The 144179-nt window shown below is 41.7% G+C and overlaps 7 protein-coding genes across 10 annotated transcripts in view; 2 read left to right on the plus strand and 5 right to left on the minus strand.

The window, feature by feature from the left end:
• Positions 1-8461: 8461 nt before the first annotated feature.
• Positions 8462-42469, minus strand: LOC124278627 (F-box/LRR-repeat protein 20-like). The gene is made up of 15 exons (XM_046714393.1): positions 42331-42469; positions 25480-25547; positions 24976-25030; positions 24386-24460; positions 22977-23071; positions 21393-21461; positions 19302-19397; positions 18180-18306; positions 17319-17393; positions 15437-15567; positions 14227-14287; positions 12680-12724; positions 11895-11951; positions 11101-11313; positions 8462-10084 (listed from the first exon to the last, which is right to left on the minus strand). Exons 1-15 carry the CDS (start codon positions 42376-42378, stop codon positions 9977-9979), a joined length of 1323 nt encoding a protein of 440 aa, XP_046570349.1. The 5' UTR covers positions 42379-42469; the 3' UTR covers positions 8462-9976.
• A 23173-nt stretch (positions 42470-65642) lies between these two features.
• On the minus strand, positions 65643-66047 carry LOC124278669. The gene has a single exon (XM_046714441.1). It carries the CDS (start codon positions 66045-66047, stop codon positions 65643-65645), a length of 405 nt encoding a protein of 134 aa, XP_046570397.1.
• Positions 66048-66387: 340 nt separating this feature from the next.
• Positions 66388-66711, minus strand: LOC124278670. The gene has a single exon (XM_046714442.1). The coding sequence runs from the start codon at positions 66709-66711 to the stop codon at positions 66388-66390; it is 324 nt and encodes a 107-aa protein (XP_046570398.1).
• Positions 66712-66810: 99 nt separating this feature from the next.
• On the plus strand, positions 66811-96915 carry LOC124278671 (FYVE and coiled-coil domain-containing protein 1-like). The gene is made up of 22 exons (XM_046714443.1): positions 66811-66853; positions 68632-68641; positions 72538-72566; positions 73493-73594; positions 73951-74070; positions 74857-74969; positions 75441-75544; positions 76186-76329; positions 76554-76632; positions 78678-78794; positions 79325-79470; positions 80045-81281; positions 81441-83069; positions 83659-83799; positions 84212-84283; positions 84865-84912; positions 85649-85762; positions 86613-86817; positions 87374-87551; positions 92569-92728; positions 93488-93657; positions 96017-96915. The coding sequence occupies exons 1-22, from the start codon at positions 66811-66813 to the stop codon at positions 96066-96068; spliced, it is 5013 nt and encodes a 1670-aa protein (XP_046570399.1). The 3' UTR covers positions 96069-96915.
• Positions 96916-100607: 3692 nt separating this feature from the next.
• On the minus strand, positions 100608-110516 carry LOC124278672. The gene is made up of 4 exons (XM_046714444.1): positions 110437-110516; positions 107600-107635; positions 104620-105294; positions 100608-102489 (listed from the first exon to the last, which is right to left on the minus strand). Exons 1-4 carry the CDS (start codon positions 110465-110467, stop codon positions 101786-101788), a joined length of 1446 nt encoding a protein of 481 aa, XP_046570400.1. The 5' UTR covers positions 110468-110516; the 3' UTR covers positions 100608-101785.
• A 21336-nt stretch (positions 110517-131852) lies between these two features.
• On the minus strand, positions 131853-139494 carry LOC124278628 (probable 39S ribosomal protein L45, mitochondrial). Of its 3 annotated transcripts, none has more exons than XR_006899137.1 (9): positions 139408-139494; positions 138527-138676; positions 137854-137989; positions 135985-136049; positions 135582-135733; positions 135103-135157; positions 133046-133195; positions 132381-132723; positions 131853-132346 (listed from the first exon to the last, which is right to left on the minus strand). XR_006899137.1 is itself a non-coding variant. In XM_046714394.1 (9 exons), exons 1-8 carry the CDS (start codon positions 139450-139452, stop codon positions 132439-132441), a joined length of 1038 nt encoding a protein of 345 aa, XP_046570350.1. In that variant the 5' UTR covers positions 139453-139494; the 3' UTR covers positions 131853-132346; positions 132415-132438. The 3 variants fall into 3 exon arrangements, 2 of the variants coding, with proteins under 2 accessions (XP_046570350.1, XP_046570351.1); XM_046714394.1 differs by having other exon boundaries at positions 132415-132723; XM_046714395.1 differs by having other exon boundaries at positions 131853-132370; positions 132405-132723.
• An 880-nt stretch (positions 139495-140374) lies between these two features.
• Positions 140375-144179, plus strand: part of LOC124278629 (basic leucine zipper and W2 domain-containing protein 1-like) — a 10852-nt gene continuing 7047 nt past the window's right edge. Inside the window, exons 1-5 of one of the 2 annotated variants that reach the window (XM_046714396.1) lie at positions 140375-140469; positions 141916-141983; positions 142779-142861; positions 143140-143233; positions 143553-143662. In XM_046714396.1, the coding sequence (XP_046570352.1) occupies positions 141923-141983; positions 142779-142861; positions 143140-143233; positions 143553-143662 (348 nt within the window). In that variant the 5' untranslated portion in view covers positions 140375-140469; positions 141916-141922. Of the gene's footprint in view, positions 140470-141893; positions 141984-142778; positions 142862-143139; positions 143234-143552; positions 143663-144179 lie in introns of both variants that reach the window. The other variant, XM_046714397.1, reaches the window with a different exon arrangement.

Genomic DNA, 144179 nt, shown 5'->3' on the forward strand with positions numbered 1-144179 from the left:
TACCACAGCTTCCATATCAGCTGTGACATTTTCAGCAGATTCTTACTTATCACTAAGCTCAGAATTGTCACTCTCGAGCTTGGCATCAACAAAGTTACAATACGTTTCTGAGAGATCGATATGTTCATCCAGATGAGCCCTTATTGTTATAATCTGAAGACTGAGGAAAAATCAATATTAAGATAGGAAGGCATTTTTTATCTTCTTGTATTCAAGCAAGCAAAAGTTTAGGTGTTTCAGTGTGTTGATCGAACGGGACTCAAAGACATACTCTAGATTCATTCATCAATATTTGTCCAGGTAGAATGAAGGACAAGTACTCTGGATAATATGAGCACAACTGTGGTGGACTTCATATCTGACCCTGCATCTTGTATCCAGGTGTTCAGGCCTGGAGCACACAAACCATTGGTTGACAGATCATCACTGGTTGGTGGTCATAATGCTTTACTAGAACACCTGGACCCCACTTTAGTCATCTTGACAAATTGGGTACTGTGTGGATGGGAGGAAAGCATAGTTCTGGAGGTCAAGCTTCACCTCTTGAGCAGTAAGGGGAGTGAACTTGTTTCCTGCCCTGTTTTACAGTATTCCAGGTGTATTACATCACGTCAGCTTAATGTGAGAGAATTTCCTGAACTGGTGCATGTCTCAGATGTTACCTCTTTGGTAAAACCACTGATATGGTGCTGACAACCCAGGATCTGAATCCACAGTCATAGGTTCCTGCCATAGATAAGGGATGTAACTCTGCAAAGAGAATTGCATGACCTTTGACTCATTTTCCCCCAATGACCAGTAATGGTGATGGGAGTGATACAGTTTCTCTTCAACTGCACCTTCTTTTGTGATGGTTGTCAAATTCAATGAAAGAGACAAGAATGAGGTAGGCTAAAACAATACACAAGTAATGTGGAAGCAATCAAATTTATTCCAGCGAAATGCTAGTCATAAACCTCATACTCTGTATTTACCATACATTTACATCTTATTTTCATTAAAAACACATATAAATGCAGATCTAAAATTTCATCAAAATCATTCACACAAAGGTCTCGTCTTGGAGATTGTTATATTTTGAACATCTTGCAATACTGACTGCTTATCAGCTCCAAGAAGAAAGATGGTGGCATTTGTTCAATGGCCAATTCACACAGAAGGACTTGCCAAATTCATGTTTTACCATCAACCCTCTTTATGACGACAAACATTGAATTAGCAAACTGATTTGCAATTAAGCTGATTCAGCGAAAAGGCATGCTCCCCTCTTGAGGGTGGATCATCCGTGGTGTAATGGAGTGAGTGGACAGGAGATTGAATGGACAATGTCTGTGTGACTGGGCCATACATAGGGGGAACCGGTCATTTATCAGATGGGGATTTTACAGCCATGACTAAACAAAGATAAATACTCGTTTTCTTTTTGACACATAATTTCTATTTTAATCATGACCATTCCCCTTTCCCCTCCTAAATATTTTCAAGTAGAAACATTTGAGCCTCCTCTTCACCCCCTCCCCCATATACTCCAGACTGTTCCTATATGCCCATCCCAATGATAAATGACTGGTTCCCTGGTCAGCTTGGGGTTTGTATCACTGTTATGACAAGGAATGGAAATCAGAAAATTATGACTTTCTTGAGTAAAATGATGATATTTCTATTCAAAGTATTTTTCTTTGAAGATCAACCTTTAAAAGAAAAGCTAAACTACCCCTAAATAACTTACCAAAGATGAAAACAAATGATTACAACTGAAATTTATCTTCATAATCCAGGATGCAATATTTTCCTTTCTCGGCCACAACAGTGATAATCTCCCCTGTGCTTATATCTATACAGTAAACAGTATCTATCACAGCTGTAGGTTATCCAGGTCAATGAAAGCACTACTATGCCTGATGTGATCCGCAGCTTTACATCATCTTTACAAAGAATTCAACTGAACTGAATCATCGGACAATGTGTTGACGTATGGGGCATACTGTCAACTAACTATATACATCATTTGTGTTTCAATAAATAAAACTCCTAGATCCTCGTTCTGTTACAATATAGCAAATACATCTGAAAAATACAGATATTACCATAACAACAAAAATAATCTCCATCTAGAAAAGTCTTAGCGTCAGGTTGTCAAACAGTATAGCTATTTCAGTAACAAGTCCTAGCGTCAGGTTCTCAAACAAGAGACGTGAGATAAGTCCTAGTGTCAGGTCATAGAACAGTATAGCATCTGGTCGTCAAACTGAAGGATTTTCTTGGTACATAGCCTTTGTCTAAGGTCGTCAAACAGAAGAGCTCTCTCGGTACATGTGAACCAAGAGACGATTTGTATTGTACATTGTTACTGAGCATGCCAATGCCGACCCTTAGCAGATGAGTGGCATCACCTACCTTAATCTTGTGTAAAGGACAGAACATGAATACAAGGCCAGCCATTCATCTCAAAATAAAGTGAACAATAATTTTGTAGTTTTCATCAACCTAACCAAAAATAGTGAAACAGAACCTCTCCTACTGTTCATAATGCTGTTGTTTGCATAGACACTGACGTGTGTGTGAGATATAATGGTGCTTGATACCACGAGGGTCTGCCTACCATGCACCCCTCACACACCCAGGTGCTGGGATGGGTGTATTTGCTCTACTGTTAATTATTCCACTCGTTTATGAGGACACTACATATATCGTTATCTAAATTATCACATAATGAGTCCTCATCTGTACGTATTTAATCTTTTACAAGGACATAATACATCATGATAATTTCATCCTTGTTATCCGAAAACCTTCTTGATGTATACTACCCAACAGTTGAAAGGGATTTTCAGAGTGTAAGACCTGGAGATTGGCTGTTGCTTGGAGATGGTTTCATACAAATAGTGTTTCATGTTACTAGGCACCTGGAGCATTTGCATCTTCATTCATTGTTAACTAAAGTCAGTAAAGCACTCAAGTTCACCTATTGTTTCTGTATAGTTATATAACACGATCCCTTGCAAATGCTGAGTAGTATAATTTACAATAGTTGTCAAGAAGCCAGTTTCAGAAACCTGGTCATTCCTTGATCGCAAGAAAAACTTTAGTACTAAAATCGTTCGAATAAAAATGTACTTCAGTTTAAGCTTTGTGTCTCACTTGATGAGAATTGCTCTTAACCACGATGATTCAACATGAATCAGATACATGAATCCCCCTGATTCAACTTCAACCTACTGATGTGAAACTAAGTTCACTGATAAAGGAAAGCAAGTCCTATCCCTCGTATTTAATATTTCAACAATTTCCCTGTGCTATTGCTTCTAAATATTTGGCTGGTTTTCTCTGCTGTCTTTGATGCCACCACATCTTGGAGTTTCTACTGAACACACACAAGAGTTTGAGCAAGTCATGAAGTCGGTCCATTAATGCCCAGTACAGGAAGTGGCATCCATCTGTGGAGTGACCACTCTCAACAGTAGGAGAACCCTGGAGTCACAGTAAAGAAGAAAGTGTATTCTGATAATATACTGAGAGAAACAAATAAAGAATCACAGGAAAATTCAAGCATTCCTTTAATATTTTCCAGTTTTCATCTCCAGCTTTGAATAGCGCTGTGGTGATGAAAACTGGAAAATATAAAGGAACGCTTAAATTTTCCTGTGATCCTTTATTTGTTTTTCTCTGTATATATTATTTTGTAATTATTGGTTTGCTAGAGCAGGCCTCTGTGGAGTGATCAAACCCATTAGTGTGACGAGCCTCTATTCAACGTCAAGAAGAAAGTGCACCCATATCTGTTTATTTTGTAGTCTGCTGGAACTCACGATGCTCAATAATTTAGACATGAATGAATTCAAGTGGAGTAACTCTGTACACAACACACATGGTCATTCAACTCATCAAGGTAGCACACCTCACACAGACACAGACAGGCCTACGAAGGCCCATATAAAAGAGTATAAATTAAATATTGTATACAAACATTCAATAAGCAAGGTGAGATTGAAAGAAGCACAAACATGGTACATTAACAAGTCTCTAACAATATGTTACAAATTTGAAAACAGTTGAACAGAAAATAGTATTTGCTAACACCTATACACACTTATATAACATACTCAATCAATTGGAAACAGTTGGTAGACAGTTGTACCTCAGGCCAAAACAAATGTACTTGCGTTTCATGTAATATGACTTTAAGTGATTAAGTCTAACATACATTGGTCAATATTGAAAAATAGAACAATATCTTTCTTTTTTTAAATGGTTTGATGATATTACTTGACAACTAGTTACATATGTGAATTGGTTGGGAGATGGAAACACAAGTATAGTTGTATTGTCTTAGCTGTTGTACAGTGAAAGTGTAGTGTAGACATCTGAACCCAGTCACCAACTACTGATTAAATCGAAACTTGAATGCATGAATTTTCTCGGAAATGTTGTCTTGATTTGCTTGATCTTAATGAGACGATGTCTTCTTTCAATGCATTAACAGCAGATATAACACATTTCAGTTTAATACAGTGATTATAACAATACCATTAATCAAGTTGAAACGCAGGAATCCATAAATACATATCACTACCAAACAGATATGGTAAACCACTTTTGTTCTGGCCAGACTAATCAAACTTGACCATGCAAACAAATAAGATGACACGAAAACTAAGACAAACTGATTACTGTGTGCGCAAGCTCTCTAGGTATCTCTGCTAGTAGCCATGGAAATTAACGAAAATCTGACTTTTTCTGAATGATAGTAACTATGAATCCGAAATTGGGGAATTAATTTAATCGCATGTGCTAGCTGATGGGTTGATCTGTGGACTCTGCAGGGGAAAAATGATTAAATGGGATTTCTGCAATAATGCTGTCCTCACAGGTGATGTCTAACCAAGGGGAATGAACACAGGAGTTGAGAAACAGCACTAACCACTGTGCCACATCAGTGTATACTGTATGTGTTTCAAGCTGAGCTGTTTTTCAGCAGAATTACTGGAGGGGAACTGAGAATGTCCTTGACCTTGAAACTGAAAAAATCTTGAACCAGGGTCCTGTGCAGGGCAAGCTACCACCATAACTACTCCCCTAACTTTTCTCAATACCTGCTATCACGTACATCTACCCTATGTTTCACACACACCCCGTCCCAACTTCACAGACTGACATGAAGGAGTGACATTGTTCGAGGCTACTCTGACCAGTACTCCAGTGGCATCATGGTCATGTGGGTCGAAGACGTTTACTACCTCTGTGAAACTCACGAGTATGTGCATGGTGCTGGCAAACCTAAAATGTAACTCCGGAGAACTGGGATCCAAACTCGTGATAACTGGTTTCTGGCATGCCATAACCATGATCACCGTCAGGATGAGGCTAGGATTTAGAAATCAATAATGGGATACTTAGCACTGAAGGGGTGGGACCCTGTGAAAAGCTGCACCCAGACTATTGAACAGATGTGAAGGGTCATGTCATGTCAAGAATAATTATAGTCACTTGGGTGTTCTAAGTGTAGTATATATCTAAAATACTAGTTATTCTGTTATGTCACGACAAACTTCAGTTGTTAGAGTCATGCCAAAGACCCGGGTTCGATTCCCCACATGGGTACAACGTGTGAAGCCCATTTCTGGTGTCCCCCCACCATGATATTGCTGGAATATTGCTAAAAGCGGCATAAGACTAAACTCGCTCACTCACTGTTAGAAAAAATGGTGTGTTCTAATTTGTGTAGTATATTTGAAACTTAGCAACAACATATTGATATCTGAACCTTAGTGTGAGCAGATTTTGGCCAGTCCTTTGCAGTTACAAAGCTGACAAAGGATGAAACAATTTCTTGATGCACCATGACACAAGCCCAACCGTAAGCCTTATTCTGTAGTAACACATCTTATATCATTTCCTATATAACTGGTACTTCTATGCTCAAAATATAAATAAATTAGCACAATTTAACTCTGAAGATATTGTACAATGATATGTATTTGGTGTGTCAAGAAGAGGTGGGTATGCGAGTCTGTTTAACAATACTTTAATCTTTACTTCAGGCAAGACATATTCCGTCAGTTTAGTGTGAAACAGGTCACAGATGCCTGACACAGATAAAGGACCATTACTTGGCCTCTAAACCGGGAAACTATCACAACACACACTGTATCATGATTTAATGGCTACAGTGACTCATGGCTTGTCTGTACTGATACATGGATGTCCAGTACCCATAGGAATAGTAAACCTTCAAGGCCACCCTGAACCCATATGGATGGTAAGCCTTCAAGGCCACCCTGAACACATATGGATGGTAAGCCTGTAAGGCCACCCTGAACCCATATGAATGGTAAGCCTTCAAGGCCACCCTGAACCCATATGGATGGTAAGCCTGTAAGGCCATCCTGAACCCATATGGATGGTAAGCCTTCAAGGCCACCCTGAACCCATATGGATGGTAAGCCTGTAAGGCCACCCTGAACCCATATGGATGGTAAGCCTTCAAGGCCACCCTGAACCCATATGGATGGTAAGCCTTCAAGGCCACCCAGAACCCATATGGATGGTAAGCCTGTAAGGCCACCCTGAACCCATATGAATGGTAAGCCTGTAAGGCCACCATGAACTCACATGGATGGGAAAGCTGGCAACAAGTCATATTGTTGTGGTATACTCAATACTGATTTAGTGACCAAAGCTTCTATCCAAAGTATCACATTTATGTAAGCAGTGTACTTAGCAAACTGTATCCTGACGTGTACACTGCAACACTGTGATACATACACCCAATATGGGATACTTTCAAGTATATGCAGTAAATGATCAGTTGTAACAAAGCTAATTCTACCCTAGCAATAGCGAGTGTTTCTCAGTGGATTTATCTTCTCTGCTGTTGGCCGTTTGGGAGAGCCATTTCCAGCCAAACAACTATTATCACATCAGCTCAGCTAACATACATACAGATCTGTAGATGGATGCTATCATGCAATCACTACCTGCACCACTCACGGAGTAGATCATCAAGGGAGCAGGCTTGGTAGAAGGAAACTGGCAAAAGGAGTTCTCATCATAAATCATATCTTGAAAGAAGCCATACAAATGTTAGGAAACTGTGGCATGTTCCAGACACCTGCTGCATATGTGTCAACTATAAGACATACCTTACAGCACTACAGGATATACGTGATATATACCACACAGAACTATAGGATATACATGCTATATATATGATACAGAACTATAGGGTATAGATGCTATATATACCATACAGAACTATAGGGCATACATGACACATACCATACAGAACTATATGATATACATGATACATACCATACAGAACTATAGGGCATACATGAAACATACCATACAGAACTATATGATATACATGAAACATACCATACAGAACTATATGATATACATGAAACATACCATACAGAACTATAGGGCATACATGAAACATACCATACAGAACTATATGATATACATGAAACATACCATACAGAACTATATGATATACATGAAACATACCATACAGAACTATAGGGCATACATGACACATACCATACAGAACTATATGATATACATGAAACATACCATACAGAACTATATGATATACATGAAACATACCATACAGAACTATATGATATACATGAAACATACCATACAGAACTATAGGGCATACATGAAACATACCATACAGAACTATAGGGCATACATGAAACATACCATACAGAACTATATGATATACATGAAACATACCATACAGAACTATAGGGCATACATGAAACATACCATACAGAACTATATGATATACATGAAACATACCATACAGAACTATATGATATACATGAAACATACCATACAGAACTATATGATATACATGAAACATACCATACAGAACTATAGGGCATACATGAAACATACCATACAGAACTATATGATATACATGATACATACCATACAGAACTATATGATATAAATGATATATATATATATATATATATAGCATACAGAACTAACGATATATGTGATTTATACCATACAGAACTGTATGACATATGATATATACCATAGAGAGGAGGTCACAATCATACCAGTAGGAGCACTCATGGCATGCTGACTCACAGACGCCAGGCACACAGAAATAATATAATCTCATATCTGTCACGTAATCAGCAAACATAATTAACCAGGCTACGTTTGAAGCACACAACATGGTCCACTATGAACGCGATAATGATTCAACATTGTACAAGCTTCAGCTGCATGGGTTAACTGCAGATGTTAACTGATGTTAACTGTTGATGGTAACTGTGACATGTTACCTCCAACGGTCCCTCTACATGAGACACCAATATTAGGGCCTTGGCTGGAAATCATTTCAAGTATCACACTATTTCATCTGTTAGACTTCTCTTGTGGCAAAATAGCACATATCCAGTAAAAAAGTACTGTTTCTTCGGTCACTATGAGAGTTATTAAATACCGATCTAGGATATACACGAATATATATCTCATATCCTAAACCTAGCCATGTTTCATCACACACTGAAATAGGACTTGTGTTAAGGGAAATGAGAAAGTTGTTATCTTACAACTAGCTATATAGAACATGAACGTAAGGGAGTTATGTTATTATTATATCACACAGGAATTGAGAAAACTATTACGTTACAACTAGCTATGTTTTATCACACACAGAAATAGATCTTATGTGTAAGGATGGGATGTTAGTGTATCACAAGGACCCGAGAAAGCTGTTATCCTACAACCAGCTATGTTTCATCACACACTGAGAGAGGACTTGTGTGTAAGGGTGTTATGTTGTTATATCACATGGAGCTGAGAAAGCTGCTATCCTACAACTAGCTAGGTTTCATCACACACTGAGTTAGGACTAAAATGTAGGGGTGTACTGTCTTCCCCATCACTGTCATATCACATGGTGTAGAAAAGCCATCCTTACAATCTATACTTCACTGGTGTTGTTCTTCTGTGGAATCAAAAGGTTGGCAACAACTGAAATATCATAACATTGTACACCGACATTCACAGCATCAACAATATCTTACAAACATTGTCCACAGGTTCTCATGCAAGCAACTGATCCTTGTTTAAGAACTGAATTTGCTCAATGGCTAAAGTAACAGTTCATATCACGATGTCAACAGAAAGTAGCTTCCTGTACGAGTTGCGTTGTTATATGTCATAACAACTAAGCTGTTGTAAGTGGTAAAAGAGCAGGTCAACAAGACGGGGCTGAGATTGCACTAAGGGAGGTAACTCTTGTGATCATGGAACAGCAGGAAGTTTGTTATGACCCAGCACTAGGTTTGGTTATTTCATGGAGATTTGCATCAAGATGTATTAATAATTGTTAAACCCTGATGAAGGATTTTCAACTCACTTGTTAAGAAATGCAATATAATAAGACAGAAGAAGGTTTCAGCTGAACTGACCGACAAAGAATACATGGTGATCCTGTGTAAAACTGTGTTGACCAAATGTATAAGAATAGTCCATGCAGAGTTACCTCCCTTTAGAAAGGACCACCCATTTGTGGGAGTTTCCATTCTTACGCATTGAGTTACTTCCCTTTACACAGTGTTGTTCATGATGATTGAAATGTTGAGAAGATTCACTGTGAGATGATATCATTTGTTGAATAAGCTGATCCCATTGGTCCATCACATGTTCAATGGTAATGACATCACCAGCAGATATCAGCTGATATCACCTGGAATTCCTGCTGTGGCAGGTAATAATTGAACTTGCAGGATAAGTCTGCTGAAATCCACCTGAGAGTGGTTCGTAATACAACTGATACACCTGTGATACATGTCTTCACACCTTAGACGATACATAGTATATCCACTGATAGTATAATATCCAAGGTACGATGAAGCACTATATCAGGCATGTTATAACACAAGTACACAATGTCACTGACAGTCAAGTCCAAGCAGGGGTATCCTCCCTGAAGAACCTCTCGTCGTCAGAGTATGACACAACATTTACAGTACCGCTGCCGGCCCCCACCCACAGAAGGGGGCGGGGTCACAGGTGCAAAGTAGGCGTGAACTTTGATATCAGGAAGTCGCGTCTGAAACAGCAAAATGACATCATGTTTACTTGTATCCTATCACCTGTAATACATAGGATGGGATGTACACAACTCCATCTGTGCACAACCTCAGGACAGGGTAGTATTTACTACACGTCATCACTGAAGGATCACCTACATGTGTAGGGTGTCAAACATGAACATATTTCAGCAAGGGTGATCGGTCTGAATATTCGGACAATGTGATCAAGAAGTGACTTAATTGTTGTTTAAGTATGCATAAAGTGTAAAATAGGATAATTGTTAAAAACAATGAAAGAAACCAAAATGGAAAGTGATGCATAAAGCTACCCAAAAGTCATGCCTGAAATTGTCCAGTGGTTCAGTGAGTGCATGAGATTAGATTTACGCCCCACCACGCAATATTCCAGCCATATAGCGGCGGTCTGTAAATAATCGAGTCTGGATCCGACAATCTAGTGATCAACAGTATGAGCATAGATCTACAAAATTAGGATACAATGACATGTGTCAACCAAGTCACCGAACCTGACCACCCAATCCCGTTAGTTTTGACTTTATGACAAGCATGGGCTACTGAAGATCAATTCTAACCGGGATCTTCATCGGTCCATCCAGTGATTTAACCCAAGCACATGCAATACATGATATGTAACGGTCAGTGTGAGTATAAAATTGTTCATTCCAGATAAAGATCAACTGTACTCAAGGAAGTTAATGTTTTATTTCTATATATCTGTGTGACCCATCAGTAGTCATGATGAGTTCATACAACATACAAGATGATGAACACCAAATTCTTTACATATTACTGTCATTTACATGGCAGGAGAGATTAACTATAGCAATACGAAAAAATAAGGTGTTCCTTAATATCTTTCGAGTAGTATATATGGAAGCTAGTTTCAAGTTGTAATACTCCAGCAATGATAGTGAGGGACAGTAATAAGAGAGTTCTGAAATGAAAGCACTCCTGGACTCCAAGCCTGGTATTTGGTATGACATATCAACATGATATACTGTTTTTCACTTACCCGTAATCTGCGTATCCCAGCACGTGTGATCAGTTGACAATCGTAAAGTTCTATTCTCTCCAAACTTTGACACGCCATTAAATGCTCTAAGGAAGCGTCAGTAATGAGAGGGCAGTTGTCCAGCTCCAGCACCTCCAGGTGTTCGATGGCACAAGGGCTGTTGCCCAACTGGCGGATACCTTCATCTGTGATCAGCTCACAATGGGAAAGACTCTGAAACATCATCATCATCATCATCATCATCAGCATCATCATCATCATCATCATCATCAGTGTAAATATCATCATTGTATTTGATTTGGTTTTGTTTGGTTGCTGTTTAACACCGCACTCAGCAATATTCCAGCTATATGGTGGCAGTCTGTAAATAATCGAGTCTGGACCAAACAATCCAGTGATCAACAGCATGAGCATCAAACTACTCAATTGGGATATGATGACAGGTGTCAATCAAGTCAGCGATCCTGTCCACTCAATCGTGTTAGTCGCCTCTTATGACAAAGCATGGGTTACTGAAGACCAATTCCAACCCATATCTTAATGGGTAATCATCATTATTTGGATGCACATAGGCTCGTCAAGAGTTTATATTTCATGTGACCTAAATGTAATCTGTATTTATTGGATGACTTGAACAGACATTGTTTAGGTTTCTTCATTGGCTTGAATCACACATTTGCAGTAGGAAATACACATTTTTTTGTCTGTTTCACCTTTTCCACCAAAACCATATATAGCCTTTTCCCCTGAAAACTCCATTGTGAATGAGCAAGCATGAAATATATGAGACTTACCAGGGCAGCTAGTTTATTACAGTACAAAGCTAGATGAGCAAGTGTTGTGTCTGTTATCTGAAACAGAAACAAGAGAAGATGGCTGACTGGCGTACAGGTAGAGTCAGGTCAGGTAGAGAACATTCAGGACTAGTCTGATGACAAGACATTGATGAAGGGAAAACATGCATCATTGTCCCGCTGCAGTCATTATCAGTATCGACAGACACATGGAAACTATATCTGTTAGCCATTTACTTTTTCAATCTGTATTTGTGCATGTGCTGTATCCTTATAATGGTTGGACTAATGCTAGTTACATAACAGTGATAGCTCACACAGCAACAGCCCTTGTTCTATTTGCTTTACCCAAGGGCAAGTGTAACACCAAGCAACATCTTTTAATGTCTTTAAATGTGACACAGATTGTGATACAATCACATTTCACACTATCACAAAATTACTGCAAAAGACAACTGTCACAAAACAACTGCCAAACGCAGTTTAGTTTCTATACAATGCCCCCGAAACCCCACCTGAAGGGAGATTTCTTGTTAATTGGATCCTACTCAGCAATCCGTACACACATTTTCAGTCAAATACAATGATTAAAGCATATTCATGTATTTATTGGAACCTTCTGTCTCAAGAAAAGCTGAATCTGTGTGATGGAACATTTGTAAGTCGGTTATCCCCTCTCACCTATCAGCTTATTGATTTAATTTGAACAATACATCACACTTTTGAAGTGCCCCATAACTAGAGCTGAGCTGTACTGGTAAAGACTGACATTGATGGCTACTCACCTGGACACACTCTTCTAGGTCCATCTTCTCAAGTTCGTGACAATTCTGTAAAAATAGGATACAGGTAAGGAACAATAGGATACAGGTGGGCAACACAAGGACACAGAAGAGGAACAATAGGATACAGCTGGGCAACACAAGGACACAGAAGAGGAACAATAGGATACAGCTGGGCAACACAAGGACACAGAAGAGGAACAATAGGATACAGGTGGGCAACACAAGGACACAGAAGAGGAACAATAGGATACAGCTGGGCAACACAAGGACACAGAAGAGGAACAATAGGATACAGGTGGGCAACACAAAAGACACAGAAGAGGAACAATAGGATACAGGGGGCAACACAAGGACACAGAAGAGGAACAATAGGATACAGCTGGGCAACACAAGGGAAGGACACAGAAGAGAAGAACAATAGGATACAGGTGGGCAACACAAGGACACAGAAGAGGAACAATAGGGATACAGGTGGGCAAACACAAGGACACAGAAGAGGAACAATAGGATACAGGTGGGCAAACACAAGGACACAGAAGAGGAACAATAGGATACAGGTGGGCAACACACAAGGATACAGAAGAGGAACAATAGGATACAGGTGGGCAACACAAGGACACAGAAGAGGAACAATAGGATACAGGTGGGCAACACAAGGACACAGAAGAGGAACAATAGGATACAGGTGGGCAACACAAGGACACAGAAGAGGAACAATAGGATACAGGTGGGCAACACAAGGACACAGAAGAGGAACAATAGGATACAGGTGGGCAACACAAGGACACAGAAGAGGAACAATAGGATACAGGTGGGCAACACAAGGACACAGAAGAGGAACAATAGGGTACAGCTGGGCAACACAAGGACACAGAAGAGGAACAATAGGATACAGGTGGGCAACACAAGGACACAGAAGAGGAACAATAGAAGAGGAACAATAGGATACAGGTGGGCAACACACAAGGACACAGAAGAGGAACAATAGGATACAGGTGGGCAACACAAGGATACAGAAGAGGAACAATAGGATACAGGTGGGCAACACAAGGACACAGAAGAGGAACAATAGGATACAGAACAGGAACAATTGCATACAGGTGGGCAAAACTATGGCACAGAAGAGGAACACAGCATATAAATAGCTTGTATGTGTGTGTTAATGTATCAGTGTGTGTGTGTGTTTTTGTAAGTATGTGTGTGGTTCAAACATATTTCTATTTCTGAAATACAAGAAATGGGGATTGGTGAACAAGCCAGGGGCTTATGCAACCACCTCTACAACATAGAGAAAAGACAACGCAATTGTGGTGACATCATTAAATAATCATTTGAGTGTTGTAATCAATAAAGCATAAACAATGTCATATATCAATCAAAATTATAAGAGTATATTAAAAAGTATATGGCAAAATTAAGGAATTATGTTTCATATCTTAGCATGTTGTGAAATTATGGAGTTATCTGTTCATAAGTATGTTTGTGTGTGTAATATTTGTGTTTATGTGAGTATGTGAGTATGTGTGTGTGTGGTTTAGAACACCTACCCTCGCCAACGCCTGGAAGCCACTGTCTGTCAGGTGACTGCACCCTGCTACCTCCAGAGTTCTGAAACACAGGGTTACCAATGACCTACTGAAGAAAAGACAGATGAACATCTACACCAATAATTCAGCTGAATCTGAATCTCCCTATTTAAAGCATGAAGTGTATCTCAGTACAGTTGTCTCAGTACAGTGGTCTCGGTACAGTGGTCTCGGTACAGTTGTCTCGGTACAGTTGTCTCGGTACAGTTGTCTCAGTACAGTTGTCTCAGTACAGTTGTCTCAGTACAGTTGTTGTCTCAGTACAGTTGTTGTCTCAGTACAGTGGTCTCAGTACAGTGGTCTCAGTACAGTTGTCTCAGTACAGTGGTCTCAGTACAGTTATCTTGTCTCAGTACAGTGGTCTCGGTACAGTGGTCTCGGTACAGTGGTCTCGGTACAGTGGTCTCGGTACAGTTGTCTCGGTACAGTTGTCTCGGTACAGTGGTCTCGGTACAGTGGTCTCAGTACAGTTGTTGTCTCAGTACAGTTGTTGTCTCAGTACAGTTGTCTCAGTACAGTTGTCTCAGTACAGTTGTTGTCTCAGTACAGTTGTTGTCAGTGGTCTCAGTACAGTGGTCTCAGTACAGTTATCTTGTCTCAGTACAGTGGTCTCAGTACAGTGGTCTCAGTACAGTTGTCTCAGTAGAGTGGTCTCAGTACAGTGGTCTCAGTACAGTTATCTCAGTACAGTGGTCTCAGTACAGTGGTCTCAGTACAGTTGTCTCAGTACAGTTGTCTCAGTACAGTTGTCTGTCTCAGTACAGTTGTTGTCTCAGTACAGTGGTCTCAGTACAGTTGTCTCAGTACAGTTATCTCAGTACAGTGGTCTCAGTACAGTGGTCTCACCAGTTATCTCAGTACAGTGGTCTCAGTACAGTTGTCTCAGTACAGTTGTCTCAGTACAGTTATCTCAGTACAGTTATCTCAGTACAGTGGTCTCAGTACAGTGGTCTCAGTACAGTGGTCTCAGTACAGTGGTCTCAGTACAGTACAGTGGTCTCAGTACAGTGGTCTCAGTACAGTGGTCTCAGTACAGTGGTCTCAGTACAGTTGTCTCAGTACAGTTGTCTCAGTACAGTTGTCTCAGTACAGTTGTCTCAGTACAGTAGTCTCAGTACAGTTGTCTCAGTACAGTTGTCTCAGTACAGTTGTCTCAGCAGCTTGCTCTTACTTGAGGTTTGTGCAGCCAGTGCCGAGGGCATTGAGTGATGCGTCTGTAAGGCGGGGGCAATTCGACACACACAGGAAGCTCAGCGCGTGGCAGCAAAGACTTATCGTGTTCACCGCGTCATCTGTGATATGCTGAAACATCGAATGTCATAATATACACAGTGGGGCCATAAGTTTATTAGGTCTCAGGCTTTTGTATGAAGAGCAGGGCTAATGCTTATTTTGACACATCAGGGCTAATGCTTATGTTGGTACAGTAGGGCTAGTGTTTATGTTGATACATCAGGGCTAGTGCTTATGTTGGTACAGCAGGGCTAGTGCTTATGTTGGTACAGCAGGGCTAGTGTTTATGTTGGTACAGCAGGGCTAGTGCTTATGTTGGTACAGCAGGGCTAGTGCTTATGTTGGTACAGCAGGGCTAGTGCTTATGTTGGTACAGCAGGGCTAGTGTTGCTTATGTTGGTACAGCAGGGCTAGTGTTGCTTATGTTGGTACAGCAGGGCTAGTGTTTCTTATGTTGGTACAGCAGGGCTAGTGTTTATGTTGGTACAGCAGGGCTAGTGCTTATGTTGGTACAGCAGGGCTAGTGTTTATGTTGGTACAGCAGGGCTAGTGTTTATGTTGGTACAGCAGGGCTAGTGCTTATGTTGGTACAGCAGGCTAGTGCTTATGTTGGTACAGCAGGGCTAGTGCTTATGTTGGTACAGCAGGGCTAGTGCTTATGTTGGTACAGCAGGGCTAGTGTTTATGTTGGTACAGCAGGGCTAGTGCTTATGTTGGTACAGCAGGGCTAGTGCTTATGTTGGTACAGCAGGGCTAGTGCTTATGTTGGTACAGCAGGGCTAGTGCTTATGTTGGTACAGCAGGGCTAGTGTTTATGTTGGTACAGCAAGGCTAGTGCTTATGTTGGTACAGCAGGGCTAGTGTTTATGTTGGTGCAACAGGGCTAGTGCTTATGTTGGTACAGCAGGGCTCCAGTTTATGTTGGTACAGTAGGGCTAGTGCTTATGTTGTTACAGTAGGGTTAGTGTTTATGTTGGTGCAACAGGGCTAGTGCTTATGTTGGTACAGTAGGGCTCGAGTTTATGTTGGTACAGTAGGGCTAGTGTTTATGTTGGTACAGCAGGGCTAGTGTTTATGTTGGTGCAACAGGGCTAGTGCTTATGTTGGTACAGCAGGGCTAGTGTTTATGTTGGTACAACAGGGCTAGTGCTTATGTTGGTACAGTAGGGCTAGTGTTTATGTTGGTACAGTAGGGCTAGTGTTTATGTTGGTGCAACAGGGCTAGTGCTTATGTTGGTACAGCAGGGCTAGTGCTTATGTTGGTACAGTAGGGATAGTGCTTATGTTGGTACAGCAGGGCTAGTGCTTATGTTGGTACAGCAGGGCTAGTGCTTATGTTGGTACAGTAGGGCTAGTGTTTATGTTGGTACAGTAGGGCTAGTGTTTATGTTGGTACAGCAGGGCTAGTGCTTATGTTGGTACAGCAGGGCTAGTGTTTATGTTGGTACAGCAGGGCTAGTGTTTATGTTGGTGCAACAGGGCTAGTGCTTATGTTGGTACAGCAGGGCTAGTGTTTATGTTGGTACAACAGGGCTAGTGCTTGTTGGTGCAACAGGCCTGGTACAGCAGGGCTCGAGTTTATGTTGGTACAACAGGGCTAGTGCTAATGTTGGTGCAGCAGGGCTAGTGCTTATGTTGGTACAGCAGGGCTAATGCTTACGTTGGTACAGCAGGGTTAGTGCTTATGTTGGTACAAGAGTTCTCATACAGAATTAAACCTATTGTTGGTAAAAAAACTAAACTGGATTGCTACTAAAATGGTTTGGTGAGACTTATGCTAAAGTAGCTACAGTATGACTAGAGCTTCAGTGGCCACTTACCTGACAACCTTGTAAATTGAGTTTCCTAAGATCTGTAGCATTTTGTGCTAAGTGGCGGATTCCATCATCTCCAATCTGGGGACAAAAAGAGCCTTCCATGACTTACAATGAAACCAAGATTACTTTTAGACAGGTAACATCACCATGCCACCAGGCCGAGGTTCCAGGTCTCCTCAAAATATGCAATGAGCTGAAAAACACAGGCCAAGGGACATAACTCTGTTAATATAAATATTGGACACAAATTCTCAGCTCATAATAGAATAAGTTTAGTTACATCTGTTCAGGTCTCAAAGTTAGACCCCATTTCACACAGTAAAGAAGCATGGACCAAGGCCCATAAATGAAAGGAGCCAGATGGCCATATTCCACTCCAATATTAATGCCCTTCACTTTCTAGTAATGACCTCTTCTACAAAATAACTGACCAGAAGTTAAAACAAGATGAACAAGTGTGAACAAGATAAACTAATATGGCAATGTCATATGAAAGTGGTCAAGTGGTCGTGGTGACCTTGAAACTAAGGTCACTGGTGTGTGGGTAATCCCCCAATGTAGGCTGTCACCAAATTTGAAGACATTGGGTACAACAGTCCATGAGATGTCGTGTTAACAAGTCAAGAAGGTCACACACTTTAGACTAACATGTCTGTCAATATAATCTAACCAATATCACACTAAAGATATATTTGGCAAGGTCGTCTTCATCAGTAATAGATCAATCACAACAACTGACAGAGCATAACACAATCCCTTTAGGACTGCATGGTAGAAAAACATATGTGCTAGCATTGTAATGAAAAGCAATGAGAGGAAGCAAACTACTTCAATCTGGTTCCAACCAGTTGAATCTGGACTCACCTGATTACAGCCTCGGGCTATGAAGATCTTCACCTTGGGACAGCCCTTGGCGAGGGCTTCAACACCATCGTTGGTGATCTGCATACACCATGATATGTCTACCACCTCCAAAAATTTGCAACCATCACTGCCCACAAACAAGAAGAGGGTGTTACAATACAGTCAAGCAGAGAACACCAACAACACACTAGCAGTTACTGGCTGACATTGCAATTTTTCTTCCAATTCCTGCTCAAAATGACAGAGTTAGAAAAGAAAAATGGGTTGACTTCATACTAATTGTTGACATCATTCTTTCAAAAGGCAGCCTGGCATTCCCATGGACATAACTCTGCACAGCTTCAAAAGGTGCCTCACATGGGCCACTCTGACCCTGTTAATTAGTCATTCTGAGTCACATGTTGATTATTCCATATCTTCACTGGTAAAAGAACAGAAAATATACGAAATGTCATCAGTTTGTAAGGTGATTAGGTATGGATGTTGTGTTGCTCTCGGAAAAGGAGCAGAGTGACATCATATTGCCTAAGTGATAACTGAGAATCACCACATTGTAATATGAACATTTGTCCGCCATGCAAATGGGATATTACATTTGTTCTTACCACCCATTGGGATTAAATTTGCAGTGTGCAAAAAATAGCCACTGGCCCACTAATCCATGGCTGGTAAAAATCCAGTCGGGCCAGCAAATTTCCACAGTCACTGGCCCGACTGGCTAGTGAATTTACATGGTGTCATCACTCTCTCCGACTTGTTAAATTATAATACACTTTTGAATCATGCAAGATTATGGCCTGATAAAAATGTTCATCATATTAGCAGCTTAATGATGAAACCTGTGTCTACATTCGGACTAGTGAATTATTTTGTGAACTAGTAACTTTCAGGCATAGCTAGCCTGACTGGCTAGCAAAATTTGGAAACTATTTTGCACACTGAATTTGTTCTTACCAACAATAGGGGTTTAATTGTTAACAATGAACAGCTAGCAGCAATAATCAAACCATATCACAGGGGCACAAAGTACTTCAAAGTCTTCTAACACCCTAGCCCATGTACTGGGATATACGCAACATCCAATGAGAGCATGTAATGAGGTGATTGAGATGGGAGTCTCACCTGAGAGCTTTTAAAGAGTTGTTTGTGATATCAGGGCAGGAACTCAAATCTAGTTTCATCAGCTTTAAGCTGTTCTTTCCTAGGCTTGCACATGTTCTGAAAGAAATATCAGTTGAACATAACAAATGGTGACACATGTTTATGGCTGTTTTTGTAGTAAATCGATAGCAGTCAAAGTGGAAGCTTATAGAACAGCTTACAGACATATAACAGGGGACCATGAGACACAAGAGAGAGAGTCAGCCATTGTGGTTTACTGGGACAGAGAGACTGTAAGCCATTGTGGTTTACTGGGACAGAGAGACTGTCAGCCATTGTGGTTTACTGGGACAGAGACACCGTCAGCTATTGTGGTTTACTGGGACAGAGAAACAGTCAGCCATTGTGGTTTACCGGGACAGAGAGACAGTCAGCCATTGTGGTTTACTGGGACAGAGAGACTGTCAGCCATTGTGGTTTACTGGGACAGAGAAACTTCAGCCATTGTGGTTTACAGGGACAGAGAGATTGTCAGCCATTGTGGTTTTACGGGACAGAGAAACTTACTGGGACAGAGAGACTGTCAGCCATTGTGGTTTACTGGGACAGAGAGACTGTCAGCCATTGTGGTTTACTGAGACAGAGAGACAGTCAGCCATTGTGGTTTACTGAGACAGAGAGACAGTCAGCCATTGTGGTTTACTGAGACAGAGAGACTGTCAGCCATTGTGGTTTACTGAGACAGAGAGACTGTCAGCCATTGTGGTTTACTGGGACAGAGAGACTGTCAGCCATTGTGGTTTACTGGGACAGAGAGACTGTCAGCCATTGTGGTTTACTGGGACAGAGAGACTGTCAGACATTGTTGTTTACTGGGACAGACTGACAGTCAGCCACTGTGGTTTACTGGGACAGAGAGACTGTCAGCCATTGTGGTTTACTGAGACAGAGAGACTGTCAGCCATTGTGGTTTACTGGGACAGAGAGACTGTCAGCCATTGTGGTTTACTGGGACAGACTGACAGAGAGAGAGACTGTCAGCCATTGTGGTTTACTGGGACAGAGAGACTGTCAGCCATTGTGGTTTACTGGGACAGAGAGACTGTCAGCCATTGTGGTTTACTGGGACAGAGAGACTGTCAGCCATTGTGGTTTACTGGGACAGAGAGACTTCAGCCATTGTGGTTTACTGGGACAGAGAGACTTCAGCCATTGTGGTTTACAGGGACAGAGAGACTGTCAGACATTGTTGTTTACTGGGACAGACTGACAGTCAGCCACTGTGGTTTACTGGGACAGAGAGACTGTCAGGCATTGTGGTTTACTGGGACAGAGAGACTGTCAGCCATTGGGATTTACTGGGACAGACTGACAGTCAGCCATTGTGGTTTACTGAGACAGAGAGACTGTCAGCCATTGTGGTTTACTGGGACAGAGAGACAGTCAGACATTGTTGTTTACTGAGACAGAGAGACAGTCAGCCACTGTGGTTTACTGGGACAGAGAGACAGTCAGACATTGTGGTTTACTGGGACAGAGAGACTGTCAGCCATTGTGGTTTTACTGGGACAGACTGACAGTCAGCCATTGTGGTTTACTGGGACAGAGAGACAGTCAGCCATTGTGGTTTACTGGGACAGAGAGACAGTCAGACATTGTTGTTTACTGAGACAGAGAGACTGTCAGCCACTGTGGTTTACTGGGACAGAGAGACAGTCAGCCACTGTGGTTTACTGGGACAGAGAGACTGTCAGCCATTGTGGTTTACTGGGGCAGAGAGACTGTAAGCCACTGTGGTTTACTGGGACAGAGAGACTGTCAGCCACTGTGGTTTACTGGGACAGAGAGACTGTCAGACATTGTGGTTTACTGGGCTTACTGGGACAGAGAGACTGTCAGACATTGTGGTTTACTCGGACAGAGAGACTGTCAGCCACTGTGGTTTACTGGGACAGAGAGACTGTCAGACATTGTTGCTTACTGGGACAGAGAGACTGTCAGACATTGTTGCATACTGAGACAGAGAGACAGTCAGCCACTGTGGTTTACTGGGACAGAGAGACTGTCAGCCATTGTGGTTTACTGGGACAGAGGAAGACTACAGGTACTTACACATCTGTTATTTTCTTGCAGTTATTCAAACATAGTGTGTCTATGTTTCTGCATTGCTCTGCAAATTTTCTGAAAAAAGGAAAACAAGTAGTACAATATTTTATCTACAAGGAAACAAAATGCATTTGATGTCTAGAAGGCAAAGTATACATCTACTTGGCTACAAAGTCCTGATGATTGGAATGATGGGTGGTGTGGTGGGTGTTGCTGTTGGTGGTGTGGTGGGTGTTGCTGTTGGTGGTGTTGTGGGTGTTGCTGTTGGTGGTGTGGAGGTTGTGGTGGGTGTGTTGCTGTTGGTGGTGTGGAGGTTGTGTGTGTGTGTTGCTGGAGGTGGTTGCTGGTGATGGTGTGTTGTTGTGGAGGGTGTTGCTGGTGATGGTGATGGTGTGGAGGTTGTTGTTGTTGGGTGATGGTGTGGAGGTTTTGCTGGTGATGGAAGGTGGCTGTGATGGTGTGGGGTTGTTGTGGTGGGTGTTGCTGGTGATGGTGATGGTGTGGAGGGTGTTGTGGTGGGTGTTGCTGGTGATGTGTGTGTGGAGGTTGTTGTGGGTGGGTGCTTGCTGGTGATGGTTATTTGTGGTGTTGTGGTGGGTGTTGCTGGTGATGGTGTGGAGGGCTGGTGTGGTGGGTGTTGCTGGTGATGGTGTGGAGGTGTTGCTGGTGGGTGTTGCTGGTGGTTGTGGTGGAGGGTGTTGCTGGTGATGGTGGTGGTGGAGGTGTGGAGTGTGTGGTGGGTGTTGCTGGTGATGGTGTGGAGGTTGTTGTGGTGGGTGTTGGTGGTGATGGTGTGGAGGGTGTGCTGGGTGATGGTGTGGTGGTTGTTGTGGAGGGTGTTGCTGGTGATGGTGGTGGAGGTTGTTGTGGTGGGTGTGTTGCTGGGTGATGGTGTGGAGGGTGTTGCTGGATGGTGGTGTTGGTGGAGGGTGTTGCTGGTGATGGTGTGGTGGGTGGCTGGTGATGGTGTGGAGGTTGTGTGGAGAAGGTGCTGGAGGTGGTGTGGAGAGTGCTGGTGATGGTGTGGAGGTTGTTGTGGAGGGTGTTGCTGGTGATGTGTGGAGGTGTGGGAGGTTGCTGGTGATGGTGTGTGGAGGGTGTGCTGGTGATGGTGTGGAGGTTGTTGTGGAGGGTGGTGTTGCTGGTGATGGTGTGTTGTGGAGGGTGTTGCTGGTGATGGTGGGAGGTGTTGTGAGGGTGTTGCTGGTGATGTTGTGGAGGTGTTGCTGGTGATGGGTGGATGGTGTGGAGGGTGTTGCTGGGTGATGGCTGGTGATGGTGTGGAGGTTGTTGTGGAGGGTGTTGCTGGTGATGGTGTGGTGGGTGGAGGTGTGGTGTGGAGAGTGTTGTGGAGGGTGTGTGGTGCTGGTGATGGTGATGAGGAGTGTTGCTGGTGATAGTGTAAGGATTGTGGTGGAGGTGTTGGGGTGTTGCTGATGTGATGGTGTGGAGGGTGTTGTTGGTGATGGTGTGGAGGGTGTTGCTGGTGATGGTGTGGAGGTTGTTGTGGAGGGTGGTGCTGGTGATGGTGTGGAGGTTGTTGTGGTGGGTGGTGGTGTGGTGGTTATTGTGGATGTTGTGTGTACTCACATCAAGGCTGAGTCGGTGATGCTCTGACAACCCCTCAGGCTCAGGGACTTCAGAAATCCCCCGCATCTCTTGGAAATGTTCTCAACAACTGGACCCTGTGGTAACACACATAGGTTACTGACACATACACACTGACAACTATTTGACAATTATGTTGTTGGACATAGAAACTACCTGGTCACCAATGGTCACAAGCATAGGTCAAAGGGGTTAAATAATCATGGTTTTTCATGGATAATGACTGTTTTGGGCTATACCTATTATAACACCAACCCTACAGGCCTTTCCCTTACATATTATGTAGTGAGAGAAGACTGGTTTCACACAAACAGGGTCTGAAGCTTATCTATTGTATTCGTACCACCTCAACCATCACTGTCAGACTCGGGGAATTGTGGAGATTTAAGAAAGGTTGGTGACTACATACTAGTATTGGGAATCGACCTCTAAAATCATAATCGATTATCGATGTCTTCTGTCGATCAATTATCGATAAATGATCGACTACAAGTATGGACTTATGACCACAAGACCAGCTGGATGAGACGACTGCTACAAGATGGCTTGTAATAAAGATCTGTCATATGGCATGAGATCGTAACCCATTCTTCTTAGAAATGGATGAAAAAACACTTTGACAAAAGGATATTGAAAATCATGGAGTATTTGACAACAAATATGAATTTAGATCACACTTTTTACAGCTAAATGATACTTCTGTCAACTATTTTTGTGTGGGAAAATTGAGAAACGTTGAACTCAAGATCTACTTGTCAACTTCGATGCAGAAATCAGAATATAACGGCTATAGATCTAAGAGTAGACGTGCTTAATATCAATGAAGCTATCCATTTCCAACCTTGTTCATGAATTCGACGAGAATTGTGCCTTTCGCGAATACAAAATGTTTTCTCGAAGCGAACACGTACATGTGCGGGAGAGCAGGCATTTTGTTGACAGTCTGCTCAGCCAATCAAACCACTTGTTTCGATCACATGTTATATTTCTCAGGAGTATTTGTTGTTTTTAAAGCCACATTTTCATAACGTGCTATATTTACGAAACCTTCATCAATGCTTGCATATTCTAACATATAATTAAACATGGGTCTAAATATTATATGCATCCACGCTAAAACTGTTGTTACACTGCAAGCCACTACCTGCACAAGAAGAAAAAGACTGCTCAATCGGCAAGCTATAAATAGACTTAACTTCCTGTATTACGGCTGTGATCGCGAGCCTACCTGGAGGTATTTACTAATCTTGCATGTACACCAATCGTTCGTTATTCTTGAAGATAGTATTCAGTGTTATCGATTGATTTTTTTTAAATCGATAATCGAAGTTTGATTGTCTAACGATCAATAAACCGATTATTTGATTGATCGGTGCACCACTACTACACACCTCAACATCTGTCTGGAAGTCAAAGAGATCAACTCTCTGCCAGTTGCTCCCATCTAGTGCCAGGACATTCCAGAACTGAAACATACCAGTGGCTCATCTTAGACACAGCTAGAGCGAGGGAGGGAGGGAGGAGGGAGGGCTAGTGACAGTGTGAAGAAGACATGGAAGTTACTAAAATACATACATTTATACATAATATAAATCATTGATGAACGCATCAGTGAACTGGACCAGAAAATCCAGTGATCAACAGCATGAGCATCGATCTACGCAATTGGGATACGATGACATGTGTCAACAAAGTCAGTGAGTCTGACCACCCATCCCATTAGTCGCTTCATACGACAAGCATGGGTTACTGAGGACCAATTCTAACCTGAATCTTCACAGGGCTATGCCCATAAAGAACCACAGGCATTACTCAACATTTCTGTCACAAAGACGAATGCATCAAGTGTTACATAGAATTACATAGAGCAATTGCAATACTGGAAGATCTAATACTGAAAAATGATGACACTACTCTCCATGAAGGTCATCGAGGCCTACACAAGATCTGGTCCCATTAAACGGGCTACGCAGGAACTGACCTTTGACACTTGAGCACATCGGCACAGAGACACCACATCAAGGAAGGAGAAGATCCTGAAGAAAGAAACAATCACATTACTATGGCAACAATTGGGCCTGCAGACTATTTCGATCACAAAACAAATGCAAACCGTTGCTAAGGATGATGTTACACAAAGTCACACAGTGTTTTGTATGTGCACAATCATTAACTTTCATTGATTATCAACCATCCGTGAAATCCATCAAACCTAAAACAAAATATCATTAACTATCATTTTCATGAGAAAATGAAATGTTTTCATATCACAAAAAGGAACTTTGGTGGGTAAAATGGAAAATATAGACCATGGATTATAACTAATCATCCTAAACAAATATATGCAACTCATTAAGAAAGATGAAATCCCTTCTGATTTTCCTTATAATCTGTTCACAAATGCCAAGTCTTGCATAAATAGCATGCTGGAATTTCCTTCCAACTAAAACTAGTTTCCTGAAACCAGTTGTAACTAATAGCATACCTCAACAACAGCTCCTTTGGCAACTTCTTATTTATTGCAGCATCATCGTCTGTTGAGAATTGGGAGATCTAGCAAAAGAAAAAAACAAACTCTGGTACTTAATTATGACACAATGGTTTCTAGTACAGTGTTGAACATGCCAAAAGAGTTCATTCTTTTAATTCAAGAAAATACAAGGAGATCGGTTTGAGAATGCAGTTCTTTGTTCTTCCTCCTCCTACGGAAACTCTAAAAGATGCTTGTTAGAAATTTGATTAAAATTTTCATTTCCCTTGTGTTTTTCAAAAGCAGCCAAACAGTATCAATTTCTACAAAGAAATACTGGTTCTCAGGCACAACAACCATGCCGACACATCTACATTCTCTACTGCAAAGGGCAAAAACAAATAGCTTGTAATGATATCAAAAACCTGTTGAATGTCTTTGAACAAGACCATTACACAGATGTCCCCTCCCGAGTCCTTTCCCATTATATTTATAGTTTTAACAAGAACAATGCTCAGGTGAAAGTCTTTTGCATGCCAAAATCAATTTTACTTTTTGTTGTTGCACAAATGTTTGGGCTAAATTAGAGAATAACTGCACCAAGATTCTGTACTTCACTTGGTACATTCTGACTCGTAATGTCATAATAATTTTAGCCAGCAAAGTAAACAAGATTCTTTGGTGTGTTTTTTTGTTTGGTTTGAAAGGACAGCTTGGAATCAATTCAATATTATATACACCTTAAAGGACCATGTTATGCGAAAAATATAATTTAATGTAAAAAAATTAAACTGTTTGTGCAGCAGTTTCTCAGAAGTAAAATCTTTGCAACATCAGCAACAATGAGGGAAGATGAATGTAGATCATGATGATGATGCCAAAGCACACTTAAAGGAACTTTGTATGGCAGCCATTTTCCGCACCACACTTGACATTGAATAGAGACTAGTGGCTGGAGCAGGCAATCTTTGTAAACATTACCATCATGATTTGGCATTGTATTTACTTAGAAAAACAAATAATTTCTTTACTCATATTCAGTGATCCTCTCCATGTTTCACATCATACCAGTTTCAACTTTCTCAGTGGGTTCTGATAACATGATTACAATATTGTTTCGAATTTGAATATTTTTTATTCCAATAGCAAAATCATCCCTTGGCTCGCCTTTCAGTACAGCTGCACTAACCCCTGGATCCATGCCTGTGGTTCTCACAATATCAAATTACCAGCCCTTTATTTCCATTTGCCAATCATCAATGAAAATCAAGGACAGATAACTTGCGATTACATGAGCCATGGGAATGGATCCTGGGGGAATGGGAACCCTGGAATTATAGAGGATGTATCAAAATATTATCCCATAAAGACACAGAAGAAACACTGCGGTGCAATTACTATTTTCACCAGGAGCATTTCATCAGTGTGATATGTGGCTTCTGGGATGAATATTCTTGAACATATTATAATCATTTGGTATTGTTCTAACTTCAATTTTTTTTTCCCATAATTCTATCTGAGATCCAGTGAAGCGGTATACATCCTCCAGTTTCAGCTAAGCTTCTTGGGTTCTGAGATGACAATGACAATATTTGTTACAAAATTTGATCATTATTCTTTCAGTGTCACATCAATAACTGACGAAATTGAAGAAATCCCAGCCATAGTTTAGTGCAGTATATCCACATTCATTCATTAAGAGAGCAAGGCCAAGTTAGTTCAGAGGCGATTCTCAAACACTCGTAATCTTAATAATGAGGAAATCTGTTTCTCGCTGTTTTACAAAACTAAGCTCAGTGTCTTCTGATTAAATATGTAGATTTTCTTTTGTCAGACATGTTAGAAACACAAACCAGTTTCTGAAATAACAAAACAGCTAAACAGATACAAGATGTCAGTACAATCAAGGTCAAAGAGTTCAAGATGATGATGTTCAGTTGCATGTTTTCCTCCCACAGCCTTTCCCTGCTTCCACTCCAGTACTGGACTGACACCAGAATCAAACATAATAGCACCAAATTTGTCGTCCTAATGGAAGAGATCTGTTCCAGATTCTGCAGACAAGATGGCAGTAGTGAAGTGAGTGTTCAGCTCTTGTGCAGTCAGTCCCGTCTGCCAGAGCAGCTACTTTAACTACCAGTCTCAATCAATAACCTATTTAACTTAATAACACTACTTAAAGTCCCTTCCACAACGGATTCAACCAACTGATTGGTTGAGTTGTTTCTGCTCACAACAAATACAGCCAACACATCAGAAGTACATGGTGATTCACGTTTAAAGTCACATAATGTCCTGTCAGGTTTAATTGGGAGGAGAGACTGACTGACTGAGCATGGTTTTACGCCGTTTTTAGCAATATTCCAGCAATATCATGGCTGAAATGGGCTTCACAAATTGTACCCATGTGGGGAATCGAACCTGGGCCTTCGGCGTGATGAGCGAACGCTTTAACCATTAGGCTACCTCACCGCCCAAGGAGGACAGACACCGGGCACAGGCATATCCACTAGACCAGTGAGACAATCTCTGGGCCGACGCCATATCCACTAGACCAGTGAGACAATCTCTGGGCAGACGCTGTATCTACTGGACCAGTGAGACAATCTCTGGGCAGACGCTGTATCTACTGGACCAGTGAGACAATCTCTGGGCAGACGCTGTATCTACTGGACCAGTGAGACAATCTCTGGGCAGACGCTGTATCTACTAGACCAGTGAGACAATCTCTGGGCAGATGCTGTATCTACTAGACCAGTGAGACAATCTCTGGGCAGATGCTGTGTCTACTACTACTAGACCAGTGAGACAATCTCTGGGCAGACGCTGTATCTATTAGACCAGTGAGACAATCTCTGGGCAGACGCTGTATCTACTACTACTAGACCAGTGAGACAATCTCTGGGCAGACGCTGTATCTACTAGACCAGTGAGACAATCTCTGGGCAGACGCTTGCAGCTGTGTCTACTAGACTAGACCAGACAATCTCTGGGCAGGCGCTGTATCTACTTAGACCAGTGAGACAATCTCTGGGCAGATGCTGTATCTACTAGACCAGTGAGACAATCTCTGGGCAGACTGTATCTGTGAGACAATCTCTGGGCTACTGTATCAACTAGACCAGTGAGACAATCTCTGGGCAGATGCTGTATCTACTAGACCAGTGAGACAATCTCTGGGCAGACGCTGTATCTACTAGACCAGTGAGACACTATCTGGGCAGACGCTGTATCTACTAGACCAGTGAGACAATCTCTGGGCAGATGCTGTATCAACTAGACCAGTGAGACAATCTCTGGGCAGATGCTGTATCTACTAGACCAGTCAGACAATCTCTGGGCAGACGCTGTATCTACTAGACCAGTGAGACAATCTCTGGGCAGACGCTGTATCTATTAGACTAGTGAGACAATCTCTGGGCAGACACTGTATCTACTGGACCAGTGAAACAATCTCTGGGCAGATGCTGTATCAACTTGACCAATGAGACAATCTCTGGGCAGACGCTGTATCTACTAGACCAGTCAGACAATCTCTGGGCAGACGCTGTATCTACTAGACCAGTGAGACAATCTCTGGGCAGACGCTGTGTCTACTAGACCAGTCAGACAATCTCTGGGCAGACGCTGTATCTATTAGACTAGTGAGACAATCTCTGGGCAGACACTGTATCTACTGGACCAGTGAGACAATCTCTGGGCAGATGCTGTATCAACTTGACCAATGAGACAATCTCTGGGCAGACGCTGTATCTACTAGACCAGTCAGACAATCTCTGGGCAGACGCTGTATCTACTAGACCAGTGAGACAATCTCTGGGCAGACGCTGTGTCTACTAGACCAGTGAGACAATCTCTGGGCAGATGCTGTATCTATTAGACTAGTGAGACAATCTCTGGGCAGACGCTGTGTCTAGTTGACCAATGAGACAATATCTGGGCAGACGCTGTATCAACTAGACCAATGAAACAATCTCTAGGCAGACGCTGTGTCTACTAGACCAATGAGACAATCTCTGGGCAGACGCTGTATCCACTAGACCACTAGACAGTTTCTGGGCAGACGATATATTCCCAAGACAACAGATCTCGAGGCGGTCCAACTCTCGACAGACTGAGGCTGACGCTCAAGATAAACTTAGGACTACAACCAACAGTGGACAATCGAATGAGGGTGAGCATCCCATCCCATTAACACCAGAATGAGGAGCACAAACTTCAACAATGAGATTAGGCATTAAATCAGCCATCAATATCAGCAACTACCCAAATCACATCAACTGGGAAAACAACCTCCATGGCCTCAGTAGTAGAAAACAATCAGAAGCAGTCCAGATTTTCTGCACCAAGCCATCAATCAACAGAGATCAAGGCTATTTCATCCCATACAACAACCATAAACAATAGTTTTTCAAATCATCCCACCTAGTAATTTAATCTAGTTGAATTGACTTCCCGATGAGTTGGCTTCCTCCTCGTGCGTTCTCTCTCTATCATGTTCTTACACTAGTATCCTCCTCATAGTTAACCTTCTCATGTTAATCGCTATCATCTTGATAATGTTTGTTGCTGATAATCCTTCACCTATCACATATGTTCTGTACCATGTTCCCTACTCTCTCTTGCTTGACAACAGTGTAACGATTTATACCAGAACTTATTACAACAGTGGACACCAAGAGCAGTATCAGTGTGGGGTTCAAACACCTAGGTGTACATCGGGAAGAGCAAACACATGAACTACTTCCCCATCAGACTAGCAAAGTACATCACCTAAATCTACCAAGAACACTGTTTGTACATGTATATATGCTTGTGTGGCCACATACTTGAGTGGAAACTGTCAGATGCGACATTTTCAATTTCTGGTCAGATCCATGGACACACCAGCATTGTTCTGTAATCTGTTCGTCCTAATTTCACGCAGATTATGTTTCAGATTATGTGTGATGCAAAACCCTGTACTTCCCCATTTTCTGTACACACAAGTAACTACTTTCGCTCCCACTGTTTGCAGGGTTTGACCACTGCCTAATAGGGTGTGAATTTAGAAATCGCTGCCACACCACATGTTTAGATCCTCATTAGGGCTTTTATCTCCACAGTTCATGTAAATCAGAAAATACTTCACTAACGAATAAGAATCCTCCCAGAGGACTACGCAGTTGGTGAGTTTAGTATTTGATAATGGTCCACTTAGTCTGCTCCATGAAATATGAATCAACTGCCGTCAGCTCACAGAAGCATGACACTACCAAGAAGTGTGCTAATGGCCAGTTTATAGCAGCTGCCCATTAAACACACATACTACCCGCCACAGCAACCCAAACCTGTAATTATCAGCATATTGATAACGGATAGTTTTGGAATGGTCATGATGTCAGCTTCCTGTTGATTGTTCCTTTACTATCGTCTTCGCAGCCTGCCACATCATCTGATAATCAATAACTCACAATTCTTGTCTGTTTGCAATGTTACGTAACAACAACGCTCGCCACTAGCGACGTGCATGTCATCTTTAATGTTCACACCAAGATCATTTTCACTTCATTATAGTCTAATCAGAATGGTCTCACAATGCTGCTTGGCCTAGTGCTGAATCACAGAGACACAATCGTCATTTTGAACCCAGGGGCAGTGCCACGCCCTTGCCTTCTTCCAGCTGTTGATAAATAATTCATATTTCTGACACATCCGAATCACTGATTCACAAACAGTTTGCAGTCAAACTGGAGGCTATAACAAGTCTACCTCATATTTTAATCTTTACATATGTTTAACATTATCAAGGCAGCAAAAAATGATGAACACGCTGAAGCCCATGTGTTATTCAATCACACTTTTGAAGAATCTGTAGAAAATCATTGAAACATTGGTAGATATCTGCAGAAATTTACCTAACTATTTGGTCAACTGTGCAATGCTGCAGTCAGCATTATTCCAGCTAAATAATGGTGTGTAGTAAATAGTCAAGTTTGGACCAGACAATCCTGTGACTGATATCGTGAGCAATGATATACGCCATTAAGATCAGATAACAACAAGATTACTGAACCTAAGCTCATGATCCATTTGGTCATCCATTACAACCAGCACAAGGTGCAGGATCCGCAGCCTACTGTCAATACATGCTAACGTTGGGAGCAGGCCTCAAGAAAACTAGGTACTTGAGTCCTGGTTCGGTTAGGATGTACATTCATACCTAACCAGGGGAGATAACTCACATGTACACTTTTTCTGACAATTGCTGACATGATGCATTGTCTTGATGGATTTTGACTGACTGACTGAGTTTGGTTTTACGCCGCTTTTAGCAATATTCCAGCAACATCACGGCGGGGGACACCAGAAATGGGCTTCACTCATTGTACCCATGTGAGGATTCGAACCCGGGTCTTCGGCGTGACGAGCCAACGCTTTAACCACTAGACTACCCCACAGCCCCTGATGGATTTTGATGATACCCAGCAAGAATACATTTTTGCTTGAATGTCATGTGATCATCAAAATAAATTTCTCATTACCAAATTAGGCTCTGAGACACAGGTACACAGGTCAGACTGTACTGCTGTTAGAGGCAACCCTACCTCCTACATGAAGTACATTCTGCATCGATAAGCACAATTTCAGTCCCAGTAAAAGTTTGCATAATCCGACTTCCTGGATATTGACAGACGGGAGAGGTAACAATAGTCTCTGTCTGTCTCTTCAGTTAAGTTGTCAGACTCCACTTCTGGTTTTCATGATGCTAAATATAATTGTTCGTTTATTTTTTAATGCTGACACTTAGCAATATTCCACATATATGACAGCAGTCTGTAAAAAATCGAATCTGAACTTTCAATCTGTGTATGGTGCTAATATTGCAATCAATATATAAAATCAATATACTGCATGTTATACACTTTTCAAACTCAATATATTGCAATATGTTGTCTGTGTTCTGGCAGACTATGGTTAAAATTAAACAATTTTGTTATTATTTTTTATATTTAGCCTAAAACCTACACAGAAATTCATTCAAAAATGAACTTTTCTTTGGGAAATCTTTTGACAAACAGCAGAAACACAAAAGGGATTTTCTTAATCTGCTCTGTATCAGACAGACAGACTGACAGACAGACAGTGTATCCATTACTACAAAATGGTTACAACTAACCATGCTTTAGGATGTCGAAAAAGTATCTGCATTTACAATTACTTCCGCTCCCAACACATCAGAAGATATATCCCAATTCAAGTACCTGTAACACAGGGAGGGGGTAGCCTAGTGGTTAAAGTGTATGCTTGTCATGCCGAAAACCATGTGTGAAGCCCATTTCTGGTGTCTTTGCTGTGATATTGCTGGAATATTGCTAAAAGTGGCATAAAACAATACTCACTCACCTGTATCACAATCTATTGAAATACAATGTATTTGCTAATAATACTAAAAGATTCTTAAACAATGTGTTTATCTGCTTTTGGAATTGCCCTAAACATGTTGGCTGCCATATCAGGTCACATGTAACCATGGTAACTTCCACTGATGTTTGTTCCCATTAATTGTAGTGATGACGGCTAGTAATGACCTAATATCACTATCGAAACTCAAACATGCAAAACAGGTGCACTTCAGTATACAGTTACATTTTCAATTAGAAACAAACATAAAAATATACATAATAATCATTGTTATCCTATTGTAGTTAGTAGCTACTTATTGTAATGAGCTCCTTTCATCATCAGAATGGCAAACAGTGAAATAATTAACAAAAAAAGAATGATTAAGAATCATTAAGTTTGACAGAGCAAAATAATGTCATATCTCTAGTAATTATAAATAGCAATATATTTATTCGTAATGGGACAGATCCACACCTTAAAGCATAATGAAAGCACTAGATGCAAACGACGACACCAGAAATGAGCTTCACACATTGTACCCATGTGGGGATTTGAACCCGGGTCTTTGGCGTGATAAGCGTATGCTTTAACCACTGTCACACTTTGCCTGCTCAGAGCCATAATTGGGTGTAGCGCGCCAAGGCAAATTTTCTCAAGTCACAGAAAACCACATAGCTTATCACTTGGAATCCTATTTCAAAACTGAGCACAATTTTCTACTCAAACAAGTATACAATCATTCCTGTCGGCAGTTGGGAGGCAAGCCTGTCCTGTCTATGAAGTAAGAGTTATTGCATCGAAATAGTACATATTCATAATTGCTGTCATTTCTGCTGGTATCTCTGTGCAAGTGTGTCACTGTGTGTAGCTGTCAACTTGAAATATTGATCTTCCCGAAGGCTGCAGCTTATTACATCAATGCCACTTACTGACTCAGGCCATGTGTAATATCACACAATATCACATAGTCTATGTCAGCACGGTGATAACTGCCATATACCATGTGTAATTAGAAACAATACACTCTTTCTGATCACAGAGAAACTGTAGGCGACAAGGGAGGTAACCAGGCCATCAGTGGGCTACCAGCGATGACCTTGTATCGTATCCGTGTCAACAACTAAAGAATTATTTCCTCTATCTTGTCTTCTGCAGTGTTTCCTATCATATCACAGATCCTCACACGATTACTTAGTCATGCTTCTACGCTTCATGTTGGACTTAACCTGCACGAAACCAAGCGTCATTTAAAATTTGAATTAATAAATAAGATATCTTTTATATTTCTTAGTCAAAATTTCTATTTTATAAGGGCAAATCAGTACACTTTGTATTTCACATCATTTTGAAATTGAAATAGGTTGTTCACTATTTGCCATAAATCAACAGACTGCTCAATGGCATTGTTCCATTGCAACTTGTACGCAATCATTACTTCTGAACATTAAGTACATTGCTACAACATCAGGCACAATGCTTCCTTGAAAAAATTAATGTTAAATACAACTCTTCCCTGTAAGCATCACAACATAATGCTAAGTACAACACTTCCATGCAAAAACTAATGTCACGTACAGTGTTCCCCTTCAAACCTAAGACCCATGAAGGTCCGGGTTAGAATATTGGCCTTCAGTAACCCATGCTTGTCGTAAGAGGCGACTAACGGGATCGGGTGGTCAGGCTCGCTAACTTGGTTGACACATGTCATCGGTTCCCAATTGCACAGATCGATGCTCATGCTGTTGATCACCGGATTGTCTGGTCCAGACTCGATTATTTACAGACCACCGCCATATAACTGGAATATTGCTGAGTGCAGCGTAAAACTAAACTCACTCACTCACTCACCTTCAAACCTAAATGTGAAGTACCTCTTCCCTGCAAACCTTAATCTCAAGTTCAACCCTTCCCTGCAAACCTTAATGTCATATACAGTGCTTCCCTGCAAACCTTAATGTCAAATACAATGCTTCCCTTGAAACCTTAAGGTCATGTACAGCACTTCCCTTAAGCCTTAATGTCAAATAAAATGCTTCCCTGTAAAAATGTCAAATACAATGCTTCCCTGCAAACCTAAAGGTCATGTACAACACTTCCCTTAGGCCTTAATGTCAAATAAAATGCTTCCCTGTAAACCATAATGTCAAATGCAATGCTTCCCTAAAAACCTTAGGGACAAATACAACACTTCCTTAATGTCAAATACAATCCTTCCGTGGAAGCCCTAATGTTAAATATAAATCGTTCCAACCGTGGAAGCCCTAATGTCAAATACAATGCTTCCCTGCAAACCTTAATGTCAAATACAACACTTCCCTCAGGCCTTCATGTCAAATAGTACACTTCCCTGTAAGCCTTAATGTCAAATACAATGCTTCCCTGTAAGCCTTTAAATGTCAAATACAACACTTCCCTGTAGGCCTTAATGTCAAATACAATGCTACCCTGCAAACCTTAATGTCAAATACAATGCTCCCCTGCAAACGTTAATGTCAAATACAACACTTCCCTATAAGCCTTAATGTCAAATACAATGATTCCCTGTAAGCCATGTCAAATACAATGCTTCCCTGCAAACCTTAAGGTCATGTACAACACTTCCCTTAAGCCTTAATGTCAAATACAATGCTTCCCTGCAAACCTTAATGTCAAATACAATGCTTCCCTTCAAGCCTTAATGTCAAATACAATGATCCCTGCAAAACTTAATGTCAAATACAATGATCCCCTGCAAAACTTAATGTTGTGTACAATGCTTTACTGTAAGCCTTAATGTAAAACACAATGCTTCCATGCAAGCCCTCATGTCAAATACAACACTTTCCTGTAGGCCTTAATGTCAAATACAACACTTCCCTGCAAACCTTAATGTCAAATACAATGCTTCCGTGGAAGCCCTAATGTCAAATACAAGTCTTCCCTGCAAACCTTAATGTCAAATACAATGCTTCCTTGCAAACCTTAAAGGTCACATGCAACCAAAAAATCAAACATAATTAAAACACAATTATCACTTATTCATGACATATAATATACATTGCTGGTTATGAAAAAACATATAAACAAAATTATAAGCGTACAATCGCAAATCAAGAGTGCAATATTGTGTACTTGGGTTTACTTCCCAAGAAACGAAGCAGCCGGATACCGAACCCAGTCAGAGCGGGTGGGTGTGCACTCAAGTGTAACGGCTGGTTCATTTGCAGATGCCCTCACGGCTCATTGTGTGTGTATATATAGAGATGTTGGGTTTTGTAAATACATGCTCATTTTTTGTGTATAACATGTTGCAATCAACAGACATCATAACATGTCATGTGTTCAAGTATCACACCTGCCTGTCTGTGTAATTACATAATGTGACAGAGACCGAACTCGGGCCATAAATCAATGCGTTTTGTTTATGGTGTATAGCCTGATTGGTGTTAAGTTCAAATTGCATGTGGTCAGTGATAGCAGTTGTGTATTGAATATTGTCATTAGCAGACAGGCAGGCAGACACACAGGTGTCAATAAAACAAGACATTGAGTTTTGTCTGTGACAACGACATATCTATATCACAGTTACAAATTCTGTCAACGCTAAATAATGACATTGCTTTTAAGTATCGAACTGAGAAAGTGACTCGGTAAGAAGAATGTGTGGTGAAATAGACAAATGAAATTATACAAACAGTTTATTTACTGTCTTAACATATAAAAAGCTTCCGGCCTGTGAGATATCAACAAAACATTAGGAAAATATCTCACACCAAAGCCTTCACCGAGTATTCACCGGACAGCGCGAAGTTGCGCGAACCTATTTCACTGCACACGTACTATGAGCGCAGCCCAGCTGTTGAAACCAGTTTCCCCGCGAAAAGTCGGGGGAAAATTAGTGAATCGTTTGAACTCCGATTTCGCACGGTTTTTTTCATCGCGTTATTTTTCAACTTTATAAGTTGAATTTGCATTTTTTGATGATTTGTTTCAGTAAGTCCATACCGAAAGGTATCAGAATCTGCAAAGTGGTGTTTTACATTTCATGTGACCTTTAATGTCAAATACAGTGCTCCCCTGTAAACCTTAATGTCATGTACAACGCTTTCCTGCAAACATTTAAATCTCAGAATTTTATTCAACTTCAGATAAAAGATGTTTAACAAATGATCATAGTTTCAAATCACTATTATTGGTTTGCATTACAAGGTTATGCACATTAAATGAAACCCTGAGAACAAGAAGGGTTGGTTTCTTCGGTAGTCTTAGTTAACGGTCATTATGCACCGCACGTGCATTTGTTTCACTGTTCAAACTACTGCGTGTAAGAAAGTGTAATCCCAAATATAACATATGTTACATCAGTGTGCTTAATAGTGAGTCAAATTCTATGTATAAGTCAATATCAGTACTTAATTGTAAGTCAATTTTGCTGTAAAAGTCAACAATCATACTTACTGGTAAGCCAAATGTTCCTAGTAAGCCACCAGTACTACTTAACATTAAATCTGATTCCCCATAAGCTAAAATCACTAATTTGCTTCAAGCTGAACAATTAAATGAACTAAGCACAAATAGCATTAAACACTAAGCTTCCTTGTAAGCCCAACACTTAACCATAAGCCTCCACCACTAGATATACCACTTCCCTTTAAGTGGAACCCTTTCCCCACCTAATCCCACCTGCCCCTCCCACTGCACCAACCTCCTGGCCCTCCCTCTGCTCCTCTGTTTGCCCCCTCCTCTGCCCTCCAAGGAATCAGTAGGAACCAGGAATGGTATGTATCTAATTACTACAAATTGGTCAGCTGCAGCCACTGCTGTGAATCAATAGTCCAGGGAAGAAGTACTGATGCCTCCAAGGTGTGTAACACCACCTCTAATCACCTTCACTAACAGATTCAAGACACATACATAAACACTTTCTTGTTCATACTCAACATGTTTACACACAACAAATAAAACACAGGCTTCTTACAGCTTTTATATAACTACAAGATGGTTACTGTAGCAGTGGTAATTTTTACATTTAAAAACCCCAAACTGCTTGATTTTATGAAGAACTACAAATAATCACTGACCAAAGGAAAGTATGGACTTGTAAACTGGATTTGACGAAACTATATCTAACATTATCAAAACATTACAAGGCTTAAAGCCTCACACACTGCCATCACCATAAATAACCATTTCATGTTAGTTTCAGAGGCAAGGGAGGCTCAATCGTCCAGAATGACAACTGGCTGTGCAGAGTCGCCTCCCTTGGACATACCAGACACCTGTGATTGTGGGTTTGCATCCTTGTTTGCCCTGATAATGTTTCTACAGTGAGCGAATGAGTGAGTTGGGATTTACACGGCTTTTAGCAATATTCAAGCAATATCACGGCAGAAGACACCAGAAATGGGGTTCACACATTGTACCCATGTGGGGAATCAAACCCAGATCTTCGGCGTGACGAGCGAACGCTTTAACCACCCACCCATTTCTACAGTTGACAGCACCATACCTACTTGTGTGGTTCACAGAAGTGTTAAACATCCCAGACCTGCATCACTTTCGGCTTTTCTCCCACGTTAAGCTGGCGTAAAGTGATAAAACAGCAATACCGCTAAAATGGTTCTAAATCCATCAATCACTCTTGTGTGTTTCATGTTTAGCCATCATCAAACTTGGGTACATACTTTCTTTCACCTGGTATTTTAGTAGTGTCACTTTCTAATGCAGACAAAAAGAAGCATCCCTGTGATGGTAGTCACTGAAGCAAATCTGGTCTAATTGGCACCAAGCAAGCATCCACTCCATGGGGTGTGTCTGCGGACAGTCCTGCTGTGTCCACAGCCAATTGCAATTATCCTCAAGACTGTACGGTGATTCCGACTTGCACCTCATCCAACTGATTGAATCCAAATTCCTCATACAAGTGCCGACCCTATCTTTTTTAGGGGGTATGAATAAAATAAGCTTTCAGATACCATTGTTTTTATCCGTCACCGACGGACACCGGTGACTCTGATAGAGAAAGTTGACATGATGGCTGCAAGCTGGATTGAATAAACAATTACACATTGATAAATGTGTTATTAGTTTGTACTTTACTTTTATAAAAATGTAAAAAAAATATCCTACCTACCTACCCTAAATTTCAAAGAGGTGTAATCGGAACCACAACATTTTTTTTATTTGGCCTTATAATTGGTCTCAAGCAAGCCATGACTGTCATTAAGCGACAAATGGGGTAGGGTGGTGAGGACTGCTGACCTGGATGCTCATGATGTTGATCACTGGATTGTCTGGTCCAGACCCAATTATTTACAAACTGCTGCCATATAGTGGGAATATTGCTGAACGCAGTGTTAAACAACAAACAAACAAACAAAACATTATTGTTTGAGTTCATGCATTACCTCTCCATGTCATCACCTTCATGTACCTATCAAACCAATCAACATAAAACAAGTACTTATCAACATGCAATATTCCCTCCATGCCCAAATAGCTTATATGTAGCAATTGAGTATTGTTTTACTGCACCTTTAGCAATGTACCCATAATATAGTGAGGGCTACACACTTTGTGCGTATGTGAGAAATTGTACCAACGCCTTCAGCAAGACCAGCAAACACTTCAACCAGGCCTAAAAAAAATGTTGTGGTTCCGATTACCCGACCGACCCTTGAAGTCTGGTGCCTACCCTAGTTTTTTTAAGAGGTCTGAATAAAATAAGCTTTCAGATACCATTGTTTTGGCCCCGGCACCAATGGACATCGGTCATTGTGAAGAGAAAGTCAACATGATGGCCAAGCTTGATTGAATAAACAATTATACATTGATAAATGTGTTATTAGGTCATACTTTACTTCTAAAAAATGTAAAAAAAAAAGAAATAATTCCTACCTACCTACCCTAAATTTTAAAGAGGTGTAATTGGAACCAAAACATTTTTGTATTTGGCCCCACTAGGCTACCCTGTCACCATCACTGCTGCAGCAGGGAGTCCAGAGTGTTTTGTTTGTTTGTTGATTAAAGATACACAGCAATATTCAAGCAATACGACAATGATGTCCAAGATATTTTTATGGATTAAACTTCTTTTAATTTCTCTCACGATGTTTCGAGACCATTCCAGGTCCCTTCATCAGGTGAACTTCATGAAGTTCACCTGATGAAGGGACCTGGAATGGTCTCGAAACGTTGTGAGAGAAATTAAAAAGAAGTTTAATCCATAACAATATCTTGGACATCAATGTACAACTTCTAAATGCCACTGAAAGACATAATACGACAATGGTCTGTAACTAATCAAGTCTCCAGCAACTAATCCCTTTAATCGCCTTGTATGACAAGAATGGGTTGATGAAGATCAATTCTAATTCAGATCTTCACATGAACTAACAAAACGTATTCACAGAAGTATCATTTAAGATAGTCATCACATCTTTGACACTGAAGAACTGAAGAGACTCTACTGTCAGCACAGCTTAGAATTGGTCTTCAGCAACCCATGCTTGTTGTAAGAGGCGACGAATGGGTTAGGAAGGTCAGACTTGGTGACTTGGTTGACATACGTCATTGTATCCTAATTGAGTAGATCGATGCTCATTCTGTTAATCACTGGATTGTCTGGTCCTGACTGGATTACATTCAGACCACCATCAAAGAGGTGGAATATTGCTGAGTGCAGCGTTAAACATCAAACAAATGATAATAAGGGCTTCAAAAGCCATAAAGAACATAGAAAAACCACTGCACATTATTATTATAGCTTAATTATGCATGTAAAAATATATAATGAGACATTCTGGAATGGCAAATAATAGCATATGCTATACTTTTGTTAAGTACAGTGAAAGGGTAAGTGGAAGGAAATGTTTGAGTCTGTGGTAAAAGTATCGAATTCCTTGTACACTCGGTGCACATGCAGCAAAGGCACATAACCAGTGTATGAAATAAGCCAAAAATCCAGCCAGACATCAGGGCTGCTAACTTCAAAATGTTACCAGCCCAAAATGGCTTTAACCAGACCAAATTTGTTGAATTTACTCGGATGTATAGAACATCTAAAAATTTTACCAGACCATCGGGCTGATGAGCTGTAAATTTAGACCGTCCATCAGAAATCTAGCCCATCTCGGGCGTCCGGACGGGCCTTATTTCATACACTGACATAACATATGCCATAACATTATGATATTATACTGATGTTTTCATATTGGCCTTATTCAGTCCAAGGTCAGTCATATTGGTCTGAGGCAGGTTGTACTAGCCCTCAGCTTGTCAAGGGCCAATAAGACTCACCAAGGACCTATAACAAGATCAATATGAAAACATCCATTTAATGACATACTTATTGATTGACTACCAAAACAATATGTTTCAAAGTAGTTCAAGGAAAAGCTAAAGTGTCACAGTTATCGGAAATCAAGATCCCTGGTCTAACAAAGCTAATGACAGCAGGCTATCATCTTGTTGTGATTGCAATGTGATGAATGCAATCACATACAAAAGTCATATTGGTCCTCACAAATTAAGTATTGGTCAGTTAAAATCTTGTATTGGCTCTACGAAGCATTTTTGTGATACAGGCCAATTTAAGCATATTCCTGAAAGTCGATTGATAACCACAGAAAGAATGAACCATGTTTTACTGCATCTCAAGTGGGCACCGTAACCACTGGGCTATCCCGGGATAAAGGCTGACACACAGTGTACTTGACACGGATCATGGTTGTGGAATAAAACATGACTGTGCAATTAAAAGCAAAGAAAGATGTTTGTTTCCACTTCAGTTCAAAACAATAGATGATAAAAGACATGATAGTATTATTACCCCTGTTTCCATGAACCAATATCTGGGAAAAGTAAGACTGTTGTTAACAAAACCAGATAAGGAAATGAAACTGTTCCTGGACACTGACAAAACTCAGTTCATGAGTACACATAGAACAACAATTTGCGAACAGTTAGTTAAATGTCGGGACATTGTTGGATACTTGTACTTTTTGACAAAGTTTATTTATTCCTAATCATGACCAGGCAGGTCAAGGATAAATGATGATGTATTATTGAGCTTGCAATGTGTTTCAATATTCAGTCATCATGATAAGTGATATATCATCAACTTCGCCCAGTTTGGGTTCCTGTGTACACCTGGTGGGAACAAAGGAAATTCCATGTGGTGTGGCCTATGTGACCACACATGACCCGTGTCATGTACCGTTACCTACATCCTAGAGCTGGACACGCTAATCAACATTAAACGGCTTTGCCAGCATCCCATGAAACCATCACGAATACAGACATGAATGGACAATGGTTAGGTCACTGGAATATAATGGTATGGCAATTAAATGTTGATATGACAGTTGGAGATATAATTAATCGATCTGTGATCTAACAGCTCAGCTGTTCTGAATATCGCTGAGAACAACAAACCAAGGCGATTGTCAAAACAAGCTAGTTTGCGGGGAGAATGGGGGACTGTGGGGTGGAATACAGTACCTCTGATCTTGTTTTGACGTGGTGGCTAAAATGATTATGATGGTTCATCTCGCCGTGCCATTAAACTCAAGATTTTTGTCCACACATCCATGTAGCGACAGAAAATGAACAAAAGAAAATAATAACATGAACTGCTCCGACGAAGTCAATATGCAACAAGCCATTTGATTAGTCAATTCCTCGTGACGAAATTGAGGCAAATGCGCGATTATAATTTCATGTTGTTGTTTATCAGATGTCGATTTTAACAGTATTCAGCTGCAAAAGGTTAGAAAATAAAACTCTTTCTATTTCGATGCTTTATTTTTATCGATTTCGGCTTCAGTTGGGAAATGTGGAGATGTTTCTGCATACAGGTTCCGTAATCTCGTCCAATCAAAACGCCGCTTACATTGCTGGGCACCAGCTGATGAAAACTACTCTTCCCAATGTTTTGATTCGAACATGACGTCATAATACGGGAAAGTGTGCTTCCCCTCTGTGAACCAATGAAATTACAACTAGCGGGAGATATAAACAGGTGCTTGGCGATATAATGGTACCATCAATATCGCCTTCGTGATCAGTTTGGCTAATAAGAACACGTGAAATAGGTTAGCTCTACGGATCCACCAACCAAAACTTACGTATTTGTGGAATAAAATTAATAATGTGAGAAGAACATTTATATTATCCCCGAATCTGATAACTAATTTAATTACGTATAAGACAAAATATTATGGATAATAATATATTGTCTTATGGAGAAGCATGTACAATGTGAATGACCCCCCCCCCCACACTAAATTTATGTACAAAATATGTTACCCCCCCTCCCTGCATGTCATGTACAAAATCAATGACCCCCTCCCCTAGCTCCCCATAACAAAATGGGTACCCCTTAAAATCATCATCTCTCTCTCTCTCGCGCACGAACGCACGCACGCACGCACACACACACACACACACAAATAAATAAATTATGAACGGTCTCTTATACCTGAATACCAACTTCTATATGCCTCTCAAGAACCTAATTTCATTATAAGAAGAAGCTTTTGACATGAGATTAGTCGAGACACGAGCTTCGTAAAATCATTAGGAAACATGTAATGTATTATAACTCGATATACGTGTATCACTAATGTATTTATTATTCCCATTTTATGATGTAGGTGTTAGTAAAATGTAGCTATAATCCCTTTTTGTGAAAACAATTTGTGAAGCTGAAAGGACAACATGTCATCAATAATGTTCCTTTGTGATGTCATTATCATTTTGACCCTATGAGATACACTTCTAAAAAAGAAACGCATAAGCCATTTTTAGAAGATTTTTTGCGTTTGAGTGTATTCAGTATAGATTAGTAAATCTACATACATAAACACTACCTTTTGACAATTCCGCTGTGTAAGATAAAAGTAATTAATCAATCAGCGTGTTATCGGTTAATCCTTTGATCGATGTTTATAATGTTGAATATTTACTCCAGACACAAGAAATGCCAAATGGGAACCTTTATCGGGTAATCTAAGTGTGTTACCACTAATTATACCTGTTATAAATTCATTAACTGACCATCAAGTGAATGATGACAAATAACATGTGTAGGTTTATACCACCTAACACGGGTTACAACAAGGGAGTATTAATTGCTGTATTGCATGTGAAAACTTATGGGCCGACACTGTTTTGAGAACACAAACAGATTTTTACATAACATGATTAAATATCGAGGTAAAAAACACAGAAATGGGATCAATTTGGATCAGTCATTATACAAATAGGGCCTAACGACACCAATCGATTTTGACAGAATTGTCTATGAAAACAAGTTGTAACTCGGAAACTAGGCAAAGCAGGAGACAAAATTAAATGACAGTAGATTGTGAGAACATATAGCTTTCATTTTCCACAACAATTTTCACGATTTCAGGTTTATACAAGCCTGTAAACAAGATAATTTACCCCCTAAAATGTAGATGAATTCTGCATCGGCCCTCAAAGCTATTCCTCATATGACGTCACAGAGTCGCGCCGCTCTGATTGGTTGAAATTTCGTTCGCGGGTGAGAATTGTGCACTGTTGTCAAAAAGGTCGATTTAAGTCAATTAAAGGTCGAAATGAGTAGTTTTAATGACAGGGTTTCATTTATAACGATGCCAGTTAGTGATTTATGTATTTGTACCCCCTAGGGTTTATGTGACCTTTAAGAGCAATTATGTCATGTAATTTCAATTGTAAACATGTGAAATTTCACACGTCTATAGACAAAGAGTTCGCCAACATAACAGGAGCCTATATTGGTGTGTTTCCGTTTACTTGAGTCCACAAGATGGCGTCAAAGTCAGCCACTATTGGCAGCAATTACTGCTCGGCACCGTCTCGGCACAGACTGGATAAGTCGACGAAGTCGTTCTTGCGGGATTCTTCCCTACTGTTCCTGCAATGCGATGGCCAGTTCATCCTATAGGTGTTCTATCGGGTTTAGATCTGGTAATCTGGAAGGCCATGGCAATACATTGACGTTAGAATTGGCAAGGTAGCGGACCGTATGTGGAGTAGCGTTGTCATGCTGGAACAACTCCCTCTGTCGGTCCATACTCGGAAGTATGTGACGTGCAAGGACTTCGTTGACGTACTGATTTGCTGTCAAATTCCCCTGAACCACTGGATCAGATCTGTATGTGCTGGATATCTCACTCCACACCATGACACTGCCTCCACCGAATCTGTCGACCTGTCGAATGCAATTAGGGGCAAAAAACGGTAAACCCACTGTCTTCCATTTCGCCGGTGAAGAAGAAATCGTGATTCATCACTGAACCGCCTCCAGTTCAACTAAGGTTCCAGTTTCGGACTCTACGACACCTCTGCAACCGATTGCGCTGATAGAAGTCCCTCAAAACGGGGGCGACAACAGGCCTTCTTGGTCGAATCCCCACTTCACGCACTTCCTGATGGTGTGATCGGAAATTCTTCTCAAACCAGGGATGTGGCAAGACGATGACGCACGTGAGCAGCCTGGATGTAGCGGTCCGGGGCCTGGGTGGTAACTCTTACACGGCCGCTTCTCGGGCGATCTTGGGCGGAATTGGTCTGCAGGAAACGGTCCGAAAGGCGAGATATGGTGCTCTGATGAACGTTGAATTGTCGGGCAACTGCAGACTGCGACTCCCCAGCTTCAAGGCGGCCTATGGCGATGTTTCGATTGGCGGCACTCAGTCGTGGCATGATGATTTCGTCTTTTCCTTGCAAAAACGAATGGGGCTACCGTGCATGCGGCCGCCTTTTGGAGCCCTAATGCCTGATGCCTCAGCCTCCTTGATGTGTTGTACCTGATGTTGCCGCCGCTCGGAGGTATAATGTTTGATGTTGCCACCTCTTCGAACCATAATGTCCGATGCTGCCACATCTTGAAACCACAATGCCTGATGTTGCCTCCTTTTGGAGACATCACGCCTAATTTTATTGCCTCTTGAGGCCACCGTGCAGGCTGCTGCCGCCTTTTGGAGCCTGATGCTGCAGCCTCTTTGATTTGTAATACCTGATGTTGCCGTCGCGCGGAGGTATAATGTTTGATGTTGCCGGCTCTTGGAGGTATAATGCGTGTTCAGACCCGGGTTAGAATTTGTCTTTATCAACCAATGCTTGTCGTAAGTGGCAACTAACAGGATCGGGTGGTCATACTTGCTGACTTGGTTGACATATGTCATCGTATCCCAAGTGCGTAGATCGATGCTTATGCTGTTGATCACTGGATTGCCTGGTCCAGACTCGACAATTTACAGACCGCCGCCATACATAGCTGGCATATTGCTCAGTGCGGCGTTACACAACAAACAAACCAATTAAACGTGTTCCGAACCGATTTCCAGTCCCCGCCCAACAGTGATACATCTGGCAAAGACGACAGTGAATCGACTTATCATCCGCCAATGCTCTTTACATGTAAGTGCATGCACGCTACTCTTTTACATACCCCACTTGAAAAGCAACGCTGACGATGTAAACAATTTATTGAAGAATGATGAAAACAACAATCCTTGACTTGATTCAGCAGCCCGTCTCCGAATCCATCAGAAGAGTCACGCGCCGTTCACAACTTCCAATAAATCGATACAGTGTGATGTGGCGTCGCCTGCCGCCCGCCGCATGCCCGACAGGCACCGGTGTCTCTGCACATGGACAGTGGTAGTAAAGTAACCAGTGGATGGTGGCAAGGCTCAGATTGAGGCCATTAACTCTATCACCTTTCTAAGACGTCATAATTGCTTTCCATGTTTTCTATGTAACTTTCAAGATGTATACCACGCATTTCGTAATTTCTCTACCATTGTGAAGTTGAACAAATCAAAACTATGTAACGACAGATGGCCTCGGGCTAAATACATAACGCTTTTTCGCTCAATGCCAACAGTATTACTTGAAAATACCTGCTTCACTCTGCTAATTACTGTGTACGGTGAAATTACGACATCCATGTTCCTGAAGACTTCATTAGCACGTCACCCGTGTTCAGGTAGTCAATGATTTATGCATGTAACATCGCCTATGATACCAATATGAAATATATCACCACCCAGTAGCCATGTCGTGTTTGCTTCACATTACTCACCGCCAATCCTGCCTGTATAAGTGCTTTTGTCCGACAGTTTATGTTTCATTTACGTACTGGATGGACACGAGATTTGTATGTTTTGTATTGATTGTTTATTCCTTTAACAGTGCCACACATTTGTTCTTATGTAGGTAGGTGTTGTAAACTGAGGTGAACTGAGAAACTGAGAAAGAAATACCGCGGCTGCTTAGGATGTTTGTTTGAAATTTCAACGACTTCTTTCTCTTGCAATTAGATCTACTTTGATAATTTATTAATAATTACTTAACGTTATTAACAAACTCGACGGGGAGAATGATTTTTTTCTTATTTATTCTTCATTTGGGAAATGTGTGTCGGCGTATCCGCATCCAAGTAATAAAACCACCTTAAATGGATTAGCCTCAACGCATAAGGCAGTGTTCTACAGCTTCTCAACACGCATCCTTGTCATTGGGGAACCCTGCTGTAATGATGAAACCTAGCGCTAATAAGACGACCACTTATCTGTTTTTTACTTGTTCTGCAGTAAAGTGCCACACTAGCATTTTATCTCTCTCACTGTGCCTCTGCAACATCAATCGACCACCCGCCGCTGGGTGTATTGGTTTTCTGACGTCAAAGCGCTTCTCACAGCTTGGCGGATGAGAGCCGGTGACATTAACGGACACGCGCGTTCTTCATACAGACATGTTAAACGTATATATATACAGACTGCGCCAAGTTTATGCATTTCATTGTTGACTTAAGAGATCATGGTTTTTCTCGACGGTAACTGTATTATTCGGTTATAGCCAGTGTTCTCTGCAGTCGCTTGTGATTGCCTCATATGTAGTATGCAGTGTAAGACAGTAGTGATGTGTTTTAATGTTTGTTCGTCATGTCAGTAGGAGCACATACCCAGTGTTACGTATAACAAGGATTTGGGAGTCAAGTAGATGGCATGGTGGCGGGCCTGCGTTCTCCAGCTATAGGTGCGTAATGCACGTACGTCATGCGCTGTGCGTGTTGATATTGTCATTAAATGCCAAGGACGTGCCCCAGCAGTGTCCATATCAGTACTCGGTCTGAATATGAAAACACGAGTGTTTGTGTACCTGGCGGCTCAGATAACACCCAATGGTTCGCTATCACCAATATTTGCCAAACGGCGATTAAACAGTACTTCAATGAGTGAATTAGAGGTGCTAAGCGCCAGTATAGGATCTGCACACAGGGTGGTGAGCATCAGTATAGGATCTGCACACAGGGTGTTGAGCATCAGTATAGGATCTGCACACAGGGTGGTGAGCACCAGTATAGGATCTGCACACAGGGCGGTGAGCACCAGTATATGATCTGCACACAGGGTGGTGAGCACCATTATAGGATCTGCACACAGGGCGGTGAGCACCAGTATAGGATCTGCACACAGGGTGGTGAGCACCAGTATAGGATCTGCACACAGGGTGGTGAGCACGCAGTATAGGATCTGCACACAGGGTGGTGAGCACCAGTATAGGATCTGCACACAGGGTGGTGAGCACGAGTATAGGATTTGCACACAGGGTGGTGAGCACCAGTATAGGATCTGCACACAGGGCGGTGAGCACCAGTATAGGATCTGCACACAGGGCGGTGAGCACCAGTATATGATCTGCACACAGGGTGGTGAGCACCATTATAGGATCTGCACACAGGGCGGTGAGCACCAGTATAGGATCTGCACACAGGGTGGTGAGCACCAGTATAGGATCTGCACACAGGGTGGTGAGCACGAGTATAGGATCTGCACACAGGGTGGTGAGCACCAGTATAGGATCTGCACACAGGGTGGTGAGCACGAGTATAGGATTTGCACACAGGGTGGTGAGCACCAGTATAGGATCTGCACACAGGGCGGTGAGCACCAGTATAGGATCTGCACACAGGGCGGTGAGCACCAGTATAGGATCTGCACACAGGGCGGTGAGCACCAGTATAGGATCTGCACACAGGGCGGTGAGCACCAGTATAGGAGCTGCACACAGGGTGGTGAGCACGAGTATAGGATTTGCACACAGGGTGGTGAGCACCAGTATAGGATCTGCACACAGGGCGGTGAGCACCAGTATAGGATCTGCACACAGGGTGGTGAGCACCAGTATAGGATCTGCACACAGGGCGGTGAGCACCAGTATAGGATTTGCACACAGGGTGGTGAGCACCAGTATAGGATCTGCACACAGGGGCGGTGAGCACCAGTATAGGATCTGCACACAGGATGGTGAGCACCAGTATAGGAGCTGCACACAGGGTGGTGAGCACGAGTATAGGATTTGCACACAGGGCGGTGAGCACCAGTATAGGATCTGCACACAGGGCGGTGAGCACCAGTATAGGATCTGCACACAGGGTGGTGAGCACCAGTATAGGATCTGCACACAGGGCGGTGAGCACCAGTATAGGATCTGCACACAGGGTGGTGAGCACCATTATAGGAGCTGCACACAGTATAGGGCGGTGAGCACCAGTATAGGATCTGCACACAGGGTGGTGAGCACCAGTATAGGATCTGCACACAGGGTGGTGAGCACGAGTATAGGATCTGCACACAGGGTGGTGAGCACCAGTATAGGATCTGCACACAGGGTGGTGAGCACGAGTATAGGATTTGCACACAGGGTGGTGAGCACCAGTATAGGATCTGCACACAGGATGGTGAGCACCAGTATAGGATCTGCACACAGGGTGGTGAGCACCAGTATAGGATCTGCACACAGGGTGGTGAGCACCAGTATAGGATCTGCACACAGGGTGGTGAGCACCAGTATAGGATCTGCACACAGGGCGGTGAGCACCAGTATAGGATCTGCACACAGGGTGGTGAGCACCAGTATAGGACCTGCACACAGGGCGGTGAGCACCAGTATAGGATCTGCACACAGGGTGGTGAGCACCAGTATAGGATCTGCACACAGGGTGGTGAGCACGAGTATAGGATCTGCACACAGGGTGGCGAGCACCAGTATAGGATCTGCACACAGGGTGGTGAGCACCAGTATAGGATTTGCACACAGGGTGGTGAGCACCAGTATAGGATCTGCACACAGGATGGTGAGCACCAGTATAGGATCTGCACACAGGGTGGTGAGCACGAGTATAGGATCTGCACACAGGGTGGTGAGCACCAGTATAGGATCTGCACACAGGATGGTGAGCACCAGTATAGGATCTGCACACAGGGCGGTGAGCACGAGTATAGGATCTGCACACAAGGTGGTGAGCACCAGCATAGCATCTGCACACAGGGCGGTGAGCACCAGTATAGGATCTGCACACAGGGCGGTGAGCACCAGTATAGGATCTGCACACAGGGTGGTGAGCACCAGTATAGGATCTGCACACAGGATGGTGAGCACCAGTATAGGATCTGCACACAGGATGGTGAGCACCAGTATAGGATCTGCACACAGGATGGTGAGCACCAGTATAGGAGCTGCACACAGGGCGGTGAGCACCAGTATAGGATCTGCACACAGGATGGTGAGCACCAGTATAGGATCTGCACACAGGGCGGTGAGCACCAGTATAGGATCTGCACACAGGGCGGTGAGCACCAGTATAGGATCTGCACACAGGGCGGTGAGCACCAGTATAGGATCTGCACACAGGGCGGTGAGCACCAGTATAGGATCTGCACACAGGGCGGTGAGCACCAGTATAGGATCTGCACACAGGGTGGTGAGCACCAGTATAGGATCTGCACACAGGATGGTGAGCACCAGTATAGGATCTGCACACAGGGTGGTGAGCACCAGTATAGGATCTGCACACAGGATGGTGAGCACCAGTATAGGATCTGCACACAGGATGGTGAGCATCAGTATAGGATCTGCACACAGGGCGGTGAGCACCAGTATAGGAGCTGCACACAGGATGGTGAGCACCAGTATAGGATCTGCACACAGGGTGGTGAGCACCAGTATAGGATCTGCACACAGGATGGTGAGCACCAGTATAGGATCTGCACACAGGATGGTGAGCATCAGTATAGGATCTGCACACAGGGTGGTGAGCACCAGTATAGGATCTGCACACAGGGTGGTGAGCACCAGTATAGGATCTGCACACAGGATGGTGAGCACCAGTATAGGATCTGCACACAGGATGGTGAGCATCAGTATAGGATCTGCACACAGGGCGGTGAGCACCAGTATAGGAGCTGCACACAGGATGGTGAGCACCAGTATAGGAGCTGCACACAGGGCGGTGAGCACCAGTATAGGATCTGCACACAGGGCGGTGAGCACCAGTATAGGAGCTGCACACAGGGCGGTGAGCACCAGTATAGGAGCTGCACACAGGATGGTGAGCACCAGTATAGGATCTGCACACAGGGCGGCGGTGAGCACCAGTATAGGACCTGCACACAGGGCGGTGAGCACCAGTATAGGAGCTGCACACAGGGTGGTGAGCACCAGTATAGGACCTGCACACAGGATGGTGAGCACCAGTATAGGATCTGCACACAGGGTGGTGAGCACGAGTATAGGATCTGCACACAGGATGGTGAGCACCAGTATAGGAGCTGCACACAGGGCGGTGAGCACCAGTATAGGATCTGCACACAGGGGCGGTGAGCACCAGTATAGGAGCTGCACACAGGATGGTGAGCACCAGTATAGGATCTGCACACAGGGCGGTGAGCACCAGTATAGGACCTGCACACAGGGGCTGGTGAGCACCAGTATAGGAGCTGCACACAGGGTGGTGAGCACCAGTATAGGATCTGCACACAGGGCGGTGAGCACCAGTATAGGATCTGCACACAGGATGGTGAGCACCAGTATAGGAGCTGCACACAGGGCGGTGAGCACCAGTATAGGAGCTGCACACAGGGCGGTGAGCACCAGTATAGGAGCTGCACACAGGGCGGTGAGCACCAGTATAGGATCTGCACAAGGGGCGGTGAGCACCAGTATAGGATCTGCACACAGGATGGTGAGCACCAGTATAGGAGCTGCACACACAGGGCGGTGAGCACCAGTATAGGAGCTGCACACAGGGCGGTGAGCACCAGTATAGGAGCTGCACACAGGGCGGTGAGCACCAGTATAGGATCTGCACACAGGGCGGTGAGCACCAGTATAGGATCTGCACACAGGGCGGTGAGCACCAGTATAGGAGCTGCACACAGGATGGTGAGCACCAGTATAGGATCTGCACACAGGGCGGTGAGCACCAGTATAGGACCTGCACACACAGGGCGGTGAGCACCAGTATAGGAGCTGCACACAGGGTGGTGAGCACCAGTATAGGATCTGCACACAGGATGGTGAGCACCAGTATAGGAGCTGCACACAGGGCGGTGAGCACCAGTATAGGAGCTGCACACAGGGCGGTGAGCACCAGTATAGGATCTGCACACAGGGCGGTGAGCACCAGTATAGGAGCTGCACACAGGATGGTGAGCACCAGTATAGGATCTGCACACAGGGCGGTGAGCACCAGTATAGGACCTGCACACAGGGCGGTGAGCACCAGTATAGGAGCTGCACACAGGGTGGTGAGCACCAGTATAGGATCTGCACACAGGATGGTGAGCACCAGTATAGGAGCTGCACACAGGATGGTGAGCACCAGTATAGGATCTGCACACAGGGCGGTGAGCACCAGTATAGGACCTGCACACAGGGCGGTGAGCACCAGTATAGGAGCTGCACACAGGATGGTGAGCACCAGTATAGGATCTGCACACAGGGCGGTGAGCACCAGTATAGGATCTGCACACAGGGCGGTGAGCACCAGTATAGGATCTGCACACAGGATGGTGAGCACCAGTATAGGAGCTGCACACAGGGCGGTGAGCACCAGTATAGGAGCTGCACACAGGGCGGTGAGCACCAGTATAGGATCTGCACACAGGATGGTGAGCACCAGTATAGGATCTGCACACAGGGCGGTGAGCACCAGTATAGGATCTGCACACAGGGCGGTGAGCACCAGTATAGGAGCTGCACACAGGGCGGTGAGCACCAGTATAGGAGCTGCACACAGGATGGTGAGCACCAGTATAGGATCTGCACACAGGGTGGTGAGCACCAGTATAGGATCTGCACACAGGGCGGTGAGCACCAGTATAGGATCTGCACACAGGGCGGTGAGCACCAGTATAGGACCTGCACACAGGGCGGTGAGCACCAGTATAGGAGCTGCACACAGGGTGGTGAGCACCAGTATAGGAGCTGCACACAGGATGGTGAGCACCAGTATAGGATCTGCACACAGGGCGGTGAGCACCAGTATAGGACCTGCACACAGGGCGGTGAGCACCAGTATAGGAGCTGCACACAGGATGGTGAGCACCAGTATAGGATCTGCACACAGGGTGGTGAGCACCAGTATAGGATCTGCACAAAGGGCGGTGAGCACCAGTATAGGATCTGCACACAGGGCGGTGAGCACCAGTATAGGATCTGCACACAGGATGGTGAGCACCAGTATAGGATCTGCACACAGGGCGGTGAGCACCAGTATAGGACCTGCACACAGGGCGGTGAGCACCAGTATAGGATCTGCACACAGGGCGGTGAGCACCAGTATAGGAGCTGCACACAGGATGGTGAGCACCAGTATAGGATCTGCACACAGGATGGTGAGCACCATTATAGGATCTGCACACAGGGCGGTGAGCACCAGTATAGGATCTGCACACAGGATGGTGAGCACCAGTATAGGAGCTGCACACAGGATGGTGAGCACCATTATAGGATCTGCACACAGGGCGGTGAGCACCATTATAGGATCTGCACACAGGGCGGTGAGCACCAGTATAGGATCTGCACACAGGATGGTGAGCACCATTATAGGATCTGCACACAGGGCGGTGAGCACCATTATAGGATCTGCACACAGGGCGGTGAGCACCAGTATAGGATCTGCACACAGGGCGGTGAGCACCAGTATAGGATCTGCACACAGGGCGGTGAGCACCAGTATAGGATCTGCACACAGGGCGGTGAGCACCAGTATAGGATCTGCACACAGGGTGGCGAGCACCAGTATAGGATCTGCACAAAGGGCGGTGAGCACCAGTATAGGAGCTGCACACAGGATGGTGAGCACCAGTATAGGATCTGCACACAGGATGGTGAGCACCATTATAGGATCTGCACACAGGGCGGTGAGCACCAGTATAGGATCTGCACACAGGATGGTGAGCACCAGTATAGGAGCTGCACACAGGGCGGTGAGCACCAGTATAGGATCTGCACACAGGGCGGTGAGCACCAGTATAGGATCTGCACACAGGGCGGTGAGCACCAGTATAGGATCTGCACACAGGATGGTGAGCACCAGTATATGATCTGCACACAGGGCGGTGAGCACCAGTATAGGATCTGCACACAGGGTGGTGAGCACCAGTATAGGATCTGCACACAGGGCGGTGAGCACCAGTATAGGATCTGCACACAGGATGGTGAGCACCAGTATAGGATCTGCACACAGGGCGGTGAGCACCATTATAGGATCTGCACACAGGGCGGTGAGCACCAGTATAGGATTTGCACACAGGGCGGTGAGCACCAGTATAGGATCTGCACACAGGATGGTGAGCACCAGTATATGATCTGCACACAGGGCGGTGAGCATCAGTATAGGATCTGCACACAGGGGCGGTGAGCACCAGTATAGGATCTGCACACAGGGCGGTGAGCACCAGTATAGGATCTGCACACAGGGCGGTGAGCACCAGTATAGGAGCTGCACACAGGATGGTGAGCATCAGTATAGGATCTGCACACAGGGCGGTGAGCATCAGTATAGGATCTGCACACAGGGCGGTGAGCACCAGTATAGGATCTGCACACAGGGCGGTGAGCACCAGTATAGGATCTGCACACAGGGGCGGTGAGCACCAGTATAGGAGCTGCACACAGGATGGTGAGCACCAGTATAGGATCTGCACACAGGATGGTGAGCACCAGTATAGGAGCTGCACACAGGGTGGTGAGCACCAGTATAGGATCTGCACACAGGGCGGTGAGCACCAGTATAGGATCTGCACACAGGGCGGTGAGCACCAGTATAGGGGCTGCACACAGGGTGGTGAGCACCAGTATAGGATCTGCACACAGGGCGGTGAGCACCAGTATAGGATCTGCACACAGGATGGTGAGCACCAGTATAGGATCTGCACACAGGGCGGTGAGCACCAGTATAGGATCTGCACACAGGATGGTGAGCACCAGTATAGGATCTGCACACAGGGCGGTGAGCACCAGTATAGGAGCTGCACACAGGATGGTGAGCACCAGTATAGGATCTGCACACAGGATGGTGAGCACCAGTATAGGATCTGCACACAGGGCGGTGAGCACCAGTATAGGATCTGCACACAGGATGGTGAGCACCAGTATAGGATCTGCACACAGGATGGTGAGCACCAGTATAGGAGCTGCACACAGGATGGTGAGCACCAGTATAGGATCTGCACACAGGGCGGTGAGCACCAGTATAGGATCTGCACACAGGATGGTGAGCACCAGTATAGGATCTGCACACAGGGTGGTGAGCACCAGTATAGGATCTGCACACAGGATGGTGAGCACCAGTATAGGAGCTGCACACAGGGTGGTGAGCACCAGTATAGGACCTGCACACAGGGTGGTGAGCACGAGTATAGGATCTGCACACAGGATGGTGAGCACCAGTATAGGATCTGCACACAGGGTGGTGAGCACGAGTATAGGATCTGCACACAGGGTGGTGAGCACCAGTATAGGATCTGCACACAGGGCGGTGAGCACCAGTATAGGATCTGCACACAGGATGGTGAGCACCAGTATAGGAGCTGCACACAGGGCGGTGAGCACGAGTATAGGATCTGCACACAGGATGGTGAGCACCACTATAGGATGCAGTATAGGATCTGCACACAGGGCGGTGAGCACCAGTATAGGATCTGCACACAGGATGGTGAGCACCAGTATAGGAGCTGCACACAGGGCGGTGAGCACGAGTATAGGATCTGCACACACAGGGTGGTGAGCACCAGTATAGGAGCTGCACACAGGGCGGTGAGCACCAGTATAGGATCTGCACACAGGGTGGTGAGCACCAGTATAGGATCTGCACACAGGGCGGTGAGCACCAGTATAGGATCTGCACACAGGGCGGTGAGCACCAGTATAGGATCTGCACACAGGGCGGTGAGCACCAGTATAGGATCTGCACACAGGGCGGTGAGCACCAGTATAGGATCTGCACACAGGATGGTGAGCACCAGTATAGCATCTGCACACAGGGCGGTGAGCACGAGTATAGGAGCTGCACACAGGGTGGTGAGCACGAGTATAGGAGCTGCACACAGGGTGGTGAGCACCAGTATAGGATCTGTACACAGTGTGGTGAGCACGAGCTATGGTGGCTCATTCGGGCCATCGCTTTATCGCCCTGAAAAATCTAGGCGATATCGCGACAAAGCGATAGCACGACACGATATTGCGATATGGCGACACGATATAGCGATATTGCGATACAGCCCAAAAACGAAATAGCGATAACACGACACGATATGGCGATAGCAAGACACGATATGGCGATAGCAAGACACGACATTGCGATAACACGACACGAAATGGCGATAACACGACACGAAATGGCGATAACACGACATGAAATGGCGATAACACGACACGAAATGGCGAAACAGCGATATTGCGATATAGCGATACGGCGATAATGCGATATAAACAGGCGACACGGCGATAGTGCGACATAACGATATGACGATATAGCGATACTGCGATAAAGCGAAATTGCGATAATGCGAAATGGTTAAGCGACATGGCGAAACAGCGATATGGCGATAAAGCGATATATTCATCTTTATATGAGTTTGTGTGTATGTGGTATGTACGTATGTGTATCTGTGTGATGCGTCCATGTTGTATTTGAATTAGTCTCGTATTAGTTTAAGTGAGAAAGCAAAAACGTTTTAGGGATTTCACGTAATGATAATATTCGGTGTATGCAAATGGATTTTATGCAATAGTAATCTTCTATGCATGCCCATCATAAATATGGTGCTATTGTGTAACTCATCGTCTGAATCATCAAAATGCAGCAACAGCCGAATAATACAAACAGAAAGAAACACACATGATCGACGAAGCACTAAAAGGTGGAGTGGTTATTATTATTTAAGACTAGATCTCTTATAGCAACTTCGGTGTCATATCACCACTAAATAAAGCACAGTGGAACAACGTCGGCGAATGGAATCACTGTTCCATCCAAAAGTGTTGAAAATTACACTAAATGTAAAAATGTTTGACTTATTTACCGGTTTTCTTTAAATTGTCATTACTAGCATGTCATTTGGCTGATTATATTCAATCTTAATACATACAACACGAAGTAAAAGTTCGTTATTGTACAAATTTATCATTGTCTTATCTTTAAAACCATCGTATGAGCTACAGCCAAATCGAGAAAGTGTTACTCTTACTTTGTAAAAGATAAGGTTCTGCTTTTTTAAAATAAAGTGTACTATTCAGCTTTTTCTAGAATTGGGTAAACTGTCATGCCGTTTTGAGATGTACATGTCTTTTAAGGCCCATGTTAAACGCTTTAGACATCTGTAGCGAGTATACGTGTTGTAAATACATATACACATAACCGTTAATTAAGCACAACCTGAAACTAAGGGCAATTTTAAAACTTTTAGCTCAAACAGTCGATCATACTAGAATGCACATGTAAAGCACGTGCTTCACCCAATCTATAAAATGCAGTGGGTCGCAGGTTCATGTGCTGCGAACGCGCCTACTACATTGGGGTATATATTTCAAAATTGCAGTGTGTGCAGTCTGAACTGATATAAAAGATGACAGTACATGTATCTTTCCAGTAAAATCCTAATGCTCTTGCCTCAACAAATCTGATAAAACTATATGAATTGAACCTACTTTTGAAATCAAATACTTTAATCCAATCATGTGTAACATTGTATCCCGGGCTGTTTAGTTGGGCTATCTGTCTCCTCAAACACAGAAGTTCCTAAGCGGGTCCACAACACTTTATTCGGCGTCAAATATGCAATTACATGATAGTACAGCAATTGTATCGTATGTACAGTACATGTATGGTCAGCCTACAGTACACAGTACCTCATCCATTATATTAAGCTTCCGTGGCCAACCGGCCATTTGCTGCTGGCCTACACATGGCTTTGCTTTTAACTGCACTGTAAAGATTTAGATATACTACTTTTACTTAACTTAGTGAGTTTTGTTTTACGGCGCACTCAGCACTATTCCAGCTATATGGTGGCGGTCTGTAAATAATCGAGTCTGGACCCGACAATCCAGTGATCAACAGCATGAGCATCGATCTGCGCAAATGGGAACCGATGACATGTGTCGCCCAAGCCAGCGAGCCTGACCACCCGATCCCGTTAGTCGCCTCTTAAGACAAGATTGGGTTACTGAAGATCAACTCTATCCTGGACCTTCACGGGTGACTTAACTCAGGAATACACGAACATATCTATATCCCCCTAAAACCTACATCCCGCCAAATTGCCAACAATAATAGTCAAAACTCTGAGATTGATTTACTATACAGTGGACTCTGAATTATCCGACAATCTGTGTATTCCGACATATATTTTGGGCCCCGGCAGCGTTCTTCTATATTATCATCATATTAATATTGAATTATCTGACATCTGTACTTTCAGAATTCCGACACCACATTCTGGTAACAATGACACTATCACGCTGTACAATCCGACATCCTCTCCCAATATTAGACTAAAATAGCCAATCAACCTGTCAATGGCTACAATGGAGGATTTTTTCATGAAAGTGTGAATATGATTGTGATTGGGTAGTCCGCATGGTATGTACATTGTACTGAAGAGAATAAATACCAATGATACATGTGTATGTAAATACTGATTTTGTTTTTTCCCTTTATTCACCGAGTAAATAGCTATCAAACATTAATTTCATGAAGCCAGTTACAATGTATGGTACTGTTTGAAAAGTATTCAAACAACGAGACAGTGAATTATCCGATACGCTGTATAATTCGACATGTTCCCCCGGTCCCAGTCAGTGTCGGATTATACAGCTTCCACTGTATCTACTGAAATTATTTTGGTGTGCAATGTATTGTTTACTTATTTATAGATAGAAGAAGAAAAGTATTTTAGAACTTTTCGTTTATAATGATAGTTTCCTTTCTTGATAAGCAACCACCATTCTTAAAAGTAGATTGACTTCAGAGATCGATTTCCCATAAGATTAGGCAGATCGATCAGGCACCGTAAGAGCCCAAATCTATTCTAATGAACTCTTATAGCTTACAGAATTCTCAGGATCTTGACATGAACAAGTATCACAGTTTGGAATATGTCATCTCTCATTGTGCTTTTGGTTGAGCTATTTCAGTAGAATGGGCGGTTTTACGATGCGTTTATTTCACATACTATTTTTTCACATTTTTTTATTCACTTCACTTGGATACACTTTGTATGAAACAATCCGTGGACATAGTTTTGTAATGATATATAATGAGAAATGGCATGTCACTTTGTTTCAATTTCACTGGGAAATAAATATGTAAAACTGGAACAAACGCAGATACACTTGAGTAGAACTATTTCATTGTCATAATCACAGAACATTTTGGAGCTTAATCCATTTTCTCTCAAATAAATTCATATTGAAATTGTTTCTGGCAATATATTTCTCAATGTCATACACATCTTTTAATAACCCTTTATATGTGGTCAAACTTGGTTTCACACCCTTGATATTCCTGACAAAAATGTGGCGCTTGGCTAGTATGATCATATGGTTGAGCAAGGGGTCGCTATTCGCACAAAATAGTATATCTTGAGCTGAGAGTACGAATGTTCTGTACAAGACACAATTAACAAAACCGGTGAATTCTTTCCAGAATAATCTAATGATGGGACTTTCAATATATACATGATAAATATTCTCACTTACGTCACACGATATTCATATGTCATTATCAACTAGTTTCATTTTAATGTATAAATAAGTCTATTAATAAATTTGTATTGAAAATCCAAAAAAGCTTTGGGTCTTTAATGGTTAGTCTATATTGCACAAATATGGTCTTCCAATCGATATGATCGTTTATTTCACTTTCCCATTTATCGCATACGTTTGGAAAATTGGATTTCGATATGAGACTCGTAAACTAATCTATATCCTTTAGTCGGTATGATAAGATCATTCCATGGGGAACTTATCGATACCTTTGTTATGTTTGGGTGTCCAGCAGTTTGAATGACTTCTTTCCATTTTGGGGGGAATACTGACGATGACACGATTTATGTCAAGTACTGTGCCCTTAATATCAAATTTTGTTTTAAGTTCTGCAAATGAGAGTACCTCTTGGTCATTGAAAATGTCTTTAATATTAACAATTCCTTGTTTGAACCAGTTATTGATTATCAAATATGTGTTGCAAAACTGGTGATTTAACCAGAGAGGTTGCATAACAATGTCGTTTATGTTGATATGATTCACTACATATCCCTTTATATATCTATGCCAGGCATCAAGTGCATCTTTATCTCACATACTTCCCGCTATCTTATTATTGAATCCTGAGAATGAATCAACTTACCCGCTTTTCTACATATCGCCATATCGCTGTATCGTCATATCGCCATATCGCAATGTCGCTGTATCGCAATATCGCGTAGCCATATCGCAATATCGCCTTTTCGCGTTATCGCAATATCGCAATGTCGCCTCTTTTTATCGCCATTTCGTGTCGTGTTATCGCCATTTCGTGTCGTGTTATCGCCATTTCATGTCGTGTTATCGCCATTTCGTGTCGTGTTATCGCAATGTCGTGTCGAGTTGTTGCCATTTCGTGTCTTGTTATCGCTATATCGTGTCTTGTTATCGTCATGTCGTGTCATGTTATCGCTATTTCGTCTTTGGCTATATCGCAATATCGCTATATCGTGTCGCCATATCGCAATATCGTGTCGTACTATCGCTTTGTCGCGATATCGCCTAGATTTCTTCAGGGCGATAAAGCGATGGCCCGAATGAGCCACCATACATTTCCAACATTGTTTTTCCTTTAGTGGCATATCCTCCCAGAATCCGCTGGACGGATACAGTATTGCTTGGAGGAGGTGATGAGGGTCTGCAGGAGATTCAAACTCGGACGTTGATCATGGAAAACCTGTTTGTCTACCCGGCTACTGGAGTTCCCAGCTTCTCATCCCCAGGAGACCAGGAATACTTCAAACTCGACTATTGCTTTTAATTATTACAGCTAAATCGATAATATTCCCTGGAATCTGTAATGAAACGTGGTAATACATTGATAAATGAAATATTTGGTTTATGTTGGAAACTGGTGAGCAGGTTGTAAAATTCCACGTTAATTAGGCACTGAATAAGAAATGGAATGCTTGACGTCATCGTAAGCCACAACCTGCTGTGAGTTGTAAAAGGGTTATTTATGAAGCTTCTCCATCATCTTGGCGGGATAGAAGGGTTCTTTAAATGTTCATTTAACAGGTTTGATCCTTTAGGTGTAAAACCATAACTGCATCTTTATGATCTGGGTATATTACACACTATCCTATTGAAAAGATGTAATGATTTAAAGATGTTTCCTTTACGCCAGCAAAATATATCTAATTGATTTCATGTTCATGCTGGGGACCAGGGTGCCGTTGTACAAAACAACCTTAGCGCTAAGGCTACCTTAGTCTATGTTAATGTATGGGAGTTACGGTCACCTTAGCGCTAAGATCGCTTTGTACAACGGCACCCAGTAATTGTTATAGGAGCAAGATCTGAAGGAATCGAGGACGGTCACCAAACAATAGGACAAACTGTGGGGGAAGGTCCTGATAAAATGAACTTTTTGTGATAAGATATAAAAACAAAAACTTTTGAATTATTTACCTCCAAGACGGGTAATGGAACGACAAGGACATCGGAAGGGTCATCCATAGATATGACAAGCATTACGGGGGATATATTTTCAGTACATGAAGCGCATACAAAGACTCTGGCTCCCCTACCCCTGTAATAAATGACACTGATGACATATAATCCACGTGGTATGTCTCAACTGGTTTACTGTCGTTCCACACAAAGGTTCTTTGAAATGTCTATAGATTCAGTAATTCTGTAAGCCGAAAGACTTCGTCTTCTACTGTGATTGAAAATAATAAATATCATTATCCATGTGACATATATATCGATTTTGATTAAACGCCTTAGGTTCATTCCGTGAATCAATGTGATATTCATTACTGCCGAGTTAGTGAAGGCGGAACTAGCGGGCACCAGCTTAGTGGCATAAGTATTTGTGCCATTGTTTATAACCGCTAACATTCTACACACTTATGAATGAATTAAATGGTCCGTAGAAGCAGGTTGGCATGGTAACTAGTGACTGGTTATGCAATGACGCATGCCCTGCGATTGCTTGAAACTGACATGGCTTTTCACCGTAATCAGTCATATTGCAGGTCCAATTCCACTGACTGGCACGGGCGTATTATATTGGAGATACAGCGAGGTTCTAAGTACAGTTGGCCCTGTCGTCAATTCGCCAGAGTTGTATCCCTTAGTTGTGTCAGAAACCTATGATCCTGGATTCGAAGCTGTGGTTCGCCCTGATTATGTTTCCAGATTTGTCAGCATACGGGTTTCACAAAAACTGTTTCAGACCTGCATCACTTTGGGATTCCCTTCTACATAAAGCTGATACGCTATGATATAGCTGGAATAATGCAAATTCATCCATTCAATCGGTGTACCCAAGCTAGAATGTCCACTTCGTTGAGAGTTTCGTGCCTTCGTGTTTCCAGAATCGGCTTGTCGTGGGTTCGGACCCCAGATTTGCCGTGACATTAGGTCTGACCACATCCGTATCCATTCCGTTACCTGCGTCATGTCGGACATCGAAAGGAAGCTCTATGGTTGAGCTCGGGATGCGTCATATTTACAGATGTTAAAGATGGTGATTGTTTCCCTGTCTAGCGATCACCATTATGGGATTCTTTTAAAAATTGACCGTCGGACTAAATGTGTATGTGTGCGTGTGTGTGTGGAATAACAGTAGCTCTGTAAACACGTCCGAGGCACCAGGACTCCCGCCGACAAGACGCAGCCTGCATACACACACACATGGTTATTGAAATGTCACAATACACGGTGCAGTCGCCCCTGCAGATGTCGAATCAGCATAATTACACCGACAGTCGGCCCTGAAAGACAAAAGCGCACGGATTTCTCAATGTATGTATTAATTATTCGGACGTTTTGACGTTGATTAACGTCAATCCTGAATAAAACCAATTTGCGAAAAACAAATGCGCATGTCGATCTCCTAAATGTTGTCATTAATTTGGAGGAATGTTATCCACAGGACGAGACTGAGCGTTTAAATCGATAGCATATACGACATGAGGGGAAAGGAGTTTATCCTCGAGACGTCCCGGAATGGACAGACTGAGAAGCGTGTTATTATTTTCATGCTTTCGATGAATAATTCGGATTTTCATGTGAACAATATCTATACTGCCTACATACCGTAGACGCGTGTGCGTTAAGATAGTAATTAGTCTGTGGAGTACAATGAAATACTGTCTGGTCGGCGCCACGTGTATCAGCAAGTTCAGGATAACTGTGCGTATGGCCAAATGTCAACAGGCATCGCTGGTCGTTGTGACGGAATAATTTTAAAATCCCCTGCTAGTAAGGCTGTCCACAAATGCAGTTGACCATTCACTTGATGAAATACGTAATTACAAATTCCTGAAGTGACTTCATTCTAGTAATTAAGTCATGAGGGACGGGGTACAAGTACACTCTTGTGTTTAATACTAAGTAAAAAAATGATGTTGAAAATGTGTAGTTCCGTGAAGCAGACATTATTAACATGACGTCAGCTTTGATAGAATGAGTGAGCGAGTTTAATTTTACACCGCTTTTAGCAATATCACGGCGGGGGACCCGCTAGTAGAAATTTGAGTAGATGTTACAGACTGAAACACTGGGATGAAACACGTCATTCACTCAGCTAGCGCTAATCGACAATGTATTCAAAAAACGATGATACTCACTCCAGCTGCTGTTTTCTCGTCGTTTCTAAATACATTGTCGAGCTGCACCTCACCCGGCGGATATCATCAGCTTTCGGGCTGTCGTGATAAAGGTGCACTGTGGTGTAAAACACTCACTCACTCATAAAGATGCTGTCTCTGAATATCAGTAGATATCCCAGCGCAAAGAGAGTCGGAAACCAGTACGTTAACGAGATCGGTTTGGCGAAAGTAAGTGGACATAAAATTCAATTGCCTGTACGTTACACTGTTTAGGGATGAGCGGGTTAATTGCAAATTAACTACATTTTGTGGTGTAAGCGATCTATCTGCTCATTTATGTATAACAAATATTGGGAACTGAGTACTTCAAGTACACGTCCTGTCTTTAAAACCATTCCTGATTCGAGGAAACCAGAATATGAGACGGTATACATTAAGCAACATTTCACATTAGCGTGTCTGAGAACATAACGACAATGTCTGAAGCCCAGAGTTGATGAGTCAGCAAATCAACACTTTAAAATGCCATAGTGGCATTCAGATATCGCATGGTGGAAGCATTTAATGTCAGAATTTCCAATATACAATTTTTATAACCAATATTTCACGACTAATATGTTTGTTGCCCGCTGTCGGTGGATCTCTGGTCACTGTATGTCTCTTCATGATTGCTCACTGGTATCGGTCTGTAGTCTCTGGTCGGGATCGGTCTTATCAAGATCTGTGGACGAGATCGGTCTGTAGTAATGGTCTCTGGTAGGTGTTGATCTATAGTCATGCTCTCTGATCTGTGTTGGTATATAGTCATGCTCTCTGATCTGTGTTGGTCTGTAGTAATGGTCTCTGGTAGGTGTTGAACTATAGTCATTCTCTCTGGTCGATGTTGGTCTATAGTCATGATCTCTGATCTGTGTCTGTCTATAGTCATGATCTGTGGTCGAGGTTGGTCTATAGTAATGGTCTCTGGTAGGTGTTGATCTATAGTCATGCTCTCTGGTCGATGTTGGTCTATAGTCATGATCTCTGATCTGTGTTGGTCTGTAGTCATGCTCTCTGGTCGATGTTGGTCTATAGTCATGATCTCTGATCTGTGTTGGTCTATAGTCATGATCTGTGGTCGAGGTTGGTCTATAGTAATGGTCTCTGGTAGGTGTTGATCTATAGTCATGCTCTCTGGTCGATGATGGTCTATAGTCATGATCTCTGATCTGTGTTGGTCTGTAGTCATGCTCTCTGGTCGATGTTGGTGTATAGTCATGATCTCTGATCTGTGTCTGTCTATAGTCATGATCTGCGGTCGATGTTGGTCTATAGTCATGCTATCTGATCTGTGTTGGTCTGTAGTTATGCTCTCTGGTCGATGTTGGTCTATAGTCATGATATCTGATCTGTGTTGGTCTATAGTCATGATCTCTGATCTGTGTTGGTCTGTAGTCATGCTCTCTGGTCGATGTTGGTCTATAGTCAGGCTCTCTGGTCGATGTTGGTCTATAGTCATGCTCTCTTGTCGATGTTGGTCTATAGTCATGATATCTGATCTGTGTTGGTCTATAGTCATGTTCTCTGATCTGTGTTGGTCTGTAGTCATGCTCTCTGGTCGATGTTGGTCTGTAGTTATGCTCTCTGGTCGATGTTGCTCTATATTATAGTTATGATCTCTGATCTGTGTCGGTCTATAGTCATGATTTCTGATCTATGATGGTCTATAGTTGTGATCTGTGGTCGAGGTTGGTCTATAGTCATGCTATCTGATCTGTGTTGGTCTGTAGTCGTACTCTCTGGTCGATGTTGGTCTGTAGTCGTACTCTCTGATCTGTGTTGGTCTGTAGTCGTGATCTCTGGTCGATGTTGGTCTGTAGTCATGATCTCTGATCTGTGTCGGCCTGCAGTCATGATCTCTGGTCGAGGTTGGTCTATAGTCATGATCTCTGATCTGTGTTGATCTGTAGTCATGATCTCTGGTCCATGTTGGTCTATAGTCATGATCTCTGGTCGAGGTTGGTCTATAGTCATGATCTCTGGTCCATGTTGGTCTATAGTCATGATCTCGATCTGTGTTGGTCTATAGTCATGATATCTTGTCGATGCTGCTGGTCTATCATGCGATCTCTGATCTTGTATTGGTCTATAGTCATGTTCTCTGATCTGTGTTGGTCTGTAGTCATGCTCTCTGGTCGATGTTGGTCTGTATAGTCATGCTCTGGTCGATGTTGCTCTATAGTTATGATCATCTGATCTGTGTCGGTCTATAGTCATGATTTCTGATCTATGATGGTCTATAGTTGTGATCTGTGGTCGAGGTTGGTCTATAGTCATGCTATCTGATCTGTGTTGGTCTGTGAGTCGTACTCTGGTCTGTCGATGTTGGTCTCGTAGTCGTACTCTAGATCTGTTGGTCTGTAGTCGTGATCTCTGGTCGATGTTGGTCTGTAGTCATGATCTCTGATCTGTGTCGGCCTGCAGTCATGATCTCTGGTCGAGGTTGGTCTATAGTCATGATCTCTGATCTGTGTTGATCTGTAGTCATGATCTCTGGTCCATGTTGGTCTATAGTCATGATCTCTGGTCGAGGTTGGTCTATAGTCATGATCTCTGGTCCATGTTGGTCTATAGTCATGATCTCTGGTCGAGGTTGGTCTATAGTCATGATCTCTGATCTGTGTTGGTCTGTAGTCATGCTCTCTGGTCGATGTTGGTCTATAGTCATGATCTCTAAGGTAGATATGGTTTCGTCTTGAAAAAAAATGAAACCCTCCTACGCCCCTGGGTCGTGATCTCAGGTCCCGATGGGATTCCGGGTTAGATCATGTCCTCAGCAGCCTGTGCCATCCAGCAACAGAATGGGCCAGGTAGCCAGACTCAGAGACGTGGTGGACAGCTAGTCATCGTCCCCCGGCGGCGTGGATCCTTGGATTATCTGGTCCAGCCCGATTGTTTACACAAAGCCGTCATATGAGTGGAATATTATTCAACAAAATCATCAACAGACAAAGATGATCTCAAGTAAGGGTTGATCTCTTCTTTTTCTAATCGGTGTCAGTTTAGTCATTATGTTCTGTAAGTGGCATTTAGAAATCGATATGGTGAACAAGGAAGCTAGTTGTTATTTACAATGAATCAGACGTGTCGGTGTAGATTCTCATTGTGTAACAGTACAATTAGTATACTCTGGGTCGGTGTCGATCTAATTAGGATATTTGGTCTATGTCTATTTTGTACTCATCTCTGGTGAACGTTCTGGAATCAAATCCGTTAAGATCCGGGTTAGAATTGGTCTTCAGCAACCCATGCTTGTTGTAAAAGGCGACTAACGGGATCGGGTGGTCAAGCTCGCTGACTTGGTTGACACATGTCATCGTATCCCATTTGCGTAGATCGATACTCATGCTGTTGATCAATGGAGTCACCAGACTCGATTATTTACAGACCGCCGCTATATAGCTGGAATATTGCTGAGTGAGGCGTAAAATTAAAACTTAACTCACTCACTCACTGGAATCAAACCCACTGATGTACAACATCGTACATCTGTAACACGGCTGGAACACGGAGTCACTCCAACACAGCAGGTTATCCTGGAAGACCGGCACTGGTAGCACAATGGGCCATGTCACAGCTTGGTTGGAAGGGGCCACACGCTGTAATTGAGGTTGTAATGTTACACGTTATACACCACCATATAATGCCCCGACAGTAATGAGTGATTCATGAACATGTAGATCGCGTTACGTGCACTGAGGTCGGTGAATATCATTTGAATGCATTGTGCATAGTGTCTTTGGTGTGTGCCTGGTGAATAACCTATATATTGTATACAGTAAACGCGGTGTTGGTGAAATACAATAAGATATAGTGTATACACGCCGGATGCGGTATAGTGTATGTAAATACAAAAACATGTTCATAATTGTAATAATGCTCTTCTGAAAGCGGATCATATCATACGCATGTGTTAATGAGTGAGTGAGTGAGTGAGTTTCGTTTTACGCAGCAATATTACGCAATTGGGAACCAATGACTTGTGTAAACCAAGCCAGCGAGCCTGACCACCCGATCCTGTTAGCATGTGTTAATGAATCATTATTAAATAGTTATATGACACCGGGTGTTTGTGAAAGGTGAGCGTATCCTGTCCGGGTTATACCCAACATAAACACATGCAAGGGAAAGAAAACCCTTCTCCTAACAATACAGGAGCACATGGGAAAACACACACATGCTACACATGTTGAGTAAACACAGAAACTGTATGTATGTGTGTTTGTGAGTGTACGTATGTACTATCTGTTGTATACATGGTGTATACTCGGTGTATATATGCTGGTTTAATTTAATACGCTTTTATCAACAATGTGCCCAATGCCCAGTAAATACATTTTCGGCCAATAGTCATTGGCAGATCCAAGGGGGGTGGGGTGGGGGTTCGACGATGACATGTGTCAACCCAGCCAGCGAACCTGACCACCCGATCCCGTTAGTCGCTTGTTACGACAAGCTTGGGTTACTGAATATCAATTCTAACCCGGACCTTCACGGGTGCACCGACTGGGTATCGGGCGGTGAGACACTGTTCATCTGGGTAGTCCACTCTATACCTCAGTAATATATTTGCTCTGTCTGTACTCAGATGAGGACAGGTTGCAGACACACCCACACCTAGACGCAGTAGCATAGATATGGCACTCGAGTTGGGAATAGATCTCCCACACTCTGGCAGTCTGGACCGGGCAGTCTGTACCTCCACTCGCTGTCCACTTACGTGAACCAATAAAGAGTGGGTTATCGAGAAAAATATATATACTTCTAATATAAGACTGTCTCTTTGCGTGTATTACTCTTCAGTAATACATGCCGGATTAGCCTCGTTAATCCGGTCGGAGTCGTTAACCTTTAAATCGTCCGGATTCACAGGATTTCGGATTAACGAATCATGTACATAGAGTAATGTTCTTTGGCTTACCTGTCATACTTCGTCCGAAGGTGGAGTTTCCAGACTAAAGGTGTCCAGACTCACGCTGAAACAATTGTACTAGGCAATCAGAAATTAGCCACCCCGAGTACAGTGTGTTGTACCTCGATAATATGGATAATCGAGGGTGGAAACGATAATCTATCACCCTGATCCAGGTAAAATTCCAAACGCTAGAGAGTGAGCGTTGTCGGGAATACTGAATACGTGTTTTGAAGGATTTGAAAGAAAGCCCGTGAATAATTTAGTTCGGAACAGGTACACCAGTGTAGGTAGGTGCGTCATTTGGGTGCACAACCGCTTGGACACAAATGTTGCACTATATGTGATGTTCATTATCATTAGCTATTAACTGGTCAGTGAGTGAGTAAGGTAGTATTTTATGGAAAAGGGCAATTTCAGCTTTTGCTCTTAAGAAAATTTCATTTGTATTTTTTATGAGTTCATGTAAACTACTTTGGTTTGTATGACTGGTATATTGCATCAGCGGAGAAGTTTGGACAAGAATTGTCCATAAAATTTATTGCTACTCTTCAACTTTAAATCAAAATGTCATTACCGCAACGACGGCAAAAATACTGATTTTTCAAAACAGCTATGAAATGGAAAGAGTTGTTAGGCATCACATATGTGGCTATTTATAAGTATATTTGTGCAATTAATGGTCATTGTTCTAAATTGTTTCGATGCATTTATGATTTTTTTAGTTTTAGCATGAATGTAAACATAATAACTGAGGCAACAATAGCTTTTATCTCTAACAGTTATCAGAAAAGGTTAAAACATTGAATTCCTTTGACCCTCCCATAAGTTAAACGGCTTGAAAGACATAATTGGTTGTGTAATCATAAATAATTCGTCCCGTGTTGGTAATGACATTGAAATTGCGGTAGTCACATGTCGTTGTGGTAATGAAATGGATGTAAACAAATTTAAGAATATAGTTACACAATCCATTTCCAAGCAATTGACTTGTTATAAAACATTTTATTTATGAACATAAAACATTAAAGCTTAATATTTATTCTTTGTAACCACAGTTCGCTACAATTTTCTATGTTATGTTGTTGACAACAGGCGACAGACCCAGAGCAAATTGTTTGGTTCTCAAAGTAGATAACTTGAAATAACTTTGCTTTAAGGATCAATCAAATATGATTAATGACACTTTCTTACTTGTTTTTACCAATTCAACAATACAGATATAGTATTATTTATCATGTTTAAGTGTTTTTTAACACAGTTTAACTATGGAAAAGGTTATTTTCTTGTGAATTGAAAAATACAAGTCAAAACATTGATTACACAACAGTCTCGTTTCCTGTTGACTGGGTTCTGTCCTATTGCGCAACTTAGTACAATAACCATTTCAGAATTTTGAGACCAATTAATTTAACTGGATACATAAATATTAATCAGTATTATTTGATACATCTAAGCACTTGTATATGGCAACACTACGCTTCTTATAATATTTGCAAACATGTCGTGCAGCGTGCTCTGACAAACCAGAAACCTGAAAATCGTGGAAATCTCAAAACGAGGCTCAGCCGCTAGAAGAGTTTAGCGGTCTGGGACGGACTTGATATTATATCAATCACATTGTGCGTTACAGAACTACATAGAATAAGCGCAAACAACACATAACAGGTGTAACCAGTGATCTAGATGCATTGTGAATCATTTTACGACCTCATCAAACTGGGGCAGTCTGTGACGTCTTAGTTAAGGTCATGCGGCCTACACCTCGATATAAAATATAGAAATACGATGTTATTAAAGTTTAAAATTAAAATCCATTTGTAAATACCATTTTCTTATGTAACAAGGAATTGGAATTCAGTGTAACCATAGTTGTTTATGATGTCTATTTTCACTTTCACACGAGAAAATTCGGATCGGCTGAAAAGTAGGTCATTGTCTGAATTGGTTAATGAGACTCATGTTTCGGTTTGTGAGCACTAACAGTGGATTCACAAAACACTGGCAACTGTTTTTTTCATATTCTTATTTCATCAACTGTAGTACCACTGTGAGACAAAATGTACAGATTTTGATGTTAGTGTAATGTGAAAATTGTGATGCATTTTTTAAATCCTTGTCGGGTAGTCATGCTCTCTAATTCCAAGCACTACATTACAAGATACGTTGTATCATTTAAGATATAACAATGTATCATTTGTTGCATTCTATATGGGATTACCAGTGTTATCACATGTGGTAGTGACAGATGTCATCAGCGCAACGACTGTTTTTTGTTGCGGTAATGACCGTTGCGGTAATGACAATTTTGTTTAAATTCAACTCCCCTGATCTTCCATATACTTATAAGTTCCTTTAGATATATATTTGTGAAAAGTATTCAAACAGGCATCTCAGTAAAATATGAAAGACTTAGTTTAATTCATATATACTATAGTTACATGCGTTGCGGTAATGACACACATTAAAAACACTCCCCTCATAATGAAAGAAGAATGGTGAATTTCACTCTAAGTCCTATGATATAACATGCCTCCTTTGAGCACATGGCCAGCAATGATGCCATCTAGTTGAAGCTGACATCAGGGTTTCAAGGGAGATTTTCCATATTGTTTTCAGTGCTAATTCTCTTTCTGTTGCGGTAATGACAATATCTTCAGGGACGTTTTTGAAATCGAAAGTTTTCAAATTTGTATTTGATATATTCATATAAATTGTGAACTAATTTTACCATTCAAGCATATTCTTTAAAACTGACCCAAAGATACATAATGATATTAAATTTCGAAATTTCGACACTAAAAAATGCAAAAGAGTGGCTAGGACATGCATAAATAACTTGATTGCCCATCTTCGTCTGTAGTTTTCCAAAATTTAGCATTAAATAAAATATCTTTTATTTAGGGATTAGTATGCTTAGTACCATATATCTAGAAATGAAAGGAACTTTCAGTAAATTATTTCATGCAATAAAAAAATTGAGCGTTTTGTCAGTGGGGACAGCAAATTGACATTTTCTGTAGAATGACCCTACACCGCTCTTAGCAATAGTCCAGCAAAAACACTACTGCAGTACACCAGAAATGGGCTTCACACAATGTGGTAGCTAAGATACATAGCGTTCACTGACATGAACAAGGAACGCTATGTATCTTAGTTAACAATGTGGGGAATCGAACCCAGGTTCTGTGACAAGCGAACGCTGTAAAAATAACCATTCGGCTATTCCAAGGGCATATTCCATTGTGAAACTTTCAATACACGCACAAACAAGACAAATGACGCGATTACTTCAAGTAGGTTGTGGCATACTTGTAGCGTGGGTTTGGCTGATTTTACGAGCACATCCATACGTTCCGTGCACACACAGTTACCTCCCATGCATTCACTCTCTTTCCACATTTAGTAAAAATAGTGTACAATGACAACAAACCAGGGGTGTAGCATTTGTGTGAATAGAGATTGTCGTGTGACCTAGGTAGTTCTCGACGGCAGTTAAACGATTCGTAGCCGCTGAAAATGTCATCTAAATATTTCCGAATTATAATGAAGTGAAAATATTTGCAAGTGTCAACACTGAAGACGTGACGGTCCGTGTTGCTGGAGTTCAGGTCAGCTGGCTTTACCACAAGCGTTCTGCATTCTCAGTGGGGGGTTGGACCATAGGAGCTTGTACAGCTAAAATCTAGCATCAAGGCCCATATAGTCAGATATCTATAGAGTGATACATACCCCAGAACTGGACAGTCATCAACTCTTAACGTCTCTGCAAAACACTAATCAAATGAATTGTATGTATGATGATCATATGATACATGGTATATAATGCAATATATCTGGTTGATCTCAATTCTCATTCAACATATCCATTGAAATATCATAGAGATGGTTCAATGTGAAAATATTATTCAAAATATGCATTTAGCATGTGTTAAGTTAGGGCTGTAATGATTCACTGAATTCATTGATTGTGATACACTGCCCCAATATGAAAGTATTGAATTGTACGGCCATCTTAGTCATATTGATCTCATATCAACACAATATGTTACATGTACATATAATTCCATACGTTGAAATTGCATACTGTTTGTGAAGTGAGGTTTTCTGATTGTATGTTCAAAAGTTTTCCAGCTTCTTCTTGTTGGTTTGTTCATGGATTCAAACCTACTAAATATGTTTTGACTTTATAGTTATTACAAAACAAGAAACATGGCTCCTTGTATGTTTCAAAATTTCATGTATTCTATTGTCATGTGGTAATGTATGGTATTCAGAACCTCCCAAATGGCATTCATGTTAGAGTTTGAGAAACTATGTTACTTAATAAAACTAAATTATATAATCATGGCAACAGTTGCTATTTTTCAATAAACAAAATGAAATATTTTATCAACACAGAAATGATGAAACAACACATCTGTCAATATGTGGTACACAGGAAGGTTGAATTTATTTTCAGCTTTATCTGAAATTAAGTGAACAAGAAGCAGACCATTCTTTCCTAGTTCAGATATCATCTTGGTTATTCTTTCAGATGACGTAGAAGAGCCTGAAACAGCAAGATGTCAGCATCTGCATCAGCACCGCGGGTCGGTAGCGACACCGCAACACCACAAAATTATTCAGGATATACAGGGTAAGATCAGTTTGATGTAATAACTGGAGATTAAAAATGTTGTTTGTGTGTTTGTTTTAATAACAACAAATTAGACTTCACTGAGTGAAAATGTAGGTAGTGGTTGTTTCTGGTGTGGTTGAACAGCATTCTTTCTTGTTTGTTTCTGAACCTAAGGTATTCATTTGCTATGAACCAAAGGTGAGGTGTATCAAGCCAAACCTCATTTCCCCATTTCAGGGGAGATATGTCATCTCTTGATGACATGTTTCCTCCTGGTATTCAAACTCGACGATGTTGATGTTGATACTGTTATGGTTTTGTCACCCTGTATTTGAGACTTAACACAGTCATAGTTTTCTCATCTCCTCACTCAGAGTGCATCAAACAGATGAAGGATGACTTCGGTGAGACAAAAGCCCCCATCAATGATGACAACCAAACCCTCCACAGATTCTGTGCCAAGCTGGAGTACCTGCTACAGGCACATATGAAAGGTGATATATCTGTTATTGACGTTACCTTGTTAAAATGAAGGGTGATATATCTGTTATTGACGTTACCTTGTTAAAATGAAGGGTGATATATCTGTTATTGGCGTTACCTTGTTAAAATGAAGGGTGATATATCTGTTATTGACGTTACCTTGTTAAAATGAAGGGTGATATATCTGTTATTGACGGTACCTTGTTAAAATGAAGGGTGAAATATCTGTTAGTCCATGAGAGGGGGTCTATCTCATATCTGTTGTCAAGGTGACCTGATTACATGAAAGGTGATATATATGTTATCATGATTATTATGTGCTTACATTTAAGGTGATATATCTGTTATCATGGTTGCATGCCATAAAAGGTGATATATTTGTTATCATGATTATGTGCTTACATTGAAGGTGATATATCTGTTACCATTGTTGTATACAATCGAAGGTGATATATTTGTTACTATGGTTATATAGTGACATGATAGGGATATGTGATATATCTGTTACCATACTTTCTTCCTTTGGTTAATGTGATTGATCTGTTACTATGGCTGAGCGCTGGGGTAGCCTAGTGGTTCATGTGTTCACTCATCATGTGGAAGAGCTGGGTTTGATTCCCCACATTGGTACGATGAGTGAAGCCCACTTCTGGTATCACCTGCTGTGATCTTTCTGGAATACTGTTAAAAGTGGTGTAAAAATATTAACACACCAACACACCTACCCCCACACACGCCTTCCAGTGTGTAGACCATTGAGGTAAGGATTTGCTAGAATGCCTGGTGACTGCTTGCAGAGCGGTACTCCATGCTGGGTCGGAGGAAGGACTACTGGGACTACTTCGTTGACTGTCTCGGCTCCACCAAGGGCATCAACGATGGCATCAAATACGTCAAGTCACTGGGAGAGGTGTGTATCATCAGAACCAAGGGAATGTGATTCTTAGACAAATTTGTAATGTCATTGGAAAATATAAATTAAGGTCTATATTGCTGGAACCATATGTGTATGGGAATTGATCATGGTGATATTATTTCATATGCTTTGCATTCTGTATATATGTTAGGAGAGATAAATGGTCTCCTGCATGGGCGGATCCAGGAATTGGGGGGGGTGGGTGTCAAAGCCCCTGAACCCCCCCATTGGCTCCACCAACACAAAAAAATCATCCATGTGGTCTTAATTTTTTTTTCCCCTCTGGATCCGCCAATGGTCTACTGTCAGTATTGGCTGATTACTATTTATATGGCCATAAGTGTAACAACTATAGATACTAATTAGGATTTTATGCTACAGCTCTGTTGTGGGTGTTTTAGATCCTTCCTGTTGTGTTTATTGTGTATTCTGAAAATAAGTCACATGTTGATTTCTGTCTCACAGCATAAGACTTCATTGGGAAAGGGCCGAGCATTCCTGCGTTTTTCTTTGGTGCATCAGCGCCTACCCGACACCATTCAGCAGTGCGTGCAGCACCCTAAAACAGGGTCAGTAGACAGGGGTAGTAATAACAGACCAGTATCCATATTGGACCAGTAGTAGGGATTGTAATGTCAGGGAAGGTAGGAAGGGGGTGTGGGCCGTGGGAGGGGGGTGGTTGGGTCATTTGCTGGGAATAGAGACATGGGGCCAATAGAGATGTTGGGTATTTAGAGAGAGGTGGTAGTATGAGGCAAGTTGTTTGGGATAAAGATATACTGAATACTTAACAATCCCTTGTGTAATAGCAATTTTATGCGATGAGTGAAAAGGTCTGTTTAGTATTTTATTTGTTAGTTTTAAGATCTAATTTGATTAAACGATGTGAATTCCTGTCCTAATGTAGATCATGTCTATAAATACAGTATTGCATGGTTGTGTGTAGAAAGGCAGACACTAACAACATAATCTAACTGAGTTTACAAGAGTAATTCAACTTCAAACAGATTAAAAGTTGACACATGTTAATCTAGTGTCATACAGCAGCTTACCTTTAGAATTTAGCATCACAAATGTTACTACTACCGAAGATGTAATTTGTAAATTTTTGTTGAAACTACACTAGTAAAACAATGCCCAGTCAGCCCTGCATCATTGTCAATGATTAAGCCCAGCAATGTTTATGTAAAACAGTTTATGTATGTTCCAGGGAGTGGTTCCACCCCCAGAGTGTGTGGTACCAGAAAGGGCTAACAAGTGGGCTCATCAACTCTCTCTATGATCTCACTGATGTGCACTTTGACCTTTCACCTAGAGGTTATGACCTTGACACAGCATGGCCCTCATTTGCCAAGTAAGACAACATAACCAAAGCACAAGTTTCAATCACTTAAGTACAAACAAAGGCATTTTGTGTTTTACATGTATGTTTTATTTGAATGTGTTAGCATGAGTAAAATATATATTAAACTTTCAGATTTATGAACTTATGGCACAATTTTAGGAAGAGTGATGTGAGCCTATTCTCACTACATGACACAGAGATTATAGCCTACCTCATGTTTATATTTCCGCCAGGAAGCAGGGAGGTAATTACACATGGAACCCGCCAAGCAGGCGCTCCAGCATCAGCAGCATGGCTTCCATCTCAATGCAGGTCAGTGCACAGTACAGCAGTTTACCTACTAGTACAGGTATTGAAGGATCTAGTGAAGTCTATGGTACAACTTATCCACTAGCTCCATGCTAGGACATGTCTCAAGGTGCTAGTGGACAGTCTGTGCAGTGGAGTAGTACAGACAGTACAACATACCCACTAGCTCCATGCTAGGACATGTCTCAAGGTGCTAGTGGAGTGTACAGTACCGACAGTACAACATACCCACTAGCTCCATGCTAGGACATGTATCAAGGTGCTAGTGGAGTGTACAGTACAGACAGTACAACATACCCACTAGCTCCATGCTAGGACATGTATCAAGGTGCTAGTGGAGTGTACAGTACCGACAGTACAACATACCCACTAGCTCCATGCTAGGACATGTATCAAGGTGCTAGTGGAGTGTACAGTACCGACAGTACAACATACCCACTAGCTCCATGCTAGGACATGTATCAAGGTGCTAGTGGAGTGTACAGTACCGACAGTACAACATACCCACTAGCTCCATGCTAGGACATGTCTGAAGGTGCTAGTGGAGTGTACAGTACCGACAGTACAACATACCCACTAGCTCCATGCTAGGACATGCTAGTGGAAGGTGCTAGTGGAGCTCCATGCTAGTGTCTGAGTACCGACAGTACAACATACCCACTAGCTCCATGCTAGGACATGTCTCAAGGTGCTGGAGTGGAGTGTACAGTACATGTCCCTGAGACAGTACAACATACCCACTACAACATACCCACTAGCTCCATGCTAGTGGAGGACATGTCTGAAGGTGCTAGTGGACATGTACAGTGCCGACAGTACAACATACCCACTAGCTCCATGCTAGGACATGTCTGAAGGTGCTAGTGGAGTGGGTGTACAGTACCGACAGTACAACATACCCACTAGCTCCATGCTAGGACATGTATCAAGGTGCTAGTGGACTGTACAGTACAGACAGTACAACATACCCACTAGCTCCATGCTAGGACATGTATCTGAAGGTGCTAGTGGAGTGTACAGTACAGACAGTACAACATACCCACTAGCTCCATGCTAGGACATGTCTCAAGGTGCTAGTGGAGTGTACAGGTACCGACAGTACAACAACATACCCACTAGCTCCATGCTAGGACATGTATCAAGGTGCTAGTGGAGTGTACAGTACAGACAGTACAACATACCCACTAGCTCCATGCTAGGACATGTCTGAAGGTGCTAGTGGAGTGTACAGTACAGACAGTACAACATACCCACTAGCTCCATGCTCCATGCTAGTGGACATGTACAGACAGTACAACATACCCACTAGCTCCAAGGTGCTAGTGGAGTGTACAGTACAGACAGTACAACATACCCCACTAGCTGTCCATGCTAGTGGAGTGTACAGCTACAGACAGACATGTCCATGCTAAGGTGCTAGTGGAGTGTACAGTACAGACAGTACAACATACCCACTAGCTCCATGCTAGGACATGTCTGAAGGTGCTAGTGGAGTGTACAGTACAGACAGTACAACATACCCACTAGCTCCATGCTAGGACATGTCTCAAGGTGCTAGTGGAGTGTACAGTACAGACAGTACAACATACCCACTAGCTCCATGCTAGGACATGTATCAAGGTGCTAGTGGAGTGTACAGTACAGACAGTACAACATACCCACTAGCTCCATGCTAGGACATGTCTGAAGGTGCTAGTGGAGTGTACAGTACCGACAGTACAACATACCCACTGGGATGGAGGTTTTGATCTATGACTATTAGCAATATCTCTGCAGGACACATCAAGTCTGATTATGTACTGATGTTGATGTTAGGGATGGATGTTTTGATCTACGACTATTAAGAGTGTGTCTGTGCTGCAGGACACATCAAGTCTGATTATTTACTGATGTTGATGTTAGGGATGGATGTTTTGATCTATGACTATTAAGAGTGTGTCTGTGCTGTATCTGTGCTGCATGCACCACATCAAGTCTGATTTTACTGATGTTGATGTTAGGGATGGATGTTTTGATCTATGACTATTTAGAGTGTGTCTGTGCTGCAGGACACATCAAGTCTGCTGAGTGTGCCCCTCTATGTGGACTCCAGCTCCAGTGAGGTGGACAAGCTGACCCAGGACCTTGAGACATCCGAGACCGTCCGGACACAGCTTATGGATCAGGTCAGCACAAGCCAGGTGTAACTTGGGGCTCTTGAGTATAGAATAGAGTTGTCATAGCAACTGCCAACTCCATTTGTCAAGGGTCCCATTTTCCAAATGATCCAAGCTCTATTTCTGTATATGATTAAGGACAGATCAGTAATAAGGTCCATGGACTTTGGTCTGCAGCATCTATTGAGCTCGGATGATACAAATGATGTGAGACAGGACACTGTACATGTCATGGGGTTTCACATGAGAGCCAGTGGTGTAGGATACTACATTTACCTGTACAGAGTTATGTCCCTTTGCAGACCAGGGTGTTAAGTACAACGTTCACCTCCATCATGATCCTCTCAGTGATATTCCCTTTCACATGTATTTTGCAGAAAATCGGCAACCTGTTTCACTTTCAGCTTTCCTCCTATATTTTGCTGTAACATACTGGTCAGAGCAGGAACTCAAACATTTGTATATGTGAAGACTTTTCTAAATGTTGTGTTTGGTGCATGTGATGTTTGTGCCCCTGTCATGTAGTGTGTTTCTGTCAGGTTGGGTCCCTCCAGCAGGAGAAGATGGAGGTGAGCCAGTCTGTGTGGTCCACGCAGGGGGAGTTGAACGCCGTGCAGGAGCAGCTTCGAGACCTCCAGGAACAGCACACAGAGCTGCAGGAACGTCACCTCCAGCTGGAGAAGAGGCAAGTCTGGGGGAACTGATAATGTCACAGCCAGTTGATGTATAGTATTGTCCTTTGTTGTGAGTAAACGAATGTAGTTTTACTCAAGTCGGCAATAATCCAGCTATTTTGACAACTGTCAGTGGAAAAGTAGACCTATTCTGCCTGTACTTTCAACATTTACACAAACCTTGCGACATACCATGCTCCATAGTGTGTCTGGATGAACACAGCACTTCACCATCAGTATCCCAGATCTCATTTATGTTGATGCTGAAGACTCATCATGTGGCATCATGTGTTGCCTCCACACTCCATACACTACAACCTCACAGTAAATGAATAGGCTTCTTCCATGCAGAGTGTTGCACTGTACTGGAACTTCACCTTTGAGAAGTATTAGAAATTGGTGGAATTTCATCACTGAGAACTAGTTGTGATCATGCAAACATAGCCCAATCACTGATTGAAATCCTTTGCTAAACATTTTCTTGATATTTATATGTCATGTTTCATGCATAGAAAATATATGTGCTTGCTATTTTGATGAACAGATATTTGATGTTCTGAAGTCAGTTTCTGTTTTACCTTTCAGACATGACAAGATGTGTATTGAAAATAACAGTACTGAGAAAGATTGGCAGAGTAAGGAGCGAGACCTGACCAATCAGCTGCAGGCTCTCAAGGAGCAGAAGACAGAGGCTGACAGACAGTTTGAGCAGGTCAGGTCACAACTGGATGATGTCAGGAGGGAGGTGGTGGCCATTAATGAGAGGCACAAAGCTGAAGTAGAAAGACTGGAAGCTGACAGAACAGAACTACTTGTTCAAACAAAAGCTTTGGAGAAAGAGATTTCCTTGACCTCTGAGTCCGAGAGAAGGAAAGGAGAACAGATTGAGTCACTGGAAGTAAAGGTCAAGGTCAGCGAGGAGAAGAACACAGAGTTGTTGACCCAATTACAAGCTTCACTGGATGGTAAGGAATCAAAGGCTACAAGTCAGCTGGAGGCAGCAAACAAGTTGCATGAAGTCGTGGCCCATCTGAAGGAGGTGGAACTAGTCAACGTGAGACTGCAGACAGCCAATGAAGAACTGTCAAAGAAATGTGAGCACCTGGAAAAGAATGTCGAGTCAGTTGAAAGAGTGAAAAGTGGTCTTGAAGAAACTGTTTTGAAAGTGAAACAAGAATCAGAAAAAAGCATGTTAAATTTTCAAAATGAATTCAAAGATTTGACTGAATCCAACACAAGGACAATAGAGTCCTTGCAGGCTGATCTCATGGGAAAGAATGATGAAGTGAATCTTAAGAGTTCAGAAATTGAAAATCTATCATCAGAGATTTCAGAACTGATTTTGAAATCTGGAGTTAAGGACAATATGCTTGTTCAGTGTTACACCCAACTCAACCTTCTGGCAGGTTCAGACAGTATTGATGACATTGATGGCAGTCGGTTTCAAGTTGATACTTTCTTGGGTGATGTCAAGTTGTGTCAAGAAACAATCACAAAGAGGATGAACGAGATGAGGGAGGAAATCAGGCAGCTGACCTTGGAGAAAAGTCAACTGAATGTTGAGCGAGAGAAACTAGCCAGTGAGAAAGAATACATCATGGACAATCTTGATGAACTGCGCAAAGCGTTTGGAGAGTTCCAGCAGAGCAATGAGACACAGCAGCGTGACCTTGATCTTGCCCATGCCCAGACACAGTCGGAGCTGCGTCAGGCAGAGCTAGAGCTGCAGGAGAAGGAGGCTGAGCTGAAGAAATTATCAGGTCGACTGGATGAACAGAAGGAGGCAGTTGTAGATGTCCTTGAGATGTGTGGCATACAGCAGGTAAGTCAGTCACACAAGTAGCAGATGTCATTATGGTCAGACTTTCTGCAGGCAGATAAGTATAGGCCTTTTCTCTGTATGAAAAGTTTTTAACAATTACTGGTACAATGATATTGTTAATCATCAAAATTGTTTATTTTTGTGTTCTTTTTATCCTAGGATTCTGTTGATACATCTGACTGTAGACAAATGATGTCTTCAATATCGCTGCATGTTCAGAAGGTGTCGACCAAGATCTCTGACATGGAAAGTGAGAAAGAGATCCTTCAGGGTAAACTGAGTCATCTACAAGCAGGAGAGTCAGATAAAGGGACACAACTCCAGAACCTGGAAGAGAAATTTTCTAGTTTACAGCAATCACTAGGTGATGCAAGAGAACTTGAATCAAGTTTGAGAAATGATCTGACAGAGAAGGAACGTCTGCTGCAGGATCAGTGTTCAAATTACTCCGATCTCAAGACAAAACATGAGAAGTTGGTGGACAAATGTTCCAGTTTGAATGAAGCAAATGAACAGATAAAATCTGATAATGTTTCTCTCAGGGAAAAGGTATCATCTCTGACCCATGATCTCAATGACCTCAATGTCACCATGGCAACTACTAATGAAAGACTGCAAACAGCAGCAGATCTGAAAGGGAAAGATGCTCAACATCATGAAGAGCTAGTCAGGATGAAGGATAGAGAAATCAGTGAGAAGGACAACATAATCAAGTCAGTTGGAAATGAAAAACAGAACCTGAAGGATGACTTAGAAAAGACAACAAAACTGAAGTCTGAAATGGAGAAAGAAAAAGGAAATTTGGAAGGAGAGGTCAGTAATGTGAAAGCGCTTCTCACCTCCTCGCAAAGTGAGTGTCAGAATCTTCAAGGATTGATTGACAAAGAGCAGATGTCACGACAGGAGGTAGAACAGAAGTTGAAAGTCAGCTCAGAGGAGGTCATGACTCTCAAGGCAACAGTCACTGATGTCCAAATGGATCTGAAATCTCAGGAGGAGAAATATGATAAGATGCTCAAGACTCATGAGATGGAGAGGAACCAGCTCAACACTCGGCTGGAGGAAGTACTCAGTGACACCCAGATAATAAAGACTCAACTGAAGGAGACATCAGATGAACTGGAGCAAGCATGTTCCTTGAAAGAAAGAGCAGAGCAAGAGAAGGAAGAGGTAACAAATATCCTCAAAAATCTGGAGGCAAGCTACAAGGAACTGAAGGCAAAACTCAATCTGTTTGAAGAGGAGGGACAAGAGTTTGCTTCTGCCAAAGAAAGTATTGAAAAAGAAAAGGAAAGTTTGATATCTGAGTTGGATAAATTGAAGGAAAATTTGAAAGATCTTGAGACTGTTAGAGATACCACAGTGACGGAGAAAGATGAAGCGATAACTCTTCTAGAGCAAAAACTGGAAGTATCAAAGTCACAATTGGAACAGTTTGAAGAAAGTCTCCAGAGCCTAGAGAAAAATAAAGAGACATTACTGGATCAGTTAAGAGAAGCAGAAGAAGACAGAGAGGATTTGAAGAAATCCTTGGATAAGGCAGAGAATAATGTGGATGAGAAAGAGAGCAATAATGAAGAACTCCAGCAGACCGTTCTAAAACTGACAAGTAATGTTACAGAGTTGGAGAAGTCACTGGAGGAGAGATCAAGGCGATGTGAGGAACTAGAGTCAATGTCTGGAACACAGTCAGCCTTGCAGACTCAGATAGAGTCTCTCAACCAGGAGATCTCAGCTCTCCAGTTCCAGCTCAGTGCTGAGCAGATGCAGCATGAAGAGTCACTCAGTGTAGGTAGTTGAGTAACTTGGGTTAGGTCAGACATTTACTCTGAGTAGGTGGGAGAGTCACTCACTTTAGTTGGTCCAATAACTCGGGGTAGAGGATGGAGTCACTCAGGATTGTTAGTAGAAGCGCTGGGTGTAGGTGGAGTCACTCAGGCTGGATGGTAGAGTCACTCAGGGTAGATGGTAGGGTCACTTGGTGTAGGTGGTAGAGTCACTTTGGGTAGGTGGTAGAGTCAGCCAGGGAAGATGGTAGAGTCACTTCTTGTAGGTGCTGGAGTCAGTCAGAGTAGGTGGTAGAGTCACTTGGGGTAGATGGTAGAGTTACGCAGGCTGGATTGAAAGTCTTGAGTGTGTTAGGGTAGATAGACTGTCTGAGGTAAAGAAAATATATAGTCTACGATACTGGTCATTAGCCGATCAGACTTTGTTGTTTCCTCATGATACCTGTGATGCCATATCATTTTTAACTGATCCAACATCCCTAGAAGATATCAAGTGAAAATGGTGTTTTCTAATGCTCAAATACTTCTGATGTTTGTTTAAACACATGAATTGCTGTGAACTCACATGCAATATCTGTTTGTGGGTCCAGAGCTACACTGATCAGGATCATGAGGTGACCGAACTGACCAACAAGCTGGCTGAACAGGAAGCAACCATTATGCAGCTTGAACAGGAAGTGACATCACTACAGACAGGCAAAGAGGAGGAGACAATGAAGGTGACCCAACAGGTGTGTTCACACTGGGCTGTTACAGCTCATAGATGTAACTGATTAGCAGAATGGTTAAGCAGAAAGATTCCTTACCCAAGAAGATTTAGATGGTTTTTAGGGACTGATTGCTCACTCTTGCAGTTGCTTTTATCTGGTTTCAGTTGACATCTGTTCGAATCCTGAATTTGCATCCTTGATCCTTGATTTGATAGTAGCCCATCTAAAACTTGCATCTCATTTCTCTTTCCTCCTCCAGTAAGCCTATATGATATTACTGAAATTCTTTCGAAGATGCATTGAATCCTTAACTCCCTCATTGAATTGTTGAAAAATAGGGATATTTCAATAAGCATGAACTGTCTTAAAACTTAAGCAGCCCCCAGGAATCTGTGATGAGTTATTAATTGTCAAGGGTTTACTTTATTTGCAGGTTGAAAGCTTGACTTCACAGTTGAAAGAAAGGAATGAAGAAAATAACAAGCTATCTGAAAAGCTACAGATGGTATGTATTCATCCTTTATATCAGGATGTTGTTTCTATGGTTGCATAATTCTTTTGGATTCATATCATTCCATATTTAATGACTGGCATCTGTGTGTTGCTATTTGGTAATGTCTTTAATACACACTGGGTCCTAGTTATTCTGTGTTTGTTTTGGCACAAAAAATATCAATCCACATGGTACCATGGTTTTATATGAATCCCTGTTATTCCTTATGTATTCGGATCCATGTTCTATGTTTTTTGTGGATCCACATTGTTCCTTGTTTATATGGGTCCATGTTGTTCCTTGTTTATGTGGATCCCTGTTATTCTTGTTTATGTGGATCCATGTTGTTCCATGTTCATGTGGATCCATGTTGGTCCTTGTTTATGTGGATCTATATTGTTCCTTGTTCATGTGGATCCATAGTGTTTATTTGTTTTATGTGGATCCATGTTCCTTGTTTATATGGATCCATATTGTTCCTTGTTTATATGGATCCATCTTGTTCCTGGTTTATGTGGATCCATGTTTTTCCTTGTTTATGTGGATCCATCTTTTTCCTTGTTTATGTGGATCCATGTTGTTCTATGCTGCAGACTGAGACGGAGCTAGTGTCGGAGAGAGATACCAGAGAGAGGCTCGAGGTGAGAGGCGACTGTACCACTGTCAGCCCAGGAGCGACCTGGCACTGAACCAATTGTCCAGCTGTCCCAAGACATTTATTACTATTCTTATTGGAAATATGTTAACATGTTACTGCTGAAAAAATACAAACATTACAGTACCAGGTCTGTGAAATGTGTAATGACGAGTTCATCATACAATACTTTGCTCCTCCAAGGTATTTGCTATTGGTAGGTTAAGACTTGTATGCAATATGTGTCGACATCACTATATGGCCATAATGTCTGAACTATAATGTCCTAAACTCATGTCAACACAAGTGTCTCAGAGTTGCTGTGTCAGGCAAACTCTTCAGGAGAACAGTATTTCAGATATGTGTGAAAAGTAAATGTATACAACAGTTTAAGATTAATGTTTAATGTCTGAAACAGTATAATGTTAGTAGATACAAATGACTATAAAAGATTAAAGGCATGTTCAGTGAGATGGGACATTCAGAATATGAGGAATTTTGATTTCCAGGAAGTGCTGGGTGGGAGGGAAATATTATGGTTCAGGTACTATGAGACAGACTGGATGTTTTTTATATAGATGTTTGTGTATCAACACTCTCTCTTAGTAAGTTGTACGAGTCTGTATCCTATCAGCAGGGATTCAGGGAGTCCGAGGGAATGTCAGTACATGTGGTTGTTTCTCAGCATGGTTGACAAGGATGTACAAGAACATTTGAGATCGAGTGTTGTGATTTTGCTTCAGACTGACATGGATTCTGTGGAGGAGAAGTACAACCAGCTCCTCCAGGACAAGGACGAGGAGATCACAGGTCTGAAGGCCGATATGAAACAGCTCAAACGGAAACTACTGAAGCTCGTAGGTGAGTTGGGGCGGATGTAGGGATAGATGGAAGGGTGGGTATGGGGGTAGATGGAAGGGTGGAAGGAATGTTGATATTGGGGTGGATGGAAAGGTAAATATAGAGATTGAAGGGTAGATATAAGGGTGGATGGAATGGTAGATATAGGAAGGAATATAAGGGTGAATGGAAGGGTGGATATAAGTGTGGAATGGTGATGATGAAAGGGTAGATAAAGGGGTGGGTGGAATGGTAGATAGATATGAATGTGGATATGGTGATGGATGGAAGGGTATATATGGGGCTGAATATGAATGTGCATATGATGATGGATGAAAGGGTATATATTGGGCTGGATATGAATGTGAATATGGTGATGGATGGAAGGGTATATATGGGGCTGGATATGAATGTGGATATGATGATGGATGGAAGGGTATATATGGGGCTGGATATGAATGTGGATATGGTGATGGATGGAAGGGTATATATGGGGCTGGATATGAATGTGGATATGGTATGGATGGAAGGGTATATATGGGGCTGGATATGAATGTGGATATGATGATGGATGGAAGGCAGTTTTGGAGTTGAGAATGAGGAGATCACAGTGTTCGAACTGACCTAAAGCAGCTCAGGCAGAAACTGCTGAATCTGTTCCAGTGAGTTTGGGTGAATGGGGTTGTTTATACTGGAGAAAGAAATCACAGGGTTATAGGCAAACATTAGAAATAAAACTCAATCACTGCTTTGATCAAATGGATTGCCCTTTAGGAAGAGTCTCACTTGAAATCCATGCATGCTGTAATGCCTGTATCTGTGATGTCTGAAGTATGATGTGTGGTATATGCTCTCTCCTGCCTGTCTGTCAGGGACAAGGACCAGCTGTGGCAGAAGACCGACCAGCTGGCCTACCAGCAGAAGGTGCAGGCCAAGGAGACATGGATGGACAACAACACTGCAACAAACTGTCTCAAGTGCAAGGCCGAGTTCTCCATCTGGCTGAGGAGGGTACGGCTCTTTGCAGTCAGCATTATATACTTGATACTAGAATCTGTTCACTACCACATTGGCTTACACTACAAGTTATGGACGATGTTGTGACAGATTAAGTTGAATAAAAGGACCTGCATTTCTTTTGAGCAGTATATGCTGGGTATAGGATTAATCCAATAGTGAACACAACCATATCATCCAGCACTCTGTCTGGTCAAGATTTAGTTATTTACCGGACTGATAATACAGTGTGATATCGCTGGGCGAGGGATGAAAGATAATGCACACACAACACGGGTGTCCTTAGAGGCTTAATGAATAGTTCCACTCTTTAGCAGGGGCAGTGTTCTTACCCTCAGCAAGTCTCTGTCCAGAGTTACCTCCCTTGCTCCGAGTCAGCAGTGGTTGGCTAGAGTCTCGGCTTCCCCTGCTTCATCAGTAGCATACAACTACAACTTTCATCTTTTCCTCATGTTTGAATTTACATTTGACTTACTCAAACACTGAAATTATGAATGTATTCTGTCCAAGTGTGATTCATGACAATAAATGTGTTGAGAGATGAGGGAATATTCACGTACTGTTTGTAAATGCTTGTTCTGAAAACAACTCAATTCTCCTGTACTATTGAGCATGTTGTGATGATGCTATTCCCATGGTCAGTGTGAGCGAGCAGGCAGAAGCGCCCCCTAGAGGAGCAACTGTGAGTCCAGAGCGGGAGGATCCCTTCCACGTCATCACGGATGAAGAAGTTTCTAAATCTCTGACTGAGTATGAGCCAGACACACTGAGTTCCACGCTGAGTGCGAAGTGAGTGCTGGTTGTGTTGCTGCACAACGGTAGCTAGAGTCTGTACCCTGTGTAACCCTGTATAACTAGTGCAAATACATCTCAGGCCACAATGAACTCATAAGCAGATCCTCATCTAATTTCCAGAAAATCGGGGCGGTGGGGTAGCCTAGCAGTTAAATGGAATATTGCTGGAATATTGCTAAAAGTGGCATAAAACTAAACTCACTCACTACAGAACATCCAGAAATATTATGTAAATTTTGTCATTTTTGCATTCAGGACAAGTTTTCTTTCTTATTAACAAACATGTAGGTGTCAGTTGATTGATTCAACTGAAGCAGTTACATGGGGTTTGAAATGAGATTGGCTGTTAGTAATATCTCCAAATGGATTCCTTGTGGCCTAGAGATTACAATCTGTGTTGTCTGTGCAACTAATTCTCCATTTGTTTTAGTCTGAGGTGTTTTGGTGCATTAGTCTGAGGTGTTTTGGGCAGGGGCTGTAGCTACCATTATAAACAAAAGCCCGGGCTTACTCATGATTTTTGCTATTATTGTTGGGCAAGCCTTCAGCATTATGTAAATATAAAGCTTTGCAACCTATCGGGCTTGCACGAAAAAAATGGCTTGCTACGCGCTTGAGCATTAGTCTGAAGTGTTTTGGTGCATTAGTCAGGTGTTTTGGTGCATTAGTCTGAGGTGTTTTGGTGCATTAGTCTGAGGTGTTTTGGTGCATTAGTCTGGTGCATTAGTCTGGTGAAATAACTCGATAACGTCAGGTGAACTGTCTCCTTATCTCAAGCCCTCAGTTGCTGAACAGGCTTCTACATTCTATAGGATTGGCTGAATCATTCAGTATGTGGTGTATGTTATTTTGTTTTTCCAAACACTATTGCAGGGTTCATGATGCAAAATAAGGTAGCTGCTTTATACAATTGCTGCAGGGCTCGACATTCACGCTATCCCACTGGGTCTAGTAAAATGTTGACTGACCAGTGCAACTTTGATAAGTGCTATCCCGACGCCTAGTAGATATTTAAGGCTGTCAATATAATTGTACAAGTTTTGAGCTTTCCAAAAAAATGAATGAATGAATAAAAAAACCAAGTGAACATGATAACGTATGAATGTATAAAATTCTACAAAGCAAGTGCAGATTTGAATTTGACATTAAGAGTCCCTTAGCAAGACCAGTAAGAATCTGTAAGGATCAGTGATTTTAAATGTTACTGGTCCTGTGGTCTTGTTTGGGAATTTGGGTGAATGTCAAGCTCTGTGCTGTAGATATTGTATACATGTATTTTTAACACTGTGGCATCCACACCCAAATAGTTAGACAGAAGACACAACACTGACATCTTACTGACTCAAGAAACCATGTATAATCCAATTTGACTGGGGTTCACTTCTTGCAAGTTTCTATGGAAGCATTGTAATATTTTCAAACAGAGAGGTATCATGTTGGAGTGAAATATCTGATTTTAGTGAGACAGGCCATGTTATTACATTAATCTATGTAGATATGGCTGCTTCATGGTGTAGTGGCAGTTTGCACACTTGGATCAAGCTGAAACATTCAGATGGTCTGGGAGTGATGTTCCTGTGCTTCTGGCAGGTTGTTATGTACAACATTCAGATGGTCTGGGAGTGATGTTCCTGAGCTACTGGCAGGTTGTTATGTACAACATTCAGATGGTCTGGGAGTGATGTTCCTGTGCTACTGGCAGGTTGTTATGTACAACATTCAGATGGTCTGGGAGTGATGTTCCTGAGCTACTGGCAGGTTGTTATGTACAACATTCAGATGGTCTGGGAGTGATGTTCCTGAGCTACTGGCAGGTTGTTATGTACAACATTCAGATGGTCTGGGAGTGATGTTCCTGAGCTACTGGCAGGTTGTTATGTACAACATTCAGATGGTCTGGGAGTGATGTTCCTGAGCTACTGGCAGGTTGTTATGTACAACATTCAGATGGTCTGGGAGTGATGTTCCTGAGCTACTGGCAGGTTGTTATGTACAACATTCAGATGGTCTGGGAGTGATGTTCCTGAGCTACTGGCAGGTTGTTATGTACAACATTCAGATGGTCTGGGAGGTTGATGTTCCTGGAGTAGCTACTGGCAGGTTGTTATGTACAACATTCAGATGGTCTGGGAGTGATGTTCCTGAGCTACTGGCAGGTTGTTATGTACAACATTCAGATGGTCTGGGGAGTGATGTTCTGGGCTGGTTGTTATGTACAACATTCAGATGGTCTGGGAGCTTCCTGGAGCTACTGGCAGGTTGTTATGTACAACATTCAGATGGTCTGGGAGTGATGTTCCTGAGCTACTGGCAGGTTGTTATGTACAACATTCAGATGGTCTGGGAGTGATGTTCCTGTGCTTCTGGCAGGTTGTTATGTACAACATTCAGATGGTCTGGGAGTGATGTTCCTGTGCTTCTGGCAGGTTGTTATGTACAACATTCAGATGGTCTGGGAGTGATGTTCCTGTGCTCCTGGCAGGTTGTTATGTACAGCATTCAGATGGTCTGGGTGTGATGTTCCTGTGCTTCTGGCAGGTTGTTATGTACAGCATTCAGATGGTCTGGGTGTGATGTTCCTGAGCTACTGGCAGGTTGTTATGTACAGCATTCAGATGGTCTGGGTGTGATGTTCCTGAGCTACTGGCAGGTTGTTATGTTACACCTCCACTGAAACTATAAGGTCTGTAGATCCGAAATGTTATGTGACTGATCCAAGCTTCTGTGTTCTTAAGATTACACACAGATTTTGGTTCCAATTTGTATACGTTTACTGTGGTACATTTTGAAATTGTTTTTACTCAATACTCACACATTTCTGCATGTATCATTTGAAATTTGTTATGTAGCAAGTATGTGGTGTGATGAATGTCATACGACTGGGGCATGATCCAGCTGTAATCTCCGACTTAAACTTATCCCACATGCTTCTGATGCTGGTGCATTTTGAACATCGCCATGTGAAGCTGAAATGAAACTTTGCACGAATGATGTCAGATATGATGTTTCCCGTTATAAAACCAAAATAAACCAATAGGGTACCCTGTAATAGAACCCCATTGTACTACTACTGGCGCTCACAGATTTCTGATCTGATTTTAGGTATGGTTACCAGGGCAAACATATTGAAGAACAAAATTGTGTGATGATATACAGCTCATATATATATGCTGGGCTCATTTATACTTAGAATTTAGCAGCCTCAACTCTAACTGGCCGATTTAGCAGTATACCTTACTTGGCCTCATAAGGATGTTTTAGGATATTCATAAAGACCGGTACCATATAAGAACAGATGATCAGATTTGGATGATATTGGCTAATGGCCTACAAAAGATTCAATTATGTTCACTTAATTATTATTTTCTCTGGGCCTTATCATTGCAAATAGTGTTGCAATACTTCATGTCTTCTTCACTTTCCCAGAGACTCTGTTGATATAGCACTCAATAGACCTCTGTCGCCTCTGTTCTGCTCCTTTGTGTCATATGATGCAGTACCTGCAACCATCTGGGGGAATGTACCAGGTACTAACCTACCTAGCAGTAACCATGATATTGAGGATACTTATAAAAAATATGTCAGATGATATTTTTCATAGATATTCCCAAAAGCCATAGAAATTTGGGACAGTGGAAAGTAAAGAAGTCAGCTTATGCTTTGAGCCTGGTGTATATTTCTGACAATGTTTTATTACTATGACACCTGTACTAATCCTTGTACCAGTATGCTTTATCTATCAACTAACATGGGCATGTCTGAAATGGTCGTCATCAAGTGTAAACATGGTAAATTGATGTAGGTATGTGATGTGAAAGCTGTTTTTGTATTTCACATGTGCTTGTTTAACATACTGGCTAACCCCCATCATATCACATACATTCTTTTTCATAATTCTTTCTTCATTATCTTTTCTGTTCTTTTTCTAATTTTTGCTAGCAATCATCTATTTTTCTTTTTAGTCATGTTTGTTTATAGTTAATATTACTTTTTGGGTGACAGAATGATCTATCCCTGTCGTATTCATTATTCATGTGTAGATTATTCTTGTTGTGAATATATTGAATACTCATGTGGACATTAATTCACTATTCATGTTGTGTAGATTTATTCACTTTTCATGTTGAACTATTCATTTTGTGTTCATGTATTCATGTTACGTGGATCTGTTCACTATTCATGTTGTGTAGATGTATTAACTATTCATGATGTGTAGATGTATTAACTATTCATGTTGTGTAGATGTATTAACTATTCATGTTGTGTAGATGTATTCACTATTCATGTTGTGTAGATGTATTCACTATTCATGATGTGTAGATGTATTAACTATTCATAAGGTGTAGATGTATTAACTATTCATGTTGTGTAGATGTATTCACTATTCATGTTGTGTAGATGTATTAACTATTCGCTATTCATGTTGTGTAGATGCATTCACTATTCATGTTTGGTAGATGTATTCACTATTCATATTGTGTGGATGTATTCACTATTCATGTTGTGTAGATGTATTCACTATTCATGTTGTGTAGATGTATTAACTATTCATGTTGTGTAGATGTATTCACTATTCATGTTGTGTAGATGTATTAACTATTCATGTTGTGTAGATGTATTAACTATTCATGTTGTGTAGATGTATTCACTATTCATGTTGTGTAGATGTATTAACTATTCATGCTGTTGAGATGCATTCACTATGCATGTGCTCTACATGCACATTATGATAGATTCGTCTGATTGGCAAATAGTTAAAGTGCCACTTTTCTTGTATAAGGGCTGGTCAAACCCATGAGCAGTATTGTATTATTTACCAGGTAGGTGTTGTCAGCAACATCAGCAGGTGTGACAGTAAATTTAACAAGTTTAAGAATGTCTTTATATATATAACACACCTTCATAAACCAGCCTTTCAATTGAGAAGAACAAGTTTGCATAGATGGCCTTCCTGGGTACAACTGTATTGTCATTGACAGCAGAATGTTACCAACGATTTGATTGGTTGCAGCATGACGAGCAGCATGATCTTGTCGGCTGAAGAGTTGGAAAAGGGGGAGATAAACCGTCAGAATGAGATCTGGATCAAGCCAGGAAACACTTTTGTTGTGCCGATTGTCATTGACACAGTCAACACTGAGCTGTGCTGGGAGTTCACGTCTCAACCCAAGGTAAGAGTAGTGTAGAAAGAAGATGGCAGGGTGGCCCAGTGGTTGAAGTGTTTCTTGTCTTGCTAGGAAACAGAGTTTGATTCCTCACATGCATATGTGTTAAAGTCTTGTTTCCCCAGCGATGCCCTTCATTATAGGAGAAAAACAAATCTTGAAGTAAATCCCGTAAGTTGCGATTTATATAATGCTGAGAGAACATCACCCCCGTCACAGATATTGGCTATGAATATAGGCATAGGAAGAGATCATGAAAAGACCTATTCTGTTTTGTTATGTATTTGTTTTGAGCTTAAACCTGTGAAGACCTGGATCAGAATGGATCTTCAGCAACCCATGCTTGTCTTAAGAGGTGACTAACGGGAGTGGGTGGTCAGGCTCGCTAACTACATTGATGAATGTCATTGAATCCCAATGTGTGGATTGAAGCTCATGATGTCAATCATTGGATTTTGTTGTCCAGACTGTAATTTACCACTCTGCCATCATATAGCTGGAAAATTGCTCACTGTGAAGTTAAGGAATAAACAAACAGATTTTTGAGCTAAGAGAGAGGGAGCCAGCCACTGTGTGACGTGAAGCTGTTACAGATGACAGAGAGTGTAATGTCTGTGATGAGATCAGCCACTGTGTGACGTGAAGCTGTTACAGATGACAGAGAGTGTAATGTGTGTGATGAGATCAGCCACAGTGTGACGTGAAGCTGCTACAGATGACAGAGAGTGTAATGTCTGTGATGAGATGCATCTGCTTGTGTTACAGGATGTTGTGTTCAGTGTAAAGTACCGGGAGAATGAGTCGTCCCCGGTAGACGAGGCGGAGGACCTGGTTCCCCCCTGCAAGTGTGACTCCCACAAGCAGGCCGTGCAGGGCACACTCACAGCCAAACAAACAGGGCTGTACACACTTGTGTTTGATAACACATATTCTAGGTACGTACGCTGATATAACTCATATCTAATCAAGGGATGTTTTTCATATACCTTAGAGCAACAAGTTCTTGAGGAGTTTTAGTTCTTGTTGACAAAGTCAGTGTGAGCATATTTCACATTTCATTGTCCATTGTATCAGTCTCTCCATCTGTCCATCATGACTGAACTAAATGCTCTTCTCCAAAACAACTGACCTGATCAATATCACTTCACAAAACATGTTGTATATATCCACAGCTACAACGAAATATGCCTCTCTTATTGAACTTAGTAAATGGATGAGAGAGCAGCCATTTTGAGTAAACAATGGGGCTTTCATTCCATTGTTCTCAGATAGGAACATTGATTCCAAATGTTTGTAAATTGTCCATAACATTTTTCTTCACACTCAAATAAGTGTTCATTTCAGCTTTTCTAGTAGGATCATGAAAGAGGATCACGAAAATACAAGATAAAATTGAAACTTTATCTTTTCTGCAAAATAACATACATATGTTATCACATGTCATGATCTGATGTTATTTCATAGGAAAGTTGAACTGTCATCTATAAATCATTTAGAAGGCTCTTCAAACATCTGTATTGTTTTTTCTTCTGCCATTACTTCAGATTTACCCAAACTGTGCTAAATAGGTCTTGAGTTGATTTGGAACTTGTATTTTTAGCCTAGTATTTAGAGGAGAATTTGCAGTTTATCCATTCAATATCATCAACAGTTATACCTTAATATCAGCAACTAACCATATATGTCCATATACCATGTTCTTGTTTGCCTAGTGGTAGGCAGTATGAAATTTTATTTTTCAGGGTTTTATACTTTGGAGATGTTCTTCTAACACATGACCATTGTTGGATCATGCATGATTTTAGGTGGAGAAGATCATTTTCTCAGTGAGGCTTTTAACAGGATTTATAACCACTTTTTTTTTGTAGCTGTTAGTAGAACAAGATAGTTCATAGATGTATATTTTTCCTCTTGTTTCTGATTATTATATCATACAGCCACATCAGGGATCTCTATTGGCGAGATGTAACATCCAGCACTGTGTCAGTATATGTACATACTTTCTTCATCCTCCATGCCATAGTACAGTGTTTGATAACATGCTATAGATAACATGCTATAGAGTAGAATATATTTGCTCAAGTGTTAATTTATCCAATATCAGAAAATCTCTGCAGCAAAGGTACACTTGAGTTGAGTTCCCACTATTGTAAAATGCCCTCCTTTATTTACTTTTGTGACTTATATTATAGGGTTGGGGGTTAGATGCCGTGAGATCAGCGGAGGTTATGAAACAATGTCACGATGGAATGACACAGTAATGTATGACAACTGTTGGCAGGGGGAGAGAACGGTCATCCCTTGCCTTGTACTACTAGTATATGTTTCAGCTACATAGCCTCCAGTCAGTCAGATACTGGTTTCAGCTTCGGTTACAGACCTCTGGTCATTCTTCTGCTATCTCAAATTGAACATTTACACGATACTTTGAAAATTGTTTAATTATTAACACTTGTTAAAGTGCTCAGTCCACAAATACAAGCAAGTGGTCCCCCTGGTTTTTGTGGCCACCTTTCACAAATGTGTTTGTTGACACTCGGAGTGAGCGGTCAGTCCCCCAACACCAGCTAATTAAGGACAATGTGTGAAAGGCTGTTGATCATACAAGTCCTGTTGATCTCCAAGCATTCCTTAAATGGTCCATATTTGTTTTGGAGGACTTTGTCAGAGGTTAAGACCTTTTTCAACATGTTTCCTGGGGAAAGGTTAAAAGCTAAATGGGCTGTTTATCCGTCATTCTGTCAAAGTTGACTAGTGGGAATTAGGGTTTGATATATGATAATTTGTTTTGTTAGTACACCTTGTACAACCCCGTGATGTGTATTCTGTGCTTCTAATAGTTCACCAAGGTGCATCACCATGATCTGCACCACAGTACAGATACTGATGATTTTAAGAGGGGGTCACCCATATTGTTCTGGAGAGCTAGGGGGGTCAGCAATTTTGTACACACATACTAGGGAGGGTCAGCAATTTTGTACATAAAAATATGTTTAAAATTATGCTTAGAAATTATGGAGGGGAAGGGGGGGTGTCATTGATTTTGTACATGACATGCAGGGGGTTGTCACTTATTTTGAACATAAATTTTAGGTGGGGTCATTCACATTGTACCTGCTTCTCCATAAAAATCATCATCACCCTGCCAGACATAAATTATGAATGGTCCCTAACTCACACACCCACTTATATACGAATATGATTGAAATAACATCTGAATGACTACACAGACACAATAAAAAAATATGCATGGTAGGTTTTGTAAGGCTAATATCATATGCTTGTTTGTTTCAGAATGACAGCTAAGAGGATCCACTACTCTCTCCAGTCAAAAGCTAGCAGCTGATCACTTCACCTCTGAAACATGGCTCCACGCTGATACATCCCTCTCACTTCTTGGAGTGATGCTTGTATGAGTGTATAATGGCCACAATAGGCTGCATGAGCCACTGTATGGCCACTGTTTCTCTCGCACTCAGACACAGTTCACTCATCACATTGCTTGGCTGTAATAGCTGCAGTACATAAGGTTACCTGGCGCTTTATCGGCAGCTGAGATTAGAGAAAACAAATGATGATTGGTTGGTCATTATGTCTGAAAATGGATGGATGGTGATCTTGCAGAAGAAGGTGTCAACTTGATGTTGTATTGATCGCTGCTCATATCACTGACCACTAGTCTCCCTTGTTCAACTACACTGCAGCCTGTTGTGATGTAGTTTCAGTCAGGCTGATCATGGCGTTCAGTGTGATATACTCACTTCTACCTGTACAATGTACCCCAGCTTCCTGTCTGCCAGCAGTGGATCACGTACAGTGTTATACTGTGTGTGTTCAGTGTGGCAGACAGGGGATGTGTTGCCCCAAGTGTTGTAAATATCCTTCACATCATGTCTTGCCATTTCCATATCACACAATACTGAACTGATCATAACATCTGCCTGGAAAATTACTCATGTTTCTCACCACTTGCCTGAATACTGTAACATAGAGACTGAATACTGTAACATAGAGACTGAATACTGTAACATAGAGACTGAATACTGTAACATAGAGACTATTACTGTAGCATATAGCCTGACTACTGTAGCATATAGGCTGATTACTGTAGCATACAGACATAATATGTTATCTTACCTTCATGTAAAATACTTTAATTTCATTGGTCAATGACGGAAGGTGACAACTGGAAATTTTTTTACCCACTGCCACGGTAATCGCCAAACTCTCCACCGAGAAGCTGTATCGCCAACAATCGTATGGCCTCAAAATATGACGCATGCAGTGCAGGGAGTTCGAAAACTGTTCGATTAGCTGTTTTTGAGTTCACCATGTACACATTTATTTTACCGACTTTCACTGCTTTATTTAAACTATTTTATGCATTGAATCGTTTGCACATTTAATTTAAACATAATTAACCATTTTGATAGCAGTTTTAAGCCTGTCAGAATATGTTTCACTGAGTTCAAAAATCCAGTCGAGAGGCAGACGCCATTTTGTTTACATGTCATCTAGTTGGGAGTGATCTTCAAAATAAAATGATATGTTGTACATTTAACATGGCGGTAAGATAAATACGTTGTAACCTTCTCCCTCTGGTAAGACGGTCTGATCTACGCCTTTTTGTACGAAGAGGCGTACATCAGACCGTATTACCCTCGAGAGAAGGATACATATAGTCAGTACTGTAATACACAGACTGAAAACTATAACATAGAGGCTGTATACTGCAACACAGGCTGAATACTGCAACATATAGGCTGCATACTGTAACATAGAGGCTGTACTCTGCAACATAGGCTGAATACTGTAACATAGAGGCTGTATACTACAACATAGAGACTGTATACTGTAACATAGAGGCTGTATTCTGCAACATAGAGGCTGTTTACTGCAACATAGGCTGAATACTGTAACATATTGTCAATACTGTAACATATAGACTGAAAACTATAACATGGAGGCTGTATACTGCAACATAGGCTGTATACTGTAACATAGAGGCTGTATACTGCAACATAGGCTGAATACTGTAACATATAGTCAATACTGTAACATACAGACTGAAAACTATAACAGAGGCTGAATAGGCTGCAACATAGGCTGTATACTGCAACATAGGCTGTATACTGTAATATAGAGGCTGTATACTGCAACATATAGGCTGTATATAGAGGCTGCAACATAGGGCTGAATACTGTAACATAGAGGCTGTATACTGCAACATAGGCTGAATACTGTAACATAGAGGCTGTATACTGCAACATAGGCTGTATACTGTAACATAGAGGCTGTATACTGCAACATAGGCTGAATACTGTAACATAGAGGCTGTATACTGCAACATAGGCTGAATACTGTAACATATAGACTGAATACTATAATATATAGGTTGGTTAATGTACCATACAGGCTGATTAGTGTGATATATAGGATGATTACTATAAGATATAGGCTGGTTAGTGGTTACTGTAACATACTGGCTGTATACTGTAACAGATGCAGATTCACAGAACCAAGGGTGCCTTGACGCCAGACATTAAAAACTTTTGCCTTGTGGCACACAGAGAAAGGGTGACATACCTTTTGAAACTAGTCAGTATTAACTAATAGCCTTATTTGCTTTGTCATGTGACCAGCCATCCTCTGGTAAAATGTATACAGAGTTTTGTGTTGGTCGCATTTCATGTCTGTCTCTTATTGTTGTATGACAGTGTCTGATTCAAGTGCTGATCTTCACCGCAAAAACAAAACATTCACCGCAAACCAGACGATAAAAACACACTTTAAATAATTTTCTATTTTCTTACCAATAAGAGCCACTAGCCAGATTCAATCAAGTACACAAGTGATAAAGAGTATGTTAAGTCGGTATGTTATATATGTGTTATATCATGAGCTGGAGCTGTTGATGTCTTGTAGTCAGATTCTATTGACATGACAATGCAATGGATAAAGCAACATATAGTTGCTTTACATGTTAAAATGTCAGGTTTACATGTTAAAATGCTTTTTCAGAATGGCCAGGGATTTTCTAGCTCAGAATCATGTGCAATAGGGTGACGTCATGGTTCAAGTGTTAAGTTGGTTGTGTCAACATCTTTCTGTTGTTAGTGTTTTGGTGTTTTTGATCATCTTTTACTTACCCGTATATTACTTATTTTTGTTGGTAAGGGTGAAATATATCTTTTATTTGCAGTGAAATAGGAAATAGTATTTACATGTTTTAGAAATCAGTGGTTGAGGTTTTGTTCCAGGCTTCAGACACAGGATGTTGTGTAATACATGTCAACAGTTACACCTGGATTATTTGTTATGTTAATGTATCTGTACCTTTTGAGAATAAGCATAAAGTTGAATGAGATTTATACATTAGTTATATATTGATTGACCACATTGTAACCATGTTAGTCCTGACTATAATGTCCATGGTGAAGCTCTTGTTAATCTAACACAGCAATGTTCAAAGTGGAACCCATGTTAATCCAGACAATGCTGTTTACAGTGGAACCCTTTAATCCAGATAGTAATGTTTTAGAGAAACATTTTCTTAGTTCAGAGAGTAATGTCCACAGAGAAGCCCTTTAATTCAGACAATAATGATCCCAGAATAAACCCTGTGAATCAGACAGTCTCCAGGATTCCAGGTGTCCAGAGTTTAGTGAGTAATATGTCTGTGTATATAAAGATGTCTGCAACAGTAATCTGCAGGATAGGGTGTCCAGGCTAATAAGGTTTCACTGGTAATTATTATATGCTTGCATCTTCACATAGATAATGTTCAACCCGAAGACCATCCCCAATGTTTTATTGCTCAGTAGTTCATTGCTGTATATATTATATGTTCCTGTATATCAGGGTGTAGTTGTGTGCTATGGTTGTAGTGGTTGTATATTCAGGATTGTGGAGCACTGTGCAGCTATATGTGTAGATCGTTTCCATATAGATAGTCCACATGCAGGTTACATGGTGCTACTCTGTACAAACAACTCCAATAAATTATGTGATAATTTTGAGAAGCGATTTTACAATATGTGGAATCTTACATATGAATAAATTTCATAATCACATACAGTGAATATGTTTTATTTATTTATTTACATTACCAAAACCAACATAGTCTAAGGGATCGGATGTTCAAAATGACTGAATTTGAGGTTGTGTGGTTAATTGACCACTGAATATGAGAATTAAATGGTCTATATCACACGTGAGAATGAAGGTGAAGTACTAGAATCTGTACTGTACTGAAGAACTGTAATCACAAATGTAATATATGCTACATCTGAACACTTTCTAAACAGAATTGTGGATTCATAGCTACTCTATGAACCAAAACATATTCTATTATTTCTCTAAGGGGATTGAGGCAGGGTGAGATAACTTCCATGCATGTCCATACCTCTTGTTAAATGTGTGGAGCAAACCAATCATTTGTCTTTCAAACATGACTGAACATGGAAAGTTCGCTCTTCTTGGACACGTGTCCGAGAGTGATTGTTACTTTGCTTTGAACAGTAATATGAACTGCCTGCTAAAGAAATTGTACACACGTTTTATGATGGCAAAATATGAAACATGTCAGGAAAGATTGTTGGACGGGTATGTCTTTAATATGGGGATTATAATTGTGTGATGGACCTCACGTGTATAGTGTTTCAGCAATGTTTTCAGTCTTTAATGTTTTAATAAAGTTGCAAGGTTTTTTCAGTTTATATTTATGAGATTGAAACCTAAGATGCTGGAGGTAGAATCTACATTTTTGTTGAAACCCAACAGCAAGGACTATAATCGGACCGAAAGTGGAAGTTAAGCGTGGGACCACGAGACCACCTGGTCACCAGTATTCCCCCTTATGTTCCAAAGACAATAAAACACAAAGTAATGTCATACCCAACCTTTATTCCAGTTATATTGAAACAGAACATGATGTCATCACAAAAGTACATTTACACGTGTGTATAAAAATAAGGTAGAAATATACTATGCATTTTTCATCAGAACATGACACGGGTTCAGAAATAAATAGGAGACGACAGAAAACCGCCCCAATATCAAACTAGAATGTACAAAAATCTACTGAAGTATGCCGGAACCTAACGCGAAAGACCTCCAAATCTCGGTTCTCCTGTCTACTTTGGTACACTCTGGTTCGTCTAAAGTGACGTCATTAGATGAACCACGCTGTATATGTTCGCTGGTTTCCGTCGTCACTCGGAAATCTGTCCCGGTGTCCAACTAGAACCGGAACCTTGCGAAGCTGTAGACGAAGGACCACCTGCAGTGACTACTAACAGGCACGGGAACGGGAACTACTGCTACGGTTAAAATTTGGGCAAGTCTGGCTAATTTACGCTGCCACTCCGAACACTGAGTAATCACCAACTGTACATACGTTACCCCACGAAGACGCGCTGCATAAAGCTGAGAGCTCAATCTATTGGTACACTGTGCGTCGTGGCACAATACCTGTACTGACTAGATTAATAGCTACGCCGCCACAGACTGGTGCTCGGGAAGGCTATAAAACAGCAGTGTGTGGCTGCACTACAAATACTCTACATAGTTCAGCTGGTAGATAAATTACCTGAACAAGATGACCCTACATGGAACCCCAAACACTCACTAGTGACTGTGTCCAATGGACTTTTGGAAGGTGTTCCTGTATGCATCTTAGGACCTCAGTCACACTCAAGTGTACCAGACCAATACATCTACATGACTCACTTGTCTGAAGCGATCTTGATTAGTTCTACACTTGGTGTAAGTCACTGTTAAATTATAAAACAATTGTTTTATCGTCGAGACTGCAGTCTGCAAGACAAATCAAGAATGTTAGTGATCTACGCGTTGTCTTGAACTGGTGAAGCATATAACTGAAGTTATCACAAATATTTGGCAGAAACAAGAATAGAATCAAACAAAGGTCATACTATGTATACAGCTTCTAGAGTTTTGTACCCGCGCAATGGAAAGACAGTGTCAAGAACGTCCAAGGGTGAAGGTCATGTGACCTTCGGTGGACAGAGTAGAAAGTCAGCATCACAGATGTCCGCCATCTTATTTTTTCCCATTCCAACTTCCATACTTCCTGGTGGCGTATGAAGCCTTTCCGTATACCCTTCCTCCAACTCGGGCATACCCGCTTGCAGCACGTGAAGCGTAACCTCCCGCTGAGTAACCCCCGTAGTTGGGCTTTATGTAGCCGTTGGTGACATACTGTGGTCTGGCGTAGCCGTTGGTGACATACTGTGGTCTGGCGTAGCCGTTGTTGTAGTTAGTGTAGCCTGCTCTAGCTGCGAAGCCTCCGTAGTTGTGTCCAACTTTGGGTGGGTAGGTCTGCTTGGTGTAGCCAGAGGTTCCCGAGTAGCTGCCGTAGTTGTCGTAGTCGTTGGACCTCACGTACGAGCCTTCGTAAACTTTGTCTCCCTTATTGCTTTCGTATCCGTAGTTACCATTGTCGTAACCCTTGTTGGTTACGTACCCGTAGTTGCCCTTTTCGTAACCCTTGCTGCCGTCGTAGTTGACGAAGCCGACCTTCTGATAACCGTAGCCATCATCCTTCACCAATTTGTAGATAGGCTCTAAGATGGCAGTAGCGCACGGTACGTTGTAGGCGTGGTCGCAAGTGAGGATGTGTTGGTTCCAGTGTGTACCGGCGGGGCAAGAGAACTCGATGGGCGATCCCCAGAAACAGCGGTAAAACTTGCTGCAGTCTGTAGGATGCGCGTAGAAGTTGAAGAGAGTCGGACAGGATCCAGATCCTGAAATGATAAAGGTACAATGTATCTCTGTTGAGGTAAGTTGCTGGCAGCTACACCTGCATCGTCGGGCACCGTGGGGGTGCACGCATTGTCCTACGTCCCTCTCTGTGGCGAAGACGTTTGTATATAAAGACTCGCTACAGAAGAATCAGTAAGTGATTAAGAATAATACTGCTTGTGGCATTATTTCAGTCATCTCACGACGGGTGACCCCACTGAATTACAGATTGTCCACTTGAATATCGAACCCGGGCGTTTCATCCAATTGGCTACGCAACCGCTCCTGCTTGTGAATAAAGGCATGCCATTTTGTGTTGACCGAGAATAATCACAGATCGTTCAGCAAATTAGGAACCATTGTTATTGGATTCAGAATTAGTTATTATCTTTCACTATTGCTATGTGTTCCCTAATTTCTTGTCATCAGTATATCGCGATACTTCACCAGCAGTATCATCCATTATGTGTTCCTGTATCCAGTGTGCGAAATAGCAACTGGCCCGCTAACCCGTGTCTAGTAAAAATTCAGTCGGGCCAGTAAATCTCCAGAGTCACTGGCTCGACTGGCTAGTGAATTTTCACGGGATCATTTTGTAAATATATTACTGAAACATGTCAGGAAAGATTGTTGGACGGGTATGTCTTTAATATGGGGATTATAATTGTGTGATGGACCTCACGTGTATAGTGTTTCAGCAATGTTTTCAGTCTTTAATGTTTTAATAAAGTTGCAAGGTTTTTCAGTTTATATTTATGAGATTGAAAACCTAAGATGCTGGAGGTAGAATCTACATTTTTTGTTGAAACCCAACAGCAAGGGACTATAATCGGACCGAAAGTGGAAGTTAAGCGTGGGACCACGAGACCACCTGGTCACCAGTATTCCCCCTTATGTTCCAAAGACAATAAAACACAAAGTAATGTCATACCCAACCTTTATTCCAGTTATATTGAAACAGAACATGATGTCATCACAAAAGTACATTTACACGTGTGTATAAAAATAAGGTAGAAATATACTATGCATTTTTCATCAGAACATGACACGGGTTCAGAAATAAATAGGAGACGACAGAAAACCGCCCCAATATCAAACTAGAATGTACAAAAATCTACTGAAGTATGCCGGAACCTAACGCGAAAGACCTCCAAATCTCGGTTCTCCTGTCTACTTTGGTACACTCTGGTTCGTCTAAAGTGACGTCATTAGATGAACCACGCTGTATATGTTCGCTGGTTTCCGTCGTCACTCGGAAATCTGTCCCGGTGTCCAACTAGAACCGGAACCTTGCGAAGCTGTAGACGAAGGACCACCTGCAGTGACTACTAACAGGCACGGGAACGGGAACTACTGCTACGGTTAAAATTTGGGCAAGTCTGGCTAATTTACGCTGCCACTCCGAACACTGAGAACTGAGTAATCACCAACTGTACATACGTTACCCCACGAAGACGCGCTGCATAAAGCTGAGAGCTCAATCTATTGGTACACTGTGCGTCGTGGCACAATACCTGTACTGACTAGATTAATAGCTACGCCGCCACAGACTGGTGCTCGGGAAGGCTATAAAACAGCAGTGTGTGGCTGCACTACAAATACTCTACATAGTTCAGCTGGTGGATAAATTACCTGAACAAGATGACCCTACATGGAACCCCAAACACTCACTAGTGACTGTGTCCAATCGACTTTTGGAAGGTGTTCCTGTATGCATCTTAGGACCTCAGTCACACTCAAGTGTACCAGACCAATACATCTACATGACTCACTTGTCTGAAGCGATCTTGATTAGTTCTACACTTGGTGTAAGTCACTGTTAAATTATAAAACAATTGTTTTATCGTCGAGACTGCAGTCTGCAAGACAAATCAAGAATGTTAGTGATCTACGCGTTGTCTTGAACTGGTGAAGCATATAACTGAAGTTATCACAAATATTTGGCAGAAACAAGAATAGAATCAAACAAAGGTCATACTATGTATACAGCTTCTAGAGTTTTGTACCCGCGCAATGGAAAGACAGTGTCAAGAACGTCCAAGGGTGAAGGTCATGTGACCTTCGGTGGACAGAGTAGAAAGTCAGCATCACAGATGTCCGCCATCTTATTTTTCCCATTCCAACTTCCATACTTCCTGGTGGCGTATGAAGCCTTTCCATATACCCTTCCTCCAACTCGGGCATACCCGCTTGCAGCACGTGAAGCGTAACCTCCCGCTGAGTAACCCCGTAGTTGGGCTTTATGTAGCCGTTGGTGACATACTGTGGTCTGGCGTAGCCGTTGGTGACATACTGTGGTCTGGCGTAGCCGTTGTTGTAGTTAGTGTAGCCTGCTCTAGCTGCGAAGCCTCCGTAGTTGTGTCCAACTTTGGGTGGGTAGGTCTGCTTGGTGTAGCCAGAGGTTCCCGAGTAGCTGCCGTAGTTGTCGTAGTCGTTGGACCTCACGTACGAGCCTTCGTAAACTTTGTCTCCCTTATTGCTTTCGTATCCGTAGTTACCATTGTCGTAACCCTTGTTGGTTACGTACCCGTAGTTGCCCTTTTCGTAACCCTTGCTGCCGTCGTAGTTGACGAAGCCGACCTTCTGATAACCGTAGCCATCATCCTTCACCAATTTGTAGATAGGCTCTAAGATGGCAGTAGCGCACGGTACGTTGTAGGCGTGGTCGCAAGTGAGGATGTGTTGGTTCCAGTGTGTACCGGCGGGGCAAGAGAACTCGATGGGCGATCCCCAGAAACAGCGGTAAAACTTGCTGCAGTCTGTAGGATGCGCGTAGAAGTTGAAGAGAGTCGGACAGGATCCAGATCCTGAAATGATAAAGGTACAATGTATCTGTTGAGGTAAGTTGCTGGTAGCTACACCTGCATCGTCGGGCACCGTGGGGGTGCACGCATTGTCCTACGTCCCTCTCTGTAGCGAAGACGTTTGTATATAAAGACTCGCTACAGAAGAATCAGTAAGTGATTAAGAATAATACTGCTTGTGGCATTATTCAGTCATCTCATGACGGGTGACCCAACTGAATTACAGATTGTCCACTTGAATATCGAACCCGGGCGTTTTATCCAATTGGCTACACAACCGCTCCTGCTTGTGAATAAAGGCATGACATTTTGTGTTGACCGAGAATAATCACAGATCGTTCAGCAAATTAGGAACCATTGTCACTGGATTCAGAATTAGTTATTATCTTTCACTATTGCTATGTGTTCCCTAATTTCTTGTCATCAGTATATCGCGATACTTCACCAGCAGTATCATCCATTATGTGTTCCTGTATCCAGTGTGCGAAATAGCAACTGGCCCGCTAGCCGGTGTCTAGTAAAAGGTCACTGGCTCGACTGGCTAGTGAATTTTCACGGGATCATTTTGTAAATATATCACTCTCTCCGACTTGTTAAGCTATAATACGCTTTTAATTCATGCAAGATTATGGCTTGATAAAAATGTTCATTATATCAGCAGCTTAATGATGAAACCTATGTCTACATTCAAATTTCAAATTGATTGGTAAATCATATAGCAACTACGTATGACTGCTGTAGACACTGGGAAGGGTTATTTAGGGTTATATGATTTTGGTGATTCATGTGCTTTCGGTATTGTCAACCAACTCTCTCTTAAACTTTCCCTTGGCCTCATCCGGATATCGATGAACCATTCAAGGGTTCCTGGCTATGTTTGTCGTATAAGGCGACCAGTGGGTAGGGTGGTCGGCCTCAGTGATATGTTTGATAATGTATTGGCCGTGGATCGTTGTCCATGAAATCACTGATCAAGTCTCGAAGAGTGAGTGAGTTTAGTTTTACGCCGCTTTTAGCAATACTCTAGCAATGTCACGTCGGGGGACACACGAAATGGGCTTCACAGATTGCACCCATGTGAGGAATCGAACTCGGATCTTCGGCGTGACGAGCGAACGCTTTAACCACTAGGCTACCCCATCACCCCCAAGACTCGATGAGGCTAACAGGCTGGAATATCGTTAAGTGCATATATCATTAAATAGCAAACAGGCTCCGATGGTCCACTGTGATAAACAGCAGTCAGTCGCTGCCCTATAGGCTGCCAGGTGAACACGGGCCCCTCGGGGTCGGAATATAACAGATAGCCTAGGAACATGCGGACTGATCGTTTTGAGTCCGTGCGAACATAACGAGGACAGCGGGATCGTTGACATTCGCTCGTTTTTAAACTTCCTCAAAAACTGACTTCCTTAAATCAAGCACGATTTAGTTGTCTGTTGTGTCGGGGAACAAATTGACAAACCAGCTCCACAAACATGTCGTCTGCTCTCCGTACACTCAGGACAGATTCGCGCGGGAAATGGGAGGGTAAATAGGGACAACGAGCTGCAGCTAACAGCATCATTGACAACCGCAGATCAACTGCACGACTCAGTCCTAAGTAAATGCTAATACAAGCCTTGGGATTGTCGGGTCTGTTCACAGCTAATGAGACGAGGGTCTTAGGGAACAGGCTGACGTTAGAGACAGGGACTCTGTGTTGGAGACCGGTCAACGTGTTTTCTTTAATTTTGCGACATCTTGGCCTGATTGGGATGTCATGGCATACACGGCACTCTACAGGAGCGGAATGGAAGTGTAAATATTAGCACTGTGATATGAAGAAGTGTTTAAAAAAGTCCCGTGTTAGCTGGTTCTGCAGCAATGATCTTCTTTACTGAATTAAGGTCTCAATGAAACTTAATTAAACATGTGTCTGAACCGACACATCAGGTGAAATACAAAATAAGCTATTGCAAATACTCCATGAATCTATATGCTATAGTGTGGGTATCATAGTCCATACATTACTTTGAAATAACAGTAATAGTTTTTAATGGATTATCTGAATTACAAGTAGACTGGCAGTCAGTACTTGAGTTGAAGGTTTACGTCGCATCGGCATGGTTTCAACCATATAGCGACGAGACCAAGTCTACACACATGCACATTTTAGTCACAAAGTACAAAGGAGTTTCTTAGAATGCATTTTTCTTCATTACAGTATTATTTGCAAATTGAAAAGCCATACCACCAAATTTAAGAAACAGCCAATTTATCACACATATACTCAGTTGCAATTTATTGCTTCACAGTCAGTACTTACCACTGGAGGCTGCTGGTACGTGTAACAAGGCGAAAACTGGAAGAAACAATAGAAAAATAATTAGTGTGCTGGAATGTACCATCTGTGTGGCTGTCCAGAGATAGTGCTGAACACCTCACAGATCTATATGTAGTGTTACTCATATCCATGCTTAATCGTTGACAAGATGAGTTAAACCCGAGTGCTGACTTTGTCCATCGACATTTGGATCCTATCTGCCTAAAATATTTAAATACGTGAACCGGGGAGATTATCTCAGCCATAGTTGCCACCCAAGGACACCACACACCCCAGGCTCCATGTCTGGCCAACAACGAAAATTATGACAGCATCGTTTTACAGTTGCTAACGCTCGCAATGAAAAACGAAAATCCCTTAATAAACACAACCCCTGGATCCTCCCTGTTTCACAAAACCGGATAATCTTAATTCGTCAATAATCTTCAGAAGTACAGTGGGCTGCTGAGACTTCTGTCAGACAAGTAGCCGCCATCACGCATGTCTTCAGGCAGGTTCGTACTGTTTGCCCATCGCGGTCCTCGCGGCAGTTGGACAATGTGGAATATTCTTGATGATAATCAAAGACAGGTCGGCGTCACGCGACCCGGACCAGTGTACATCCTCTTGTGTATTCAGGATTAACGGGGAACGCTGACCATCTACTCCCTGGCATTGATGTGGCTACGTCATCAGAGTCGAGTCCGTCTTCATCAACGGTGATATTGGGAAGGGGTTGGTCGATTTGTTTGTACTGGCGTTAGATGTACTTATCAAGGATGGGATGCCAACTGTAGCGATTCCAATCATTTCCGCATTGGGGGAGCGACGACATGCACAGCTAATGACTGCTATGTCACCAGGCCCCGATTTCTCGAAACAAACTTAAGTCTGAGTTTTGACTTAAGTTAAAGTTTCTACTCAAATTTGAGAAAATGCATTTCGCAGAATGAACTGAAATCGATATTAAACTCAAACATAGTAGACAATTTGAGTTTGGTGGATGGATTACTTAAGTTGTTTGGGCTTTTTTATTTATAAAATGCAGTTGAGTTAAGAATTCAGCTGTTTCAAATTGTCAAACTCAGTTTGATATTTGAGTAAAAACTTAAGTTTGTTTCGAGAAATCGGGGCCAGGACGTGGGGACATCCTCTACAACGTCTAGCGGCTTGTTCTGTACTACGACGGTTGTAGGCCGCAGGGCCAAACACGACGTCGTCACCGACGTGATGGAGCAGTATCACCGGAGGTTACCATTGTGAGACGTAAGAGAAAAGGTCACATTTAGAAAACATATTTTGGAAATGGATCCAATGAATGTTTGCGTTATTGTGAAGGGGTTCTAGGGGGTTCCTGTTCATTTTTGAACGCTGCACATGACTATAGAATCAAGTATTCCAGAATATATTGTCAATAGTGTGATGCACATGAATATAGCGACTAGGATATTTGCACGTTCTACAGATGATGCTTCTAGATGAAGGTGGTATTGACAAAGTAACAATCTAAGAATCAGTATGTTATAGGGTGGGTATCAAGGTATTCTGGCACTGACATTAACGCATAACAGAGATGGAATGTCGTTAACACCAACCATGAGTTAACAATAATTAAGATTCGACAAAGACAATTGTCATATTTTTTCTAAATCATGTAAAATGTATTAATAATTTCACAAACGATCCTCTAGTGGAAGAGATGGACATGTAATTCTGAAATGATATAACCACTGTTATTTTTAAGTATTTCACAAGTACATAGGTTTGTATTTTTTGTACAAAAACAAGTCCTAAAAATCCCCAGCAACTGACAGTCTTGCACATGATTCTTTGTGGCAACAGCCCTAGTACTTACAGCACGTGCTGAGTGGATCGTTTCAAGGATGAGCTAAACTATCAAGTATTCTAAGTATTAACTGCAAACGATTACTTTCTAACTTGGGTATTTGAGGGCTGGGAAACATATGCATCTCAATTTGTTATGAAGTCTTTATCCTAATTTCAGAGGAATTATGTGTTTCCGATAAAGCAATGTAATAGAAATTAGTTAAATGGCTTCTTTGAAATTTCTTTGCATCCGATGTTATAACTGGAATTAGGAAATGTATAATTCTAAATCTAATTCTATAACTGCACTGACAATTGTTCTCACAGAAGAAATGTCTGCTGCTACCAATGCCAAGATAACATCCCGATATGCATAAACAGTGTTAGAATATAGACTGCTGGCTGTTGTATCAGTATGGCGCTGTCCAGACATGCTGGGGCCCATGTTTCGTTGAAGACGTTGATCGACGTTGAAGACGTTGATCGAACCTACTACTGAGCCACTTTTTATTATTACTGAGTTGTGATGAACACTGCTTAGAACATAATTTCTGTTGCATCACATGAGCTTAATGTCGGGAAAAAAAATTGTGACGCCATCTGTAGACGGTTTTAGGAAAAACCTAAGAATCCAAAGAAACTTGGTTTGAACCCACGGCATAATATCTTATTCAAATAAACGAAATGAAAAATGGCACATAACAAGTATCCTTTGGACATCAGCTGGCTGACATCAGTCGATAACATTACAACATGCAGGGTATTACTTAAATTCCTTCCTCCACAAATTTATTAAATCTGGTGTCGAGAACGAATGCAAGAATGAATTTTAAGACATCTGACAAGTTGTCCAAATACGTTAAAGCATTTAATGGCAACATGAGTAAAGGAGTTTAGATTACAGCATGGTTACGGTTTCTCTCTGCGTGTATCAGCGGAACAGGTAAAATGGAACAGATATCCTCTGATATATTCCTCAGTGATCAAACATTACACGAGTAGAGTGTTCTTACCTGCCAAGGAGCAGACGACAGCGTGGATCATTGTTAAAGAGGTGAGGTTCTCTAGCGATAGTTATTACTCCTGAGACCGTTAGCTACTGAGAGGATGAAGGGGTTCCCCCATTTTATAGTCCCCACTGGACGCGCGTCCTGTTATTATGTCAACAGGTGAAGCCCCTTCCTACTCAACGAGTAGACAAATGGAACGCGCCGTAGCTTTGTGTGTAAGACAAACTGCTATTTGACTGGCTATGTTTGGCTCCCTCCCTTCCTCAACTTTGTAGAAATTATCCCATATTCCGTCACGATCAGATGCCCGCGTTGTGATTGATGTAGGTAAACTAATGAGCGCTAATACGTATTTCCACCACTCTGTAAAAGTGTTTGCTTTAAAACCGCATCTTCTTAATTTGGTTAAAATGTAAAGAGATATTGCATTTCATTTGAAAGGTCTATTTATTTGCACTCGTCTAATTAGAAAGTCAGGGGTTTCCTTCTACCTCTGACCAAAGGTTAAACACGCCAATAACCACGGGTGTTTCTTTTGCCGGGTGTGAGGGGGTAGAGGGTGACAACGCTTTGTCAGTATAAACGATTAAGACAAATTTGTTCCCCGCGTTTGGACTGAAAGTGATATTTGCCCAATACAGTGGAATTTGTAAAAGCATTACAAGATTTGCTGCTTGTACGTGAATGAGTGTAAGGCGACATCCCAGCCTTTAGATCGGCTTTGTTGGTGTCAGCTCGGATGACGGGGTGTACAGGGAGATGAAAGGTATATAGATGGATGTACAGGTGGTCAAAGATAGTCGTAATGTCCAGTTTCTCAGATTACTGTCACCCACGACGTCTCGGACACAGACACTACCCGAATACGTTGTCAATGGTAACATCACCCATGCATGTTTAAGGTCACCAATGTCGTTGTGATTCCTTCTGTCATTTGTTTTCTTGTTTACTTGTATCAACACCCACAACAAATGCGATTACTGACATTTCTCAAAGCTTTTTGTCCATTCATAACATAATGCTTGAGCAACAGTGGCAACCATTCCATATGATTTAAACCCATGCACCATTGAACGTCCAGCTGCACCAAACTGTCATTCTCTGAGAATCCGGCTTCCATGGCACACATGCCATCACACTAGGCTTTACGTTAAACTGCAGGATTAAATGTTGAAGACAGCAAGAACACCAATATACCTGATGAATTCCATTAATACTTGAAGAAGATATATCTGTTTGTAAGTTAACTGAACGTTCTTGAGAACTTGGCAGAACATGAGTTCAATGTTTTTTTCTATCTGTAAAAGTAATACCTAGAATACTGAAGTATAGAATACGCGGCGAGAACTACTTGTAACAGCGTTAACTTTCACACACTCCATCAATGATGGTGATAATTATGTGCGCGTGCGTGCGTGTGTGTGTGTGTGCACAGAACTGCACTCAACTGGTCAAGTTCCATACAAGGACAGATGTATTGTTTTGCCGAGCGTTGCTGGACATCACAACAATACACTAGTGTGCCCCGTGTCATGAATCATGGGGAGGCTTGTAAGGCCTGTACTTTTTATCTGTTGTATCAAATATTGTAATTACTCACAATAGCATGCACTCTAAATGTATTGTTTCAGTTTTCCAAGTTTGGACTTATTCCATGAACTGCCGAGATAAAATGTATCGTGCTTTTTCACAAACACATTCAAGCGACTGCTTTCACAAATGTTCTGTTTGTATAAACTGCCACCTTTCATTTGCACTTGAAGGAAAAAGTGAAAACAATACACACAAACATGCTCAACAATATTGAAATGACTTTTTTTCAAATCAACACAGCAGTTTACCAGTATACCGATAATAAACCCCCCATGCTGCTCAGACGGAGAACGTAGGGGAATATACACCGAGACGTCGTTTATCCAGCCATATCGTTTCCACAGTTTTAGTGCTAATTAACAAATATCCGGTTCAAGAAAACTGTTTAAGAGTAATGCATTTTACATACATAGAAAATTCCCACACAGAATCGCACAGATTGCAGTGTTTCCGGACAATCGGTGACTCCCGGAATACCTCCCGCCATGGAACATTAAGTATGGGTGTGTCCGAGAAACTCCAGGTATTCCGACTTTGTTTCTTCCATAAACCCAAATTAAAATTTGCTCTAAGCCCTTGTTTCGGTATGTAAACAAAACTGCTCGCTAAAAAAGTTACACTTGAAAACTAGATAGTTAAAAAAATAATAACCCTTATCAAAACGTTACCCAAAAGTTTCCGAAACACTGCAGATTTACATTTCAAAGGACATCCATGTTGACTGGATCAAATACATCACCATCCACTAACCGGTGCTTGTTTGTTTCATATTTAGCCACCATCAAACTGGGTGAATACTTATTTTACCCGTCAGTATAATTAATTTATGAAGGCTTACTGTGGCGGAATGGTCGCTAGGACCGGTGTGTACCTGGGGTGCCCTGGTAACGTGGCATGGATGGACTGACACTTAACGTAACTTCTCACACAGGTCTGTGGGGCAAGGGGTTTCGACTGCAGCACGCTGGTAAAGATAAATACAATTCAGTAATACGTAAAATGATGAAAGGGAATTTGAAGTGGAATCGTTTGACCCCAGGTCGCGTAACAATCTCGCCTGAGCACGTTGGAAAATATTTGACAGAATTAATTAAGACTTACAGTGTCAGAGTTTAATTTGACGCTGGGCCTTGTATGAAAAGCGAGGATGATTGCTTGATCTTCTATACACGTAAAAGGATTAAGATATTTGCCCACGCAAAATAGACAATTATTTACAATTTGGCTTTACGATCCACCTGCTTCTTTCGCCATTTTATTTGGTTTTCGCCCCGTTGGCCATGTAAGCTGAGCCACTTGACCTTATAAGCTGGCATTTGCCCACATGTTCTGAAATACCAATGGGGAAGTCGTGGTATGATCTCATATTGAGTCCAGTGATGGCGACATTCACTATTGTGCCCAGTGTCATACCAATATGGAGGTCGTGGTGCGATCTCATATTGCGTCCAGTGATGGCGACTTCCACTACGAGCCCAGTGTCACACCAATATGGAGGTCGTGGTATGATCTCATATTGAGTCCAGTGATGGCGACATCCACTATATAGTGCCCAGTGTCACACCAATATGGAGGTCGTGATATGATCTCATATTGAGTCCAGTGATGGCGACGTCCACTACGAGCCCAGTGTCACACCAATATGGAGGTCGTGGTATGATCTCATATTGAGTCCAGTGATGGCGACGTCCACTATAGTGCCCAGTGTCACACCAATATGGAGGTCGTGGTATGATCTCATATTGAGTCCAGTGATGGCGACATCTACTATAGTGCCCAGTGTCACACCAATATGGAGGTCGTGGTATGATCTCATAATGAGTCCAGTGATGGCGACATTCACTATAGTGCCCAGTGTCACACCAATATGGAGGTCGTGGTATGATCTCATAATGAGTCCAGTGATGGCGACGTCCACTATAGTGCCCAGTGTCACACCAATATGGAGGTCGTGATATGATCTCATATTGAGTCCAGTGATGGCGACATCCACTATAGTGCCCAGTGTCACACTAATATGGAGGTCGTGGTATGATCTCATATTGAGTCCAGTGATGGTGACGTCCACTACGAGCCCAATGTCACTGTTTGGGGGAGTCTATACCTGATATACGCGTCCAGATGACTTATATCTTGTATATATGATGTACATATATTTCCTGATACATTTTTATATATTTCCGTAATTATTCTTAAGAAAGGAAGGTACATGTTCAAGCCGCTGTGTACCTTGTTTATAGCAACACTGCAATGAAACAACTGCACATTTCATTTTCAAAATAATCCCCCGAAAATATTCCAGGAATGTCAGAATGTCCACTAGTGCCGTCCTCTGAATTCTCTGCAACAGTTGTTCTTTGGTCTACGCTCCCCTGGTAAGAAGGGGTCAATCGATGCTGCTGGCAGGAAATGACTTGGATGCTTTGCGTGGTCAACCTTGGTTGGTTCAGTGTCTTTGGATCTATATGCTCAGAATATCAGTCACTTGATTGTCTGGTCCAGACTATATTTATTACAGACTGCGGGCGTATAAATGATACATGTCTGAGTGTGCATAGAAGGACAAACAGATATACACTCTAGGTAGGTGTCTGTAGAGCGTTATTTTGTTAAGCTGTAAATGTTGTCATCAGAAGTTTTTACACCCCTTAAAGCATGATTGCTTTCGTGAATATAGATGTTACATAATGTCTGAATGTATAGAAATAGATGAAGAGTCGATATGGTTTGATTAGACTCGGCATTCATTGGATAACTAGGAATAAAAATACAGACAATCACATGTAAAGAGAACGGGTTACCAACTATAGATTATATCTGTTTCGGAGACGACGCACGATAAATGTCTTCCAGTGAGTTGATCTTGACGAACACAGACCATGCCACGCTGGATCCCGACAAGGAACTGGTACATGTCCCCACCTTTTTCACTGCCCGTGACTGAACAGATGAAGTATCCCATCGACATGACTCGGTGTGAAAACTCACGTAAATATGCTGTTATAAAAACTGTTATCTGGAGTTCGTCTTATATATATTTACGTACACGTGATAAAAATAAAACTTATTTAGGAAACCTACATCAAATGAAACATTAACATGTATCTTTGAAAAACTCTGCTAAGTTTAAATATACTTAAGATCCTTAACATACATTCCTGTTCACTCAATGTTTAATCGTCATTCGAATATTTAACCTATTATAAAGAGTGGCCATGTGCCCTCCTATATATATGTGTATATTCTCTATTGACTACACAACCAGGTGTACTCTTGTTAAGTCAAGATGTGTGAAACTAAACACGTGAGTAGCAGTGCTTTCTCCTCACCGTGTACACGGTAGTTTGAAGCGGGACGAGGGGGGCGTGGTCACTGGCTACCCATGTGGTCTTACTAAGTAATCTATCGTCGGACACCGTACTGGCCAGTGTGGTTGGCACAATGCCGAATCATCAGGACGTGGGAATACTGAGTACCCCAGGTAGTGTTGACCTGTATCAAGTACTTGTCCTGGGCACAGGTGTCCGAGGCCTCGTCATCAGTGGGTACTTTCTATGTGAGGAAATACCTTCATCTTTGTTTTATCACAGAACAAACCTTCCACCATCACTGGTCATGTTTGTTAACGATGCTTTGCATTGTCGCAATCAAGGTAGACTTCACGGCTTGATCACATGATGAATTAATATGTTTCTACATCACACGGTAGGGTAGCCTAGTGGTCAAACGTTGGCTCTTTACGACCAAGGTCTGGGTTCGATATTCCATATGGGTAATGTGTATCCATTGCCAATTTCTGGTGTGCCCGCCGTGATGTTGCTGGAATAATGCTGATATTGCTATAAGCGGCGAGTAACCACTCTCACGCACTCCTAATTCCTTTTCTGAAATTATTTGAAAGTTCTGTAATGTTTGCGAGGGAGTTTTGCATCAAGCTGCTTTGGAAATAGAGAATTCAGAAACAATATTCACGGGAAAATCATTGGTCTACGGCTTGGCTAGCGGAAACTTCAGTCTTTAAACTTTCTTGGCAACAAAACATTTCCTTGTAATGTAATGTAATGTAATGTAATGTAATTGTGGCAAACGAAGGAGAATCTCACTCCTATAACAGCATCATCGGGATTCCATGTGTAAACAAGTCACCAGCAACCTTTATTGGTCGTGAGACTCGAACCAATGCTAGGGTTTAAAGGTTCGGTCACTTGCTAGATTGTGAATAATCGTACCCCTACGGTGTGGATCCTTGTCCACAATATATATATATATCACCGGGTTGTGTGGTCCAAACTAGTTACAAGCCCCTGTCATAGAACTTGTGGTGTTAAACAAAATAAAACGACAAACATGGCTTCAAGTCTGTTGTACAAAAGAAAGTATCCGCTACAAACAAGATTTGGTTATTTGATGGAGAGGTTTTCGAATACGTGTATCACGAGCAAGACTGAATAAGCCTGCAGTATATCGGTGAGTGATTTCAGCCTAGCGCCTTTTTGATAACGTTTCTAAATATCAAGAAGATACTTTCTTTTGCTCGGAAAGAAATTAAACCTGAACAAAAAAGAAACATGAAAAAAACCCTCTCCCAACTCCAGACATACACATGTATGTGTTTATTAACCTGTGTCCATATTAGGAATATTTTACAGGAAGTTATCGTGTCTTCCTGTGACGTCATCCCGCCATTATGTACACACATTAATTAATCATACCGTCAAGTCATGTGTAGTTAGGACAAATGAACTTTTTCGGTCTGGGCGCAAGGTGGAAAGCGACGCTTCAAACATGAAGCTGTTTGCGTGTCAAGCAATGTTACTTTTACTGCAAATTACTGGGTTATTTTAATTAACACCCCTTGAAATTTTCCGACCTTTTTAACCAGACTGTTGCCCTAGCGATGATTTACGGCATGATATAATGAGGGATGCTGTTACTGTAGTCACGGTGATGCTGATGAGGTTGCTGCGTCCCTCGGGGAATAAATAGCCATCTGATGACCGATGTTTGGTCCAGCACAACAACGCCGTAGAAACGTCTTCTGTCTTCCTGGTCAATATGACGTCCCTGGCTTTGATAATCCAAGGAAAGATCACGGAATGTTTTTTGTCGGTCTGTATGCTGGGTGACTTCAGAAACAAGTGCAAGTTAAATAGTGGAACTTTTTTCAAAGAGAGTTTTTGAAATTACAATGTCATTTAGAATTGATTTGGGCGTGTATAATCTCATCTCCTTCATTGCACAGATAGCAAGTGTCGCGGGTCTGTGAAGTCATCACTGAGAGGGAGTGTCTGTGTTGCATGCCGTGTTCTGTATAGATTCCTGCATCATACAACGCCTGATACATGCTGAATATATTTAACTAATCATAGATGCGTTAAACAATAAATCCTTAGAGACATTTAAATGTATGGCTTAGCTCTGTTTGTTGTTTTAGCTAATGATAGCTAATAGTTTGGCATGGATAGTTTGGTAGAGTGTGATAAGTAGCTAATATGTTTATTCTCAGTCGTCTCGTTGAGCCCTTTAGCACAGAAGTTCCAAGATGAAGGTTGGTGAAGTATTCACCAGGCTAGCTATTCTCGAAACGTTCGTAACGCTATGAACTTCTTAAGCCCATTCTTAACACATTGGCTACGATCAAAGTTTAGAATTCTTAGGGCTACGAACGTTTCGAGAATAAGGGCCCTGTCTTTATATACTCATGAGAGGAAGCAATGGAACGGCTATACTAGAAGGACCTGTTTGAATGTAAGTCTTTATATGCATGCATGATACATAACTGTCTCTATATCTCTACAGGGGCGGTGGGGTAGCCTGATGGTTAAAGCGTTCGCTCGCCACGCCGAAGACCCGGGTTCGATTATCCACATGGGTACAATGTGTGAAGCCCATTTCTGGTGTCCCCCCGCCGTGATATTGCTGGAATATTGCTAAAAGCGGCGTAAAACCGAACTCACTCACTCACTCACTATATCTCTACGATACATAAATGCCACAAAACCCTTTCACATCACCAAGAAACCAAACGATGAAGGACTACTGTGTGATGGTATGAAAAAACGACATACTACATATTTCAAGTTTATTTTGCAATGTACTTAATACAGATTTTTCGGCAATATTGCTTTATGGCCCAATAAATCTGTTATCAACCTATATGTATCTTAAGTTCTGTTAAGAAACACAACTATCAGGATATGTCGTTAACTCTGACTGAACGCACCAATGATCAGATATTGATATTTGAATAATTTGATAAAGATTTACTAAACACATTACCCCCCATGACAAGAACAATCGGTATTATTGACAACTGCCACACTGCCAGTCACCTGACTGCCACACATGTCTCAAGCTAGACGTGTAAACATGTACACGTTGTTGCGCCATGATAAAATGTGCTTTAAATGTCCTTTCTCGTATTGAGAGAGTTTTTAACATTAATATTTGTCTTGGGACGGCTTCATGATGGCTGTATGTGCACGTCCTCGTGTGCCGGGGTAGCCATATTGGCACGTTTGTCCTCCACACCTTATGGAGAAATATCGCCATTTTGATTTTACCTGGTGTGTTATTTAGGATTCTTGGCACATTACCGACGATCTGGCAAATCAAATGACTGGCGCATGCCTCACTTGGAGGATCCGTTCACTTCCGGCTCTAGTGACCACGATCAAACATGCTAACCAGATGTTTCGCGAAAGTAGACGGCCCTTAATCAATCATCGCATCTTTAAAATTCTTCTGGTGGGTTTTGTTGCGAACCGCCCTCCTGCACTGACCTGTATGTTGGTTGTACATAGGTAAAGTGTTGCAGCACTCGATTTACACTGGATAAAAGTAGTAGTTTGTAGGGAAATACCCGAATAAAAGAGTTACGAGTTTATTAATTGACTAGCCATTGCATGTGTTTATGACGGGTGTCACAGATGGGGCAGGATAAGCTCACCTTTTTGCGAACATCTGGTATCATCACTATTTCTATAGTGGTTCATTAAAACAAAGTCGGAATCTGCTTTTAGCAGAGACTTCTTATAGATGTGGAAAGTGTTTTGTCGCTTTTATTTACATTAAGTAACTAAATGATATTCATTTGAGAAAGGGGCGGCGGGGTAACCTTGGCGTTAAAGCGTTCGCTCGTCACGCCGATGACACGGGTTCGATCCCCACATGGGTGCAATATGTAAAGCCCAATTCTGGTCTCCCCCGCCGTGATATTGCTGGAATAATGCTAAAAGCGGTGTAAAACTAAACTCACTCTCTCATTTGAGAAAACGTTAAATCGGAAAAGTTTTCTGTGTTATGGCTGGACGATCAAAACAGGTTTTCTTTAGTAGTTTCTCCGGGACATCCAGCAAATCCAACCAGCATTTGAAGATAAACTATTTTTCCATTTTATTTTTAGAAACACTTGGTATCATCTGTGTTTGCAAGTGATTCATAAACATGCTTTCTTGTATTGTGTGAGTCGTACAGTGAACTCTGTCCTTGTAGGGCGGTGGAGTAGCCTAGTGGTTAAAGAGTTCGCTCTTCACGCCGAAGACACGGGTTCGATTCCCTTACATGGGTAAAATGCATGAAGCCCATTTCTGATGTCCCCGACCGTGATATTGTTGTCATATTGCTAAAAGCGGCGTAAAACTGAACAGTAAGTTTTTGTGCATATGTCCACATAGACGAGCTTACATCTGTAGAAATCCAGCTACTTCTGCATATTGTATTGGCTAATCTTCAAAAGATGTATTGGAATTTTGTTTTTCATGGATTTGTTTGACAAACTGATGTATTGTGTTCGCTATTAAATCCACGAGATGTGCTCCGACATTACGACACGAGGTGAAGGACACTGGTGCGTCTTCCCAAGCATATTTTTAAATCTGATTCTATTTTATGGCGATATTCCTTAAAATATCACAAAAAAAGATTAAGAACAAAGACGTATCAGTCAGTCTCTATCATAAGAACAGTCCTACATGGAGACGGTGATCGACAGCCGGTCAGGTCAAATATTAGCTAATATGAGCGGGAACACAAAGGGACAAATAACTAAAACTGACAACGTTCATCCTTGAATTGAGTATAGCTTTGTTTAACGTTTGTAGTTTTATCTGCGAAAAAATATACAAAACAAACTTCATCAATGCCATGGCTGCACTGATTGCATGTGCAGCATATCACAGTTCACCTGATTAGAAAGAACAATAAACAGGTGAGAGGCTGTTTGAAACTACAACATGTCTAACACTCATTCACTGCTAGCCCACGCCGTGATATATCTACACCGCCGTGTTTACGACGTGCCCGGCGACGTATACCTGCTTAGCTGCTTAGAGTGTTGTTGTTGCCGCCGTGTAGAGAGGTGTATGTCTGTAGTTGGTCGGTCAACAGTGGGTTGAGTGGGGATGTTGGCACAGCAAGGGCTTCCTGGCTGAGGGCGCGCCCATAGGGGTGCATATATGTGTGTGGACGGCGGACGTGACGACACAGTCACCACCGTCTACACAAGCGCGCGGCAGGCCAGGGGCCAAGCCGGGTAGACACGATGTCTCCAGGGACGTTACAAATAAACGTCTATAGGAAGTGAGTTTTTTGATATTGAAAGTACTTTTGAAAGTATTATTTCCCATACTGATAAACTGGTTTTTTTGTGGGGGTTGTCATAATAGTGCTAGTTGCAATCTTAAATTACAACAACAGGAACAACGCGAAAACAGCGTTGTTAATGACTTCACATTGCCGTTTAGAACGTGATCAAATATATAATTGTGATTATGCTTTCTCAGTAAAGTACAGATTCTAGTACTTTTCTTGGCTTGCGTCCCATCCGGGGTTCGACCCCACACTCTGAGAGTCAGGCACCTGCCTATGGAGAGCCATACATGTGATTGCCGTGATTGGTTACATATGGATTAAGTAACATGCAAATAAAGCACATTGTACGCTTATCAAATATATCATTTAAAGAACAGCGTCAACACCGTTTGTATAATCATAAGAATCATAAGGCTCATCTGTTTGGTATTTGTTTGACGAAATAAAAGTTCATGTTTTATGAATCACTAACAATTAGAGGTGACGCAAGATGAGTGAGTGAGTGAGTTTAGTTGTACGCCGCTTTTAGCAATATTCCAGCAATATCACCTGGGGACACCAGAAATGGGCTTCACACATTGTACCCATGTGGGCAATCGAACCTGGGTCTTTGGTGTGACGAGCCAACGCTTTATCCACCGACGACAGATGAGTTTCGCAAAAATTCCAATGATTTGTGTTTGACAATCGGAGCAGAAATTCTGTGTATAAAGAGTTCGATCTGACAGAGGGTAATCACAGTTGGTGTCCGAGGGGGGTGTCTACCTCCAGCCTAAATGTTCTGTTCCCAAATTTCTCGCAGATGTCAACTATGAAGAGTAAGTCCATTATCTCACATATATGGTTTTCTAGGTGCTCCAGATACTTTTCGCAAATTGTGGATATGTAGAAATGGAAACTGGTTACATACACCAGGGGATCAGTAAAATATGGCACCGTGGTAAGACGAACACACCCCTCAAACGCCGTCCGCGGCTGATTTCTGTAAATCACAGCCCGACATCATGAGAATATTTGTCTCCCGCTATATACACAGACGTTGCGTCGTGATATGTTCAACCACAGTGGTCAAAGGGAATCTACAGCCCGACATCATGAGAATATTTGTCTCCCGCTGTAATCACAGACGTTGCGTCGTGATATGTTCAACCACAGTAAAGGAATCTACACCCCGACAAGAATCTAGCTGCATAACAAGACGTTGCGTCGTGATATGTTCAACCACATGGTCAAAGGGAATGCCGGACACCATGCTGTAAAAGTACAGTCCTAAACAAGAATAGAATACTACATTCAGGTGTTCGTGTAGAGTTAACCTGAAGTGTAGATGTAATGTTATGGTTTTACCAGAATTTCAAATCTATTGGATGACTCCAAGTATTTTTGTGTCTAAAGGACATTAACTTAACGAGGATTTACTGTGAGCGAGCTTTGTTAAAATGAATGAAAGTCAAACATCATTTACCTACGTTTCATTTGTCTATTTCGCTTATCATAATTTATTTTACGACAGTAACGACTTTGTGTTTCCAATATTGAAGTATAACTTTATAATGTCGAAATACGTTTATGGTTATACATAGCCATAAAAGTTGATGCTGTGATTTGGTAAAGACGTGTTGGTGTAGAGTACATTGTTTCTTGGCCGAAATCGGCAAACCTCGCTCGCTTGCCGTCAATGGCCGACGTTTCCTGAATGTATTGGCCAGTGTCCATTGGCCAGTTCAAAATGCGGCAACGGCGAGCACGTGATTGCGACTGATTACGTATATTTGATGGGCTAATCTTTCATCTACACTTACTCAAATAAGCTTTTTATGACCTTTGACTGTCCAAGTGTTTGGACATAGGTATAATTACGACGATATTTGAAAGACGTAGCTGGACGACTGATGATATTTTGATCAAACCTTGCGTATTTGCAGTGACACACGGATTGTGTTGGAGTGACATTTGTACATCATTAGGGCTTGATTCGTGATATTTGTATATATAGAATCTACCACGAAAGGTGGAAGTTGAACCATATCTGCATTGACTGTTGACTTAGTAACGTCAATAAACCTCAGCCTCTCCTTCAGTGTAATAATTGTCAAGTCAGTTCACAGTCTGAGGCAGATGGGTGTATGGACCACCTGACCGCCTGGGATCTGGCATTTTAATACATGAAACGATTGGAGGAAGGTTTTTGAGAGTGAAATATTGAATATTGTTTTGGGAATGTATTCAGGGAGCATACCTTTACAGAGTAAATAAGACCTTTTTCGTCGATTTAAGTTCTTTTTTGGGGCAATAACAAGGCGGGGATATACCAGAAAATGGCTTCACATATGTACATATATGAGGAATAAAACCCGGGATTCGGCGGCAGGAACGAGAGCTTTAACCATTACACTACCCATCACCTCAAACCAATATAGAAATATATTCTTAGGAATGAACATACATCTTCACTAAAATCGTCAGTTATGTTTACTGTTGTAAACTGTCACGATAAGACTGTCAATGGAGAGCTCATCTTTCTTAGGGATGGAAGGATAAGCATACAGATATACATGCTTATATACATATGTGACTATACTACGTTGGTGTGGTTCATTTCACTACTGTGGGCTACTTTGACCAGGTCGTATACGTGTCAATAAACTGTACAAATGTACAAAATGTATGGAATGTTCAACAGAAAAAGCGGCATAATGTAAGTTGTTCTCAGTTCGTATCAGTTCACCTCTCGCAAGCTTTGCATATAAAAAGCCCACACCAATATACCACTTTCTTAATGACTCACAATTACCACGTACTATGTCGTTCTGTCGGCAACGTTTGACAAAGAGTAAATAATCAAGGACGCTTTCACCTGTTACAGTTTTGCAACATTGGTGAAATATCGTGCTGCGATTGTAACATACTTGTACTTGCCTCCCCTTAGTCAACACTGCAACTTTATCTTTGATATTTTCTCTAAACCAAACGAACTCGATGACAAATGGATGTGTCTTGTGAAACTATGCATTCTGCAATGGGGTCCGTGTTGTTTTCTGGCCGTCGGTGTTGTCGGCAAAGTGTAAGTCGTGCCGTCTGCTGGATGTGTCGTCTGCCTCTCATCACACACACATGAGGCCTGCTTTACTTAAACACAAAACACCGGCTTAGCGAAACTTGTCTTTGTTTATATATTCAATTATACAATCATTTTAACGTAATTTGTTGACCTCACAGAGGTGCACAAAAACTTGAACCAAGAGTCCATAAAAATATCAGTAATACTCAAGTTGGAAGCATGCCCATTTAAACTGAAACCAAACCTTATCTAGGCATGTCGTTGTGGAGATTAATAATGAGTCATTGTGCAGCCTGTCCGTGCTGGGGTCATTGCACCATTTATTACCGGTCACCTTGCAGCACGAGCTGACCTTATTGGTCACGTGGGCAGTGATTCTGCCTCTGGTTCGTGGTTCAAAGTCAAAGTTCAAAGTCAAAATAACGCGAGTTGCTTTGAATAGCAGTGGTATTCCAGACCTACCATGACTGTAGACACAAAACTGGGTTTTACACGTGACACATATGAGTCGAAAATCGGATCTTAGGACGAGCTACTGCTTTGACCACTTGGCTACCGGTGATGCACACTAAGATGTCATGACAATGATACATTTGACTGGTTTATTTGACGAGAACTGACCGTTAGAAATATGGGTGTACTCCCTGAAGATCCTGCTTAGACATTATCTTAGGCAACTCATGCTTGTGGTTCCAAGCAAAGGTCTCGCTGACTTGTTTGATCCATTTCATCATATCCAAATTACGTGGATCGAAGGATTCTCATAGGGCAAAGACCGAGATTGCCTGGCCCAACATCGAGTATTGACAGACCATACAGTCAAACCAGTCCATGACTAGGAATGCTCAACCAAGTAGGTATTGAGGTAAACTCACTTAGAAATGTTCAAAGTCTGCCAGAAACTCCTCGATCAGGAATACTCGAAGTTGGACTAGAATATACTGAAGGACCTAAAAAGTTAGACAAGCAAGGGTTGGTTAAATAGTCCTTTGGCGAAATGTTCAGGTACCGTATTGAGAAATGACACCGACAGCTAGACAGCAACTCAGTTCCTCACACTGCTTCTTCTACATCACTCTGTGCATCTAGGATGAAGAAACCACGGATGTATTATCGCCACGGATGTATTATCGCTCACTCACCACTATGTTTACACCCACATGTACATGTCGTTCTGCTCTTTGTTTCCTACGAGGGTGAGAGTAGCTGAACCCAAACAGCGTCCTCAAGCACTCGGAACAGGAAGCCATGAAACCCATAGCTAAACGCTTCGTACTACAGTTGATTGTGTGAAATACTTTAACAGTTAGTGTAAGAGGCGATATAATCATAAATATCATGTTCGATGTTCAGTGATGGTATTTCCTCGAATATGCGATTAGCTTATAGACGATATTATATGAGTGCCCATGTCATACTATGTTTACGACACGAGTGCCTAATTGGTGGTATTTCCCGAGCGAGAGCGAGGGATAAACCGATATTTAGGCATGAGTGTTGTAAACATAGTATGATATGGACACGAATACAATATTCTGTTTATTACCGAAGTCGTCAAATTGAAGAAAATAAACCCAAATCTACTTTCAAAGATAGGCTGGTTCGTGACGTCATAGCATTGTTCATGACGTCACGTCACCATGACAAAGTGATATTTTGCCGTAGGGCGTCGTATGAAAAATGTGAACCCCGATATTTTAGCCCTCGTAGGTAATACAATCATATATTCATAATCTTCGTTTACAGGGGTGAAAAAGTAGAACCCGACTCAAGACAGGCTGTGTGTAATATCACAATATCAGAACTGGTTCAGTGTTTGTAGTTTAACACCGCAGCCAGTCGATCTCAGCAGTTGGGATACGATGACTGGTAATAATCAACATCAAGCCTGATCACCGTCAGCCGCCTCTTTTGACAAGCATTGGTTGCCCAAGACCAGTCCTCGCCCGTGTCTCAACTGGTTCTATTAATCATACGCCAAAGCGCCATTCTGGAGTCAAAATGGCACCGATTTGAAACAACGAATCTGAAACTGTAACATGTTCACAACAACCTAAAAAGCGTTCTCTATTAGATACACGGAACTGTGCAAAGGTACTTCACGAACACACATAAAGTGCGCTTGTCTTCTGAAGCCGCCGGCAGCAGCTCTACTGCTGTCAAGCAACACGGAAGCGATCACGGACCGCGGAGACTAGTTGCTAGAACAATCACACTGGACTAACAGTAAACATGACAGGTAAATTAGTTCAGGCAGTTGCGGGTTGGTGCCGTAACATTTTTACAGGAAATAAACAATATTAAGAAGGAACTCCAATGTGATCGGGAAAGAACGTTGCAATAATTGAAATAGGGGAATGGGAGGGGGAAATGAAGGAGGAGTAATGAAATATCAGGGAAGTTCCTTCCATGCTTCTCAATGTTTAGAGACGTTTTTGTGTGCATCACAACAACCTTTTTAGGCTGTTCTCGCGACCAAAATGGCATTCAACACTTAGTGCAACCTAAGGAAATGAGAAAGCTAAATCCGATTTTAAGATGTTTTTGCTTTTTTATTATCCGGCAAGGACTTTGGCAGGGGCGAGCTCCAATATTAACTGATAAAAATATAGGTTAGATTTGGTTAGTAATGACCTGGATTTCGTTCGAATTAGCAACAGGATATGTAAAGTTTTTGTTTGTGTTTTTTTAATATGTAAAAAAAAAACCAAAAGAAGAAATGTTTTTTCAACTCCCGTACCAAACTCCCTCAAATATTGGTTTGCATTAGGCAGTACAGCGTTCTCACGTGGATGGTAAATACATGTACAATGTATGAGATGGCACAAATGTGGTTCCAGGTTTAAGACAGGTGAGGAAATGGTAGTTTCTATTACTAATATAACAGTGAACACCTGCCAGCATTCGTGTAAAATGTTGGAGTGATTGAATGACTCTTATGGGTTTACGCCGATTTTAGCAATATTCCAGCAATATCACGACGGGGACACTAGGAATGGGCTTCACGCATATGGGGAATCGAACCCGGGTCTTCGGCGTGACGATCAAACGTCTTAACCACAAGGCTACCCCACCGATCCCGTAAACTGCTGGAAGCGCTGTAACATTGCCGTATACTCTGAGTTTAGTTACAGCTGTAATGGCGTAACAAGGCCACCGTGAGTGAGTGAGTGAATAAGTTAGTGAATGAGTATGGTTTTACGCTGCGTTTAGCAATATTCCAGCAATATCACGGCAGGGTGCACCAGAAATGGGCTTCACACATTGTACCCATGTGGGGAATCGAAACCAGGTGTCAAAATGACCATATGGAATCGCACATTAAACCTTGAAGTCCAATGGTTTGGGGGAAATGTTCCTCTGGGAAGTTTTTTTCGGGGGATAAGATGGGGGTGCATGCTGTAAATAACTGCTGTTTGTTGAAACGGGCCTGCCAAATAGTACTTGGGACTGAATGTTAAAAACTAGTGAGAACATTTGACGTTGAGACGCCCATTCAATGTCACCCCGGCAACGAACCCAGAACACTGCACGACTGGTACTGACAGCAAAAAGTTATATTTAACCAAACATCTAGAAATGAGTATGTGTGCTTAGACGAATTGGGGATTTCCTGCTGTTTGTATATAAAAACATAAGCATCGTCCAAACGTGCTAAACTCGTCCAGTTCAGGTATATATAGTTACACGTATACATATGCCATTACATCGTTGTTCCGGTATCTACACACTTTCTCACCGTGTTCACGTTTCTTAAAATGACGAGGCCTGCTGTAGAATCACATTTATTTAAAGAAAATGAACTACAGCCTGCGACTTAATAGGATGTTCAGATGAACATACTTGAAAGAAGACCCTGACTTTAGGTGTTCATGCGTACGAAAGACCAATAGATTGCTCATGTACAATTCCATTTTACAGCAGCAAATATTTCGTTTTCAATACAATCTCTTTATTTCTCATACTGAGTGAGTGAGTATGGGTTTTATGCCGCTTTTACCAATATTCCAGCAATATCACGGCGGGGGTACACCAGAAATGGGCTTCACAATACTAAATATGATCGTATCGTAGCCCTGTCAATTTAACCAATATTTAGTTTGGGATGGTGTTTTGTTCACTGATGAGTCGAGATTTCATCTGGACAGCTCAGATGGTAGCACAAGGATTACAGGCGGCGAGGCGAACGGTATGTTCACGCGTGCGTTTGTTCAACGTCGACAGTTTGGTGGCGATAGCGTTATGGTATGGGGAGCCATCACATCTCATTGTCGGACACAATCGATACAGGGATGAGATCAGTGGGCCTTATGTGCAGCGTTCAGTCAAGGACAAAGACGTAACATCACGCTTCAGCAAGATAATACCCGTCCACATGTCGCTCGTGTTGTGACTGATTCCTGAGACAGCAGAACACTCCGGTACTCCCCTGGCCAGCTGTATACCGGAACTGTCCCTTATCGAGCAGGCGTCGGATGAAATAGAGCAACGTTTACGTCAAGCCCTAGTCTGTCTCACAGTCCCTGAACCACAATATTTTCCCTGCTGCCAAGCCCTCTCTGCAGTGCTAAAGCCCTACATAAAGCAAGTCTAGATTTCCTCAGGTTCTGAATCTCTGGTCTCCCTGGAGCTCCTTTTCAATTTAAATGGGCTTGTTTGTTACTATCAAAATTATATATATTCAGAGACTAAGCATTGGTCTAGTCAAGCCCCTACATGGAACAACATTCCCCAAGCTTTCTTCAATAGCTTAGTGTCAGTCTATGAGTCGTAGTTGTCAAGCCGGCATCAACGCCAATGGTGGACACACACGATACTGAATTTGTGAACTGACACCACATCTCTTCAAGGGCGTGTCACGATGCCTAGTGTCAAACCATACATATTTCGATATAACCCCGCCAACAGTTAAACAGTGATTATGGAAAACACCACAAATCATGTTATTATATTTTTGCATTATAAAATGGCATAAAATCAAATAATACTCAGTAACTTTATTCCAGTAATATATAAACACAAGAAAATGGGAGTCCATAACAATTGTCTAGTCTTGACGTGAGCGGAACCCTTTTTTAATTTATCCTCTACGGTCTGGGAGACAGTCTTTTCTTCATGAGGACGGGGTGGCAGGCTCCGTAAATGCCCTGCATGGTGCCATGTCATCGTGCCCCAGAGATGTGGATTGTCGCAGGTGTTTTCCGACACTGAGTTGTGTGGTCCAGACTTAACACCGAAGCAGTTATATAGCTGGAATGTCTCCTAATGCCGCTTTAATCAACTCTCAGCTAGATGGAGAGTTGTAAGAATGCATCACAAGTGAAACGACAATGACATCACACTAATCCTGAAGTTCCCAAGTCTTTAAAGCCTGGCCTGGCTTGAACATCCCAATGTTTCCTTGAATACGAGGGGAGTTCAAAAAGTAGTCAGCCTCACCTAGAAAATGATACAAATGCAGCTGTTTTTATGTTATATATTATCTGTCAACCTCAAGCAAATTGGTTTTGCTATGTTCCAGCCTCACGGTCCCCATTTCGTTTGTCTTTTTACCTTGGTACACCCAAAAAACGCAAAATCTGCAATAACTTCAGGAAACAAAATATGCAAGAAACATTTTGTGTGTTTGAGATAGGCAGAAGTCCGTTGGAATCACTTAGATATTAAAGTGCAAAAAAAGCAATTTGAAACTACAATAGCTTGACTTTCAGATGACGTAATCATAAGGACATAACTACTTCTAATGTTTCCACTCTTTCATAAATGATGCTAAGGGTTCAAACTAAATACTGAATGGTCACACAAGTGTCAGCTCTCAATATAATGTAAACAGTGCTAGCTTGAATATCTGGACAAAAATGTTTTTGAAAGATTAAAATGGGGTTGGGTGGTGGTGGGGGTGTCCTTAAAAACAGCCCCCGTCTTTAGAAATGTAAATCAAGCATAGATAGAACATACAGAACAAGTATACATATATGGATGACATCTTTTTTTCTTCTAGAGCACGACGTTTCGATACAGGTTCTTGTATCGTTTTCAAGTATGAAAACAAGCAATCCAAATCTTTGACTGTTAACTATGACGGGAGGTCACCCAATACTATACTGAACATTTTATATATTATCCGAGGGCATACCATTATCCAAGATGTACCAAATGACATATCGTTTTTCATTTTCTGCAACACTTCAAGAAACATAATACCCCAATGTGTTGTGATGACTAATATCTCGTTAACCACATTACCCACATGTGTGAAATTTTGGAGATGTCTTTGCTAATGATTCCCTCATAATAGAATGGAAGCTTTTCAAACATTGGACATCGAGAATATAGTTCGGCTGACTACTTTTCGAACGCTCGTATGTATGTATGGCGTTGTTTGATATATCCAAGCATTACAGTTGCAAATGGATATAGTTGTAAAATATTCTGGGTATTTCTTCTAGAGTCACACAGAAAACCACACAAACCAAACATGTGAAGTGTGTGAGGTGATGTGGCTAGGTAGGGAAATTCATTTGCAAAATGTGTCGGAAAGATACTGATGGCTTTAAATCGAGGGCATGCGGTGTGCTGCATGCATGTGTGGCTGCTTATACTGTAGTCCAGGCTGCCCTTGTACAAAGCAACCTAAGCCCTACAACAGTCGTAAGTCTGTTCAGGTATGGGAGCTACGATCAACTCCGAAAAGCGCCAAAATCGCTTTGTACAGGCATCCAGATTATTGCCCGTTTTATTATGCTACCCAACCGAAAAACCAAGCCAGTTTTAACATACTCACCCGACTCCGACACAGTATAGGGACACCCATTCTACCACTGGGACACCGAGTATACCACAGGGACACTGAGTATACCACAGGGACACCCAGTCTACCACAGGGACACCGAGTATACCACAGGGACACCGAGTATACCACATGGACACCCATTCTACCACAGGGACACCGAGTATACCACAGGGACACCCATTCTACCACAGGGACACCGAGTATACCACAGGGAGACCCATTCTACCACTGGGACACGGAGTATACCACGGGGAGACCCATTCTACCACAGGGACACCAAGTATACCACAAGGACACCCATTCTACCACTGAGACACCCATTCTACCACAGGGACACCCAGTATACCACAGGGAGACCCATTCTACCACAGGGACACCGAGTATACCACGGGGACACCGAGTATATAACAGGGACACACAGTCTACCACAGGGACACCACAGGGAGACCCATTCTACCACAGGGACACCCATTCTGTATACCACAAGGGGACACCCATTCTAGTCACTACCACAGGGACACCGAGTATACCACAAGGACACCCATTCTACCACAGGGACACCCATTCTACCACAGGGACACCGAGCATACCACAACACCCATTATACCACAGGGAGACACCCATTCTACCACAGGGACACACAGGGACACCGATTCTACCACAGGGACACCGAGTATACCACAGGGACACCCGAGTATATCACAGGGACACACCACAGTCCCATTACCACACATTCTATCTACCACAGGGACACCAAAGTATACCACAAGGGGACACCCAGTCTACCACGGGGACACCAGTCTGCCAGTCTGCCACAGGGACACCGAGTATACCAGGGACACACAGGGACACCCAGTCTGCCACAGGGCCACCCAGTCTACCACAGGGATACCGAGTATACCACAGGGACACCCATTCTACCACTGGGACACAGAGTATACCACAGGGACACCGAGTATATCACAGGGAGACCCATTCTACCACAGGGACACCGAGTATTTCACAGGGTCACCCAGTCTGCCACAGGGACACCCACTCTACCACAGGGACACCCAGTCTGCCACAGGGACACCCAGTCCGCCACAGGGACACCCAGTCTGCCACAGTGACACCCAGTCTACCACAGGGACACCCAGTCTACCACAGGGTCACTCAATCTACCAGTCATTGTTTTGTTCCATTAAAGGGGAGTGACAGACAGGGTGACGAGAACATCACTATTTTGAATGACCAACTGGGTATGGAAACACTGACCTTTCTCTCAGAAGCTATATCCAATTAACCACCGTCACAAATATATGACACACATTAACGTTATTAATGAGTCTTCACCATAATCAAATTTTCTTAGCTTAAAATAAGAGAACATGGAAACTCACACATTACTATTCAGCTTTATTCCAAACTTTCACACACTCTCTCAATACACTACTACACAGATGAAGCATACCCCTGTGTGTACATCAAACAGGTACAACTGGGGTGAAGCTGAGGAAATACATGACCTACACAGACTTCCAGGATCAAGGAACATTGTCAGGTTCCAGCCATGTAGAACCTAATCATCACTTCTCAGTCTGGAGCATCACTGTGTTAGTGCCAGCATTAGTGCTGAATGTTTGACTGGATACAGATTGTCTTCAAGCATGGAGGCAGGCAAGTCATCAATACTCCATTATGTCATAAAACAACAGTTGACACATGAATATGAAAACATATTTTTCTTCACAGATACGTTTATGACATTTGACTTTCCCTTGTCAGTGTGTTTCCACATTACACAGCATTCCTGATGATTGATGTCCAGTTTTGTGCCAGGGCTTCACCAGAGAAGGTTTGACCATGACAGACAGCACTCCCAGACTCTCCACCACCTTGCTCCTACTCCACTCCCAGACACCACGCTGCCCTGCTCCTACTCCTCTCCCAGACGCTCCACCACCTTCTCCGCTCCCAGTTGCCTGTCTCACGCAGCAGTCTGCACAGAGGTGCCTTTGTCCTGCTTCTCCACACTGGTAGATGAACTGGTGTCTTCCTCTAACTCCTCCAGAGGTTCAAACTTAGGTACACGATATGTCTTTATCAGTGGCTCTCTAGGGGGCATCCAGTCTGGAATTATCTTGCCGTGAACTCTCCACTGTCCATACACGTTAGCGATGTGCTTCTCAAACACCACATACTCTAAACAGTCTTTGGGAATAGTCTCACTGCCGTACATCAGACGACCAAACCGGTCATAGATAGCAAGGATCTGCAACAAAGTTCAATTAACATTCAGAACAGTGATATCTGGTACATGACACACACCACTGAATGACACCCCGAACATATCGGCTGTACATCTCAGCACTAAATAAGCCCCATAAGATATGTGGTGCCAGACAGCACAGAACAAAAACCCCTGAATACATGATATATGTTACATTGCATACACACACACACACACACACACCAACAACTATATGGCAACACACCTGACCACACTACTGCACACACACACACACACACACACACACACACACACACACACACAACACACACACACACACACACACAAAACTATGCGAACTGACCTGTTTGGTATGCATCCTCACGGTCACCTGGGCATACAGGTTGTCCTTCCCCAACACCTCTGTAGTACGGACATGAGTCACACGGGGTGGCTCGATGGACTCCACAAATCCCCAGCGAAATGTCTTGTTCTCCAAACCAAACACCATCTCCTGCAGAAACAACCACATTGACAGGATAGTATCAGTAAAGTTCTACAATAACAAGAAGAGTGTTTCTTCATCTTTGAGAGGCATTTTAGAAGTTATAAAGATAAGGAAAACCAAGTTCTACGGATGGTCACATGCTTGATAACGGTGTTAGTACCTACACCAAAACGTCGCACTCATTGCAATAAAGAAGTTGGCAATCCATAGAAATTGGTTTTCCTTCAAGAAGACTGTTGCATCATTCACCTCAACTGCAATTAAACCATGCTAATACAGGTGAATCAAAGTCATCACATTTAACAGAACATTGGTACAGTGGAAAGTTACACATTCAAGTATCCACCGATAAATGTCTGGAAAGCAGAAATTCAGGATTAATCTGGTGCGAACTCTGAGGTATTTCATGAACTGAAGCTACCTTGACTGAATGATGATGTTATTGAAACATCTGAGTGTGCTTCATCAAAACAATCACGTGACAGTATCACGGTACGTGTAAAGAGGGCATTATTTGTTAAACACTCATTGAAGTTCCTGATACCAAATTGAACTTTCATCAAACAGACATCAAAATAACATCGGGAGAGGTATGAAGGGAGATAACTGTTGGATGTACCAAGCTCTATGTTTCAAGTGTTTTATGGAAATCCTGTTTTTGTTTGTTTTGTTGGCAGCCAAACACAGCAATATTCCACTTATAACACAGCAATATTCCACTTATAACACAGTTGTCTGCAAAATATCAAACAAGACAAGTCAGACCAATGATGGACACTGTGAGCATAAATTAGATACCATGACGGGCAGTGAACCAAGTCATCAAGCATTAACAACAGATTCAGGGTTCTTCTTTTCAAATTCAAGTGAGTGAGTGAGTTTAGTTTTATGCTGCTTTTAGCAATATTTCAGGAATATCTTGTGAGGGGACACCAGAACTGGGCTTCACACATTGTACCCATGTGGGGAATTGAACCCAGGTCTTCAAGCATGACGAGCCAATCCTTTAATCACTAGGCTACCCCACTCCCCCCAAATTCAAGTCTTTTCACAGATGAATTTATAGTACTTTTACAGTAGAGTATACTAGTGTTGGGAATTGGTTCAAATCTCATAATTGATGACTGGTTCATTACTACCGATCAATCATCGAAAATAATTGGTTAGCGTTTATGAAATTTGTTAATGCACATAAAAATAAGGAAAAAAACATGAAGTTCTTTTAGGGTTTTTTTTGGCAAAATCTTTAAAGGATGGCTAGTATGTCTGGAACATAAATTTCTTGGAATCTTTAAGATAAATTCAATCATGACTTGAAACGAGATTGCAGTGCTTAGGAAATGTAACAGACAAAACCAACCATGTGAAAAATATTGTTAATGAAAACAAGTGTTCCAGAATTGTTTGTGTTTGATTATGAGAAATTATGATCGATTTCTTGGTCGTTTAGTCACTTCGACCAATCTTCGATTATTTCAATTAATCGGACCACCACTAGCGTATACAACACATAACATTATTTTTGAGACTCTGAGTTATTCAAAACAATTTGGAAATAGCCATGTATTACAGTGTAGCAGACAGCAAACAAGCAAATTAAAGAACATTGAAAGCTACGGTTCAATCTGTGGATAATTGCGGTATGGAAGCCTTGGGGTTTAAGTGTTGGCTTGTCATGCCAAGGGGCCCGTTTCATTTACCACATGGGTACAATGTGTGAAGTTCATTTCTAATTTGCCCTGTATATACATTCTGGAAAACTGCTGAAGGAAAAGTGGCTTAAAACAATACTCGCTTACTAGTCAGTGAATACAATGTTCTTGTAAAAGTTATTTGATAAAGGACAACCATTACTAAAAAGCACATCAGTGTTGGTTAACTTCTTCAGAGCAGGATACATGACTAATACCTACCACATATCCTTTCTCAGAGACAAGTTCATGGAGTCGATTCTTGTTGCCTCGTACACTGAAGCAAATAGATGAGCATTACAAGATTGGTTGGTTGGTGTGCTGTCACACTCAGCAATATTCCAGCTATATGGCGGCGGTCTGTAAGTAATTGAGTCTGGACCAGATAATCCAGTGATCAACATCATGAGCATCATTCCACGCAATTGGGATACGATGACATGTGTAAACCAAGTCAGCAAGCCTGACCACCTGATCCCGTTAGTCGCCTCTTATGACAAGCATGGGATCTTCATGGGTCAGACATTATAAGAACAGCACAACCAGGATAAATGGCAACTTGACTAAATATGACTCCCTGTGGGATGTTAAAACACATAGCGAATAATAGTCAACTAAAAGCATGATTTAAGAAAATGAGTTCTTTTTCTGTAAACTGGCACAACTGTCAACTACAACACTGGCTAAAATAATCGTCCTACTCCTCCAGACACTTCTGAGCCTCCATCAGAATGTCTTGGGCCTGCTGAGCAAAGTCCTTGGTATCAAAATCATCTTCGAACTGTCGCACTTTCCGGAGGGCCATAAACGACTTTCCTTTCTTCTCAAACTCTGTATACTTCTGTTTCACTCCCTGGCCAAAAGAAACAAACAATCCTCAAAAAATGGAAAACAAACAATCCTCTCCTTGTAACAGCATTCAAATAGGAAGTTAATGCTGATAATCATATAGAAATCTCAGAATTTCAACAAGTCTTCATCAATTGCTTTTATATTTTACCCATGAGACATTTGGAACAATATAACATTATGTCATGGAATAGTTGCATATTCTACAGATACTGTTTTAAAACATTCTCAAATGATTGATAAGGGTTCACTGACCTCAGTTGAGAGGAAGGAAGACTTGCCATCTCCTTCTGGAGGGACGAAGGGTTCAAATATGGCAGCTGCAACAACACCACCAAAATATCATCTCCTTGAGTGAGTTGAGGGGATGGGGTAGAGAGGGGAGGGGGTGTTGTCAGAAGAGAAGTTTTGTAGAACAAACCCACTGAAATATGCAGGAGCAGGTTAACAAGGATACCCCACTCAGACACAGTATTCTGACTTGGTGACTTTCAAGTTCCATCTTTTGGTATGATTTTAGCACACACCTTTCACTCTCAAGGCAGGTGCTTTAATCACCAGGGAGTCAGCTTTTATGCCAATATTAGCAATATTCCAGCAATATCACAGCTATGGACACCAGAAATGGGCTTCACACATTCAGCGTGACAACCAAACACTTGAACCAATACTTTTCCCCACTGCCCCACTTTAAACATCAGACTATGGGGTGTGGTATCCCTACATGTTAAACAGAGGTCGGTACTGTCTCATATGCCATTACTTGATAGATACTACTGAAATGATGGTGACGATCAGTGACAATAACATTCCCTCAACTTCTCTACAATCACAAACATTTGACATTTTGTCTGTTCATTGAGAAACTGATCTGTTGGCATTGACTAAAAATCAACTTCTTTATCATATGATAATTAGAGATGCATACATAAAATAGAGATTAACAAAAAAGAACATTGTAGTTAATCCCTTTCAGGCATACCATCGTGTTGTTAATCTAGAGATATATAAATCTGTTCTGTGATGTAGTACTTCACTCTTGCTTGACAAATGAATAATAACTATAGCAATATGTCGTATAATGTAGAAGATGAAATCCATAAAGTATCTTATATTTCTCATTCAGAAGTTCTCATAGAAGATTTTAATCATGTGCTTTAAACAACTGCATTAGTGATAGTGTGTTTCTCTCTTGGCGTACTGTGTGCACATGCATCACTGTTCATGCTTGATGTGAAATTTCATTTTGTCATTTGACAAATGGTTTGTAAATGTAAACCTCAATGATAGCTACATACAAATCATTAGTCCCATTATTTTTGGTCAGCAGTATAGTTTAAACTGATAACGCTCACTGAAGAGTCATACACTGTGTACTGTCACACAGGTTATTTTCAATTATGTAATGAGTTAAATATATTGTTGTTATATGTAAAATTATAAAGATTTGACGGATAATATATTTTGTCATATTTTATAAAGTAACTTCATTACAGTAAGACTGTTGAAAGAGTGTAAAGGATGCAAGATTGTGGCTGTCAACATGGATTTCGAATCTGAGACAAGGGAGGTAATCACAAGGAAAATTGAATAATACAATATTTCTCACTGAATTTGAAACAGTCTACCTCATGATACCACAGGCCCTCATGTCTTTGTGAGGATTAATGATTAAAAAAATATTGTTTTTGAGATGACCCCCGACTCGAAATGCTTCACAGTACAATACATCATGACAAGGCCGGACACTTCAGTGCACCCCACCCGACTGCTTTGCCGATCGCTATACTACCATCGCATGCAATCAATTGAAACTTAATGGACACATAACCATGGATGATTGGCCTATTGAGCACCACTCATGACACCTACCAATTCTTTATTGTAATTTCTGCAAGTCGATTGAAACCCGATTTTGACTCTCAACTAAACGATCTTGACACAAATGGCTGGCGATATATCTGTACAAAACGGGGGTGTGGTCGAAGCAAGGGGGTCATCTCAATTTTTTTTATCTATTTCATAAAATCTTTAATCCTCTCAAAGACATGAGGGCCTGTGCATGATACTGGACATAACTTGTTGGGGGCAAGTCCCAGTCATAGTGTAAGGGAGGTAACTCACATGTGCAGCTAATATTGATGGGTCTCTCTTGAAATATTCGTGGTGGTGGAATTTTGTCTTCCTTCATTTGTTTGTGCTTCTCATCAGCCGACATGTTCCGATCTTTCATCACCTTTCCATAGTCTGGCAAGTCAATCTGAATAAACAGCCATAAAAGTCAGTCATTTTCAAACAGACATATGTGCAAGGTTAATTAAAAAACAACATGTGTGTATGGTTCAATAAAAACATCAGACATATTTGCAAAGCCATTCCAACACAACAGATGTGTTTGTAAGATCGTTCCAGATCATTATCAAAAGCATGTCTGAATTTTCTAAACTTTATCTTGAGAGTTCCATGCAGTGTTTGTAAACTACATGTCATGGACATGCATGAGAGCTCCGTACAATGTGTCAGTATGTAGAACCTATCATTGACAGCGAGAGTGAGTGAGTGAGTGACTATGGTTTTACATCACTTTTAAACTTTTTAGCAGTATTCCAGCAATATCACAGCAGGGGATATGGGCTTCACAAATTGTACCCATGTGGAAAACTGAAGGCAGGTCTTCAGCGTCTCGAGCGAATGCTTTAACCTTTAGGCTACCCAACCGCCCCTGGCCAGTGAGACTGAGAGCTCAGTGCAGTGTTTCAGTGTTAGTCTCAGCGGGGCTTGGAGCAACCAGCCTCACCTTCATAACCTTCTTCCTCCGGAGTTTCCGAAACTTTGGGTTGAAGTGTTTGCTTGACGGGTATCGCACCTGTAGTACACACACGGCTGGAGCACACTGGGATATGACAGGCACAGAACATCTTGATACCACTTGACAGCTTAAGATTTTCTGAAAAGAAAACCAAACTAATATGAGTATGTGGGCTCTAAAAAGATATCAAGTCTGATACTGGAGCAGATGACATAGGCTTTTAATAGATACTGAACACTTACTACTAAAACCTAAAAATTGCATTGTGCAGAACATCTACGTAACATCAGTGCAAAACTGTAATGGTGGCAATGACACTTCTCGAAATTATAAAGACTCTAAAGATTTCTTATCCAATGATTCAAGGGAAAATGTTTCTGGATAACCTGTCCTGACAAATAACTCTACGAAACGACGAGCCATTAGAGATCAGTGAAGCGATCCAACATGTTTTTTTACATATATCAATTTCTTATCATACTATTATTGGGCAGCAGGTGGCGAATGAGTTAAAGGTGCGTAACCCTGAGGATCCTTTTATCCTTTTTAAGGGGTGACCTTCCCAAAGCTCAAACTACGAAAAGCGCACGCTGGGCCATTGAAGCGTGGGTTAGAGATCAATAGCAGTATGTAGTTGGATAATATGAAGTCTTGTCACCAGTGGAATATACACCGGTAATAGTTTCAACCGAAAAGAAAAGGAACGTGCAACAAGTGCAAGAAAACAGGGGTATCTCTACCCATGCTCGCGGCGAGCTGCTCAAGAAATACACGTTTAACAAACAAATAGGAAAGAGAAAGACACTGATCACAGAACAAAAGCAACACGCTGTAATCATCATAACAAATAGTACACAGATGTCATTGACCTGATGACAGCCGATACGCACGAGTCGGCTTATGTGCGCGGCCATTTTGCGGGGTCAACTACGCGTCACGTGACTAGCCAGCCCCAGTGGCCGTGATACATTTACCCTAAGAACGAACTTCTATGTCATCGACTGAATGTCATACATTTACTTTCATATTAAATGTCCATTTCTTTCCTTACATTTTCAGAGAAACAAATCCGTCATACAGCCTTGTGTTACATTGCCACCTCGATGCAAGTCGAGTAGCCTAACTATCATTGTTCACGATGCAGTATGTATAAATACGTTTCTCGGACTAATTTTGAAGTTAAGCAATGGTTATTCTGTGAAAGAAGTAAACGTGTGTTCATACCTATCTACCTATCCACCTACCTATAAACACACAACCACTTCTTAACTACCTTTTTGACCGAACGTAGAATGTGGGTAACTTGATACTTTTGTGTATACATGTTTCAGTTATAAAAGGTAACCTATAATGTGAGGTGTTGATCACTGATCAGTATATCACTCACTGGTTTGCCTGACCCAGGCTTGATTATACATGTATACAGGCCGTACAGGAATATTCCCGACTGCAGCGTCAAACGGCAATTTCATGAAGCATAAATGTTTGTTTTTTTCCAAATCTGTCACCCTGACCTTCAGTACAACTACTGAAACCTCTCAAGCATATTCAAAATGTGGCCTGAAACATTACATAAAACCTTGCGAACGAATGACTCAACTTTGATCAATCATCATAAATCAATATGACATATTTACTTGTAGATGATATTAATATATTTTCCGATTGTTTGTTTAGTTTAACATTTGCGCTATTTTAGATCTACAAACAAAACAATAACCTTCGTTTTCTTTGAACAATGGTGTGTGAGAGGTACGAGAGTTGTGCAGCGCTTTCATTTAATTCATCAGGATGTTATGCATCGATATTACGGTAGGTGATAAGTTGTCGGGGGGTAGCATCTGTGGCACCGATTCATCACGAGAACTTGCGCGACGCTGCGAGATTTGCCCTTAAACCGATTTTTGTCCAAAGGAAAGGCTGTATTGAACGTAAGGAGACTTTCAGTTATCAGTTATGGGTTTATTGTACGATTAATTCACACAAATTTATGTGAGACGTTTAGTATATCGACTGTAGTGTAAGATGAATGTGTTTGATTTGTTACATAAGCTTCCTGAATGCGAACATTACTCAACTTGATGCAATGTGCGTGGTTTCGCGTCATGGCTGCTGGTCCGTAGCCATGTTGTGACTGGAAAGGCAAGAGGTAGAATGTGTTTTAGCGAACCGAGGTCAACGTTTCTTGTAAACATTCACAGTGTGATCGCGATTATTCTGTTAATAATGTTACTTCACTTTGAATCATGTTCTCATTAGTTAATTGGCATGGACATATTTAAACTTTTCTGTCTTTTTTTATGGAAGTTACTGAAAAGAATTAAATTTTTATTACGAAAATAGAACGTTTTTACATATGTGGATGGGATGTTAGAGAGCCTCCACGTTTTTAATTCATATTTTGTTACGAACCAATAGAGATTTTGACAGTCACTGGAAATATTTGAAATGTCAAACTGTGAGATTTGACCTCGCAGCTCAGGTATCAGTCATCACTTGTATATCACTTAACCCAGTGAAAGACGTGAATGGATAATTAGTTTTTGAGATGACAGTAAGACACAAATAGTGATTGTTGACCTTTGTTATTGATCATGTTACCATGAACTATTCCAAACTACAGGATATAAATTGCTGATGAAGCATTATTTTCAAAGAGACAATAACAACATGTTAATCACTTTTTTCCATTTGTAAGTACACACGATTTGTAAGATTACTTTAGACATGTTAAAGCTAAAAGGCATTTTAAGTAAATCATGTGCAGTCTGTTTTTGAGTGTAGAACCTTGGAAGGGGTGTGTATGATAACAAAATGTCACTGCCTTTGTGATGTTTAACATCATTAACCAGTCATGGGGTCAGCATGGTCAAGTTAATTAGGCCATAGCAAACAGCTAATGCTGTCAAGGCAGTTTGTCTCGGCTGTCACTACCAACAGTCTAATTGAAGGGGGTATCATTTGTCATGTTTGGAGTTTTTTACATTCAGGGGAATCTTTATATTGCATTGAGTGCTATGAATACACAATGCCATTTGGGTGTGTTATTTGTGAAATATGTCACTAGTGCAAATCCCTATATCATGTATACAGCAATGATTGCTTAAGCCTTAATTAAAAATACCAATTTACATTTTCATTTGTTTTACAAATACTAATGTACTGAAGACAAAGAAAATTATGAATATGGAAATCCCAGTAAATTGTTTAAATGTGAACTATTTTGGCTGAAGTTAAAACCACCATGTTCACTATTGCCGCATGATATTGATAATAAACTCTGATTTATTCCAACAGTTCTTGATAGGCATGTCTTTGGTTGCTCCTTTTCTAATTTCTGATTATGTTTTAACAGGAAATTATCGGTGTATTTGCAGAAGTTTTATGACTACTAAGGCAGAAAAACCAACACTATCAGGCACCCGTCTGAAAACCCGGAAAAGGGGTAAGGAATTGCCTTTGATCATCACCATTATTTTGTAATTCAAGATCCAGAATTATAATCATAGTAAACCAGATACTATGTCTCTGTCAAAACCCTTCAGACTTTTAACATTTCAGTATATTTTAGTGTTGATATATGGACTATTAATGACAGGGCTTCCTAGACAGGACAAAATTTTACGTGACAAGGCTTTTGTCTAGTTACTAAAGTCAGTCTTAGTAATTGTTTTTGATGTTGGTGACAAACAATGCTTAAATTCCTGTGTAGTAAAACATTTTATGTAGAGCTATTAATTATAAGGCAATAGCATATATGCAGGGGGCGAATGCTATTGGAAAATTGGATTGAACACAGCATTTGGGGTTAAATATTTGTTATTTCCAGTACTTCTGGTTTGTTCAGTTAAGAGCACTTGTCACGCTGAACTCTTCCCATTTCCTTGCCATATCTTTCTTTATGTATACTATAGGCGAAGAAACTTCTGTGAAACTGTTTATTGGCATTATGATCTTAAAACTTCATATCCCATAATATGCAGACATAACTTTGAACAGTATCAGGAGCATGTGTGGTGACCGTGATGAGATAGCTTGTCCCAGTTTCTTAAAGTCTCTCTACCCAGGGTTTTAAGCAGTGGTAACCTTTAACCCCTGATATTGCTTTTGCATGTGTGATCATATGGTGTGTACACTTTCCAAAGTGGAAACAATAATGAAAGCAGAAGATAGCCATTTTGTACATCATGCAGATTTATAATGTCACCAAAAGTTTTATACGAACATTGTTGTTCATCAGATGAAAAAGAAAAGTACGACCCTGCGGCTTTTCGAGACACCATTATCCAAGGGCTTGATGAGACTGAAGGAGATTTAGAAAAGGTGAGCATGAAGCAGACAAGCTGTTACTGTTAGATGAATACATGACTCTCCATTGTGTTCTTAGGTAGTTAACTTAAATGTGTTAGGTTATTGTCATCTCCATCCTGCAGCTTGTAATGTATAACCAGTAATTTATGAGGTTTGTGGGTATGAGTTTGAGGACTTTATAGCCATTATTTGTAACATATGACATAGTTTCATCTTGTTCATGTGTGTCTAGGAGTCTTGTCACTGATGTCAGAACACCCATCTACTAGTACTACATCTTTTCATTCTAGGTTTCTAAGTTTCTTGACATTTCGGGCTCCCGACTCAACTATCGCCGCTACGCTGATGTGCTTTTTGATATTCTCTTTGCTGGTGGACAATTAGGTAAATTTCCTTTAAATAATGTATGACAGTGGTTAATAATTGTGAACATTGGTGGTTATAATTTCTCTCATTTTTTGTTTATTTTGACAGTCTTAAATTATGTAGGTCTTGTGTCTTCACACGTCAAACACGTTTGTGTTGGGGCTGAAGTCTGTAATTTGAAGAAAATACAAATTCGCCGTGAATGGTGGAAATTTTGTATCACAAAATATCATCCCTTGATATTGTCTTTTTCTTTACTCATTGAGACATGCCATGTTGGATGACTGTCAAGTTATTGCATACATGTGTAAAGAATTTGCTTCCTTACATTTCACAGCTCCAGGTGGATTTGTCGTGCAAGATCCTGACCCAGAAAAGCCATCCCGCACCAATGTTTGCGTGTTTTCCACTGAAGAAAACGTTGAAAAGCAGAAGAGCTTCTATGAGGTCTGTAATGGCATGATATTTATCGTTGTGAATGTTTGTCCACCAGTAGCACCTTGCATTAATGACTTGTTAAAATAAACCATGCAGTGATGTGCCAAGATTATACACATCTAATTTCACTGAGTTTTTCATATCACCATGAAGTCCTGAGTCAAGAGCATGAAATTCCCAAAAGCAACTTTGTTGCCAAGGTCTGTTTCCTGTGTATGGTTATAAACTGCCTCTGTAAGAATAGGAATACACGATTCTTTTATTTCCCTTTACCTGCTGAGTTCACTTTGTAGAAGTAATGTTGAAGCATGAAAAAATGTTTGAAATACTGTCATGATTACCTGTAGTTTTCGACCGCCTCCGTGGTGTAGTGGTTAGAACGTCCGCCTGGAGAGCGGAAAGTCGCGGGTTCGATCCCTGACCACGTCATACCAAAAAGACGATAAAATATGGTACTTGTTGGTCCCTGCCTGGCGCTCGGCATTAATGGGTACAACAAGGACTGGTTGGCTTGGAGTCAGTATAA

The sequence above is a fragment of the Haliotis rubra genome, unplaced genomic scaffold, assembly GCF_003918875.1.
Source record: "Haliotis rubra isolate DU_JTF1 unplaced genomic scaffold, ASM391887v1 Scf24, whole genome shotgun sequence".
Lineage (NCBI taxonomy): Eukaryota > Metazoa > Mollusca > Gastropoda > Lepetellida > Haliotidae > Haliotis > Haliotis rubra.

Excerpts from the sequence above, each read along its gene's own strand:
- LOC124278627 (XM_046714393.1), bottom strand. The coding sequence starts at position 42,378 with ATGAACCATCATAATCATTTTAGCCACCACGTCAAAACAAGATCAGAG. Across the intron at positions 23,072-24,385 it reads ACTTCCAGACAGATGTTGAG|GGTCCAGTTGTTGAGAACAT; the intron begins GTGTGTAGTAGT and ends GTGTTACCACAG. Across the intron at positions 17,394-18,179 it reads TAGCCCGAGGCTGTAATCAG|ATTGGAGATGATGGAATCCG; the intron begins GTGAGTCCAGAT and ends TTTTGTCCCCAG.
- LOC124278669 (XM_046714441.1), bottom strand. The coding sequence starts at position 66,047 with ATGACTATAGACCAACATGGACCAGAGATCATGACTATAGACCAACCT.
- LOC124278670 (XM_046714442.1), bottom strand. The coding sequence starts at position 66,711 with ATGACTATAGACCAACATCGACCAGAGAGCATGACTACAGACCAACAC.
- LOC124278671 (XM_046714443.1), top strand. The coding sequence starts at position 66,811 with ATGTCCTCAGCAGCCTGTGCCATCCAGCAACAGAATGGGCCAG. Across the intron at positions 74,071-74,856 it reads GCTACAGGCACATATGAAAG|AGCGGTACTCCATGCTGGGT; the intron begins GTGATATATCTG and ends GACTGCTTGCAG. Across the intron at positions 84,913-85,648 it reads ATACCAGAGAGAGGCTCGAG|ACTGACATGGATTCTGTGGA; the intron begins GTGAGAGGCGAC and ends ATTTTGCTTCAG.
- LOC124278672 (XM_046714444.1), bottom strand. The coding sequence starts at position 110,467 with ATGATCCACGCTGTCGTCTGCTCCTTGGCAG. Across the intron at positions 105,295-107,599 it reads CGTACCAGCAGCCTCCAGTG|GATCTGGATCCTGTCCGACT; the intron begins GTAAGTACTGAC and ends TTATCATTTCAG. Across the intron at positions 102,490-104,619 it reads GCTTCATACGCCACCAGGAA|GATCTGGATCCTGTCCGACT; the intron begins GTATGGAAGTTG and ends TTATCATTTCAG.
- LOC124278628 (XM_046714394.1), bottom strand. The coding sequence starts at position 139,452 with ATGGCCGCGCACATAAGCCGACTCGTGCGTATCGGCTGTCATCAG. Across the intron at positions 138,677-139,407 it reads TGCGTATCGGCTGTCATCAG|AAAATCTTAAGCTGTCAAGT; the intron begins GTCAATGACATC and ends TTTTCTTTTCAG. Across the intron at positions 136,050-137,853 it reads CATCAATATTAGCTGCACAT|CTGCCATATTTGAACCCTTC; the intron begins GTGAGTTACCTC and ends GTGTTGTTGCAG.